The sequence below is a fragment of the Salvelinus alpinus genome, chromosome 24 (assembly GCF_045679555.1).
Source record: "Salvelinus alpinus chromosome 24, SLU_Salpinus.1, whole genome shotgun sequence".
NCBI classification, from domain to species: Eukaryota; Metazoa; Chordata; class Actinopteri; order Salmoniformes; family Salmonidae; genus Salvelinus; species Salvelinus alpinus.
In genome coordinates, this window is record NC_092109.1 from 5,176,847 (window position 1) to 5,321,025 (window position 144,179).

The window sequence follows — 144,179 nt, forward strand, 5'->3', positions numbered from 1 at the left end:
AAAACCACGCACACAGACAGAGTTTTAACCAACAGTCAGGACACGATCGTAAAAACATATTCAGAAACAGACTGACAACCCTCCCCCCAGCACACACACACACACACACGAGATCATACAGATCAATTATACACAGAGAGAAAACAGAAAGTGACCTCACCCAGGAAGAAAACACAAAACAAGTGAAAGAGCAGATGAAGAACAGACAAAGTGGAGCGACCTTTAACCTCCAGACAGAGCCAAACTATCCAGCTCATATCCTGCCGTTCTACAGAGTCAGCTGGGAGTGAGGGGGGGGTTCATTGGTCACCGACCGACTGGCCTTTAGTTTGATTTGGACTTCGTGCAGGTCTCTGATAATATCAGCTAACTTTGATTTCAAGGTTTGATGTGGACTTTTGCTTAAGTAGGTTTGTATAAAAGTTAGAAATAAGTACCCTGGGTTTAATTGCACCTTGAATGAACATAGATTTTCATATGGTACGGAGTTGCAGTGTATGAGAATGTTTAACGTGGTGTGGCGGTACATAGTTTCAACGTTCAACATGCTACTTATTCACAAGGAATACAGCCACTGTCTACCTGCCTCTCCAGCTGTGAGATGTAACTGCAGTATTACCATCAGACCTCTGAGCACTAGGCCTATAGGCCTCTCTCATTATGGAGCCTGGCATTATGGGATCAACTGATAGATCCACCAGCCGCTTGGGGTCCGACTCAATAGTCTAAAGTGGGGTCCTCTCCTCGTCTCATTGTCTTATATCTTCGCTGATCTGGAATGACAGGGCAGGTGAACACAACATGGCAGATAGACATGCCAAAATTGCTTTCACTTGTCCAGGGCCCGGTTTCCCGATGGAACTTAAGCTTACAAGTTTTTTTAATTATGCATCTTTCCAACGGCCGAAGACGTAACATGCGTTTCCCAAAACACCACGAAGAAAGGTCGCTAAGTGCGTCGTTGGAGGGGGTTTCTATACTGATAAGATCGAAAGAAAGGAAGCACTGCTCTCGGATCAGCTTTCTCCATTCAAATAATAGCTTAACATTAGACGGATCAGCTCCTGGAGAGATATTACCACCTAAGGCTGCATAGATTGAGGTTGCTTATTCTAATGCTTACCCAATAAAAATTCACAAAATCACCGATTTGGCACATCATTGCCCGCATTTTTGGCTACACTTCATGAAATATATTGAGACAAATTACAGAAAGTAGCCTACAAGTAGCAAAATAGAACACAATTGAACATTAAATGTATTTCAATATGATTGAATAAATAGGCTTATAGCCTAAATAGTCTAATGCAGTCATCTTGGTTTTCATTTGATGCCTATTTTAATATGTCGCTTGTTTGTATCAATTGAAAAGACATTGGCAACTTTGTATATGTAGTAAACTTTACTCTGAAGTTATCGGCTGTCAGAGACGGATAAACAAAGTGATTCTATGTTTAGCGGACATCTGTGTATGAAGTCATGCGGGAGGGCAAAAAAGCATTTAAAAACGCACTTAGCGCTCTACAAGTGGTCTGAGGCAGGCGTTAGATTACGAGCGTTTAAATGCAACGTTAATAACAATGGTTTTGGCAAACAGCTCGGAGATTTAACGACGCTCCAACGAAGGTTCTAACGATGAACTTAAGATGCTTTTGGGAAACCGTCCTTCACACAGATCTGAAAGAGAACTGGGCTAGAAGGAAAGGACACAAGAGGAAGCCAATACAGACAATTAGACTATTGAGGTGCAGACCTGTAGCTAATCCTACACTTCCATCTGAGGCACGCTGCTGATGATATGTTCCCCATGTATCACCCCCGGGTTAATGCCGCCTCTCGGTCTGTCTCTGTTCCTCAAAGGAGGAGCTGTGAAGCGCTGGCCAACCTGCTGAATCAGCACACTGCTGGGTCGCAGCCAAACAATCAATATCCATTACACACAGAAGGGAGGTGTGGTGAGGAGGCAGCTGCTCCTTCAGGCCCCGTTATAGCCCCCCCAGATGTCTGAGCCGGGGAGCAGACACCAAGGTCTGGGGGGGGTAGTTCTTTCTCAGACACGCAGCCCTCATATAAAAGACCCACCGACTGACTATGAAAGGACAGGCCCCATATAGGGACATCTTTAAAGCCGTCCTAGTTTATTCAGCAAGCAGGTTATTCCTCACAAAGCCAGAACAAAAAAGCCAAAGTATTTTTATTTATTTGATGTACTCCATAGAAGGGTCCTTCGGAGGAAGGATAGTTGACATATAGGTGACATTTGTTCAACTTTTATATGCCTGTAGAGTATATTATGTTCAACAATGTATTGAAAAAAAATTGACAAATGAAAAATGCTATAATATTCATAAATGAACGTAAGAAAATTGTGATTGAAATCAAAATACTACTTATATTACAGAGCAAGCGGAAAAGCTTCATGTGACATCAATTCTTGCTTTGTAGCACCTACCGGATGAAGTCTTAAAAGGAGGCCAGCGCAAGGCCAAAATGTCACAAATATTCCAACTTCAATGAACTATTTCTCAATTAAGAGTTAAGATACAAAATGTCAAATATGTCAACAATCCTTCCTCCAAAGGACCCTTCTATGGAATACATTGTGAAAATCCCCAAAGTCATGTTCTTTTTTTGTTATAGTTTCGAGAGGAATCACCCAAGCTGTGTGCTTGGACTATTATTGTGACAATAAAACGATACTACTGAACTCCATAAATGATAAATGGCTCATAAAACAGCTATGCAACTTTGTTCTAATTTGATGCGGAGACAAGAGGGTTTAATCATTATCTTTACTGTTCAGAGGGGAATTTCAAGTAGCACTGCCTCTAATGATTATGATCAACAGAGGTGTACTTGATACTTTTTGCTGGTAGTTGAATCACATTGTGTAACCAATTCAAGTGACAAATTATTTTATCTGATACAGTGGTTGGACTATTTAAATTACAAACCAAAAGGTTACTTCAGATCAACTCAAAATTGTATAACCCCCCCCCCCCCCACTTCATAGCCTACGTAATTCAAAGCAGTTTGAATGTTCTAGTCACAAACCAAGATGACATATTCTGCTTGGTTGTTCTTTTGCTACAGTATATATTGCCCTGAGACACAGGAAACCCAGTGAACCTCAGCCATATGAGGAGAAATTGTGTTGGCTGGCTGAGGAAGTAGAGCGGAAAAAAAACTGTTGGCTTCTGGCTTTGGTGGAACAGAGGATGCCATTTCAAAGCATTTTCACTCCGTTCTGACGGAATGCTTTACATGCATGTTATTTTACAATATTCATAAATGTAAGAAAATTGGGATTGAAATCCAAATGCTACTTATATTACAGACCTCAATAACAAACGGTTAAACTGACCCCAGTAACAAAGGAGAAACATTATCATACATTTTTTTAGATTTGGATATAAGAACATCTCAGGGTGGATGTGTCCTATGATGACAGGGTTGTCCCCAGTATTTTTTAACAAAGTGTTGCTGCTGAGAGGGGGGGGGGGGGGGGGCACTGCCCCCCTTGGGACTCAAGAGATTGTTTCAGTTTTGAACACTTGCCACAAGGTGTGCGAGCACCCCTCTTACATTCCTTGGGAGAGAACCCTTGATGACTCTATTCATGAATTACACCTTATTTGGCACACATTGCACCACTGACACAGACTGAGCAGCATACGGCCTCTATAGCCTATTATTGACTGTCTGTCTGCTCATACCTCTGTGCTGAGCTCGGGCTGCAAATCTCCTGACTGGTGCATATCTGTGCTCAGACCCTCCAGAGCTGCACGCACACACCCAGCCCCTCCCTCATGGTGCGGCTGCGGCATCGCTCCCCCTCTTGACTGACAAGCCTGTAGCCCTGCCCACCCATGAATGCAGCAGTCTGACGTCCAACCCGGCTGGCTCTGCAGCTTTATAATCACTGCTACTACCCCCCCCCCCCCCCAACATAATCCCCATCTACACTACACACCCCATTCCCTCGGCAGCATAAGCATCCCATTACTTTACAGTGCACAAATAGAGGGGTGAAGAGGTAATGTGTAGGCTAATCAGTGCAGTAGCTATCAACCAATCATGAAGGACTTAGTACCTAGGTCTATCTGATGTAATGGCATGTAATGTGCCCAAGTGCAGGGTTTAGCAGGAAATTGGAAACTGGGTTGAGGGGGTAGCTAAGAAACACCTTATGTTTTACATATAAATAACCCAAAGTACCAAAAGTTTTGTAACTCATTATGGATGTAGGTGTCCGGTGCATACTAAAGTATAGTAAGATAAGGTGCGCATATCAATCCTAGTGATTTGTGCATTATTTCGTCACATGATTAGAATACACATGTTAAGTCTAAAGCGGCTGCTTGCATAGAACACTAGAGTAGGGTTGAATAATTTGTAATTGACTGCCGAATATGACCTTGTAAGTGTTTGAAGAACAAGGCGGTGACAATAACCTTTACCTGTGTGCGCTAGGTAGGAAGGCTATAAACCTTAGCCAGATATATTAGGTTATTTGGTTTTCCCAAAAACATGATGACCATTAAACGAGGGCAGTTTACTATCGAAAAGTGCTCTGCACTATCATTGTAGACTTTTATTTAATTGGTAATGTGTAGACCAAATTTAACACAATCTAGCCTAAATTTCTATCATCAACAAACAGGGCTAGCCGACATAACAAAAGCGACCCGTTTTACCTTTTCCTGGTACAAATATTTGGCCATTTTCAAGTTGCACTTAAATCGGATCCAACTTCGTCCGTGTATAAAACTGATACAACCACACAGAAGTCACTTTTGGACATTATCCAAAAGGTAAAACAAGGCCACTCACTGAGATTTTACGCTTCTGTCACAGATTTATACCGACTTAGGGTTGGATGCAATGTCTTTTACTGCAAAGTGTATTGAGCTGTCTTTTACTGCAAAGTGTATTGAGCGGTTCAAATGCATTTTAAATACAGTATCACTCATCGTATAAAAGGTGTTTTGCTAATTGAGTTCAGTTTGATGCTGATTGATCTAGCTCACCTGAACAGCTAGGTGCCATTCCATATTGAAGCAAGAGAGAATTATGCATCTAAGTGTATATGTCAAGGTAAAGACTTCACTTGTTCCTTGCGCTGTAGGGTTGTCAAAGTAAAAGTTTCACTTGCATAGTTTTGAGATACAGGCAAGTCTATCCATTTGCTAGTTTATATAGCAAATATAACAATTGAAATGCCTTATGTTGACCAACTCAGTCTGTACAGCTATTGAATGGCTGGTGCCACTTGTGTCAAAACTATTTTCAAGAACACCAAAGTCAACAGAACCGGCATAACCTCCATAGCATTTAAATCAGTGTTTTATGTTGTGTGTCATGTAGAGGAACTTCAAGGTGTGTATTCAGCCTCAAAACAAAACTCAAAATCTCCCGTCCTGGTCAGTTTCTGAAAGACACCAATTCAAGATTCATTATTTTGCAAAAGATTAAACGCCAAATTCATCAGTTGCGTGCGACATATGGTGCATATACGGAATAACACTTTTGTAACCAGATTACAACAATCTTTAAAAAACAAACCGAGACTGGCAAAAAAGGATGAAAGGAAGAAACAGATTTAGCTCACTATTACTACTACAGTAAACAACCAATGTGTTACAGCTGACAAGAGTCAAATACAGATGGAATGTGTATTGATTGGAGGGGGGGTGACTATGGTTCCAACATTAATCCCTGCCTCCCATGTCTCAGTCAAAATGTATTTTCCCAGTAGGATCAAGTGATTTGACTGTCCCTAATCCTATGATTGGGAGTAGGGAGAGAGCAGCACCTTGAAGTGCCTCCACAAGAGAGAGATGAGAGCACAGAGAGAGAGAGAGAGAGAGAGAGAGGGGGGACTGCCTTGGTGATGGCACGGTGGTGGGGACACACACACATGGAAATCAGCAAAAAGCACACTGAAGGTTAGGAAAAATACTACAAGTCTTTATTGGAAAATATTAGTATGTGTGGCACTGTGTGATAATAGTAATAATAATAATATAACTACATGCAAATAAAGACTAAAGGCAAGGCCCGACCATGCTCTGTAGGGTTAACAGAACAGAAGCAGCATCCAATGAGTAGATGTGTATGCTACAGCACATTTCAGTACAGCAGGGACATCTCTACACCAAGATTACATTGGAATCTGCTGTTCAATGTGAAAACATAAAAGTAATAAAAAATGATCATGCATTAGGTTCTAATACAAGGTAGAGAAACCACAACCAAAGAATAAAGACATTTTGATTCTAAAAGGAGTTCTACAGCAGTGCAGGATATACACATCCCTGTAAAATGGATAGCATTCTGTGGAGGTGTTGAGACTGGGGAGTTTAGCATGAGTGTGGATCACAAAGGGAATATTAAAAAGCAAGTCAAGTTAAGTCTCGCCGATCCGCTGTGACGAACTAAATGGGTTCATTCAATTAGAAGAGACAAAGGCTCGTACACACGTATAGGATTATGGCTGGCCGTTTAGCCACTAGAACAGGTGCATGGACCATCAAAGGTGGCAATTTAGGATCATTTGGGGAAAAGGCATGCAAATTAGAATGCAGATTTATTGCAGCCAGTTGTCCAATTGGTTAATTGTGATTAGGATGATAGCATTTGGAAGGGGGAATGAATGTGATTTGTTTCAAACAGGCTATCAGGTCCAACTGACAAATGCAAGGTGGTACAATGCACCTTAGATTCAAGAGGGATGACTGGAGACAGCTATCCACAAGTTCGATCAAGCCTGGCTATAATCTAATCGAGGGGCCAAGGGGTCAAAATGTATCCACTTTACAGAGATTTACAGCAGAATGTAGTCTATCCACACTGAATGGGAGAATCACAATGACATTTTGTAGTAATAGGTCTAAGGCTACAATGGGTTATTTACTAAAGAGCAACATGACAGTTTAAATAAAGACAAACTGTTTTCTAGAGAAGGTGTTATTCTTTAGTCTGTTACACAGAAGGATACGGTATGAGTGGGAGAACTCGGGTTTTAATGCCAATGTCGTCTTCAGATGGAAAGAGGAAATGAGGAAGAAGGGGTTCACAATACAGCTAGATGCAGAGAACAGGCAGAGGCTACGGCAGACAGCAGCAGATGATCGTTAGCTACACAATGGAAGGGGACAAAGGTCTGAGAAATGCGGAATGTAGCGCCAGCCTCGATACTATGGAACAGGAAAAAAGAACACAAATAAAAGCACAATGAAATCATTGGTGCTACTGCATGTCTCTTAAAATGCACGTTCATATTATTATTATTACATAATTAGTATAGCCTTTTACTGCATATCGAGGATGTTACTTATTTTGGTCGATTTGGCTAGTATGGTCTTTGCAATCGAGCGAAACAAAAGGCAATCAGTTGTGCTCGTGTTTTTCCTGCAATATATAATGTTAGCTTGATAGCTCAAAACTAGACATGGGGTTTGGTTTCGGGTTTGAGAGATTTTTTTTTTTTTTTTTTTACAAAGCTACGGGATAGCGTTTCTGACCGTACTATAGTTTACTAAGAAGAAAACGCGTCACTAGACTGCAGTGCATTTTAAAACACCTAACGTCAGCCAACCAGCTCAGATTGAATGTGGCAGTCGTTTTCGGGAGTTAATTGCATAATGAAAATGTATATAAATTGGGGATTTGGTAAGCCGACTTAAAGTACAGCCTCTGCCAATAACATTAAGCTACCTACACCAAATATTTCGCTGAAGTCAACTAACCCCACAAAACATACACTAACACTATATTGTCACTCGCCAAAACCAATACATAAGGGTAAACAATTGATGTCACTGATGTGATGTTCGCTAACCAGCTGCTCGATCCGAGTAAATACAACAGCTAGTTGTTAATGTATTAGTCGACGGTGTAAAACAAATTTACCCTTAGAGTACTGTAGGCCAAATTGGTAGAAACGACTCCGCTAGCCATATCCTACTGTACTGTTAGTAAGAAAATTGACTATTCTACTGATGGTCCTCGCGCGTCTATCAGCCTAATAGTAAGGCAGGCTCAGCCAGGGTGGCCCATACCAGATAAACTAGCGTTGTTGGCTGGCGAACTACCATTTTGCTTAGTTAGTTAGCTTGACAGGATAACATTTGGCTTTGACAATAAGAATTTCAAGCTAGAGAGGATTGCAAACATTACGCATTCGTTATAGTTACATCAGGTACACAAGTAGATTATTTCGTTTGACCTTGTTCGATTAGTTACAACCTTTAACGTTACTGCAAACCCAGATTTTATTCGCTCGAGCGAAGCTGAGCTAGCAGGCTGGCTAGCTAAACAGCTAACGTTAGCTGGCTGGCTAGCATTATTAGCTTGGCCTCTGGCACTGCAGATGGCAGCTAGCTTTAATATTTACATCATACAGGAACGAGAAAATACATAAAAAATGATATAATAAATACATAACTTTACCTCTATTTCTTACAGAGCCAAATACGGGAAGAACCAAATATCCGACATGTACTAACACCATCCTGGGTCCTTTGTTGTATCGCTAGCCTGTGAGACAGATGGTCCATGGAAATGGTCCCTTCCAATCCTTGCACATTCAAACGGACAGGGTGCTCAGCTGCCTGGCATACAAAGACAGAACGAACCAATCAATGAACACCTCTCTTAGTAAGCCTCTGCCTGTGGCACACGGGACAGCCAATCAAATCAGCGACTTGCGTTTTGTGAATTACAAAGAGGTGGGGATGTCCGTCTTCTGGACATCTACTCAAGTCAATCAAGCTCAGATCCATCCAGTGTTGAATATCATTGCATTTCTTTCATACCAACACACTATACTGCTAAAAATGTACACATTGTGTCATGTTCCTATATGTACTCCAGGACATTTTTGAAGGCCTATTATTTGAAAGGATATTGTCATGCCATGGTGTCCTGGCTAGACTCTCCAGTCTGCACCACCAGAATTAAGACAGGAGCTGAGCAAGTCTGACATGGGAACAGATGGAGAGGGGAGGGGGGGTCACTAAACTCAATCATTCTCTACTCAGTGGCAACCCTAATACCGCCTAGCCTACCCACCACTATAATCCCCTATGGTCTTGCACAAAGGACCCTGAGCTCTATACTGCACCCCCGCGGTCTGACTGTCGAGGCCTTTATGGAAGTCATGCTCCAGCCACAGATATAACCTAATTTACCCTTTAGTTTCATATCATATTGACTGAGAGACTGACCAACACTCTTTCACACCCCCACTATCAAACTGACCCTTTACTTAGTGTGACAAGTAATCACAACGGTCATATTGATCAAATCAACAAAAAAAAGGAAAACCATTCCTAAGCATTGTTGCCCAGATAAATCAGACAGACGACACCAGTTGAGAGTTTTGGTTAATTTTGTATTTTTGGTACAAAATATTAATATTCAGACAAAAATAGCGCTGCACTGATCTCGGAAGCCTGACGGGAATAAAAGCCCCAATCACATAGCTATCTTTGGATAAAAGGATATTCCTGCACACAGATTAACTTCTGAATTTATTTGCAGAGTCAAGCAAGTACACGGTGGACTTTTTTGTTTAATATTGTGTGTAGGCTACGATCGTTGGTGTGTGAAATTAATTGCGAACTCAATGCAGTTACAGCTCGGTAGTCCTCCAGCAGGCAGCAGTTAGCTGAAATGAAGTCAACACCATTTTCATACCTATGACATGGCGGGGGTAGGGGAAGGTAAATGGTGACATGCAATATGCGATATAAGCCTGTGGATTGTTTACAACATATTGAATAACCTAGTATTTTACCATTCATTTCAAGGACTCGCTTACTGGTACTTAACGATGGTCCTTACCTCTGTGAACATTTTGTTTTGATTTCTACTAGGATAGGGCCCTCTGGTGGTCAAGTGTGTACTCTAGAATCACAATTTCAATGAAAACGGCACAAACAAACAGCTACTCAGATATACAATCACCTCCTTCAGAGTTCCTTAAACTACCAGCACATAACAATTTAATTGATTTTCTAGACTAGTAGAATATCTATTAGCAATTGTTCTACTCACCAATGACAAGGGGACTAGCCATGGGAATTAGCATACAGCTGTAGTGGTGGCCCCAGGATTAACAGAGATGGCAGAAGGGCTCCAGGGTTGAGGTTAGGATAGGCAGATTGCACAGCGCCGGTCCCCCTTGCCTGACCTCTGACCCTGTCCCTTTGTGGGTGAGGGTCATATTGTTCATGAAGAGAGGGAGTCCTCTGTGCTGTTGGGGTACTGAATGAGGGAAACACTGCTCTACACAGATATTGAATCAGAGACAAGTAATAAGTGAAGCAGAAACATCATCCCTTTGTCACTCTGATAAGGCAAAGACACTGACAAACCCAACAGTATTGACACCATGGGAATTACATTTAAAAAAAAATCACAATCAACACAGTCCTTAAATAATACTATATTTATTTCATTTTAAAATAGTTTCCTTTTTGTTCTACAGACATCATTTCAAAGAAGTCCGGGACTTGCAAAATATTAACACTCATTTCTTGTTAATTTAAAATAATGACAGTAAAATAAATTAAACAGAACAAAAGGGTTAAATTACTGAGAGCGGGTTGAAACAATGTTTGACTTGAGGACAAAAATGTAACAATGGTATGCGCAACCATACTTGAGTGATGCTGCCATAGTTTCTTACAGAAAGCAATCCACTAAGCCTAAAAGGCATGAGCAATGTCTTAACTGACAAACAATAATCATAATGACGAGCTATACAACAAGAATGGGCTTAGCGGTGTTGCATGCAAGAGAATAGGTCTGGAATAAAAAGGTACATTTCAGTGCTAGCTGCATGCAGTGGAGAAAACCGTCATGGTGATACTGAAATTCCAACATAATCATGTCATCATCTAATTTACACAATATTTTTCTCTGGGAGGAGGGTGATGTTAACACATTCAACTTGAAATCAACTAAACAACTTAAGAACAAATTCATAGACCTCAAAATAATTTAACACATGCAAAAGGGAAATAAAAGCTGTCAAAAGCTTAAATATCACAAGTCTGTAAGGATTTAAAGTCTTTCGTTGACAAAAATTGGATTAGACTTTGGTTCAGTTCCTGGTGTCGAGGAGGACTTTTCTCTTTCTGTGACCAGCAGGAGTGAATTGAATGCTTCAATATAACCCTCTAATGAGGGAAAGAGATAGAGACCAAGAGGTTCATGCAGTTTAAATGGATGTGATACCAGACCATTGGTAAAAACTAACCAGGCGTGGTTGCAGTCTCACCAGGCCTGAAGTACTGCATGAGTACACAATAAACCAGAGAACCAGGTAGAGTCCTGAGGAATCAGGGTTAAAACAATTCATACATTAAATAGGTATCTCTATAAAGCCCCCAAATGGGCACAACACTCACCAGTACTTTCCTTGTTAATATCTACGTAGTAAATTCACATCTATTATTAAAATAACTTTTTTGTAGAGGCGGCAAAATCCGCCGCACTTTAAGGTAAAAGAATATACATGACTCTGAAAGAAAATAGTTCACATTCCAAGGCATTCAGGCAATCTTTGCTCTTTAATGTTCAATGGAAGATACATTTCCTCAGATGTCAGAAGGGGGTCTCGAAAAGTTAGGAGGAGGGATATCTCATTCACACTGATACACATACACACAATCCACGTAAGTGCATCCAGTTAGCACTGGAGGGTCATACATTCACTGACTACCAGAATGACACCTGGGACACTTTCAGACTGTTCTCCATAGCAACGGGCTGGCTCAATAGCCAGCAGACCTGTCTTACAGTAACAGTACTGTACACAACCTGCTATGTCAGAGGACTGCAGCAACTGTTTGAGTACAAACAGGACTGCAGCACTCATCTCGTCCTGTGTGTCTGACCACTAGCTACTCGAAGAGAAAGACGAGAAGTGAACATAGACCAGTGATGCTGTTTGTTTCCTTGAATAGGAAAAAAATACTATCTAGCTAGCTTAGAACTTGATTTAGCTATGGTCTTAAACACATTGAGTCACTGACAGCACCGTTATCAATAGTATAAATGAAACATAATTGACTATATATTTTTGTAAGCGAAGTAAGGTAAAAAGCAACATTATTACTGTAGTTTGACCAATGAGAGTGTGGAGCCAGTGGTCAAATCTTAACATACACCTAAAAAAAAGTGACTCTTATCGAGATGTAGGAATCAGGTCAAGCCACCAAAGCCCTGTCACAGGCCGGCAGACCTTGCTGTAGAAAGTGTACCAGTTGCCATTCAGTATCAACTGAAAGCCCAGTCCAGTCAGTCGGAGAATAGGTCACCAGTCTGTAGTGCAGCAGGTTCAAGCCACTGATCCTGCCCCGCCCTCATGCAGCAGCTTTTAAGTCTGGTTACAGCTGGACAGAACACAAAGTGCCTACCTACATACGTACGACAGTCTCCGGGATGAATGAGGTACAGGACAGGGAGAATATTGCTATGTGTTTTACTGTAAAACATCTCTATGGTTCCACCTGCTCTAGTGTCTTGCCCTCTTGATTATTATATCTTTAAAAAAAAACATGAACAGGGAATCACCTTAGTTAAAATAGCTTTGATACACAAGGTTCTACAGTAAGTTAAAAACAAACAGCACTCAGCAAGAAGAGGAAGAGTCCATGGGGCTGCATCTCAAGACACCCTATTCCCTATATAGCACACTTCTTTTGACCAAAGCACTATAAAGTGCACTAAATAGGGTGTCATTCGAGACACAGCCCATGAGTCACAGGTGGTGGCTGTAATACTCAGGAAGGGCTTCCGCCGTGGTGGGGGAGGAGAGGGGTGCAAGGAAGTCTTCAGTGCACAAGTTGCTCAAAGTAGGAATTTGTGTCTAGTATCCTCATCCAGAGTGAGGTCCACTACCTCCGGAGGGGACACCCAGTTGGGCTGGGGGGACACGGTAGTCCAGAGCGGGGAGGATTGCCTTGTGCTGTTGTTGAAGTGCTCCCCTGAGTTGGGCTTCCAGGCAGAGGACAGGCTCTGGATCACTTCGGCCCTGGGATGGGCACACCTGTTAAGAGGAGCAGCACAATAACACAACAAGGACATTAGAGCAATGTAAGAGAAATATTTGGGCAACAACATTACACTGAGGATTTGGTAAGTGCAAACTGCGCATTGCAGTTCACCAGTTCCTTGGCGTTGTGGTTGTCACCCAGTAAAACTATAATGACAGTTTTGTTGCGGCAATGAAACAGTCACATGACCATGATTCTCAAATGAACACGTGTCAGAGCAACACCATATACGATTACAGTTTCGTAGTGGTTGCAGTGCAGGCCGATGTGACCTCAGTGTGTGTTGTAAGTTATGCTTTCTGAACTCACCTTGTGTTTTCTTGCACTCCTACTATTTCCACCTCACTGTCTGAGGAGGGGATGTGGATGTGGCCCTTGTGCTGAGGGGGTTCCCTGTGGGCCAGCTCGGCCTCCATGTGACCTGCAACACAACAATGCAACACACTTTAGAATGCACAGGGACATGTAGAGCATTGCACCCCGGTAAAACAAATACAACAAAATTAACTGTGAAGTTAGGGGACACTGAAATTATACAATTCACACACCTCTTCTGGAAGTCTAATGGACACGAATATCTGGTTTACTCTATATTGCAGTAGATCAATGTCAATTTATACTGAACAAAAATATAAACGCAACATGTAAAGTGTTGGTCCCATGTTTCCTGAGCTGAAATAAAAGAGCTCAGAAATAATTTCCATATGCACAAAAAGCTTACTTCGCTCAAATTTTGTGGACAAACTTGTTTACATCCCTGTTAGTGAGCATTTCTCCTTTGCCAAGATAATCCATCCACCTGACAGGTGGGGCATACCAAGAAGCTGATTAAACAGCATGATCATTATACAGTTGCACCTTGTGCTTGGGACAATAAAAGGCCACTCTAAAATGTGCTGTTTAGTCACACAATCAAATTTATTTATAAAGCCCTTCTTACATCAGCTGATGTCACAAAGTGCTGTACAGAAACCCAGCTTAAAACCCCAAACAGCCAGCAATGCAGGTGTAGAGGCACAACACAATGCCACAGATGTCTCAAGTTGAGGGAGCATGCAATTGGCATGCTGACTGCAGGAATGTCCATCAGAACTGTTGCCAGATAATTGAATGTTGATTTCTCTACTATAAACTGCCCCCAATGTCATTTTAGAGAATTTGGCAGTACGTCCAACCGGCCTCATAACCACAGACCACGTGTAACCACGCCAGCCCAGGACCTCCACATCCAGCTTCTTCATCTGCGGGATCATCTGAGACCAACCACTCAGACAGCTGATGTGGGGAAAAACTCATTCTGATGGGCTGGGACTGGCTTCCCAGTGGCTGGGCCTAGCTCCCCCCTCCCATCGGTGGCCCACCTTTGGCTGCGCCCTTGCCCAGTCACGTGAAATCCATAGATCAGGGCCTAATTTATTCATTTATATTGACTGATTTCATATGAACTGTAACTCTGTAAAATCGTTAAAATTGTTGCATGTCGCATTTATATTTTTGTTCAGTATACAGCTATGTCAATTGACTAACTGAATTGCTATGAAATACATGTGCAGCAAGACGAAAAAGAAAAGGCAACCCCAAAAAAGAAAAACAGCATTTGCAGCACCAGAAAGGAAAAGACAAGCAGATAGACAGTGTCATTTCTCCATCAAACTCCAAAAGATCTCCCCTTTCCAACCTTCGGAGCACAGTACAAAATGTTCTATTCAACCGTATCTATGTCATGGAGCTTGAGATGTGGAGGAAATTACATCATTATGACAATTTTACCAGGTCTTCATCTCTGAGAGTTTGGTTCCTATCACTACTTGTTGCACTAAACAATCTCCTTGTGCCTGTCAAACTGTCTGCGGATTATACAGAAAGTCATCCCAGAGAGGGTGGAAATTTCAGTGTGATATAGCGAGTTTGTAACTGACCTGCTGAGAGAGAGCACAGATGCTGTACTCTTACTGCCCCAGAGTTTGCTCCCATATCCTGGTCCCTGTGTGTTTTTAGCCTTTCATGTGTTATCACGGTTGTCCGGCGCAGGCACACTCTCTCCACAGTCAAACTTAAACGCTCCTGGTTAGAATCAGTGTCCGAAATATCATAGTGGCCCACTACGGGAGGCCCGTCTGTAGAAACAACAGAAAACACTTCATTATTCAGAACACGGTGTCTCTCAGGTCTCACGTTAGCGGACTTCAGTGCTCGCAGTAGATGTAGCTACCTCCACAAGCACAATAAATGTATTCTTTGCCATTTGCCCTGTGAAAAGGTTACAACCCCCACTGACAATATCATAAGTGTTAGACCATGGCAGATTATGTAACGGTACACAAAACTGTAGCAGAGCAGTTAGGCTATCTGACTGTTTGTGGGTCTAGTATAGCAGCGCACGATAGGATTTCAGACATGGAATGACTGAGTGGATCAGATACATCATAAAAACCCACATTCTACAACTTCCAATATTTTATTTCATGTTCTTGACTGCTTAATGCCACCTGCCATGCACGGTAATGAATGACCATGTGTTTCAGTTTTTGTTGCTAGACAATTAAACAAGCCAGTAATAATTTAACTATTCAACCGAAATAATTGCCTTTGTTTTTCTCAGCTGTAAATGCAAGGTTTGGTTTAAGAAGTGGGGGGACATAACCTGGCAGGTTTTTTATGAGCCTCTAAAGCTCATTTCCTGCATTTTTACACAATCCAATATGCCATCTCTATTGAGAACAAAAAGTAAGCAAAATTGCCCATGGTCATCAAGCTAGTAGGTAAGAGAACATTAAATATTTTTAAGTGATTAATAAGACTGAATTAGATCAAAGGTAATTCAATAATAAATATTGTGTTGCACCTTTAACCAATAGCCTAACAAATTAACATCTCTAGAAAAAAAACAAAGACTTGATTGTCTTTATTAGACATCCTCTATATCAAATTTCCGCCAGACTGAGCAGCCAGCCCCATCTGCCTACACACTCGACCTCCACCAGTCTAGTCAATAACTCCACTCTCCCAACACAAGTTCCTTACCAGTTCCCATCTTTAATTTGTTTTGTTCCCAAGTGAAAGGTAAAAAAATTAAAAATTAAAAAAAAAAACATACACCTCAAATATACATTAACACACAGAAACAGCAAATTCTCAAAATAATTAATCTCATAGGCCTAATAGTACTATAGAGCTCTTTTTACATCATTTTTTTGCACATAATATAGCGATGTCGCTCCATCCTGGCCCTAGTGGTCCACCACCCTGCAGCGCCCCAACCCAACACACCCCACTCAGGTTTAGGATCTTAGTGAAACATTCATTATTGGTTTGGGGTGTTTTAGGCCAAGGCCAAAGTGACAACCCGCAGGATGGCAGACACCCAGGGCCAGGACTGAGCAGTCCAGCAGCTAGAGACTGCCTAAATAGGTATCTTCCATGACGTGGGCATGTTTTCAATACAGACTCCTTTAGACGTACTGTATTCCATATAAGGAATCCAGACCTCATGAAAGTTGCCCAGTATACCCTTAATCTTGTAATACATTTCTTAGCCGCTATAAATGCTTGGTTACACTGTTTCTTCAGATAATCTCCAGTATCAACATTTCCAAGGAAACAAAAACAGGGAGATGGGAGAATCTGTAGACATGCTGAGATAAAAGATCTCAGCCTTCACAAGACCATAACATATGCAAATATATCCCCTTTAGTGTTTTACACCTCCAGCAGAGGAATAACATTTCTAAACGGCATGTAATTCAGTTTCACTGGCATATATTGCATTCTATGGATGGTCTTACTTAAACTGCAGTAATCTATGTCTGAGATGATATGAACATGACTGGGCATTCAAACACATCTGTATCCATTCATCATCTTCGATAGCTTCTACCAGGTCTTCTTCCCGTTTCTGTTTTACATGTTTTGTGTCATCGGGAAAAGCCTCTAATACCCCTTGACCAGTTTGTAAAACAACTTGTGGTTTGTCATGCCGCCTAAAAAATTAAAAAAGCATCTGCCTTGTTCGGTGTTTGCTTCACAGAGCAGCTCCGTCAGACTGGTCTTCCTTGGCTACCTGACCTTGCGGAGACCCCTGTCACCATCTGATCCTCTTAAGTTGAGGCATGAAAAAGAATTACCTTGGTGTACATTTATATAGTATATTATTCAAGACTGGAATCAATGGTTCAATAATTGAAGTGACCATCATTCCCAGATCCCAGACTGTAGCTTTAATCTGCTGTCCTGTAGTTACTGTAGGTCTACCCATCAAGTCAAGATGGAACTTTGTATCATTCACTGGTATTGTTAATATACCTCAAAATTCCCCTGAGCTCCATAGACTGGTCTTGCCTGGCTGTCTGACCCTGCTGGGACCCGTCACCACCTAATCATGCACTAGAGGGCTGCATTCCCGCGGGATCCGACAGAGATCATTGCAGCACGGGCAGTCCGAGACTGCTTTGAGATGAAACTGTACAGAACAAAAACACGCAACAATTTCAAAGATTTTACTGAGTTACAGTTCATACAGTGCCTTCGGAAAGTATTCAGACTCCTGGACTTTTCCCACATTGTTATGTTACAGCCTTATTCTAAAATGAATAACACTTTTTTGTTGTTGAAATACCTCATTTATGTAAGTATTCAGACCCTTTGCTATGAGACTCGAAATTGAGCTCAGGTGCATCCTGTTTCCGCTGACCATCCTTGAGATGTTTCTACAACTTGGAGTCCATCTGTGGTTAATTCAATTAATTGGACATGATTTAGAAAAGGCACACACCTGTCTATATAAGGTCACACAGTTGACAGTGCATGTCAGAGCAAAAACCAAGGCATGATGTCAAAGGAATTGTCCGTAGAGCTCCAAGACAGGATTGTGTCGGGCACAGATCTGGGGAAGGGTACCAGAAAATGTCTGCAGCATTTTCCCCAAGAACACAATGGCCTCCATTATTCTTAAATGGAAGAATCTTGGAACCACCATGACTCTTGCTAGAGCTGGCTGCCCGGCCAAACTAAGCAATCGGGGATGAAGGGCCTTGGTCAGGGAGGTGACCAAGAACCCGATGGTGACACTGACAGAGCTCCAGAGTTGCTCTGTGGAGATGGGAAAACCGTCCAGAAGGATGGGACACCTTCCAGAAGAACAACCATCTCTGCAGCACTCAACCAAACCAGGCCTTTATGGTAGAGCGGCCAGACGGTAGCCACTCCTCAGTAAAAGGCACGACAGCCCACCGATGTTGCCAAAAGGCACCTAAAGGACTCTCGGACCATGAGAAACAAGATGCTCTGGTCTGATGAAACCAAGACTGAACTCTTTGGCCTGAATGCCATGCATCACATCTGGAGGAAACCAGGCACCGCTCATCACCTGGCCAATACCAGCCCTACGGTAAAGCATGGTGGGGTTGTTCTTCCAGAGGCAGGAGACTAGTCAGGATCGAGGGAAAGATGAACGGAGCAAAGTACAGAGAGATCCTTGATGAAAACCTGCTCAGGACCTCCGACTGGGGCGAAGGTTCACCTTCCAACAGGACAAAAACCCTAAGCACATATCCAAGACAACGCAGGAGTGGCTTTGGGACAAGTCTCTGAATATCCTTGAGTGGCCGAGCCAGAGCCCAGACTTGAATCCGATTGAACATCTCTGGAAATAGCTCCCCATCCAACCTGACAGAGCTTGAGAGGATCTGCAGAGGAAATATTTTTTTTTAATACTTTTTGCTTCGTCATTATGGGGTGTGTAGACTGATGAGAATTATATTTTTTAAAATTAAGAATAAGGCTGTAACCAAGGCCTCCCGGGTGGCGCAGTGGTCTAGGGCACTGCAGCGCTAGCTGCGCCACCAGAGTCTCTGGGTTCGTGCCCAGGCTCTGTCGCAGCCGGCCGCGACCGGGAGGTCCGTGGGGCGACGCACAATTGGCCTAGCGTCGTCCGGGTTAGGGAGGGTTTGGCCGGTAGGGATATCCTTTTCTCATCGCGCTCCAGCGACTCCTGTGGCGGGCCGGGCGCAGTGCGCGCTAACCTAGGGGGCCAGGTGCACGGTGTTTCCTCCGACACATTGGTGCGGCTGGATTCCGGGTTGGAGGCGCGCTGTGTTAAGAAGCAGTGCGGCTTGGTTGGGTTGTGCTTCGGAGGACGCATGGCTTTCGACCTTCGTCTCTCCCGAGCCCGTACGGGAGTTGTAGCGATGAGACAAGATAGTAATTACTTGCGATTGGATACCACGAAAATTGGGGAGAAAAGGGGGTAAAATTTTTATTGAAAAAAAAGAAAAAAAAGAATAAGGCTGTAACCTAACAATGAAGGGGTCTGAATACTTTCCAAGTGCACTGTTTTATATAAACACTACCGGTCAAAAGTTTTAGAACACCTAATTCAAGGGTTTCTATATTTTTACTATTCTCTACATTGTAGAATAATAGCGAAGACATCAAAATTATGACATAACACATACGGAATCGTGTAGTGTTAAACAAATCAAAATATATATGTTATATTTGAGATTCTTCAAATAGACAGATCAGGTGTGCAAAGCTGTCGAGGCAAAGGGTGGCTATGTCATGGAAAGAGCATGTGTCCTTAATGTTTTGTACACATACATTCTTTATTAAAAACTTTGGGGGGGCCAAAATAAAATCACTCCCACCTGTTGTCGATCCCTGCTGTAATAGGAATCTCGGCTACATAATTTGTGAGTGCAGACAGTGCTGTATGGGAGTCAAGTCAAGAGAAAATGGCACCAGGTTTACAGCAGATGCCAGGCACTCCAAAGTTTATAAGGGCCCAGAGTTTTTCCTGGCTGATCAGAATCACAGGGTCAGGAACAACTCCTGGCCCTCCCTATAACTAGGCCTAATGAAGATAAAAATGACTAATATAAACAAAGATTCTCACTTTGTTAATCATACCTATCCTCAATGGAAAATTACCATAAAGGTATTTGATGTACTTGTAAAACTGGACTCGCTCTCGCTCTCCAGTGAGATGCTGACATGATACAATACTGTGGTAAACAAATAGAAGACAATTTACAGTACTGTGATCCCTCCAAGACAATAAGGCAAACCAAATATATCAAATGAACCGTGCGTCATGAAATTGAAGGCAGGAGATGGGAGCTGGACCAAAAGGTTAAAAAAAAAATGTATCAAAGAATGTCAATCACTACAATTCATGAGCATATGAACACATCTTTGAAACTTTGACATACAGCGAAGATCACAAGCAAACAGTAAGAATTTGATGCAGTTTAAACAGTGTGGAAATGATAACTGTCGCTATATTCTACAGTACATTTTGAACTGCAAATTGCGATACACCAAAAGATACAGCCCAACTGAATATGCTTCCAGAGTTGTTCCTTTAGCTGTCCTGGATGTGTAGTGTTTTAAGAAGTCCTCTTCTTTTTTTTTTTTGACCCCCCTTTTTCAATCTTGTCTCATCGCCGTAACTCCCCAACGGTCTCGGGAGAGGCGAAGGTGGAGTCATGCGTCCTCCGAAACGTGACCCGCCTAACCGCTCTTCAGCTTAACCGGAAGTCAGCTGCACCAATGTGTCGGAGGAAACGCCGTTCCACTGGTGACCGGGGTCAGCATTAGACCGCTGTGCCACACGGGAGGCCCCATCTTTATTGTTTTACAAGAAACTGGAGAAGGTTGTTCAGACTCAAGCAACAGGATCTGAACCAGAAAAAGCCACGTTGTCACCTGTATCTTATGTAGGCCTATATAGGAACCAGGAAACAAACATGCGCTTTACCACTCTGTTGTTTTAGTGTGAAACCCTTGTTCCAGTTTGATAATACAACTATTATCAATACAACTACTAGTCTAAAACAGGCTGCGTTTGCTTCAAGCACAGGCCAGGCTGGCAGACAAACACACAACCAACAGCAGACCAGAGTTGGCACACCTAACTACTAGGGCCGGGACTATACCAGTATTGCGTTTGTTTCCGTGCCACGATACTAAAACCGAAGCAGATTTAACATTTAGGAAAACAGCCCTAAGGTCGGAAACAAACATTATGTTGTCATCCAGCTATAGCACACAATATTTTATATACAACAGGTTATACCAAAGAGTTTGGTCTGCTTCGTGTTTTATTTTTTACCATGGAAAAAATATTGTGATACTGGTATCGTTCCGGCCCTACTAACCACTATGAGGATATGAAAATAAATATTTTAGCTCCTGTTCAACACAAAAGACTACACATCTAAGGCCCAATCTGCACATTAAAAAAAACAACCAACATTGTTTCTCTCAACTGCATTAGGCCTAATCTTTCACAGTATCAGTGCCACCACAACAGCTGTTCAGGTGAAAAGAGACATCTACTCTACCCACTTATAAAGTTTAACAACGTTCTGAGTTGGACATCCAAATTCAAGGAATCATATGGGGCGTTAAGAATATAATTCTCTCCAGAATGTTTACTGTTTGTAGAGCAGTATTTAATCAATTACAAATCCTAACCCAGTGGCTGTTGCTCGGAGTAAAATGGCAGTATGATATTCCTCACAACGTTCTCACTCCCAGCATGAATTCAGTATGTCAAGGCACATGCTATGAAGCAGCCCCCTGCCTAATTAGCTGGGGTGCTGTAATGCACGTTTTTTGTGCAAACTGACACAGTGTGTTAGCTGGTAAACATGTATACTTTTGGAATAGGCCATACTGCAAGCAATACAATGAGCCCTGCCTTGACAGTCTCTGTCAATAAAATATGCATTGTCCGTGTCAATGATGCATGCTATGCAGTACAAACAAGTAATTTGGCTCTGTTGAGTTGTTTAAAACGCATTACGCAGTGAATCACAGTGATTCAAGTTCTGCAGGCATGGAGGACTTTAGAGTGCCATTCAAATGTAATCACCTGTTCCTAACTGCGGTCGATTGTGTTGTTTTTGTACTTGTACAGTCTTTAGTTAAAACACAGGCAATGCCATGCTCACCGGGTTAACTATGGACTTTCAGTAGAATTGGTGGCTTGGTGAGTAAAATCCACGATAACATTTGGAAATCAGATAAGCACATCTGCAATCATCACTGTGTGTGTGATGGTAATGGAACATTATCCATTCGGAAAATACAGCACTAATGCAGTCCATGAGTCAAACAAGCCAATCTAAACTTTCAATAACCCGGGGTCGGAAATGTCCGGGTTTACATTTTGGGTGGCCACTGGCACTACGTCAGGCAGGACGTTGTTGTTGAGGGGGTCGGGGGACATGCTGCTCATGGTGATGTTGGCATTCTCCCGGGCAAACATGTACGCCGCCATTGTCTCCTGCGACTCCGACGAGGGGAGGAAGGAGCTGGGCGGTGACGGGCGTGGCGCCCTGTGACGGTGCCGCACAGGGGCGTCGCTCGAGTGGATGGACGAGTCGCCGCTGTCGTCCGAGTCGAGGCGCGTCAGCTTCTCCATCCAGACGCGGAAGCGCTCCTCGGTCTGCCGCTGCATCACGGCGAAGCGCGTCATGGCCTCCTCCAGCACGCTGCCAATGCCGTTCCTGTTCCACGAGCCACCGCCGTCCAACAGGCCCTGAATCTGAGCGCTCACTCCGGAACCCTCCGCTGCACGGCAGAAGCTAGCTTTAAAGACATTGAGGCCAAAGCCATAAGAAACACAGTAGTACTTTTCATGTACGCTGGTGGACTGTGTTTGTTTGTTTGATAAAAAATTAAAAATGACAAATTTTGTTGACGTGCAGATCGACGTGTTCATGCTGATGACGGACTACGTTCATGCAGTTGTAGCAGTCAGGTCTGTGTAGGGAATGCAGTAATGGTTGATAACATGGAGTTCTACAGATCCATTCCGGACAGAAATTGGTGCTTTAGGAGATATAGTTGCTGTACCTCTTCATAGAAAGTGTTAACTGAAGATTAACCGTCTATAGTTTTGGCGATAAGATAAAGAAACTAACTACACGCACGGTACAATTACAGCATACAATAATTAAAGATGAAGCACCAAGCCACAAAGTACCATGGTTTTGAAACTCCACCTTGGACGTCAAATGTACTTAAACAAGCAAGATATGACCTATTTGATCTAGCACTAGCAGGCAAAACATTTTACCACTACCTCCATGTTATTTCTGTGCTTTAACCCAATCTAAATAAAGACAACGTTACCTCAAATTAATATAAATTTGTCACCGCACTGCCAACTTTTTATTTTGTTATTATTCAGAGTAAACCCATTGAGACCAGGGTCTCATTCAAGGGTGCCCTGATCATAGTAATACAATCAAAAACAAAACTGTAATAAACCAGCTGGCAACATCATTGAGATAACAATGGAATGCCAGACCGGAGTAAGAAACAGAAAAAAACAGAAAAAAAACTCAATATGAAAAGTCAAGAGCTTAAAGCAATAATGATATTTATTTGATCTACAGTTTATTTTATTTAACTAGGCAAGTCAGTACTAGGGCAATTTATATTTGATCCATTGTACTGATTGAAGTTGAGCGACACATTGTTTCTGTAATTCAAGAACTCAATTGTGAACCCAACGTCAGTGTGCTGCTAAGTTTAGCTTCCTCCACTGTTCCTGTTCCCATACCAGGCTCGAACCAGTGATCCTCTGCTTCACAACATGTGACCGCCCTCCGTGACAACCGTTTGAGCTATACAAAAAAGGTACTACAATGGAAATACATGATTCTGTTTTTGTGTTATCCTCTACACATTTTTAAATCCATTGAACTACTGGAAGGCTCTGGAAGATGGAGACATCTCATCCCATTCAGCATCAGTCTCTCTATTATGACAAAACACAGGAAGAAGTAAATCACAATAGGGTAGTTCCATTTGACTTCAATCACTTTTTGACCGCACTCCTTTTAAATTTGAACAAAAAAAGGTAGACATATTTGACCACGATAGAAGTCGTCAGAAAGTAACTTTTTGGACCTGAATGCCACAACATTTAGGAGAGGTGCTCAAAGTTGACCCATTTTGCATACCCCCGCTACCATGAGACAACCCTGTATTCATCACTGGAAAAGGTAAATAGTTGAGTTTGATATAAAAACTTACAAACAGGGTTGTCAAACTATTTTACAAATGTATTTTATTTTTTTATTTTTTTTTACATTTGAACTTTTACATCAACTCTGAATTTTTTACATTTGTTGCAGCTTAGACTAGAGAATGACCAATATGGATTTTTTAAGGCTGATGCAGATACCGATTTTTGGGGGTCAAGATGGCCAATATTTTAGGCCGATTTCAAAATCATTAAATTAGAAAATGAATACAGTCACGTATGAATTATAATGCATCAATTAAAAAAGAAATAATAATAAGTGTAACCAATCTAACGACATAACGGTAATAATTTTATCTGAATGGTAAATCTCTTGATAACCTGAATAAATTAAGATGGCATAGGCCTACTCACAATACAGGTGAATGCCCATTCAATAGTAGCGTGTGCATGCATTGAGTTATTGAGCTTGTTCTGGCTGATCAGTGGAGTCTATGGTGCTAAGGATGACAAACAATGTGTTCGCCTTCCATTTGGGACTTATTAGCCTACTAATCAACATTCGTTATAGAAGCATCACTCCAGCATGTCACGCCTGTATGGAAGGACATTATATAGGCACTGCTATTAGTTTGAGAACATAAAATAACATATATTCAAAGCAAATGGGTCCTACGTAACGTCATGATTTGTGATCACGGATTCTTATGAAACTAGTACTTGTCATTTTCCGTGATTTAATTTTTTAAATAAAAATGAAACCTTCAGGAAGCATCTCTAAACAACTCAGCTGCCAGGACGAAATTAGCTAGTTCAGCTATCTGTCAAGAAATGGGCAGGTTGTAACTTCATCCTACGGCTACGATTGGATAGAGTGAGGCTGTAACTCCGCTCCCTTTCACATGTCCCACCATCGCTAATATCGCGTGCTGCTGTTTACAGGTACTATGAGAACTAGATCACTGGCGATGAAATTTGCTACCAAGCCATAACATTTGCATAATATCTAACAATGAGAGGAAGAAGAAATATGAAAACAACAATGCACGTTCTGTCTGAATGACTCAAATCTGCCCATAGTTTGAGAAGTGAGTACTCAGACACACGCTGATCTACAGCTTTCTTGCTCCATAAACATGCAGGAAGATTCTTTACGTAGCGAAACCCATTGCTAACCTTTATTTGGGCATATTAAAAAACTTAATCATTTCCCTATTATGGCAATCTAATCCGACTATCAATTCACGGATACGATTGCGGCTAGTCAAATCAGCACACCAGGAAATGGCTAACCTTACAGTGCAAGTCAGATGGCTTGTTGCTGAAAATGGTGCATGCTCAAAATGATAACCAGCTGACGTTAGCTAGCTACATTGGCAATTAGCTCCGAGCATCACGTTTATCTAACCAGCAAGGTAGCATAGTATCTCTTTTTTTCTTTGTAGCCTCGTTTGAATGTTGCGGTTGCGCACATTTGTACGTAATGGGGTGAGTTTACGTTATCAGCTTAGTTGTTTATCGGTCGTTCTCTACCGTAGACCCTATTTTACATGATTTGCAGTGTTTGTGTTGTGCCCGCCATCGGTTGAGAAACAGCATCCTCTTGAATACGGGGTGGGTGTCGTGTTTTGGCTGTTAAATGTACTAAAATGGGAATAGAATTGACATTTCAACTTTCAAATGATAGCACAAAGAGGTTTTACATTATACTGTCAATCTTCCATAGGAAACCTATTGAAATCATAGAAATATAGGCAATATTTTTTTTTTTCACCTTCATTTAACCAGGTAGGCTAGTTGAGAACAAGTTCTCATTTGCAACTGCGACCTGGCCAAGATAAAGCATAGCAATTCGACACATACAACACAGAGTTACACTTGGAATAAACAAAACAGTCAATAATACATTACAATAAAAGAAAACAAAAAGTCTATATACAGTGAGTGCAAATGAGGTAAGTTAAGGCAATAAATAGGCCATGGTGGCGAAGTAATTACAATATAGCAATTAAACACTGGAATGGTAGATGTGCAGCAGATGAATGTGCAAGTAGAGATACTGGGGTGCAAAGGAGCAAGATAAATACAGTATGGGGATGAGGTAGGTAGATAGATGGGCTGTTTACAGATGGGCTATGTACAGGTGCAGTGATCTGTGAGCTGCTCTGACAGCTGGTGCTTAAAGCTAGTGAGGGAGATAAGAGTCTCCAGTTTCAGAGATTTTTGCAGTTCGTTCCAGTCATTGGCAGCAGAGAACTGGAAGGAAAGACGACCAAAGGAGGAATTGGCTTTGAGGGTGACCAGTAAGATATACCTGCTGGAGCGCGTGCTACGAGTGGGTGCTGCTATGGTGACCAGTCAGCTGACATTAGGCGGGGCTTTACCTAGCAGAGACTTGTAGATAACCTGTAGCCAGTGGGTTTGGCGACGAGTATGAAGCGAGGGCCAACCAACGAGAGCGTACAGGTCGCAATGGTGGGTAGTGTATGGGGCTTTGGTGACAAAACAGATGGCACTGTGATAGACTGTATCCAGTTTGTTGAGTAGAGTGTGGGAGGCTATTTTATAGATGACATCACCGAAGTCGAGGATCGGTAGGATGGTCAGTTTTACGAGGGTATGTTTGGCAGCATGAGTGAAGAATGCTTTGTTGTGATATAGGAAGCTGATTCTAGATAAAATTTTGGATTGGAGATGCTTAATGTGAGTCTGGAAAGAGAGTTTACAGTCTAACCAGACACCCAGGTATTTGTAGTTGTCCACGTATTCTAAGTCCGAGCCGTCCAGAGTAGTGATGCTGGACGGGCGAGCAGATGCGGGCAGTGAGCGATTGAATAGCATGCATTTAGTTTTACTTGGGTTTAAGAGCAGTTGGAGGCCACGGAAGGAGAGTTGTATGGCATTGAAGCTCGTCTGGAGTAGAGGTCGACCGATTAATCGGAATGGCCGATTAATTAGGGCCGATTTCAAGCTTTCATAACAATCGGAAATCGGTATTTTTGGACACCGATTTTACGTTTTTTTTTATTATTTTTTTTACACCTTTATTTAATCTTTATTTAACTAGGCAAGTCAGTTAAGAACACATTCTTATTTTCAATGACGGCCTAGGAACGGTGGTTTAACTGCCTCGTTCGGTGGCAGAACGACAGATTTTTACCTTCTCAGCTCGGGGGATTCAATCTTGCAACCTTACAGTTAACTAGTCCAACGCTCTAACCACCTGATTACATTGCACTCCACGAGGAGCCTGCCTGTTACGCGAATGCAGTAGAAGCCATGGTAAGTTGCTAGCTAGCATTAAACTTATCTTATAAAAAACAATCAATCATAATCACTAGTTAACTACACATGATTGATGATATTACTAGTTTATCTAGCGTGTCCTGCGTTGCATATAATCGATGCGGTGCGTATCATTGCTCCAATGTGTACCTAACCATAAACATCAATGCCTTTCTTAAAATCAATACACAGAAGTATATAGTTTTAAACCTGCATATTTAGCGAAAAGAAATCCAGGTTAGCAGGCAATATTAACCAGGTGAAATTGTGTCACTTCTCTTGCGTTCATTGCATGCAGAGTCAGGGTATATGCAACAGTTTGGACCGCCTGACTCATAACATTGAAGGTTGTGCAATGTAACAGGGATATTTAGACTTATGGTTGCCACCCTTTAGTTAAAATACGGAACAAGAATAAACGTCTTGTTTTCGAGATGATAGGTCATTATGGTCGATTCCGGAAACTAAGTCAAGTATTTCTGTGTGTTATGTTATAACTAAGTCTATGATTTGATAGAGCAGTCTGAGCGGTGGTAGGCAGCAGCAGGCTCGTAAGCATTCATTTAAACAGCACTTTCCTGTGTTTTGCCAGAAGCTCTTCGCTGTGCTTCAAGCCTATGAACTCTCGAGATTAGGCTAGTGTAACCGATGTGAAATGGCTAGCTAGTTAGCGGGGTGCGCGCTAATAGCGTTTCAAACGTCACTCGCTCTGAGACTTGGAGTAGTTATTTCTCTTGCTCTGCATGGGTAACGCTGCTTCGAGGGTGGCTGTTGTCTTTGTGTTCCTGGTTCGAGCCCAGGTAGGAGCGAGGAGAGGGACGGAAGCTATACTGTTACACTGGCAATACTGAAGTGCCTATAAGAACATCCAATAGTCAAAGGTTAATGAAATACAAATGGTATAGAGAGAAATAGTCCTATAATTCCTATAATAACTACAACCTAAAACTTCTTACCTGGGAATATTGAAGACTCATGTTAAAAGGAACCACCAGCTTTCATATGTTCTCATGTTCTGAGCAAGGAACTTAAACGTTAGCTTTCTTACATGGCACATATTGCACTTTTACTTTCTTCTCCAACACTTTGTTTTTGCATTATTTAAACCAAATTGAACATGTTTCATTATTTATTTGAGGCTAAATTGATTTTATTGATGCATTATATGAAGTTAAAATAAGTGTTCATTCAGTATTGTTGTAATTGTCATTATTACAACAAAAAAATAATATATATTTTTTAATTAAAATCGACCGATTAATCGGTATCGGCTTATTTTGGTCCTCCAATTATCGGTATCGGCGTTGAAAAATCATAATCGGTTGACCTCTAGTCTGGAGGTTAGTTAACACAGTGTCCAAAGAAGGGCCAGAAGTATACAGAATGGTGTCGTCTGCGTAGAGGTGGATCAGAGAATCACCAGCAGCAAGAGCAACATCATTGATGTATACAGAGAAGAGAATTGGCCCGAGAATTGAACCCTGTGGCACACACATAGAGACTGCCAGAGGTTCGAACAACAGGCCCTCCGATTTGACACACTGAACTCTATCAGAGAAGTAGTTGGTAAACCAGTTGGTAAACCAGGCGAGGCAATCATTTGAGAAACCAAGGCTGTCGAGTCTGCCAATAAGAATGTGGTGATTGACAGAGTCAAAAGCCTTGGCCAGGTCGATGAATACGGCTGCACAGTAATGTCTCTTATCGATGGCGGTTATGATGTCGTTTAGGACCTTGAGCGTGGCTGAGGTGCACCCATGACCAGCTCTGAAACCAGATTGCATAGCGGAGAAGGTACGGTGGGATTCGAAATGGTCGGTAATCTGTTTGTTAACTTGGCTTTCGAAGACCTTAGAAAGACAGGGTAGGCTAGATATAGGTTTGTAGCAGTTTGGGTCTAGAGTGTCACCCCCTTTGAAGAGGGGGATGACCGCGGCAGCTTTCCAATCTTTGGGAATCTCAGACGATACGAAAGAGAGGTTGAACAGGCTAGTAATAGTGGTTGCAACAATTTCGGCAGATAATTTTAGAAAGAGAGGGTCCAGATTGTCTAGCCCGGCTGATTTGTATGGGTCCATATTTTGCAGCTCTTTCAGAACATCAGCTATTTGGATTTGGATGAAGGAGAAATGGTGGGGGCAAATTTCTGTTAGAAAAGCTAAGGCTAGCTTTTTCAAACTGCCTGTGTATATTTGTTCCTAACTTCTCTGAAAAGTTGCATATCATGGGGGATATTTGATGCTAATGCAGAACGCCACAGGATGTTTTTGTGCTGGTCAAGGGCAGACAGGTCTGGAGTGAACCAAGGACTATATCTATTCCTAGTTCTACATGTTTTGAGTGGGGCATGCTTGTTAACGATGGTGAGGAAGGCACTTTTAAAGAATAGCCAGGCAACATCTACTGACGGGATGAGGTCAGTGTCATTCCAGGATACCCCGGCCAGGATAGAATAGACATTCCTATTTATGTTGACATTCGATGGTGGGTGGACCAGCAGCCATCTTTGTGGTAGTAATTGGAAGTTAACATTCCTATTAAAATTACATTTCAATGACGTACCAGCTAAATTGCAGCAGTCAGAAGGGATATGTCGATTCTATGATTGAAATACACCTACCCCATGAAATGTCAGAATAATAGCAGAGAATGATTTATTTAAGCTTTTATTTCTTTCATCACATTCCCAGTGGGTCAGAAGTTTACATACACTCAATTAGTATTTGGTAGCATTGCCTTTAAATTGTTGAACTTGGGTCAAACGTTTCGCGTAGCCTTCCACAAGCTTCCCACAATAAGTTGGACAAATCTTGGCTCATTCCTCCTGACAGAGCTGGTGTAACTGAGTCAGGTTTGTAGGCCTCCTTGCTCGCACACACGTTTTCAGTTCTGCCCACAAATGTTCTATAGGATTGAGGTCAGGGCTTTGTGATTGATGGCCACTCCAATAGCTTGACTTTGTTGTCCTTAAGCCAGTTTGCAACAACTTTGGAAGTATGCTTGGGGTTATTGCCCTCACTACATATTCGTCGCCAGACCCACCCACTGGCTCCAGGTCATCTATAAGTATTTTCTAGGTAAAGCTCCGCCTTATCTCAGCTCACTGGTCACGATAACACCCACCCGTAGCACACGCTCCAGCAGGTATATCTCACTGGTCATCCCCAAAGCCAACACGTCCTTTGGCCACCTTTCCTTCCAGTTCTCTGCTGCAATGGCTGAAACGAATTGCAAAAATCGCTGAAGTTGGAGACTTATCTCCCTCACTAACTTTAAACATCAGCTATCTTAGCAGCTAACCGATCGCTGCAGCTGTGCACAGCCCATCTGTAAATAGCCCAACCAATCTACCTACCTCATCCCCATATTGTTTTTTACTTTTTTGCACATCATCATCTGCACATCTATCACTCCAGTGTTAATTTGCTAAATTGTAATTACTTCGCTACTTTGGCCTATTTGCCTTACCTCACGCCATTTGCACACACTGTATATAGACTTTTTTTCTGTTGTGTTATTGACTGTACTTTGTTTATTCCATGTAACTGTGTTGTTTGTGTCGCACTGCTTTGCTTTATCTTGGCCAGGTCGCAGTTGTAAATGAGAACTTGTTCTCAACTGGCCTACCTGGTTAAATAAAGGTGAAATACTAAAAATTGTCTATTTGGAAGAACCATTCGCGACCAAGCTTTAACTTCCTGACTGAGGTCTTGAGATGTTGCTTCAATATATCCACAATTTTCCTACCTCATGATGCCATCTATTTTGTGAAGTGCACCAGTCCCTCCTGCAGCAAAGCAACCCCACAACATGATGCTAACACCCCCGTGCTTCAGGGTTGGGATGGTGTTATTCGGCTTGCAAGCCTCCCCCTTTTTCCTCCAAACATAACAATGGTCATTATGGCCAAAGGGTTCTATTTTTTTGTTTCATCAGACCAGAGGACATTTCTCTAAAAAGTACGATCTCGTCCCCATGTGCAGTTGCAAACCGTATGGCTTTTTATGGCGGTTTTGGAGCAGTGGCTTCTTCCTTGCTGAGGGGCCTTTCAGGTTATGTCGATATAGGACTCGTTTTACTGTGGATATAGATACTTTTGTACCTGTTTCCTCCAGCATCTTCACAAGGTCCTTTGCTGTTGTTCTGGGGTTGATTAGCATTTTTCGCACCAAAGTACGTTCATCTCTAGGAGAAAGAACGCGTCTCCTTCCTGAGCGGTATGACGGCTGCGTGGTCCCATGGTGTTTATACTTGCGTACTATTGTTTGTACAGATGCATGTGATACCTTCAGGCGTTTGGAAATTGCTCCCAAGGATGAACCAGAATTGTGGAGGTCTACATTTTCCCCCTCTGAGGTCTAGGCGGCTTCTTTTTTTTCGTTTTGATGTCAAGCAAAGAGGAACTGAGTTTGAAGGTAGGCCTTGAAATACATCCACAGGTACACCTCCAATTGACTCACATGATGTCAATTAGCCTATCAGAAGCTTCTAAAGCCATGACATCATTTTCTGGAATTTTCCAAGCTGTTTAAAGGCACAGTCAACTTAGTGTATGTAAACTTCTGACCCACTGCAATTGTGGCACAGTGAATTATATGTGAAATAATCTCTGGAAACAATTGTTGGAAAAATTACTTGTGTCATGCACTAAGTAGATGTCCTAACCGACTTGCCAAAACTATAGCTTGTTAACAAGAAATTTGTAGAGTGGTTGATAAACGAGTTTAAATGACTCCAACTTAGGTGTATGTAAACTTCCGACTTCAACTGTGTGTGTGTGTATATATATATATATTATTATTTTCTTCATAGGAGGTTCTTTTAAGCAATTGACGTTAAAGGATTAAAAATGTTTTTTTTTTTTTTTACAAATTTGTTTGACAAACCTGTTTGTATGCATTTAAATATCAAACTCAACCCTTTACCTTTTCCAGTGATTAAGACATGGATGTCTCATGGTAGGGTAGGGTATGCAAAATGGGTCAACTTCACTTTCTGACCACTTCTACAAAGGACAAATATTGAAAGTTTTGTTCAAATCAAAACAATGTGCGGTCAAAAAGTGATTGAAATCAAATGGAACAACGCAATATTATGTATGCCGTCAACGTGAATGACGCATTTACTACTTTGAGATACTACTATGTCACAAGGTTACCGCTGCACACTGTTCTCACAGTGAATACCACACAGTGAGGTCATATACTGTGGTAAAGAATTGCTCCCTACGGCAGCACAGAACAAACTAGCAAATTAGAGGTAAAACAATAACCCAATTGTAACACTCAATAAATTATGTCTATATTCCCACAACATGCCAATAACGACAGTCACAGTTCAACAAGAACACCACCGACGTGTGGATTACGTGGTGAAGACGTGATGTGTTGTAATCTTCAAAAGGCATGGTGAATGGAGACAATTTAAACAGTGGAACAGTCATTAAAACATTCAACACTCAGTGCTGCCTGTGCTAGTATCCATTTCAGATGAGCAAACATGAATAACCAGAAGCGTCAGTCAGTGATTGCATTGGCTTGGGAGCTATCGTTACTTGACGTCTCTGGTGAATGTATGTGGAGTGACTCATCTGAAATGTCTCTAGAAAACGTTTAAGTTACAGCCTTATCCTAAAACAGATTAAATAAAAAATGTTCCTCAATCTACACACAATACCCCATAATGAAAAAGCAAACAGGTTTGACATTTTTGCATAAGTATTCAGACCCTTTGCTATGAGACTCGAAATTGAGCTCAGGTGCATCCTGTTTCCATTGCTCAACCTTGAAATGTTTCTACAACTTGATTGAAGAACACTTGTGGTAAATTCAATTGATTGGACATGATTTAGAAAGGCACACACCTATCTATACAAGGTCCCAGAGTTGCAGTGCATGTCAGAGCAAAAAACAAGCCATGAGGTCGAAATAATTGTCCGTAGAGCTCCAAGACAGGATTGTGTCGAGGCACAGATCTGGGTAAGGGTACCAAAACATTTCTGCAGCATTGAAGGTCCCCAAGAACACAGTGGCCTCCATCATTATTAAATGGAAGAAGTTTGGAACCACCAAGACTCTTCCTAGAGCTGGCCGCCCGGCCAAACTGAGCACCTGGGGAGATGGGCCTTGACCAAGAACACGACGGTCACTCTGACAGAGCTCCAGAGGTCTTCAGTGGAGATAGGAGAACCTTCCAGAAAGGCAACAAATCAAGCCTTTATGGTAGTGGCCAGACGGAAGCCACTCCAGAGTAAAAAGCACATGACAGACCGCTTGGAGCTTGCCAAATGAAACCTAAAGGACTCTCAGAACATGAGAAACAAGATTCTCTGGTCTGATGAAACCAAGATTGAACTCTTTGGCTTGAATGCCAAGTATCAGGTCAGGAGGAAACTTGGCACCATCCCTACGGTGAAGCATGGTGGTGGCAGAATCATGCTGTGGGGATGTTTTTCAGCGGCAGTGACTGGGAGACTAGTCAGAATCGAGGGAAAGATGAACAGAGCAAAGTACAGAGAGATCCTTGATGAAAACCTGCTCCAGAGCGCTCAGGACCTCAGACTGGGGCAAAGGTTGAGCTTCCAACAAGACAATGACCGTAAGCACACAGCCAAGACAATGCAGGTGTGGCTTCAGGACAAGTCTCTGAATGTCATTGAGTCAGCCAGAGCCTGGTCTTGAACCCGATCGAACATCTCTGGAGAGACCTGAAAATAGCTTTGCAGCTCCCCATCCAACCTGACAGAGCTTGAGAGGATCTACAGAGAAGAATGGGAGAAACAACCCAAATACAGGTGTGCCAAGCTTGTAGCGTCATACCCAAGAAGACTTGAGGCTGTAATCACTGCCAAAGGTGCTTCAACAAAATACTGAGTAAAGGGCCTGAATGCTTATGTAAATGTTATAATTTTATTGATTTAAAAAATTGGCATTTCCTAAAAGAAAAACGTTTTTGCTTTGTCATTATGGGGTATTGTGAGGAAGAAAAAAAACCCGATCCATTTTAGAATAAGGCTGTAATATAACAAAATGTGGAAGACATCAAGGGGTCTGAATACTTTCCGAATGCACTATACCTGTGATGTCTGGAGCAAATGTATAGTGATTGTTACTTCATGGTGTGCTAAATGTGGGTTACTTGGAATGTCTGTAGTAAATGTATTTAACATGGGATATACGTGTGGTGAATATTACCGCTGGGTGGGTTGGGTTTGGGTGAATGTGTCTGGTGTTGATTGTTACCTGGGATGTCTGTGGTGATTGTCTTGCCGCCTGATGTCTCATCTTCAGAGGAGCTGGTGCTAGAGTCACAGGTGAGGTCGCTGTCACTTGTACTGCTGTCCTGCAGCAAGTTGTACTTCTTCCTCGCCGCTGCCTCACGCTTCTGCCTCAGCAGCCGTATCCGCTCCTTGTGCTTCTGGCTCCGGTGACCTTTGACTTTAGCCAGCCGGCCGTTGGTCTGCTTCTCGCCGCCTGCACCTCCTGCCACAGCCGGCTGGCAGCGGTTCTTCTTGGCTGCCATTGTGTTGGTGGACATCTCACTTTCAGAACGTGAACGCCGGGACTTTTGCCTGCTTGACGATGACGTTTGGCACCCTGCTGCCAGCCCGGTGTCAGCCACCGTGGTGCCCTCCTCCCCTGATGCCCGCGAGGCAGCTCCCTCCTCACCAGAGGAGAGTGTGTCTGAGTCGGCCTGGTGGCCACTGGAGGAGGGCGAGAGCATGCAGGGGTTGGAGGAGTCGCTCTCGTAGACGTGGCCTGAGGCAGGCTTGTCACTGCCGGTGGAGGCGTGCTGGGACTCTGGGGAGTCTCTCCTTAGCTCCTTCATGAGGCAGGGCATGGAGAGCAGGCTGGGCTCACCCTCCATCTGCAAGGGACTGTCCCCCTCATCTCCTGGTGGAAAGCTGGTGGTGGTCTCTGTTTTAAGGGGCTCCCCCCTAAAAGCAGCTGCTGACCCCACCTGTGCAGTACACTCTGGGAGGGTCTCGCCATCCACAAACTCCTCTGTGTCTGCCATCTTAAGGCTAGTTGAGTAGGGCCCCGTGGTCTGACTGTCTTAGAAGAGTGGGCCTGGACAGGAACTCACCTGGAACAACAATACATATATATTTAGGGAAAAGGGGATACCTAGTCAGTTGTACAACTGAATGCATTCAACTGAAATGTGTCTCCTGCATTTTTACACACACATACATATAAATCGAAGGGTGCATTTGCGGCCCGCAATTCAGGGCATTCTGCAGGAACGCCTCTTCATATTTCTATTGGTCCATTTTTAAGCTAGGACTCTGGTACACAGGTGGGGACGCTTCAGTACAGTAGGTGGCAGTAATGCACCGTAACGTTGGATGCCAACCGCCGATAAACCCCACAAAAGAAGAGGCAGGGGCTAGAACGGTAGCTAGCTAGCGTCCTTCAACCACCAGTCGTGCACCGCTTAACCCGCAGTTCTGAGGGCAGGTGTTCGGCAGGCGGGAGCGAAGGTCACTGTGTGCTTGCTAGGACTCCGGTACACAGCAGGTGGGAGCGTCACCGGTAGACAGTGTCCTTTGATCCAGAAAAAATAAAATACTTGCATTTCCCTTTTGACACATTTTAATCGCATTGACAATCAGGGGAAATCCTGAATATCAAAAGTGTCTCACAAGCATGAAGATGGCTGGTGAATAGGAGGAGGAGGAGGAGGGGGGGCTTTAATACAGGAACCAATGGGATGCTTGGACGCAATGCAGGAATGCCCACATGCAGGAACGCCCTGAATTGTGGGCCGCTACTGAGAAAGGCTGCAAGTTTCCCATAAATCGATTGTTTTTGACGAGTTGATTCAGTTGCGGGGAAGGACGGGGGATTTGTAAACATAGTCATCAATGCATGCATTTGTTATACTAGCACGAACCCGCTGGGCAGATAACTACGTAGTTAGCCAACTACCTAAAATGGAAGAGACGTAACATTAGCTATGCTAGTGACGATTCAATTTAAAACGCATTCCTTTAGCTAGCCATGGTATGCTAGCCAGTTAGCACTGACGGCGTATCTAGCTATGCAGGCGAACATGCTAGCTAGCAACTTACCTAGGACCGGGTGTTACACGCTTGTTTCTTCAGTGTCCGACTTCTGTGACATCTTATTTTTATATATGTATATATATTTTTTTAAATGTATGACTTATACAAATAATACACTTGCAACGTCAACCTTAGTCCATTCACACATACGAATACCAGCTAGCTACTTATTTCAAAATGTCCCCACCGGCCGATGTTCACATAAAAATGTGCGTCACTTCCGTGGTTGTAAATGACATAGGAAAAACTAGCACTTCGGTGCGTCTAGGAGGTAGTGTAGCTACATAATCACTTCAGGTTGTTGTAGGTGCACACTGTATATTGGTTTTGAACTTAAATCACTAAAGCCGTGCTCACATTGACAGTTTGAAGTGACTCAAATCCAATTATTTTGCATATCCGATTGTTATTTTTCCTGCAGTCTGAACAGGCAAAAAGCACATGGAATCAGATATTTCAAGCCACATTTCGTTGTTTGAAGTCGAATACTATGCAAATCTGATTCCTGGACATGTCACTTGCCTTGAATGGTCAAATCTGAATTTTGCGCTCATGTGGTTTTTAGACTTCGGCATATCTTGTTGCTCGCTAGCTACTCTGACATTTTGACAAGAACATGTGGTAGCTAACTAGCTTGTTAATTAGTGAATGTGCTAGAAAGCTAAACAGCTACCTAGCTAGCTACTTGACTGTTGCGGCTAGCCAAAAATGACTCATTTTGAATGTTTGATCATGTTATCCTTTTTGGCTTTAAAAAGTGTTCTTACACTGATTTTGAACATTCAAAGCAACTGGGAAACGTCCATGTCAGGCATTGTTGTCACCTTAGCATGCTACATATCTTCTGAATGATAGGAAGCACCACCAATCAGCTGCATCATTTGTGGGGGATGACATGTTTACTGTTGCATTGTTTTCATAGGAAACAATTAGTGGCTCATCTTTACTTACCCACCTATGATTTTGTAAGACAGCTAAAAGATACCCTTAGACACATTCTGGAAAAAATATAGCCTAAACAGCCCATGACAAGTTAATGAAAAACCTTTGATTTCTATTGACATTTATCATTAAAAATACTTTCTACACTTACCATCCCCAAAATGTGTCATTTTCAAGGCAGCCCTTTAGACATGGAGGAATTCATGAAGTCCACCTTCATCTCCAGTTGAGCATCAATTGCAGCCTTGGACAAGGAGAAAACAGTTAACTTAAAATAGAATTGTCACAATGTACAGTATTATCACAAAGTTCATGTTGGCAAAACTCACAAATTCTCGCTTTGTCGCTTCAATTTTTACTTCCGCAAGAGATGGACTCTTATGGGGAAATACGATATTTAGAAGAGCATATCACAAATTTAGAAAAATGTAAAAACATTATTTTTTAAATACTAACATTTCTTACTGGGCTCAAATCTCTGTAGGTCTAGTTTCTTTGACAAAGGTATCATTTCTTGTTTCAACGTGGCAATCTGCTGCAGAGGCTGGAGAAACCCATGGCAATACATTTCACAGCAAAGCAGAACGGCAAATACTACCAGCTTAAAACATAACACGAGTAAACCACAGAGAGCTCCAACAGAGCTTGGTGGGAGATAGATTCTCCATGTGTCTGGATGCCTGATGTTCCTGAAGGTGAGAGGATGAACATGCATTGCTTATGACCCAGGCAAAATGCCCTAAATACCTGACCGTGTTTCCGAGGTTGACTTCCCAGCTCAAGCTATCCCCCAATCCAACATCTCAAAGCCAGAAACGAAACAGAGGAAATCTTTACTCTTGAAGAAAAAGAATAAACAACATACAGTACCAGTCAGAAGTTTGAACACACCTACTCATTCCAGGGGTTTTCTTAATTTTTTACTATTTTCTACATGGTAGAATAATAGAGAAGACATCAAAACTATGAAATAACACATATGGAATCATGTGGATTTCTCTCTAAGACATGTTGTCCAACTCATTATAGTTAAGCACAGAAAACGTGGTAATTAACTACAATGACCTACAGCTGCCTGTTTTCATTGGTTCTTGCCAGGTAAGCCTGTGGGGCCAGCAAACATAGGCTACATGGAGAGGAAGGGCGATAGAGAGACAGGAGAGGGATAGAGAGCGGTTATTTGGGTATCTACTCGACAATGAATCTAATTGTGTTGTTATTTAGCAGTATTAAAGAGTAACTGACCCTAAAAAACAACTAATCTCTTTCGAAACGGCCTATGGGTCATCGATATGAGTCAAACGTTTAGTCTAGTGTAAAAATAGACTACAAAGTGTAAATATAATAATTTTGGTCAGTCAGTTTTGTCTAAATCGGAGTTTGGAAGCTCAGTATGTCACAACAAGTAAATTAAGGTTAGGTTTGGATTACAAGTATGTCTACAAGTCATGCCGCTTTTTGCCAAGCTCCACATGAAAATTGCCCGTCCGCCCACTTTGCTTCCCTACATTGAATGGGGCTCCGTTGTTTCATCGCCTGCAGTTTTGAGACTGAAAAGCCCTATACGAATTGACCAACTATGGGTTGCATGCCCTTCTAAATCAAATTGTATTAGTCACATGCGCTGAATACAACCTTACAGTGAAATGCTTACTTACGAGCCCCTAACCAACAATGCAATTTTTCTTTTAACAAATAAAATACTAGTAAGAAATAGAAGTAACAAATAATTGAAGAGTTGCAGTAAAATAACAATAGCGAGACTAAACACAGGGGGGTACCGGTGGGGGGGTGGGTGCTTGTGGGTAGATGTTAGATGTTCAGGAGTCTTATGGCTTGGGGGTAGAAGCTGTTTAGAAGCCTCTTGGACATAGACTTGGCGCTCAGGTACCACTTGATATGCAGTAGCAGAGAGAACTGTCTATGACGAGGGTGGCTGGAGTCTTTGACAATTTTTAGGGCCTTCCTCTGACACCGTGTAGAGGTCCTGGATGGCAGGAAGCTTGGCCCCAGTGATGTACTGAGCCGTATGCACTACCCTATGTAGCGCCTTGCGGTCGGAGGCCGAGCAGTTGCCATACCAGGCAGTGACGCAACCAGTCAGGATGCTCTCGATGGTGCAGCTGTAGAACCTTTTGAGGATCTGAGGACCCATGCCAGATCTTTCAGTCTCCTGAGGCGGAAAAGATTTTGTTGTGCCCTCTTCACAACTGTCTTCGTGTGCTTGGACCATGTTAGTTTGATGGAGATGTGGACACCAAGGAACTTGAAGCTCTCAACCTGCTCCACTACAGCACCGTCGATGAGAATGGGGGCATGCTTGGTACTCTTTTTCCTGTAGTCCACAATCATCTCCTTTATCTTCATGACGTTGAGGGAGAGGTTGTTGTCCTCGCACCACGCGGCCAGGTCTCTGACCCCCTTCCTATAGGTTGCCTCATCGTTGTCGGTGATCACTGTTGTGTCATCGACAAACTTTATGATGGTGTTGGAGTTGTGCCTGGCCGTGCAGTCATGAGTGAACAGGGAATACAGGAGGGGAATAAGCACGCACCCCTGAGGGGCCCCCGGTGTTGAGGATCAGCGTGGCAGATGTGCTGTTACCTATCCTTACCACCTAATGGCGGCCCGTCAGGAAGTCCAGGATCCAGTTGCAGAGGAAGGTGTTTAGTCCCAGGGTCCTTAGCTTATTGATGAGCTTTGAGGGCACTATGGTGTTGAACGCTGAGCTGTAGTCAAGGAATAGCATTCTCACATAGGTGTTCCTTTTGTCCAGGTGGGAAAGGGCAGTGTGGAGTGCAATAGAGATTGCATCATCTGTGGATCTGTTGGGGTGGTATGCAAATTGGAGTGGGTCTAGGGTTTCTGGGAAAATGGTGTTGATGTGAGCCATGACCAGCCTTTCAAAGCACTTAATGGCTACAAACGTGAATGCTACGGGTCGGTAGTCATTTAGGCAGGTTACCTTAGTGTTCTTGGGCACAGGGACTATGGTGGTCTGCTTAAAACATGTTTGTATTACAGACTTGGACAGGGAGAGGTTGAAAATGTCAGTGAAGACACCTGCCAGTTGGCCACTGCATGCTCGCAGTACACGTCCTGGTAATCCGTTGGGCCCTGCGGCCTTGTGAATGTTGACCTGTTTAAAGGTCTAACTCACATCGGCTGCAGAGATGGTGATCACACAGTCTTCCAGAACAGCTGGTGCTCTCATGCATGTTTCAGTGTTATTTGCCTCGAAGAGAGCATAGAAGTAGTTTAGCTCGTCTGGTAGGCTCGTGTCACTGGGCAGCTCTCGGCTGTGCTTCCCTTTGCAGTCTGTAATGGTTTGCAAGCCCTGCCACATCCGACGAGCGTCAGAGCTGGTGTAGCACGATTCGATCTTAGTCCTGTATTGATGCTTTGCCTGTTTGATGATTCGTCGGAGGGCATAGCAGGATTTCTTATAAGCTTCTGCGTTAGAGTCCTGCTCCTTGAAAGCGGTAGCTTTCAACCAGAATTCATGGCTTCTGGTTGGGGTATGTACGTACGGTCACTGTGGGGACGACGTCATCGATGCACTTATTGATATAAGTACTACAGTACTCATCTCATATGTATATACCGTACTCTATACCATCTACTGCATCTTGCCATGCCGTTCTGTACCACCACTCATTCATATATCTTTATGTACATATTCTTTATCCCTTTACACTTGTGTGTGTGTATAAGGTAGTAGTTGTGGAATTGTTAGGTTAGATTACTTGTTGGTTATTACTGCATTGTCGGAACTAGAAGCACAAGCATTTCGCTACACTCGCATTAACATCTGCTAACCATGTGTATGTGACTAATAAAATTTGATTTGATTTGATTTGATTTTTATAAGTATCCTTCCTGTTTGGCCCTGTCCGGGGTTATCATCGGATGGGGCCACAGTGTCTCCTGACCCCTCCTGTCTCAGCCTCCAGTATTTATGCTGCAGTAGTTTATGTGTCGGGGGGCTAGGGTCAGTTTGTTATATCTGGAGTACTTCTCCTGTCTTATCTGGTGTCCTGTGTGAATTTAAGTATGCTCTCTCTAATTCTCTCTTTCTCTCTTTCTTTCTCTCTCTCAGAGGACCCGAGCCCTAGGACCATGCCTCAGGACTACCTGGCATGATGACTCCTTGCTGTCCCCAGTCCACCTGGCCGTGCTGCTGCTTCAGTTTCAACTGTTCTGCCTGCGGCTATGGAACCCTGACCTGTCCACCGGACGTGCTACCTGTCCCAGACCTGCTGTTTTCAACTCTCTAGAGACAGCAGGAGCGGTAGAGATACTCTTAATGATTGGCTATGAAAAGCCAACTGACATTTACTCCTGAGGTGCTGACTTGCTGCACCCTCGACAACTACTGTGATTATTATTATTTGACCATGCTGGTAATTTATGAACATTTGAACATCTTGGCCATGTTCTGTTATAATTTCCACCCGGCACAGCCAGAAGAGGACTGGCCACCCCTCATAGCCGGGTTCCTCTCTAGGTTTCTTCCTAGGTTTTGGCCTTTCTAGGGAGTTTTTCCTAGCCACCATGCTTCTACACCTGCATTGCTTGCCGTTTGGTGTTTTAGGCTGGGTTTCTGTACAGCACTTTGAGATATCAGCTGATGTAAGAAGGGCTATATAAATACATTTGATTTGATACAAGTTCACACTTTTATTAAATATAAAGATACCGTACCGTTACCGTGGTCCACAAACTGTGATACATACCGAACCGTGGGCCCACTGTACCGTTGCATCCCTACTGCATACATTAATGACTTTGGCGTCCAGATAGATCTATTCAAGTTTTTCCGTAATCTGAGATCTGAGAGTTCTTTGATAAGAGTGAAACTTACATGACTCCACTTGAAATGTCAATCTAAGTGAGATGTATACATAGGTCTACCACGCTAATCAATAGACTTACCTGTCCTACCGTGAGTCAATAAGGAGATGGAGCCATTAACCCAGCTGAGGTACCTGAGAACTCTGAGAGAACCACATTTAGAGCAAAAAGCAATGCGTCCATAGAAACCTTCTGTAGGATTGTTACAAATGACGTAGGTGACCTACTGAAAGACAAACAAAAACACAAATCCTATGATAACCTGAGTAGAGACGAGAGAATACAAAACAAATGTGACTATGTGAATGAATGTCGCCGACAACTATCTAAAGGTAACTTCTATCGCAAACTGAATTATGACCCTACCCAAGAATTCCAGCATAAGAGCTCATCCACAGTGGAAAGCTGTTTGGAATCAGGACAAATCACCAAAAAAGAAGTTGAATTTCTATGTGTGAAATTTCCCAAGATACCAACTTTCTATACAGTCACTAAATTACACAAACAAGTGTCTCCTCCTCCAGGTAGACCCATTGAAGCAGCAATCGACTCTGTGACATCCAACATTTCTAAGTTTGTGGATTACCACATTAATCCGATGGTTGAGAATCTCCCATTTTATGTCAAAGACACTAGTCACATGATCTCATTGAATGAGGGCTTAGGAAGGATACCAAAGGGCACCCTGCTGGCCACTTTTGATGTGGAGAGCTTGTACACTAACATCCCACACACTGGAGGCTTGCAGGCGCTGCACCACTTCCTTCAGCAGAGAGACTCTACCCTTGCTCCATCCAATTAATGCATCTTACAACTTACTGAACTGGTATTATCCATTAACTACTTCGTAGACTTTTTCCTTCAAAATTTGGGGTGTAGCCATGGGCTCCCCCTTTTCCTCCAACTATGCAAACCTGTATGTGGGACAATTTGAAGAAGCACTCCTGTACAAAACAGAGACACACCCCCTACTTTCTAAAATCTATGGAAGAGACAAATAGATGATGTCTTTGTGCTCTGGGAAGGAAGTCAGCAGGAACTAAATTGATTCCAAACTACTAAACGAGAGCTCTTGAATACCTCAAATTCAACATACAGACTGATGAGAGAGAAATAAACTACCTGGACTTATGGATCATCAAAGAAAATGATGCATTACACACAGACTTATACACAAAGCCCACAGACCGCAACACCTTGCTATGTGCGGATAATATGCATCCTCTTCCCCTCAAGAATGGTCTACCATTTAGCCAGTTATGCAGTGTTAAACAAATCTGTAGCCACTAGACAGCAATGCTAAAAAAATGACAGATAAATTCAAAATGAGAGGCTACAAGGACAAAACTCTTGATGCTGCAATGATGACAATATCTCAAAAACCAAGAGAGGAATTACTAAAAACTCAACCAAAGAAGAAAAACAAAGCAACCGTCTTTTGCACTAAGTACACCAAGGGTTCGGGGAAAATGAAAGCTATCCTGAAAAAGAAATCGCACACCTCTTCAAGGAACCCCCACAACTTTATGGAAGACCATTTTCACTCTTATTTGCCAAGCAAAATGTTTGTGTGGTGCACCCATAGATAAAAAAAAATACCGGACCTGCAGAGAGTGCTATCACAGATAGAACAAAGAGCTAGTTGTTTCACCTGATGTATAAATCTGAAGCATCTGGATTTTTAAATGGTGTTTGGAAACCAAAAGGTGCTTTACCGCCACCAACTAGACTGTGTAAATCCAGTACACGTTGTGATACAAAAAGGATGAAATGTACCCTGCCAACTAACCCTACACTCATTAAAAAAAATGGGGGGAAAAACATTCCACTACTTGACCCTATCTGACGGCCTGGGTGGACGGGACACTACTATTCAATGCACCATGTTACTCTTTTGCAGTAAAATCTCACCCCAACATCTATTGTCTGTTATTTACGTTCCATTTCTGCAGTACAGTTGATAACCATGGCAATGAGAGCTAAAAAGCCAACCTTAATTAAGCACATTTCATTCCTAGGCCACTCTGTACTGGTAAAGGTCTACTTCTCACTGCAGTGCTCTAGACTAACTTTTTCCACTGGTGGCACTGGTGCTACCAAATATTTAATTGGATGGCACCAGCACATGATTTGGTCACACCAATTTCTCTCCCCTGCTCAGCGATAATGGCCTGACCTGTGCCCCATAATTTACCTGCATTCCATACAGGGCTGGTGATGTGTCTGCCTACATTCCAACCAACATCATCTCTGTCACAGACGGACAGGTAAGTATCATGTGTTCTCAAAATTGTTTACCATAATTAATCAGAAGCTGAAAATAAAAGTTGAGTTATCTGGTTTTAATTTTAATTTTTCCCCCAATTTTGTGGTCTCCAAATGGTAGTTATACAGTCTTGTCCCATCGCTGCAACTCACGTATGGATTCGGGAGAGGCGAAGGTCGAGAAAAGTGCGTCCTCCGAAATGCAACCCAGCCAAGTAGCACTGCTTCTTGACACAATGCCCGCTTGACCCGGAAGCCAGTCCCACCAATGTGTCGGAGGAAACGCCGTACACCTGGCGACCATGTCAGTGTGCATTGTGTCCACAGGAGTCGCTAGTGCGCGATTGGACAAGAACATCCCTGTCGGCCAAACCCTCCCCTAACCCGGACGATGCTGGGCCAATTGTGCGCCACCCCACGGGTCTCCCGGTCGCGGCCGGCTGCCTCTAACCAGGATCTCTAGCGGCACAGCTTAGCACTGCAATGCAGTGCCTTAGACCACTGCACCACTTGGGAGGCCTCACATTCATTCCTGTTGTCATTTTCAGTAATGTCACTTTTTGTTATCTTAGGACTGATTGATCAGGTGTTTACCCAATTATAACACTGAACCCAGACCAAAGCCATGAAGTAGGTGGGCCTCTAATTTCTTTCCCCAGTATTTATAAATTGGCATTGGGCCCCTGCATTAGAAACCCTTACAAGGGAATTAGTGTCCCACTTGTCACTGACCCCATTTCCTCCCTGGTCAGGTGGGTGGTATCATGGAGCTGGAGCTGGACCGGTACAGTGAGGTGGCGTCCTTCACCCCGTTTGATTCCGACTCGGACGCTGCCACCCAGCAGCTGCTGAACCATGGTGTTTTCTTTCCAGAGCTCCTCAAGCAGGGGAAGTACTGTGAGTATCTCCTAGGATGTGTTGTTTTGGTCACATTTGTATGATTTTAATCAACTGAAATTATGATTGTGTGCACTGTCCCTGTCAAATGCATTGCATGAGTGGATGAGACTGAATTGAGATTTTCCAGAGGGTCGTCCTCAGTAAAGTTTTCTCTAGCCACTGCTGTTCCTTCTTCCTTGCCTGTGTGACTGACTGCATGCATTTTGTCCTGCAGGCCCCATGGCCATTGAGGAGCAGGTTACAGTCATCTATGCCGGTGTGAGGGGACACTTGGACAAAATGGACCTAACCAAGATCGAAGATCGAGAAGGATTTCCTTCAACACGTTCTCAGCCAGCACCAAGGACCTCTTGTCACAAATTAGGTCAACCAAATCAACTACCATGTTTTAGCCAGCTTAAGCTTGATGTTCTGACATTATTGGACTCCTTTTGTAAGTTATCGTACCATGTTCGTGAACATATGTTAACCCATTTGGCTTCCCCTTGCAGAGCCGATGGCAAAATCTCAGAAACCACAGATGCCCAGTTGAAGCAGATTGTCTTGACCTTCCTGGCAAGCTTTGAGTAGTGTTTTATATTTTGAACTGTTTTGTGTGCAGGTTAAACTTTCTACGGCATTCAGAAAATAAAGTGGCACTTGATATCTCCTAAAAGAGAATAAAAAGTGTTTCTACTCCAGGACCCATGGACTTTCTTTTCTACTGCCTCCCCCCTCACCCTTCTTAAAGTATTTAACATTTACATTTTGGCCATTTAGCAGACACACTTACTGTATCCAAAGTTGCTTACAATCAGTGCATTCAACTTAGGAAGGTTAGGGAGAGCCACATACCAAGACCATCCAGTAAAAGCTTATTCAAATGAGCTGACCAAAAAAGACTAGTGGTCACTTTTTACTGACTGCAAAAGGCAGATTATCTCACTGACATCAATGATGGATAGCCATATAATATTGTTTTAGTAAGAGTCTATGCCTCAGTTATGCTTCACAATCATAAACCATGATCAACAAACTATGAAGTCTCGTCAGGATTCTGAACCATCTTGCTTTCCCTGCCGCAGATGTCTGACATTCAGGGACCAATCTTATGATTGGGTGACCTAGTTTCTAGGGGTGATAACCATAGACTTGCCTACACGGTCACATCATTAGTGACAACAGTGCTTTTTCTCAGCATTTCTACAGCTCTTTTTAACAACAAAGGACTATGAATTGTAAAATAATAACAAAGACAGTTCTAATTAATGTTATCCCTTTCGTTAATTCGGCGGTAATAGTACATAGAATGAAACGTTTTGTCATGGAGAAAAACAACATTAAGACATATGGCCTATGGGGTATTGTTACTAGGTAGAAAATGACAAAGAAACGTTTTATTCTGATTGGCTCTATTGAATCGAGAATCCGCTGCGCTGTCTGTTTACTGCATCAGTCACCGATCAAATCAAACTGTCGGCGTTGCCCTCACTGGAGAGGAAAATACACATAAGAGGTTACAAACTATAAAGAAACCATCATTTATTCGTAGAACATACCAAGCGGAACACCATGGCTTCAGGAGGAGAGTAAGTTGCCATCGCTATCTAATTTGCTTTCCTGAAGGACCCAGTTACCAAGAAAGAACGTTTGCTCTGTTAGCTAAAACCTAGGTAAATTGACTAGATAATGCTGACTAACTTTCTGTTGTTAACGAACTAATATCGGTGTGTGTTCTATGGACGTAGCAATATTTGAACATATAGAAGTACTATACATGCAAATGATACGTTTCCACATAGATTATGCCATGCCCACGTGTCAGTGCCGGTTAGCCAAACGCATAGATAATTTCAGTTATACCGGCTATGTCAAAAATACCAGTTTGCCATCTCTGCATCTGTCTACCAGATTTAACCAGCTACGTAGCTAGCAAAGCTGGTTAACTGACAGCGACGTAAATAGGAAGACTGCTTGTCATGTTGTAGCTAACATTTGCTAAGTGATGCTTGTTAGACTAGCAAAAGTTATAGTAGTCTGTTAAATTGAGCGAATGACTGACCACCTTCGCTCTCGTAGTTTTTCATGCTGTGTCATGTGGCGGCATGTGTAACACTTAGCTACATATTTACAACCGAATCTGAAACCCAGAGGCCGGCAGATGCCGATATTGAGTCGTTTCATCTTACTGTCCAAACGCATTGTATGCAGCTGGCAATACACTCCTATCACTGTGGACCGGTTTATACATAAAACATTCTCCATACAGGCAGCGAAGGCGTCTCCTTAACTTTCCCCTTAACTATACAGTATTTAATGGTGGGGAAACAATGGGGAAAATATGCATACTTCATTTATGAAACACCATTTTTCATCACCATGCTAGAATGGCTAATACTACTTCCTGATGTTGCGCCCGTCATTCAGGAGGAAATCTATAATTTGCAGCCTCAAATGGAGAACGTTTTAAGTATGATCTGGTCTACGGGGTAGGTGTGTATTGCCTGCTGCATACAATGCGTTAGAATCGTTTCATCTTACCGTCCAATCACAATCTGCTGGTCTTTGGGCTGCTGATGCTAGCGTTTAACAAAACATTAGCATTTCGTACAGCAAACATTACAAAGGGGATACTCCCGTTCTTCCGAGTCCCGACCCTAGCTAGGTTCTTTCAAAAGGAATACACATCTTATGTATGCTACCTAATACCACAGAACAGTGAGCCAGATGTTACACAGGAAGTATAAATCTGGTGCATCTGGTTGGCATTTCCACTCACCACCAAATATGGTGCTGAGAGGAAGCCCATTGGCAAGCAGTGGTAGAAGATGGATTTTGGCAGACATTCTGCACATTTCCTCATTGATGAAGCATTTGATCTCAATACAGTTTTCTGTTCCCAAAACTAAAATCTGTTACAAAGTGGACTACGTTTGGTAGACCTTACCCTTTGCCGAAGTTTCAAAAAATGTAGTTGTTTAGGAGTGCAAGGACAAATTGAGTTATTGAACATGCGCACATTGGGCTCCCAAGTGGTGCAGCGGTCTAAGGCACAACGGACCCTGGTTAGATTCCAGGCTGTATCACAACTGGCCGTGATTGGGAGTCCCATAGGGCGGCGCACAATTGGCCCAGCGTCTTTAGGGTTTGGCCGGGGTAGGCCGTCATTGTAAATAAGAATTTGTTCTTAACTGACTTGCCTAGTTAAAATAAAATAAAGTTTTACTTCAGAGTAGGCGTTCTCTAATGGAAATATGCAAATACATGCTAGAATGCGCCAATAGGATTCTGCCCACCTCCTTGCTTGTTCAATCAATTTGCTCCAAGTGGAAATGACAGGCTATGGTCTATCTTGGGTTAGTTATAAAAAAATCTTTGCTAATACTCTCCTGATAGCAAGCAAGTTAACTCAGCTATCTAGCAAAAAGTGTGGCAGATGTCGTTTCAAAACCCACAAAAATACAATTGCTGCCCATTCTAGTAGCTAGTTTCACTACCGTATAATAAGAAACTGAAAGCAACTGCCCCATAATAGCTATTCTAAGTTTCTGTCTCTAGTCAGTAGGCACACATTTAACACAGAGACCACTTTTAACCCAACGAGACAGTTGATTAAAATGATGGCACGGTATCCAATCAAAAACCCATCTTTTGACCAATGGGTAAAATGTTAATCGTTGGGTATTAGGGTCAAAATTAAACATTGGTTCTGGTGTTATACTTATTCCATGTGTTTAATGTTGTATAGCAGCTTATCAGAAACACAGACCACTTTATTTCACGAGGATAGGAGTTACCATTGCTCAGATTCTTATTTTCATGTGATTGGAAAAGGTCAAAATGGTCACAGACGGGTAAATAATAATCATTTTTTCAATAAGGCACAAAATCACCCGTTTGGAAACCTTTTTTGTCCAATATCTAAAGATAGGGTGGTCATATTAGTATGACATATTCAGGGCTGATGTAGAACACTGGTGATTAGAATAAAAGTAGAATATGCAATATTATGCAAATTATGCACTTAAAACAAAGACCATAGTAACACTGCAAAAAGACTAGAAATCATGGTGAATAACAATCTAACACAGGATGAAGTCGAAATAGCAATAGTCTTCAATTCCTACTTTATTGACTCTGTCAGGGTACTGACACAGAACCCCTCCACTGGTTTCTTGGGCTCAGTGCTAGTGAATGACGCTCAACCTGTCTTCATCATAAGGGAGGTGTCTGAGTCAAAGGTGAACAAGGTGATTAGCTCACTAAAGAACTCTAAAGCCAAAGATGTGTTTGGGCTGGACTCTACCTTTCCTAAAAACTACAAAGAGTCACTCATTGGCCCCATTACTAAGGTCACCAACACATCTATTGGTCTCGGGGTGTTTCCAAGGGTATGGAAGTCGGCCATAATAACGGCCATCTTTAAATCAGGCGACCCTGCTGACGTGAGTAACTACAGGCCCATTAGTATACTACCTGTGGTGTCAAAAGTTGTTGAAAAGTGTGTAGCAGAACAACTGATTGCCCACCTCAACAACAGCCCCTTCACATTACACTCCATGCAGTTTGGCTTCAGAGCGAAACACTCCACAGAAACGGCCAACTGCTTTCTTCTGGAAAATGTGAAGTCCAAGATGGACAAAGGGGGCGTTGTTGGGGCTGTGTTTCTGGACCTAAGGAAGGCTTTTGATACTGTTAACCATGAGATTCTCATCACAAAATTGTTCAAGTTCAACTTTTCCCCCGATGCCTTGAGATGGATGAAATCATACCTTGAAGGCAGAACTCAGTGTGTCAGAGTGAGCAATGAGCTGTCACCCACTCTTAGCTATGATGTGGGCGTGCCCCAAGGGTCAATACTGGGCCCCCTCCTGTTCAGCCTGTACATTAATCATCTGCCTTCTGTCTGTACTGGGTCTGAAGTTCAAATGTATGCAGATGATAGTGATATATGTGCATGCAAAGAGCAAACAACAAGCTGCACAAGAACTCACTACTGCAATGGTCCAGGTTACAAAGTGGCTCAGTGACTCATGTTTGCATCTCAATGTGAAAAAAACGTAGCATGTTCTTCACAAAGAGGGTGACGGATGCTACTTAGCCAGATGTCTATGTGTCAGGGGAGAAGCTCCAGGTGGTATCTGATTTTAAGTACCTTGGCATCATACTTGATTCCAACCTCTCTTTTAAAAAGCATGTGAAAAAGGTAATTCAAATAACCAAATTCAACCTATCTAATTTCCGATTTATACGAAATTGTTTGACTACAGAGGTGGCAAAACTGTACTTCAAATCTATGATACTCCCCCACTTAACATACTGCTTGACTAGTTGGGCCCAAGCTTGCTGTACAACATTAAAACCTATTCAGTCTGTCTACAAACAGGCTCTCAAAGTGCTTGATAGGAAGCCCAATAGCCATCATCACTGTTACATCCTCAGAAAGCATGAGCTCCTGAGTTGGTAAAATCTTGTGCAATACACCGACGCATGTCTTGTATTCAAGATCCTAAATGGCCTGGCTCCCCCTCCACTCAGTATTTTTGTTGAACAGAGAACCCAAACATATGGCAGCAGATCCACAAGGTCTGCCATGAGAGGTGACTGTATAGTTCCCTTAACCCCTTATTTTTGGCACTAAACAATCTCCATATATACAGTAGTTCCATTTCTTTTTTTGACCTGTACTCGGGGACCTTAAGACAAGTCTTGTGAGCAAAACATGTTCGCGAGAGTCTCATTAGTGTGTAGCCCAAACTGTTTGGATGCTACAGACAGAAGTTGGCAGATCGGCTGTACCAACTTCAGACGAGTTCCAAGATGCTTGTGGGGGTTGTAGAGCAAAACGGAGAACACCACCGTGTTCACGGGAGTCTCGTCTTTCCATAGAGGGGTCATAATAGTTTGAAGGCCAAACTGACAAAGACCGCTCTAGTTCTTTCACCGCAGATGTGGAAGTGCGACATAGGCGGATGCGGTGGATTGAAACGCTTCCAATGCAAAAAAAAAAACATATTTCTAGCTAAAACTGACAGATTTTATGGGGATTTTTTATTATTATGCAGTGGTAGGTGATCAGGCCTACTAACTGTTGTGTCGTCGGCAAACTTAATGATGGTGTTGGAGTCGTGCTTGGCCATGCAGTCATGGGTGAACAGGGAGTACAGGAGGGGACTGAACACGCACCCCTGAGGGGCCCACGTTTTGAGGGTCAGCGTGGCAGATGTGTTGTTTCCTACCCTCACCACCTGGGGTCATCCTGTCAGGAAGTCCAGAATCCAGTTGCAGAGGGAGATGTTCAGTCCCAGCCTCCTTAGCTTGATGAACTTGGAGAGAACTATGGTTTGAATGCTGAGGTGTAGTCAATGAATAGCATTCTCACGTAGGTGTTCCTTTTGTCCTAGTGGGAAAGGGCAGTGTGGAGGGCAATAGAGATTGCATCCTCCCTGGATCTGTTGGGGCAGTATGCAAATTAGAGTGGGTCCAGGGTGTATGGGATGATGGTGTTGGTTGAAAATGTCAGTGAAGACACTTGCCAGCTGGTCAGTGCATGCTCAGAGTACTCGTCCTGTTAATCTGTCTGGCCCGCGACCTTGTTAATGTTAACCTCGGCTACGGAGAGTGTTATCACACAGTTGTCCAGAACAGTTGGAGCTCTCACATAGGGTTGCACATTTTGGGGAATATTCAGAGGTGGAATCCTTCTGTGGGAATTAACGGAAATATTATGCAGATTAATATGAATACCTTTTAAATGTAGATGTTTTTTGCATTGGATATATTTACCATATCATATGGAGAGACAACTATTTAGTTACGAATTGAACTTTAATTAAATTAGTTGACTTCACATGGGATGGTTTCACTGAACAACAAAATAAAGGGAATATTGAATGATCCCCAATGATCCATCGCATCTCCCAAAAACGTTTTCAACATACATCTGTAAAATGATAGTCTAGAAACTAAAGCTTTGGTTGTCTTCCTCTCAGGGTTCCATGTCTTCTCCCTGGACCTCCTCAATGTCCACCTCTTGAACATTAGACTCTGAGGCCTCATCTTCACTGTCACTTTCCAACCTTGTTGAGGATGGCTCGTTGTCAGGTTAAAAAAGCGTAAAATTTGCCCCGGATGGCGACCAATTTCTCGACCCTTGTATTGGTCAGCCTGTTGCATCCTCTGGTGTGTGTGTTCCCAAACAAGGACCAGTTGCGCTCTGAGGCAGCTGATGTTGGTGGGATTTGGAGGATGACGGGGGCAACAGGGGAAAGAGCCTCAGATCCACAAAGTCCCTTCCACCAGGTGGCTGATGAGATATGTTGGCACGACTGCCATATTGCATCTCCATCCCAAAGCCCTTGCTTGGAAGTGTACTTCGCCAGACTGCCAAGAACATTGCCCTCATCCAGGCCAAGGTGGCGAGACACTGTAGTGATGACACCATAGGCCTTGTTGATCTCTGCACCAGACAGGATGCTCTTGTCAGCATACTTGGGCTTCAGGCAGAAGTCTTCACGCTTTTTGATGTATTTCAGAACTGCAGTTTCCTCTGCTTGGAGCAACAGTGAAGTGGGCAGGGCAGTATGTATTTCTTCTCTTACATCTGCAAGCAGAGTCTGAACATCAGACAGGATGGCATTGTCTCCCTCAATCCGTGCAATGGCGACTGCTATGGGTTTCAGGCTGCTTACCACTCTCTCCCAAAATACATCATCCAGGAGGTTCCTCTTGATGGGGCTGTCCATATTGGCAGACTGTGAAATGGCCATTTCTTGGAGAGACTCCTTCCCCTCCAGGAGACTGTCAAACATGATGACAACTCTACCCCAATGGGTGTTGCATGGCAGCTTCAATGTGGTGCTCTTATTCTTCTCACTTTGCTTGGTGAGGTAGATTGCTGCTATAACTTGATGTCCCTAAACATACAGTTGAAGTCAGAAGTTTACGTACACCTTAGCCAAATACATTTAAACTCTGTTTATCACAATTCCTGTCATTTAATCCGAGTAAAAATTCACTGTCTTAGGTCAGTTAGGTTCACCACTTTATTTTAAGAATGTGAAATGTCAGAATAATACTAGAGAGAATTATTTATTTCTGCTTTTATTTCTTTCATCACATTCCCAGTGGGTCAGAAGTTTACATACACTCAATTAGCATTAGGTAGCATTGCCTTTAAATTGTTTAACCTGGGTCAAACGAATTTTCCAAGCTGTTTAACCTATCTGGTACAAGTGAGACGGTAGCGTCCCACCTCGACAACAGCCAGTGAAATTGCAGGGCGCCAAATTCAAAACAACAGAAATCCCATAATTAAAATTCCTCAAACATACAAGTTTTATACGCCATTTGAAAGATACACTTGTTGTAAATCCAACTACAGTGTCCGATTTCAATAAGGCTTTACTGTGAAAGCACACCATGCGATTATGTTAGGTCAGCGCCTAGACACAGAAAAACACAGCCATTTTTCCAGCCAAAGAGAGGAGTCACAAAAAGCAGAAATAGAGATAAAATTCATCACTAACCTTTGATGATCTTCATCAGATGGCACTCATAGGACTTCATGTTACACAATACATGTATGTTTTGTTCGATAAAGTTCATATTTATATCCAAAAATCTGTTTCCATTGGTGCGTTATGCTCAATAATGTTTTGCCTCCAAAACATCTGGTGATTTTGCAGAGAGCCACATCAATTTACAGGAATACTCATCATAAATGTTGATGAAAATGCAAGTGTTATGCATGAAATTAAAGATATACTTCTCCTTAATGCAACCGCTGTGTCAGATTTCACAAAAGCTTTATGGCAAAAGCACACCATGCAATAATCTGAGTACAGCGCTCAGGCACCAAAACAAGCCATACAGATACCCGCCATGTTGTGGAGTCAACAAAAGTCAGAAATAGCATTATAAATATTCACTTACCTTTGATCTTCATCGGAATGCACTCCCAGGAATCCAAGTCCCACAATAAATGTTAGTTTTGTTCAATGAAGTCCATAATTTATGTCCAAATACCTCCTATTCGTTCGCGCATTTAGTCCAGTAATCCAAATGCACAACGCGCGAGCACTAAGTCTTGACGAAAAGTCAAAAAAGTTCTATTACAGTTCGTAGAAACATGTCAAACGATGTATAGAATCAATCTTTAGGATGTTTTTATCATAAATCTTTAATAATGTTTCAACCGGACAATTCCTTTGTCTTTAGAAATGAAAAGGAACAGAGCTCGATTAAAATTCGATAAAATACGTAACAGTTTTCACTGAAAGAATAAACGTTTGTTTTTTCAAAATTATAATTTCCAGATTTGACCATATTAATGACCAAAGACTCGTATTTCTGTGTTTATTATAATTAAGTCTATGATTTGATATTTAATAGAGCAGTCTGACTGAGCGGTGGTAGGCAGCAGCAGGCTCGTAAGCATTCATTAAAACTTTACTGCGTTTGCCAGCAGCTCTTAGCAATGCTTGAATCACAGCGCTGTTTATGACTTCAAGCCTATCAACTCCTGAGATTAGGCTGGCAATGCTAAAGTGCCTATTAGAACATCCAATAGTCAAACGTATATGAAATACAAATGGTATAGTGAGAAATAGTCGATGCGTCATAATTCCTATAATAAGAAGTTTTAGGTTGTAGTTAACTGGGAATATTAAAGACCTGGGAATATTGAACCACCAGCTTTCATATGTTTTGAGCAAGGAACTTAAACGTTAGCTTTTTACATGGCAGATATTGCACTTTAACTTTCTTCTCCAACACTGTTTTTGCATTATTTAAACCAAATTGAGCGTGTTTCATTATTTATTTGAGACTAAATAGATTTTATTTGTTTTATATTAAGTTAAAATAAGTGTTCATTGTTCTTTCAGTATTGTTGTTATTGTCATTATTACAACAACAACAACAAAAATATATACATATATAAAAATTGGCTGATTTTTAATTGGTATTGTCTTTTTTTGGTCCTCCAATAATCTGTATCGGTGTTGAAAAATCATAATCAGTCGACCTCTATTCCAGGCTGCATCACATGCGGCTGTGATTGGGTCCCATAGGGAAGCACACAATTGGCCTCAACAAATTGGGAGTCTGTGTGTTGGTTGGACTCCCTGATTCCAACCAAAAGACTCCTGATACAGACTCCTGATGTTGTGTCCCAAAGTTAGGCTTAGTGCACGGTTCTGACTCTTTCTGCCTGGTGACCCACCTGCATATACTTTGCCCCTCCCCTCTCTCTCTGTCCCTCGCTTGCTTGCTATGAAAGATGCAAGTGTTTGTGTTCTCGTAAGTACGCCAACTAATCAGTCTCCTCCATTCCAAAAGTACAGAATCTTAGGAGTTCATTCCAGGCGGAATCGACTCTTGACACTCAGAAATGGGAGTTGACGCTGGGAGTCGAATTGCAAGGAGTCAAGGAATCAATTATTTCGGAGTCGACTCTCCACTACTACGTCCTCGTCGTTAACAGTTGGAAAAATGGCAGAGAAAGGCAACGACAGCAGCGAAATCCTGTATGGCAATACTTTGAGAATTTACATGAAAAGGAAATGCAAACTTTGCGAGGTGTAATTGAGGTACAGGAAAGGTAGTACAGGTGTAATGCTTAACCCAAACTGTTGTTGGCTACAGCATTCTTCTCGTTTTCATGGAACACCCCTGTTTAAACGTTAAGATATTTTGTGGTCTTCAAAGTTGTTTCCGTGGATTGCAAAATTAGCATGACACAAGCTGAATTAAATGTAAAACGCTAAGGCCTCCCGGGTGGCGCAGTGGTCTAAGGCCACCAGAGATTCTGGGTTCGAGCCCAGGCTCTGCCGCAGCCGGCCGCGACCGGGAGGCCCATGGGGCGGCGCACAATTGGCCCAGCTTCGCCCGGGTTAGGGAGGGTTTGGCCGGCAGGGATATCCTTGTCTCAACGCGCACTAGCGACTCCTGTGGCGCGCCGGGCGCAGTGCACGCTGACTAGGTCGCCAGGTGTACGGTGTTTCCTCCGACACATTGGTGCGGCTGGCTTCCGGATTGGATGTGCATTGTGTCAAGAAGCAGTGCGGCTAGGTTGGGTTGTGTTTCGGAGGACGCATGGCTCTCGACCTTCGCCTCTCCCGAGTCCATACGGGAGTTTCAGCGATGAGACAAGACAGTAGACACTACCAATTGGGGAGTAAAAGGGGTAAAAGATTTTAAAAATGTAAAAGGCTTTGAAAATAAAAAGCTTGCTCAGTGCTTGTTTTTGTGAGAAACCTTCAAAAAAGAACAGGAATTTTGAATTAATTTGAAAAGCGCATATTAAAATAGCCTACTACATGTCATGTTTCAAAATGGATATAATCTTACCTCTATTCTTTGATGTCCTGCGGATTTGAGAAAAAAGACGAGTTCAACGGGAAAGTCAGGTAGGTAGTAGCCTTAATTCCTGCACAGAATTCAGCCTAGCTGACGCAATGCAATTTTTTTTCTCTGGCCTCCAAGCAGTAAAGTTGGATTAAAAAAAGATAAAAATGCACCTTATGGAACAGCGGGGACTGTGAAGCAACACCAACAGGCACAAACACATGCATACACACATGATAACATATGCACTATACACGTACACATGGATTTTGTGTTGTAGAGTAGGGGCCTGAGGGCACACACTTAATGTGATGTAACATCTGTTCTGAATGTATTGTAATGTTACTTGATGTTTTTAGAATTGAAAAACTGCCTTAATTATGCTGAAGCCCAGGAAGAGTAGCTGCTGCCCTGGTCACCCTAATTCTGACCATCCTACAGTACCAGGGTAGAAACTCCAATACATTACGGATTATGATAGAGACATGAGGTTTGCACCATTGGTTTTCTTAGAGGATTATCTACACAGTTTATATTATTTTACCCTTTAGTCAAAAAATGTTGATTGGACACCCTATACATTTTCATGGTCAAGGCATATTGATTCAATTGTTTTAAAGTTGGGGAGAGGTCTGTCTGTGATAGAGATGCTTCACATTTGTAACACCACAGTCAACCAAACAAGTCTTACAGGCTCTAGTTTGATCTAATCATAACTATTCCCCATTGGTATGGTCAAGTGCTGCAAAGAAGGACCTAGAGAAACTGCAGCTGGCCCAGAAGAGAGCAGCACGCCTTGCCCTTCAATGTACACAGAGGGCTAATATCAACAGTATGCTTGGCTCAAAGTAGAGGAGAGATTGACTGCATGCATCAATTCTTGTTTTTGTGAGAAATGTATGTGTTAAATGTCTATATATTCCCAGATTCAATGTATTTTGGGGTATTATGAAGTATGTTACATCTTGCCATCATACATATTTACAATCTCTTTGATTTTCCCTCAGATCGAAAAATGATCTATCCACAGCGATTTTAAAGCAGAAGACCAGGCCCAACCGGTTGGTTGTGGATGAATCTCTCAATGAGGACAACAGTGTGGTTTCTCTGTCTCAGGTGAGGCATTGGTGGTGCGAATGAATGGGGCAGGGACATTTTAGTGAACCCCTTCGTCTGCACTGAGTACTACAATATTATTTCACCAGTAACTCACTCATTCATGTTGTGCAGGCTGTATTACAGTTATATTCCCTGTTCAAGGTTCTATACTATATCAGTAGGATTCAGTGTCTGACTAATTCCTCTTTCCTGCACCGCCCTAGTCAAAGATGGATGAGTTGCAGCTGTTCAGGGGAGACACAGTGCTGATGAAAGGAAAGAAGAGACGGGAGACGGTATGCATCGTGCTCTCTGACGACACCTGCTCCGACGAGAAGGTCCGCATGAACAGAGTGGTCCGCAACAACCTGAGAGTCCGCCTGGGAGATGTCATCAGGTGAGATAGAACTGGAGAACTTTGCCATCAGTGCAGAATGATGTGGGCAACCAGACCGCTGCTCCTTCATACTGTACAGTAAAGCCATGGCATATTTAGTTCCTTTTGTGATCACACAGTATTCAGCCATGCCCAGATGTGAAGTACGGGAAGCGGATCCATGTTCTGCCCATCGATGACACTGTAGAGGGGATCACAGGGAACCTGTTTGAGGTCTACCTCAAGCCCTACTTCCTGGAGGCCTACAGGCCCATCAGGAAAGGTAACTGATTCAGGGGAAAACATGGGGTGTTTTCAGTAGGCACCAAATGGGAGGAAATGTTTAAGGTACTTCCTCCACCTGGACTTGACCCTGTACTACAGACGTTCTTCTGTATTATGGTCATTAGGACACATCATTAAAAACATGTTGCAACGGAAATCTAAAGTGTTACTTATTGGGCAAGTCCAGGTAGTCCATACCTGTTTTGGTCTGTTTTCATCTGTTTCGTGTGTAACGAACCTGATCCTATGTCTCTTCCAGCAGACTATAACTATGAAAAACAATAAAAGGTTAAGGTCAGGGTCTTGGGGACCTGGTTTAATGTGAAGTCTCTGTTGTTTTGTAGGGGACATTTTCCTGGTTAGGGGAGGCATGCGTGCGGTGGAGTTCAAGGTAGTGGAGACGGATCCCAACCCCTACTGCATCGTGGCCCCAGACACTGTCATCCACTGTGAGGGCGAGCCCATCAAACGAGAGGTAGGGCTACATCCAGGCTTCGGTTGGAACTTGTGCAATGAGAGCAGGTTGACTTTAAAGCTGTCGTTTTCAGAGACGTGATTTTTTTTTCTTCGATCGTTCAGGAATTCCAGATTTTCTGATCATAGCATACGAAGAAATAGTTTTCTATCTGTAGCCTTTCCCTCTGCTTTTCCATGCTTTACCAACCACATCTCTCTGTGTTCAGGATGAGGAGGAGTCTCTGAATGAGGTTGGCTATGATGACATTGGGGGTGTGAGGAAGCAGCTGGCCCAGATTAAGGAGATGGTGGAGCTGCCCCTGAGACACCCAGCACTTTTCAAGGCCATCGGCGTCAAGGTGAACTAAATACACCACCTCTCATTAGGCTTGGGCAGTATACCTTATACCGGGCTATTTGGAAATAACCAAGGGATGGTTTTTCAATACCGTCGAAACTATTTTAAGTTTTTCAATACATTTCGCTATTTTCTTGCTATTTTGAGAGTAAATACCTGCAGTCAACTTGTGCAATACGTTAGGAGATAATGCAGATAGCGTTCTTCATTTCACCTGTCACATTATGAAGCTTACCATAGTTCCACAGAACAGTTGAGCCAGTCACGTGTTTGTAAATAGCGCAGCGGGAGAAAGCGTAGCCTAGTGGTTAGAGCGTTGGACTAGTAACGGAAAGGTTGCAAGTTCGAATCCCCGAACTGACAAGGTACAAATCTGTCGTTCTGCCCACTGTTCCTAGGCCATCATTGAAAATAAGAATTTGTTCTTAACTGACTTGCCTAGAGGTAAAATAAAAATATATATTTTTTTATTTAATACAGTAATCAGGGACGTGCAACTATAGTTTTCCTTTGCAGAAAATACATTAGTGCAACACATTCGGCAGAAAATACAATATATGTTCATAATTTTAGGAACTCTCTTTGCAATTTGTTTATTTTCCGTTTGCGCTCGTTATCATATTTAGCTAGCCTCCATGGAAATTCGCTATTACTTGTGCCAATTTTGTTAGCATTCTGGTAATAGAGTCCCAATGGGCTTTTTTGTGTTTTTTTTGCACCCCCTTGTGTACTAAACCGGTAATACCGTAAATCCCGGGATGAGATATGAAAATCTGGATACCGCCCAACCCTATCTCTCATCATTCACCTCAAACCTCATGGACAAGATTAGATAAAAGATAAATAAGTAAACAGTTTTAGTTTTTTATTATGTTGTATGTGATAATGCAAATAATTAAAAAGGTAATTTTAATTGTTAATCCAAGCCTCCAAGGGGTATCCTGCTGTATGGACCCCCTGGAACAGGAAAGACACTGATTGCACGTGCCGTGGCCAACGAGACTGGAGCCTTCTTTTTCCTTATCAATGGTGAGACTGAGCAACAATACCCCTTTTTGTTATTTTTCATTCAGTGTTTCAATTGTCATTGCATGACTGAATTGGAATTGATTGACCCAAACTCTGTTCAGTGACGGTCAGGAAAAAGTGAACTAATAGTTGAACTTTTGCCTGCTAAATGTTTCAGGGCCCGAGATCATGAGTAAACTGGCTGGAGAGTCTGAGAGTAACCTGAGGAAGGCCTTCGAGGAGGCTGAGAAGAATGCCCCCGCCATCATCTTCATTGACGAGCTGGACGCCATTGCACCAAAAAGAGAAAAGGTGGGCTCACGTCTTCTGATACAGTTTTCTTCCCATCTGCTATATAGGTGTTCTTCCTTCCAACTCCGGAGTCATGTTCATTAGGAAGATTTTTTTTTGAGTGAAACAGGAAGGTACATTATTGAACATTGTGCCGTCCAGGGTCCCCTCCAGGGCCCCTGGAGGCCCACAGGGTGTGTAGGCTTTTTTTTGTTGCCCAGCACAAACTTCTTTAGTTGAATCGTGTGTGGTTGCATCCCTGAAACAAAAGCCTGCACGCCCGGCGGGTCTCAAGGACCAGGATTGAATGGCACTGCAGTAATTCCTTGCACATATGCTGACCATCATGACGCTTGCTGCCTACAGTTTTCTTTCTGTCTGATTTTTCAACATTTTGTTACGTTACAGCCTTATTCTAAAATGGATTAAATTAATTATCTTCCTCAATCTACATACAAGACCCCATAATGACAAAGAAAAACAGTAAAAAAAAAAATGTTTGCAACTTTATAAAAAATGTATAAATACCTTATTTACATAAGTATTCAGACCCTTTGCTATGAGACTCGAAATTGAGCTCAGGTGTATCTATGGATGGGTACTGAAACCCGGTACTAAACGGTCCCCGGGGATAAATTATGAAAGACCGTAGAATCAATAAGCTCCGACCTTATCGGTTCTGCTTTCGGTACTGGAGAAATTAAGAAAATACATTTCCTATTTATTATTGCTACATAAATGTTATCTTGCACATTTTATCTCACCAACGGTTTCTAATTTGCAATAAGATTAGGACATTCGTCTATGATGCATTTTCGCCATTCCCAATCCAGAAGATATCTCTCTCGCGCGCGGAGCCTGTGTCTCTCTCACTCTCTGACACACACACACACACACACAAGAAATACCCTGCTCTTAATTAGTGACGATGGCGGAGAGAGCTAAACGTTCAAAAGTGTGGTTACACTTCACCAGAGTCAATGCTGACAGTGCTTGTTGCCACAGGGGCAACAAGACTTTTGCTCGTGTTTCCGCCCTTACAAGCAATCTGTCCAAACATCTATCGAAAGTGCATAATGTTCAGGCAGAGAAATGCACAGTTTAACTGCCTAGCTCGTTGTTCATCTCTCGTTGCCCGATCTACGTTAGATATGTATGCTAGCAGCCTAGAGCCCACACACGGAGTTAACTAAATTATGGGTTCATGATCAAAAGTACCCATTAGCCAGCTGATTGTTTAGCAATGGGTGCATCCATAAATTCAATCACCCATTTTTAAAGATTTTGCAACTTTTTTGTTAAAGTTGCAGCTACAATGAACCAACCCACTCCCTCTAATACCGCTGGGCCAAGCCAAAGACAAGCTTAAAGCCCCTTCACGCTGGCAGCTAGTGGGAGGATGACTGAGGAGAGGGTGAATGAGTGCCACCTAGCTGTGACCAAGTTCATAGTGAAAGGCATACACCCCTTTGCAACAGTGGAGTTCAAGGATTTTAGGTAACGGTCTGTCAGTATACAGTTGGAGTCAATGAAACTCGTTTTTCAACCACTCCACAAATTTCTTGTTAACAAACTATAGTTTTGGCAAGTCGGTTCGGACATCTACTTTGTGCATGACACAAGTCATTTTTCCAACAATTGTTTACAGACAGATGATTTCACTTATAATTCACTGTATCACAATTCCAGTGGGTCAAAAGTTTACATACACTAAGTTGACTGTGCCTTTAAACAGCTTGGAAAATTCCCAAAAATGATGTCATGGCTTTAGAAGCTTCTGATAGGCTAATTGACATCATTTGAGTCAATTGGAGGTGTACCTGTGGATGTATTTCAAGGCCTACATTTAAACTCAGTGCCTCTGCTTGACATCATGGGAAAATCTAAATAAATCAGCCACGACCTCAGAAGAAAATTGCGAAAAGTGCAAATCAGTCCCAGAACAACAGCAAACGACCTTGTGAAGATGCTGGAGGAAACAGGTAAAAAAGTATCTATATCCACAGTAAAACGAGTCCTATTTCGACATAACCTGAAAGGCCGCTCAGCAAGGAAGAAGCCACTGCTCCAAAACCGCCATAAAAAAGCCAGACTATGGTTTGCAACTGCACATGGGAACAAAGATTGTACTTTTTGGAGAAATGTCCTTTGGTCTGATGAAACAGAAATAGAACTGTTTGGCTATAATGACCATTGTTGTGTTTGGAGGAAAAAGGGGGAGGCTTGCAAGCCGAAGAACACCATCCCATCTGTTAAGCACGGGGGTGGCAGCATCATGTTGTGGGGGTGCTTTGCTGCAGGAGGGACTGGTGCACTTCACAAAATAGATGGCATCACGAGGAAAGAAAATTATGCAACATCTCAAGACATCAGTCAGGAAGTTAAAGCTTGGTCACAAATGGGTCTTCCAAATGGACAATGACCTCAAGCATACTTCCAAAGTTGTGGCAAAATGGCTTAAGGACAACAAAGTCAAGGTTTTGAAGTGGCCGTCACAAAGCCCTGACCTCAATCCTATAGAAAATGTGTGGGAAGAACTGAAAAAGCATGTGCGAGCAAGGAGGCCTACAAACCTGACTCAGCTGGTGTAACTATGTCAGGAGGAATGGGCCAAAATTCACCCAACGTATTGTGGAAAGCTTGTAGAAGGCTACCTGAAACGTTTCACCCAAGTTAAACAATTTAAAGGCAATGCTACCTAATGCTAATTGAGTGTATGTAAACTTCTGACCCACTGGGAATGTGATGAAAGAAATAAAAGCTGAAATAAATAATAATCTCTACTATTATTCTGACGTTTCACATTCAAATAACGTGGTGATCCTAACAGACCCAAGACCGGGAATTTTTACTAGGATTAAATGTCAGGAATTGTGAAAAACTGAGTTTAAATGTATTTGGCCAAGGTGTATGTAAACTTCCGACTTCAACTGTATATTGAGTGGTATTAATTTTTAGGATAGTGTAGTATAGTAGTAGTAGTAAGGGTTGTATGTTAGTCCCGTCACTCCACCATACACAACAACACAATAATTCAATAATGATTATTCGACACATTCAACACTTCATTTTTTACTGTAGGGAGATGAGCATGGCACTCAACCCCAAATATACCCCTCCCTCCAGGAGTTACCTCAGTGACACATTCATTCCTACCTGGTATGGTGTAGAAAAGGCCAATGTGATCACTGAGCTGAAGGACGTGCCGAAGCTGGCCATCACATCAGACGGGTAGACCAGCCTCTGTCAGGACCACTATCTCACTGTTACAGTTCATTACACAAGCCAGGGCAGTGTAAAACAGAAGGTCCTCCACACCAGGGCAGTGTACAAATCGCAAACTGGCAAAAACACATTTTAACAGACCTATATTGCAGCTATTACCAAGAAAGGGAATTGCATACTGTAAGCCTACCCAACAAATGACAGCAATAGGTTAATGCTATTTATTTTACAACAGGCCTACTTTTAACCTTAAACTAAATACGGAGCGCACATAAAAAAATAAAAAAAGACAGTTCTAACTTCATTTAGCCAACACAAATGTGAAAAAATTTCACTTTTTGCATAGACATTTTAAAGGACCGGTTCAGATGATTAAACAGGCCTACAATAATAATGATTTATAATAATAATGAATAAACAATTGATAATAAATACTAAATAAATAAATGGTAGAAAGTTGCATCAAACCTGAAAAGCGAGTTGCAAACAGTCCATTTGGCCTCACCAACGTTCTTCTCATCTTTGTCCTCTACAATATTAAAACTTGTTCCAGAGAACATTCCCCTTGTTGGCTTCTTTTCACTATACTCTTTCTCCTTTAACTTTTTGTTTTACTTCGATGAAAAAGGACTCCATCTTTGCAATCAACAGTAGGCTAGGCCCAGGCTCCTTTTTCCTTTTCTTTTCTTCCCCCCAGCAGGGGCACATGAGGTGAGCAGCCAGAACCAGTTTTAGCTGGACATAAGCTATACGTTTTATTGAGTTTCAATTGGCTGCCACCGATAACAAGCTTTCACGGTTCTCATCACACAAACACTAAATTAACAGAGGACAGGTCTAATCGGGTCCAGTCGGTAAATACATTACACATTACTGAGACCCGTGGCAATTATATCATACCCAAACCAGATCCGAGATAAGTCAGAATTGACTTACATCACTGAGTACTGCATTATGTTATGGGTTTGCTTGTCATCGGTAAGGGAGGTTTTTAGGATAAAAATAAACGGAATAGAGCTAAGCACAGGCAAAATCCTAGAGGAAAACCTGGTTCAGTCTGCTTTCCGAAAGACACTGGGAGACAAATGCACCTTTCCGCAGGACAATAACCTAAAACACAAGGCCAAATATGCACTGGAGTTGCTTACCAAGACCACATTGAATGTTCCTGAGTGGCCTAGTTAGTTTTAACTTAGATCGGCTTGAACATCTATGGCAAGTCTTGAAAATGTCTGTCTAGCACTGATCAACAACCAACTAGACAGGTCTTGAAGAATTGTTTAAAGAATAATGTACAATCTAGGTGTGCAAAGCGCTTAGAGACTCCGTTATAATCGCTGCCAAAGGTGATTCTAACATGTATTGACTCAGGGTTGTGAATACTTATGTAAATGAGATATATATTTAATTTTCAATAATTGTGCAAAAATGTCTAAAAACGTGTTCACTTTGTCATTATGGTGTATTGTGTAATATGTTTTTAAATCCATTTTTAATTCGGGCTGTAACAACAAAATGTGTAATAAGTGAAGGGGTATGATTACTGTCTAAAGGGACTGTATTTCAGGAACATTTCTGAATGGAAATGGAACCTGATTCCGACCCAGGTTAAGCGCATGTAAATGGGACGTAATTCCCTTTTATGCACTTTTCTCTCTATGCGCATTCTGATCTTTAGCTTAAGCATGAGAATAGCGTGCAATTTTTTGGGGGGTGGAGATCAAATAAATAAAGGTGTGGAGGAGGTGTCCACAGACGCCGTATTCTGACCTTGACTTATTTCCACCACCTTTACGCGTGAGGAAACCATGAGTATGGGGGAAGTGGAAAAAGCATCGACTTAATTTTTTCAGATAGAAATAACAAGAGCTATCGATAAGAGCTAGGTAAATGAGTAACCCGTTTTGGTTAATTAAGGGAATTGTAAATATAAATTACACTTGTTTTAGATATATTTGACCTTAATCTATTTACACGTGAAACAGTAATATGGCAGAAACTGAACCATAATCAACTTTCCCACAGTAAAGTTTATGAAATGCTGTGCCATTGTGCAGAATTGTTATTGTACAAATCAAATCAAATGTATTTATATAGCCCTTCGTACATCAGCTGATATCTCAAAGTGCTGTACAGAAACCCAGCCTAAAACCCCAAACAGCAAGCAATGCAGGTGTAGAAGCACGGTGGCTAGGAAAAACTCCCTAGAAAGGCCAGAACCTAGGAAGAAACCTAGAGAGGAACCAGGCTATGAGGGGTGGCCAGTCCTCTTCTGGCTGTGCCGGGTGGAGATTATAACAGAACATAACAGGCCAAGATGTTCAAATGTTCATAAATGACCAGCATGGTCAAATAATAATAATCACAGTAGTTGTTGAGGGTGCAGCAAGTCAGCACCTCAGGAGTAAATAGAACCTTTTTAATTTGCAGGGATTGGCACTCTCGAATGTCTTAACTATAGACTACCCCAAAGTTCTCTTTCCTATTTCTATCGTGTTAATTATTAGCCACTATCAGTATCGACCATCAGTAGGCCAAATAACAAAACATATTTAACTGCCAATTTACTGTTAGTTCCCTTCAGTTGGTAGAGCCTACATTATCATTTAATTACATTGTTTCGTTTAACTTAATTTGCTTCCTCTGTAAACGCAGTCATGGCCATGTGGTTGTTGCTGAGGATCATTAGTAACAGTTGATAATATATTTAAAAAAAATACATGTAGGCTAATTAAATCGTTATGGAGTGGTGTGCAGACCAAGCCGTAACAGTTTGACTCGTGGCACAATAATTGGCTGTGTCATCACAAAGTTCCATGGTTAGTACAGGCTTTCTTTCATCGGTCCTCAATATTCTGAACCCGTTCTCTCGATAAATTTTATTGAGTTTGACAAAATTCAAACTAAAAGGTACACCGTATTTAAAGAATAAACTGTTGGCCAGCAAGTGGGAGGGCTTTCAGCAGTTGAATTACATGTATTCAGTGCGCACAAGGGAACCACGCATGCTAAGCCCGTTAAGCCTCCAGCCACTTTAATAATGGGAATTGATGGAAATTATGTAAAAATGTATCACTAGCCACTTTGAACAATGCCACTTAATATAATGTTTACATACCCTACATTACTCATCTCATATGTATATGTATATACTGTACTGTATATCATCCACTGCATCTTGCCATCTTTATGTAATACATGTATCACTAGCCACTTTAAACTATGCCACTTTATGTTTACATACCCTACATTACTCATCTCATATGTATAGACTGTACACTATACCATCTACTGCATCTTGCCTATGCCGTTCTGTACCATCACTCATTCATATATCTTTATGTACATATTCTTTATCCCTTTACACTTGTGTGTATAAGGTAGTAGTTGTGGAATTGTTAGGTTAGATTACTTGTTGGTTATTACTGCATTGTCGGAACTAGAAGCACAAGCATTTCGCTACACTCGCATTAACATCTGCTAACCATGTGTATGTGACAAATAAAATTTGATTTGATTTAAGCACCTTCATAAGGTAAGTCTGAATACCAACTACTGAGAAGTGAGTAGGAAAGGCCTAGGTTCACTTTGGCAGGCCTATAATGTATAGCCTAATATATAGGCTGTATTAACTTCTAATTTACACATCCCTCTGTCTTCTTCACTGTTCTCCTCTTGTGCAATTCACGCATCTCCGCTGGCAACTCTGCTGGCCTATCTTTTCCCCCTCATAGCTCTTGAACGAGTAGGATATATATATACACTGCTCAAAAAAATAAAGGGAACACTTAAATCAATCAATCAATCAATTTTATTTTATATAGCCCTTCGTACATCAGCTAATATCTCGAAGTGCTGTACAGACACCCAGCCTAAAACCCCAAACAGCTAGTAATGCAGGTGTAGAAGCACGGTGGCTAGGAAAAACTCCCTAGAAAGGCCAAAACCTAGGAAGAAACCTAGAGAGGAACCAGGCTATGAGGGGTGGCCAGTCCTCTTCTGGCTGTGCCGGGTGGAGATTATAACAGAACTATGCCAAGATGTTCAAAAATGTTCATAAGTGACAAGCATGGTCAAATAATAATCATGAATAATTTTCAGTTGGCTTTTCATAGCCGATCATCAAGAGTTGAAAAACAACAGGTCTGGGACAGGTGGCGGTTCCATAACCGCAGGCAGAACAGCTGAAACTGGAATAGCAGCAAGGCCAGGCGGACTGGGGACAGCAAGGAGTCACCACGGGCGGCAGTCCGGACGCATGGTCCTAGGGCCCAGGTCCACCGAGAGAAAGAAAGAGAGAAGGAGAAAATTAGAGAGAGCCAAGATTTTCAAAATTTCCATAAATGACAAGCATGGTCAAATAATAATCAGGAATAAATCTCAGTTGGCTTTTCATAGCCGATCATTAAGAGTTGAAAACAGCAGGTCTGGGACAGGTAGGGGTTCCATGACCGCAGGCAGAACAGTTGAAACTGGAATAGCAGCAAGGCCAGGCGGACTGGGGACAGCAAGGAGTCACCACGGCCGGTAAACAACACAATGTAACTCCAAGTCAATCACACTTCTGTGAAATCAAACTGTCCACTTAGGAAGCAACACTGATTGACAATACATTTCACATGCTGTTGTGCAAATGGAATAGACAAAAGGTGGAAATTATAGGCAATTAGCAAGACACCCCCAATAAAGGAGTGATTCTGCAGGTGGTGACCACAGACCACTTCTCAGTTCCTATGCTTCCTGGCTGATGTTTTGGTCACTTTTGAATGCTGGCGGTGCTCTCACTCTAGTGGTAGCATGAGACGGAGTCTACAACCCACACAAGTGGCTCAGGTAGTGCAGCTCATCCAGGATGGCACATCAATGCGAGCTGTGGCAAGAAGGTTTGCTGTGTCTGTCAGCGTAGTGTCCAGAGCATGGAGGCCCTACCAGGAGACAGGCCAGTACATCAGGAGACGTGGAGGAGGCCGTAGGAGGGCAACAACCCAGCAGCAGGACCGCTACCTCCGCCTTTGAGCAGGAGGAGCACTGCCAGAGCCCTGCAAAATGACCTCCAGCAGGCCACAAATGTGCATGTGTCTGCTCAACCGGTCAGAAACAGACTCCATGAGGGTGGTATGAGGGCCCGACGTCCACAGGTGGGGGTTGTGCTTACAGCCCAACACCGTGCAGGACGTTTGGCATTTGCCAGAGAACACCAATATTGGCAAATTCGCCTTTGGCGCCCTGTGCTCTTCACAGATGAGAGCAGGTTCACACTGAGCACATGAGCACATGTAACAGACGTGACAGAGTCTGGAGACGCCGTGGAGAACGTTCTGCTGCCTGCACCATCCTCCAGCATGACCGGTTTGGCGGTGGGTCAGTCATGGTGTGGGGTGGCATTTCTTTGTGGGGCCACACAGCCCTCCATGTGCTCGCCAGAGGTAGCTTGACTGCCATTAGGTACCGAGATGAGATCCTCAGAGCCCTTGTGAGACCATATGCTGACACATGCACATTTGTGGCCTGCTGGAGGTCATTTTGCAGGGCTCTGGTAGTGCTCCTCCTTGCACAAAGGCGGAGGTAGCGGTCCTGCTGCTGGGTTGTTGCCCTCCTACGGCCTCCTCCACGTCTCCTGATGTACTGGCCTGTCTCCTGGTAGCGCCTCCATGCTCTGGACACTACGCTGACAGACACAGCAAACCTTCTTGCCACAGCTCGCATTGATGTGCCATCCTGGATGAGCTGCACTACCTGAGCCACTTGTGTGGGTTGTAGACTCCGTCTCATGCTACCACTAGAGTGAGAGCACCGCCAGCATTCAAAAGTGACCAAAACATCAGCCAGGAAGCATAGGAACTGAGAAGTGGTCTGTGGTCACCACCTGCAGAATCACTCCTTTATTGGGGGTGTCTTGCTAATTGCCTATAATTAACACCTTTTGTCTACTCCATTTGCACAACAGCATGTGAAATTTATTGTCAATCAGTGTTGCTTCCTAAGTGAACAGTTTGATTTCACAGAAGTGTGATTGACTTGGAGTTACATTGTGTTGTTTAAGTGTTCCCTTTATTTTTTTGAGCAGTGTATATATAGACGATGAACATCAATATAGTTAAACTTATTTCATTTTTTTTTTTTTTTTTTTTTACCTAATAGGCCTAGGCCTATTCGAGGAGAGAAGCATCGAATGATCTTCTTGGTTGCTGAATGGCTATTAAATAGCCTACAGCATTGGCAATGAACTGGCGGGAGTTTAAATGGCGAGAGCGATGTGTAGCTCTGGTGTGATGTGATCACTTTGGCTAAATTAATACATTTTTGCACCAATGCATTGCAAATGTAAAAAAACAGATGGAGAAATAAATACATCTGTTCATTCACACAACGATCTCACAGATCTGTCAGTAGCAGTGAGCGGCCTGTCACTGGCATTGTCTCAGATAACAATTCATACTGAACAAAAATATAAACGCAACATGTAAAGTGTTGGTCCCATGTTTCATGAACTGAAATAAAAGACCCCAGAATTATCCATATGCACAAAACGCTTATTTCTCCGTGTTTTGCACAAATTTGTTTACATCCCTGTTAGTGAAATGTTTACCTTTGCTAAGATAATCCATTCACCTGACAGGTGTGGTATATCAAGAAGCTGATTAAACCGCATGACCATTACACAGGTGCACCTTGTGCTGGGGACAATAGAAGGTCATTCTAAAATGTGTAGTTTTCACATAACACAATGCCACAGAGGTTTTGAGGGAGCGTGCAATTAGCATACTGACTGCAGTAATGTCCACCAGAGCTGTTGCCAAATAATTGAATGTTAATTTCTCTACAATAAATCGGAGGTCAATGTTGTTTTAGAGAATTTGGCAGTATGTCCAACCGGCCTTCTAACCGCAGACCACGTGTAACCACGCCAGCCCAGGACCTCCACATCCGGCTTCTTCACTTGTGGGATAGTCTAAGACCAGCCACCTGAACAGCTAATGAAACCAAGGAGTATTTCTATCTGTAATAAAGACCTTTTGGGGGGTAAAAACTCATTATTTGGCTGGGCCTGGCTCCTGCCCAGTCATGTGAAATCCATAGATTAGGGCCTAATGAATTTTTTTGTTCAGTGTATATTGATCAACAGCTTATTTTCGCATGCGAAAAGACACAAATCGAACCTGTTCCGAATAAGTAATTGACAGATTGCAGCAGGACGATATTTTGCAATTGGCGTGAACGGCGTCGTCAACAAGACATGGTGAGAAAGGGACTTTAGTGTCAACCGAGAATGCCATTAACCTTTTTATGTTGTCCTGTGCAGACACACGGTGAGGTGGAGAGGCGCATTGTGTCCCAGCTCCTCACACTCATGGATGGCCTAAAGCAGCGCGCTCACGTCATCGTCATGGCAGCCACCAACAGGCCCAACAGCATTGACCCCGCCCTGAGGCGATTTGGTACAATCCCTCCTCAATGCACTTGCACACCTAGAATGTAACAGTGTCCGTTCTGAGTTTTGTCGGAGGCCTCTTATATTTGACATACCATATTTGATGAATATCTTCATCCAATGTTGATTCTTTGTCATTACTAGCTGTGAATCAACAGGGTTGACGTTAACAAAGAAATCAAAATGGAATCTTTCTATGCTGGTTAGTGAGACTGACCTTCACTGTGTGACGTTGCTCCTCAGGGCGTTTTGACAGGGAGGTGGACATCGGCATCCCTGACACCACAGGCAGACTGGAGATCCTCCAGATACACACCAAGAACATGAAACTGTCCGACGACGTGGACCTCGAGCAGGTGTGTATAGCACTACTGTCGTTTTACAGAGTGAGGTTGTCAATGAAACTCACCATTTTGTGTGTGTGTGCGCAAGGTGGAATGAAAAGTTGCGAGTGGGTTAACTCACTGCCATATTGAGTCTGTGTCTGTATCGCCACTGTATGTGTGACCATGTCTATCTGTGTCCTCCAGGTTGCCAATCAGACTCACGGCCATGTGGGGGCTGACCTGGCCGCTCTGTGCTCTGAAGCCGCCCTGCAGGCCATCAGGAAGAAGATGGATCTCATCGACCTAGAGGACGAAACCATCGACGCGGAGGTCATGAGCTCCCTGGCTGTCACCATGGACGACTTCAGAGTAAGGAACTGGATTATTTTCTCCTTTAACACACACACACACACACACACACACACACACACTACTCAAAGTAGCTTAGCACAGAGCACTTTATTCACCTTTGTTTTTCGTCACGATGTAAATCTGCAGCATCCAGCAATTGCCTTTTTTCTAATGGTCTGAGGACATCACTTTATGCTTAAGTTATCTCCCCAAAACGTGACCAGGTACCATTTTAAGCATTAGAACCAGTTGTAGCAGAGAATCTCTTAACCAGCAGGACTAACCGATTTGTATGCGTGTTGTGTTTCAGTGGGCTCTAAGCCAGAGCAACCCGTCAGCCCTGAGAGAGACGGTGGTTGAGGTGCCCAACATCAGCTGGGAGGACATCGGAGGTCTGGAGGACGTCAAGAGGGAACTCCAGGAGCTTGTACAGGTAAGCCATGTTATAGTCATGGGTACATTACTGATAAGATTTAGCTATATATGCCATAAAAGCTAATATGTCATTTGTTTATTTATTTTTTATCAATAGAGAGTGAAGTGTACAGTTAATTTCTCTGGTGTGTTTTGCTTGTCTGTAGTGGGTCTTGATTAACCTTCATGGTCTGCGCTTCTCTTCAGTACCCAGTGGAGCACCCAGACAAGTTCTTGAAGTTCGGCATGACCCCATCCAAGGGCGTGCTGTTCTACGGGCCCCCAGGTTGTGGTAAGACCCTGCTGGCCAAAGCTATCGCCAACGAGTGCCAGGCCAACTTCATCTCCATCAAAGGACCTGAGCTGCTCACCATGTGGTTCGGAGAGTCCGAGGCCAACGTTCGTGAGATCTTCGACAAGGTAAGACTAAACCAATTTCTCATGGCTTCAGATCCCTCTAACCTCATATTTACATGTATTTGAACTGTTTTTGTATGTTTTTATTGATTGTATGGTATTTCATTGTTGTGTTACACATGCACAAAGATGGTTAATAAATGTGAAACCTGGGAGGTGTTTATTAGGCATAAACGGAAGAAAAATGACTGAAAAGGGAGGGACCAACCTTGACTCGTCCAATAAATGCTTATTCTCGTTTTCCGTTGCAAAACCTATATTGTACCCTCCTAAGCCCTCTTGTGTTCCAGGCTCGTCAGGCCGCCCCCTGCGTGCTTTTCTTTGACGAGCTGGACTCCATCGCCAAGGCACGTGGCGGCAACGTGGGTGATGGCGGCGGAGCGGCCGACCGCGTCATCAACCAGATCCTGACAGAAATGGACGGCATGTCCAGCAAGAAGAACGTCTTCATCATCGGTGCCACCAACAGGTCGGCCATCTCAACCGCTCACTCTGCTACACTGTTATTCTCACTAATTGAGTTTTTAACACTAGAACCACTGGGCCTCGAGGGACCCCCCCTCTTCAAGCTAATGAGCAGTCATTCAGACTGCAACATCGAACAATGTAATTAATAAATTCCATATATGCTATCACAAAAATAATAATTTTATTGTGTTTGTGAAGGTTTTAGGTAACGTTAGAATTAAAAATAATAATAATTCTACAATAACACAATAGCATTTTTATTAGTTTGTTACTGTCGGTTATATGTAAAAAAACAAAACACTAAAAACAGTTTAATTGTTAAATCAAAATGTTTTGTGTAGTGCCTTTGTTGGAATGCGGGGACAGCATCTTTTTATAAAATCAAAATGAATACCCCAACCATCAAGGCGTCATGTGGGCGAGCGGTTTGCTGATGTCAATGTTGTTAACAGAGTTCCCCATGGTGGCGGCGGAATTATGGTATGGGCAGGCATAAGTTACAGACAATGAACACAATTGCATTTTATCGATGGCAATTTGAATGTACAGAGATACCGTGATGAGATCCTGAGGCCCATTGTCATGCCATTCATCCGCCGCCATCACCTCATGTTTCAGCATGATAATGCACGGCCCCATGTCGCAAGGATCCGTAAACATTTGCTGGAAGCAGAAAATGTCCAAGTTCTTCAATGGCCTGCATACTCACCAGACATGTCACCCATTGAGCATGTTTGGGATGCTCTGGATTGACGTGTCCAACAGCGTGTTCCAGTTCCCGTTAATATCCATCAACTTTGCACAGCCATTGAAGAGGAGTGGGACAACATTCCACAGGCCACAATCAACAGCCTAATCAACTCTATGCGAAGGTGATGTCTCGATGTATGAGGCAACTGATCACACCAGATACTGCCTCTTTTTTAAATCCATTCCCCTGCGATTTTTTTTAAAGGTATCTGTGAACAACAGGTGCATATCTGTATTCCCAGTCATGTGAAATCCATAGATCAGGGCCTAATGAATGTATTTCAATTGACTGATTTCATTATGAACTGTAACTCTGTAAAATCTTTGCATGTTGTGTTTTTATATTTCTGTTCAGTGTAAGGGAGCAGGAGAACTTATTCATTGGCTACAATAATTACTTGAACTTTTCAAGCACCAAATTGCGTAAATGTCTGATTTTCAAGGTAGGCCTACTCTAGTACTTGAATTTCTGAGCTCCAAATTCAAGTTCATGTCGGCTACTTCAAGCCACTTGTATTGTTTAAAATTGCAGGTCTAACACGGAAAACAAAACAAATGTGTCATGTTATTTCATTACCAGATCATATTGTGAATAAGCCCACTAGGCTATGTAAATTCTTGTCATTATATCCAGAATAATTCATAGGAATAGCGGTGGGTGTTGCGCAATAGTCTAACCTACACAATTGCGCACTGTAGATTTGGTGTCCAATCCGAGGGACAAAAACATATGAAAACATTAACTAATTACCTCGATGCTTTGTCTGTTAAATCTAACAGGATCCTGCTGTAAATCAAGCAGACAACAGATGATTAACATCAGTTCGCTAGGGTTATTAGATCCAACGTGGATCCAGGCACAACTGTCATTCAGGGCCAGCGACAGAACTAATCAGTTGGACGGGCCTTTGATATCCATAGGCGTGCACGCACTTGCACATTCACCATTTAAAAAAAAAAAAAAAGGTGTTATACTGTAGTAAAGACCATAAGCAGCTTGTGAGTTTGAACTTTGGGGAAGCTTACAATTTATCCTACCATTTCTACGTAAAAGTTATGATTATTTTTTATATGCACATTTTCGTGGACCAGTTTAATTTCAATAATAACGTTTCTCAATCATTGTCACATTGTTAAGCATAAAAATCTGACGGAAAATGATACAAATCTAAAAGTTCAAATTCAACAAAGGCGAGAGCACCAGCCACTGCCATATGGCTGTCCATTGGCTAGCTAAAGAAATGTAGAACTCAGAGATAGCCTATAGGCCAATGCAGCAGTAGGCCTATAACTTTCATCGTCGACTAAGTAAAATACATAGGCCTAAAGCTGACAAAACAATATCCTGATAAATTCAGGTTCTTTCAATCTCCTTCATCTCTACTCCGCCTGACTCCCTTTCGATCTGTCTTGACGAGCTATTGCTAGTGAAGTGCAACATTGTATCGAATCAACAACTGGATCCGCCTGAAGCTGTCCCTTCCGAACTTGCAACATTATATCAACTAGCCTATTCCTGGCCCTCAGTTTCCTGCGCCAGTGAGCTCAGGACAGACAGTTGTTTTTTTATTATGCTTCCACTGGATATATGTGATCTTTGCTCTTTCACACCGAGGCTTGGTGATTATCGAGGCCAGGAGTGTTGGAAAGATCTTTCAAATACTGAGGAACTATCATTAGTTAAGACAATCAGAAATCAGGCATTGCCAAATGGGCACTTTCCTACATTTGCATGCAGCAGGCCAGATAGGTTTACTTCTATGCGCGCTCCCTCAACGTTATCAGGACAACAAAAAAACAGACACGTGCTCACTCACGAAGCAATCCAATGAAAAGATTGGCAAAACTCGTAATGGTTATGAAATAAACCAAAACTTGTTTCTCACAAGTGTAGCAGGTTGTGAACTCTGCAAACGTTTCTACTCCGAGAATGGTAAATGGACGTACTTAATACATGCATTAACAGAAATGTATGTAACCAAATGACGGGGGATGTGTCTGACTGCAGTCATAAATAACCAATTATTGTCAGCTCGTGCTTACATGGTCTGCGTGTACATAGTCGTGGCCAAAAGTTTTGAGAATGACACATTCTATGATGGCAATTTGTATTTACTCCAGAATGTTATGAAGAGTGATCAGATGAATTGCAATTAATTGCAAAGTCCCTCCTTGTCATGCAAATGAACTGAATCCCCCCAAAACATTTCCACTGCATTTTAGCCCTGCCACAAAAGGACCAGCTGACATCATGTCAGTGATTCTCTCGTTAACACAGGTGTGAGTGACGAGGAAAAGGCTGGAGATCACTGTCATGCTGATTGAGTTCAAATAACAGAATGGAAGCTTCAAAAGGAGGGTGGTGCTTGGAATCATTGTTCTTCCTCTGTCAACCATGGTTACCTGCAAGGAAACACGTGCCGTCATCATTGCTTTGCACAAGAAGGGCTTCACAGGCAAGGATATTGCTGCCAGTAAGATTGTACCTAAATCAACCATTTATCGGATCATCAAGAACTTCAAGGAGAGCAGTTCAATTGTTGTGAAGAAGGCTTCAGGGCGCCCAAGAAAGTCCAGCAAGCGCCAGGACCGTCTCCTAAAGTTGATTCAGCTGCAGGATCGGGGCACCACCAGTACAGAGCTTGCTCAGGAATGGCAGCAGGCAGGTGAAGACTTTTGGAGGATGGCCTGGTGTCAAGAAGGGCAGCAAAGAAGCCACTTCTCTCCAGGAAAAACAGGACAGAGTGATATTCTGCAAAAAGTACAGGGATTGGACTGGTGTAAAGTCATTTTCTCTGAACCCCTTTCCGATTGTTTAGGGCATCCGGAATAATAATTAAGCAACGGGTGTGGCTGAAATAGTGTCCACATACTTTTGTATGTGGCAGGTAGCTTATTGGTAACTGAAAGGTTGCAAGATCGAATCCCCGAGCTGACTAAATCTGTTGTTCTGCCCCTGAACAAGGCAGTTAACCCACTGTTCCTAGGCCGTCATTGAAAATAAGAATTTGTTCTTAACTGACTTGCCTAGTTAAATAAAGGTAAAATAAAAATATATATAGTGTATTTAATCTGTTGTGTGAATTGTTTCGGTATAGTTTTAGATTTCGTTTGAGGCAATTATAGGGGTGATTATCAACTGTTGGGAGAAGGAGTAGAGCAGGTCTTTTTTAAAATATATATATTTTTTACTGTCGGGAGGAGGATTGGAAACGTCTCATGTCATTTCCTCCTAAAACGGGTTATAACTCCAGTTCTTTTTGTGATATTAAGATTCTAACATCGATATAGACTTATTTAGGAAAAGTCAATAAAAATGAATGAGCAGTCCAAATGACTGCTTTAGTGGTCTAGTGTTAAAAACACATTTCTAGCACTGTGGTTGATGCTAGAAGCAATAAAAAAAAATGTATTAAGGTTTTACTTGCAATTATCATATGTGGTAGTCCCCCCTACCTTAGTTGAATGCACTTAGATCTGAGGTGGACAATAAGGTAGCGTATAATGAGGTGTAGAATGGTTTGTGTAGAAATGTAGGTTAAGTTTAATGACTAAACTGTGTGCTGTACCAGGCCTGATATCATCGACCCGGCCATCCTGAGGCCCGGAAGACTGGACCAGCTCATCTACATCCCCCTGCCAGACGAGAAGTCCCGCATCAACATACTCAGCGCCAACCTCAGGAAGTCACCCATCGCCAAGGCAAGCATCTATGTGTATTTGGCCATGCGCTGACATTGTGCTGACTGAACTGTTTCTCCAATCTCCTCAGTCAGCATGTTCTGATTTGAGGGGTGGGGTTAGGGCTTATCAAATGTCTTTATTCCAGGCTGGCTTCATGTAATGGGTATTGATTGTTTGTGGAAACGTTGTTGATATGGAAATTGCTGTGTGTGGGGAAACATCAGTGTTTTCTAATTCCCATTACTGTTTTGATCTTTGTCTGGAAGTGGTTTTAACACTCCCTCCACCCCTGTCTGATTTATAGGATGTGGACTTGGATTTCCTGGCCAAGATGACCAATGGTTTCTCTGGCGCTGACCTGACAGAGATCTGTCAGAGGGCCTGTAAGATGGCCATCAGGGAGTCCATCGAGAATGAGATCAGGAGGGAGAGAGAGCGGCAGACCAACCCCTTAGCCATGGTGAGTTTAGTCACTACTACATCTTTATTAATTCAATGACGCGGTCTAGACCAGGGGTCCGCAAAAATATAAATGTCATTTTACCCCCCCCCAATGTTTTTATGAGTTTCACTAGCAACCGCAAAATAAAAACATTTTGAATTGCATAGTAGAAAAGAGGAGAATGTCATCTTTCTAATAATGTCCAGTAGCGGTGCGTGGTTAAAATGAATGGGGAAGCCAAGCCCACCCCAAAAAAAGCCATATTACAACCTGTGTTGTGATAATTGCATTGTTTGCACTAAAACCTGTTAGTTCATATGCCTTGAAACGTTGATATATAGGCCTAAGGCCCGAGACAATAAGAAGACACAGTTGCAGAATAAATTCAACCACACCTTTCTTTCATCAGAAAACCGGAGAGCAACCTCTATCCGGTGAAGTCCACAAAGCATTTTGCATGTGTAACAAACAGTTGCATGACCAACAGCACGGTCAAGCAAGTTCATGTTTCTGACAAACAGTTCATGTTTCTGACATCTACACAACTATGGATTTAGAATCATGGACAATTGCCGTAAGCTGCGAAGAAAACAGGAGTTGCCTCCACTATTCCAGCAACATTTCAACTTCAACATTCCAACATCATCAATTCACCTATGCTTAGTCTAATACAGTGACAACGAAAAGATCCCAAAAACAATTTAGTCCAATCAACGTAAGTTAAATATGTCTGTTAATGGTTCTGATTGCTCTGTGTGTGCAAGTAGAAAAAAACATGTTGACCTACCCTACTTGTAGAGAAACAACAATGCTATCCACCTCGCTTTCATGTTGTCGAAACTGTCTATGACTCTGTCATGCAGTACACGCTTTTAGTTTTTGTTGTCCTAGGCTACCTGGCTGAAATGCTCGCTCGCTAGCCTTACTCCCTGGGCAACGATGAACCAGCTAGTTAACATTAGCCTACTGCATCTAGCTACATATTGAACTTCCATCTTCTTAGGCCAGGGACACAATATATGAATTTATGGTTGGATCATCGTTACAATCATTGGCCAGAGGGGAGAATTAAGTAAAACCACAAGTCCAAATCCCTTTTTCCATCCATGGCTAATTTTGGAAAGGGACAATTTTACAACACAACCAGATTCAACAATTTACGTTTTCTGTCAACGTTTTCTGTCAATTTTAATGTGGTTGGTGTGAAGCCAAATCCAAACTGACTTCCCTTGACACTTTTTTAAGTTAATTATTATATATTTTTTGATGCGCCAGGACCATTCACAGTTGAGCTCACTCAGTTTAGCTAAACGCTGATTGGCTATTATTTTATACTTTTTTATCAAGGGAGGCCAAATGCTTGCTGGCTTCCATTGCATCAATGCTACGGCAACAATGTCATACTCTTTTTGACCAGCCCGCATAAGACCGAGGGGCACTGTTTCACACGCTCGGATGCTTCTTCTGGTGAGATACATTCAGCCTCTTGTGAATTGATGGAAAATTCTGAAAGTATTCAGACCCCTTTTTTCACTTTGTTACATTTGTTATTGCATTATTCTATTATTGCATTATTCTAAAAGTTTTTTTTACATTTTTTTATTCATCAATCTACACACACTACCCCATAATTACAAAGCAAAAACAGGTTTTTAGAAATGTTTGCAAATGAGGTCTAAGGAATTGTCCGTAGCTCCGAGACAGGATTGTGTCGTGGCACAGATCTAGGGAAGGTTACCAACAAATGTTGCAGCATTGAAGGTCCCCAACAACATAGTGGCCTCCTCCATTCTTAAATGGATGAAGTTTTGAACCACCAAGACTCTTCCTAGAGCTGGCCAACTGGCCAAACTGAGCAATCGGGGGAGAAGGGCCTTGGTCAGGGAGGTGACCAAGAACCCGCTGGTCATTTTGACAGCGCTCTAGAGTTCCTCTGTGAAGATGGGAGAACTTTCCAGAAGAACAACCATCTCTGCAGCACTCCACCAATCAGGCCTTTATGGTAGAGTGGCCAGACCAAAGCCACTCTTCAGTAAAAGGCTGACAGCCCGCTTGGAGTTTGCCAAAAGGCACCTAAAGGACTCTCCGACCATGAGAAACAAGATTCTCTGGTCTGATGAAACCAAGATCAATTTCTTTAGCCTGAATGCCAAGCGTCACGTCTGGAGGAAACCAGGCACCATCACTACGGTGAAGCATGGTGGTGGCAGCATGCTGTGAGGATGTTTTTCAGTGGCAGGGACTGGGAGACTAGTCAGGATTAAGGGAAAGACGAACGGAGTAAAGTACATAGATCCTTGATGAAAACCTGCTCCAGAGCTCTCAGGACCTCCGACTCAGGCGAAGGTTCACCTTGCAACAGGACAACGACCCTAAGCACACAGCCAACAAAACGTAAGAGTGGCTTCGGGACAAGTCTGAATGTCCTTGAGTGGCCCTGCCAACACCCGGACTTGAACCGGATTGAACATCTCTGGAGAGACCTGAAAATAGTTGTACAGCAACACTCCCCATCCTAACTGACAGCGCTTAATAGGATCTGCAGAGAAGAATGGGAGAAACTCCCCAGATACAGGTGTGCCAAGCTCGTAGTGTCATACCCAAGAAGACTCGAAGCTGTAATCACTGCCAAAGTTGCTTCAAAAAAGTACTGAGTAAAGGGTCTGAATAGTTACATAAATGTGAAATTTGCAAACATTTCTAAATACCTGTTTTTGCATTATGGGGTGTTGAAAAAACAGTACATTTTAGAATAAAGCTGTAATGTAACAACATTTGGAAAAAGTCAAGGGGTCTGAATACTTTCCGAATGCACTGTAGGTTTTGAAAAAGCACCCTCGAATAGGCTACCAGTGCGGCAAGTGCTGCTGGTAAGCTTTCTTGACTTGGACATTCATCTTTTTTTATTATTATTATTATTATTATTTTTTAATCCCATTTTCTCCCCAATTTTCGTGGTGTCCAATCGCTAGTAATTACTATTTTGTCTCATCGCTACAACTCCCGTACGGGCTCGGGAGAGACGAAGGTCGAAAGCCATGCGTCCTCCGAAGCACAACCCAACCAAGCCGCACTGCTTCTTAACACAGCGCGCCTCCAACCCGGAAGCCAGCCGCACCAATGTGTCGGAGGAAACACCGTGTACCTGGCCCCCTTGGTTAGTGCGCACTGCGCCCGGCCCGCCACAGGAGTCGCTGGAGCGCGATGAGACAAGGATATCCCTACCGGCCTAACCCGGACGACGCTATGCCAATTGTGCGTCGCCCCACGGACCTCCCGGTCGCGGCCGGCTGCGACAGAGCCTGGGCGCGAACCCAGAGACTCTGGTGGCGCAGCTAGCACTGCGATGCAGTGCTCTAGACCACTGCGCCACCCGGGAGGCCGGACATTCATTTTTGCCCAACACACAGCTAACCTTTGTTTAAAGGTCGAATGCAGCCGTTTTTATCTGAATATCAAATCATTTCTGGATAACAATTAAGTACCTTACTGTGATTGTTTTTTAACATTTTAATTTAAAACAAACAAAAATTGCTTCTTTGTAAGGAGCAATTTCTCAAGCAACAAATTTTGCTAGGACTGTTTGGGGGTTCAGGCGGTCTTTTCAAACAGCTCTCACAGTATTATTCCAACCTTGGTGTGGTATGTATGTACAGTTGAAGTCGGAAGTTTACATTGAAACTCGTTTTTTAACCACTCCACAAATTTCTTGTTAACGAACTATAGTTTTGGAAAGTCGGTTAGGACATCTACTTTGTGCACAACACAAGTCATTTTCCCAACAATTGTTTACAGACAGATTATTTCACTTATAATTAACTGTATCACGATTCCAGTGGATCAGAAGTTTACATACACTAAGTTGACTGTGCCTTTAAACAGCTTGAAAAATTCCAGACAATTATGTCATGGCTTTAGAAGCTTCTGATAGGCTAATTGACAATTTAAGTCAATTGGAGGTGTACCTCTGGATGTATTTCAAGGCCTACCTTCAAACTCAGTTCCTCTTTGCTTGACATCAAAAGAAAAATATCAGCCAAGACCCCAGAAAAAAATTTTTAGACCTTCACAATTCTGGTTCATCCTTGGGAGCAATTTCCAAATGCCTGAAGGTACCATGTTCATCTGTACCAACAATAGTACGCTAGTATAAAGACCATGGGACCACGCAGCTGTCATACCGCTCAGGAAGGAGACTCGTTCTGTCTCCTAGAGTTGAATGGACTTTGGTGCGAAAAGTGCAAATCAATCCCAGAACAACAGCAAAGGACCTTGTGAAGATCCTGGACGGAACAGGTAGAAAAGTATCTATATCCACAGTAATACGAGTCCTATATCGACATAACCTGAAAGGCCGCTCAGCAAGGAAGAAGCCACTGCTCCAAAACCACCATTAATAAAAGTGAGAATACGGTTTGCAACTACTCATGGGGACAAAGATTGTACTTTTTTGGAGAAATGTCCTCTGGTCTGATAAAATAGAACTGTTTGGCCATAATGACCATCGTTATGTTTGGAGGAAAAAGGGGGTGGCTTGCAAGCCAAAGAACACCATCCCAACCGTGAGGCACGGGGGTGGTAGCATTATGTTGTGGGGGTGCTTTGCTGCAAGAGGGACTGGTGCACTTCACAAAATAGATGGCATCATGAGGCAGGAAAATGATGTGGATATATTGAAGCAACATCTCAAGACATCAATCAGGAAGTTAAAGCTTGGTTGCAAATGCGTCTTCCAAATGGACATGACCTCAAGCATACTTCAAAAGTTGTGGCAAAATGGCTAAAGGACAACAAAGTCAGGGTATTGGAGTGACCATCACAAAGCCCTGACCTAAATCCTATAGACAATTTGTGGGCAGAATTGAAAAAGCGTGCGTGAGCAAGGAGGCCTACAAACCTGACTCAGTTACTTACACCAGCTCTGTCAGGAGAAATGGGCCAAAATTCACCCAACTTAATGTGGAAGGCTACCCGAAACGTTTGGCCCAAGTTAAAGTTTAAATAAATAATTCTCTATGCTATTATTATGACGTTTCATATTATTAAAATAAAGTGGTGATCCTAACTGACCTAAGACGGAATTTTTACTAGGATTAAATGTCAGGAATTGTGAGAAACAATTTAAATGTATTTGGTTAAGGTGTATGTAAACTTCCGACTTCAACTGTATGTATGTTTGTATGCATGTAAACTCATCAAAAAAACCGAAACGTCCTCTCACTGTCAACTGCGTTTATTTTCAGCAAACTTAACGTGTAAATATTTGTATGAACATAAGATTCAACAACTGAGGCATAAACTGAACAAGTTCCACAGACATGTGACTAACATAAATTGAATGTGTCCCTGAACAAAGGGAGGGGGGGTCAAAATCAAAAGTAACAGTTAATGCAGCTGGTGGCCACACCAGATACTAAGTACTGCAGTGCATCTCCTCCTCATGGACTGCACCAGATTTGCCAGCTCTTGCTGTGAGATGTTACCCCACTCTTCCACCAAGGCACCTGCAAGTTCCCGGACATTTCTGGGGGGAATGGCCATAGCCCTCACCCTCCGATCCAACAGGTCCCAGGCGTGCTCAATGAGATTGCGATCCGGGCTCTTCGCTGGCCATGGTAGAACACTGACATTCCTGTCATGCAGGAAATCATGCACAGAACGAGCAGTATGGCTGGTGGCATTGTCATGCTGGAGGGTCATGTCAGGTTGAGCCTGCAGGAAGGGTACTACATGAGGGAGGATGTCTTCCCTGTAACGCACAGCGTTGAGATTGCCTGCAATGACAACGAGCTCAGTCCGATGATGCTGTGACACACCGCCCCAGACCATGACGGACCCTCCACCTCCAAATCGATCCCGCTCTAGAGTACAGGCCTTGGTGTAACGCTCATTCCTTCGACGATAAACGCGAATCCGACCATCACCCCTGGTGAGACAAAACCGTGACTCATCAGCGAAGAGCACTCTTTGCCAGTCCTGTCTGGTCTAGCAACGGTGGGTTTGTGCCCATAGGCGACGTTGTTGCCGGTGATGTCTGGTGAGAACCTGCCTTACAACAAGCTTACAAGCCCCCAGTCCAGCCTCTCTCAGCCTATTGCGGACAGTCTGAGCAATGATAGAGGGATTGTGCGTTCCTGGTGTAACTCGGGCAGTTGTTGTTGCCATCCTGTACCTGTCCCGCAGTTGTGATGTTCGGATGTACCGATCCTGTGCAGGTGTTGTTACACGTGGTCTGCCACTGCGAGAACGATCACTGCGAGGACGATCTCGTCTCCCTGTATCTCTGTCTTAGGCGTCTCACAGTATGGACATTGCAATTTATTGCCCTGGCCACATCTGCAGTCCTCATGCCACCTTGCAGTATGCCTAAGGCACGTTCACGCAGATGACCCTGGGCATCTTTCTTTTTGTGTTTTTCAGTGTCAGTAGAAAGGCCTCTTTAGTGTCCTAAGTTTTCATAACTGTGACCTTAATTGCCTTTAGTGTCTTAACGACAGTTGTGCATGTTCATTAATTGTTTATGGTTCATTGAACAAGCATGGGAAACGGTGTTAAACCATATACAATGAAGATGTGTGAAGTTATTTGGATTTTTACGAATTCTCTTTGAAAGACAGGGTCCTGAAAAAAGGGACGTTAATTTTTTTGCTGATTTTTATATACAGTACCAGTCAAAAGTTTGGACACACCTACTCATTCAAGGTTTATCTTTATTTTTACTATTTTCTACATTGTAAACTATGAAATAACACATGGAATCATGTAGTAACCAAAAAAGTGTTAAACATATCAAAATATATTTGAGATTTTGGACTTACCCAGGCCTTTAAGACACTTCAATTATGAGTCTGTAGATGCTACAAAGCCAGTCTTAGTGTCTTAATCTCTTAATTATTAAATGACTGAGTAAATCAACCTGGGCATTTCTTTAACGGACACATAAACCATAAAGATTTCTATACATTATTTATACACAGGAAGAAGAGTAGGGATAATGCATTGAACCTTAAACCAATTCACACACATACTGGAGGAAGAGAAAGCGTGATGTTATTTTAAAGATATAAATTATTTATTGCCCTTGCCCCCACAGGAGGTTGAGGAGGATGACCCTGTCCCAGAGATCCGTAAAGACCATTTTGAGGAGGCCATGCGTTTCGCCCGCCGCTCAGTCAGCGACAACGACATCCGCAAATACGAGATGTTCGCACAGACGTTACAGCAGAGCAGAGGCTTCGGCAGCTTCCGGTAAGAACACGCATTTCACATAGCGGATGATGTTGAATAATACTGTTAGGTAACTTTTTCTGCTCATATATCCTAGATCATTTATAGCCTATATACACCCAGTGGGAACATTCATTGAACTTTTCTTCTTACAAAGTACAGCTAACATGCCATAAGGTTTACATAAGGAATGTTGTGGCACTACCAAGCTGGCTCCCCTTGATATGTACTGTACTGAGCTAAACAGTTACTTTCCCGTCCTCTCCTCATCTCAGGTTCCCCAATAGCTCTGCGCCAGGTGCTGGGCCCAGCCAGGGCTCTGCTGGTGGCAGCGGTGGTACAGTCTTCAACGAGGACAACGACGACGACCTCTATGGTTAAACCGCACCGTGGACCAAAACACAACCACTCGGTGGACCAAAGTTTCCTCACATACATTCTGGCAAAGCTGTACAATACCACAACTAAAACAAAAAAATGCCTATTTAATATTATTTACAAACCTGTCTCACCCCCCTCTAATAGTTAGAGACCGCATGGTGCAGCTTGTCTGTATTCTGGCTTTGGGGACATGTATTTATTTCAAGCATTGTAAGGATTTACACAGAAGGCTGTGGGGGATTGGGTAGAGTACATTTGCCTTCTTACTAGCCACTATTGAAGGATTCAATGCTATAGCCTGTAATAAAAGGAGGGATTGCTTATGACTTGTCATTTTTTTATAAATATATATATAATGTAATAGGGCTAAAGAAATGTGAACATTGAATTGTATGAAATGAAAACAATAAATGAACTGGTGAAACGGGTGTCAGTTTTGCTTGCATGAAACTTAATTGTACATGTTTGGATAGATCTTTTAAATGGGAATGAACTTGAACCACGAAACCAATACACAATCTTTATTGAAAGTTTAATAGTGCATTTTTAAGTGAAAAGTACAAGAAATTTGTGCACAATCAAAACGTGCACAAATTCAAGTGTACCACAAACAATTTTTTTAAACATTGAAAGTTGTGTGAAATGAATGCATTACAAAAAATGTGAATCATACAAGTAAGTGTCTTGGAATAAATGTGATTTACATTAGTGAATTAGCAATTCTTTACTAAACTAGTGGGGATTCTTTTTTTTACATTTGGTAAGTGATCTGTTTAGTGCTCTTATTTTAAATATGTGGAGAAAAATATGTATAGCCTAATATTGTAAATAAAGTATATAAAAAAATCTAAATGAGATTAAAACATGTAGATCTCGGGCATCATACCCAATAATGCTTGGTATGTAATGCAGGTTTGTGAACCTTTTGTTTGGGTATGCCTCTCTCCCTCACGTAGCACGGGTCATAATAATCCCAATCCATTCCTGAGGCCCACATTCTGCTGGTGAGACCGTCGCTGTCTGCAGACAGAATTCGGAGCAAGACACCTGTAGAAGCACATGCGTAATTATGTATGTGAAAGGGAATCCCTTAAATTGGAACATGTAATATCCATACTGTATTTGACAAGCTATGTCTAATATTTATACTACATTGCATTTTAGTTACACTGTTTATACACACCGCATATTTATATACTGGATTCTTGACATAGCGCACCAATATCGATTGCTGTACAGTGCCTTCAGAAAGTATTCAGGCCCCTTGACTTTTTCCACATTTTGTTAGTCTGAATGTAAAATGGATTCAAATGAGATTGTGTCACTGACCTACACTAATGGTATTATGTTAAGATATTTTTACAAATTCTTTAAAAATTAAAAGCTGAAATGTCTTAAGTATTCAACCCCAAAGTTCAAATAAAAAATGGCTCATAAATTGCATGGACTCGGTGTGCAATAATAGTGTTTAACATTATGACTACCTCTCTGTACCCCACACATACTGAACAAAAATATAAAAAACGCAACATGTAAAGTCCCATGTTTCATGAGCAGAAATAAAATATCCCAGAAATGTTCCATATGCACAAAAAACACTCAATTTGTGCACAAATTAGTTTACATCCCTGTTTAGTGAGCATTTCTTATTTGCCAAGATAATCCATCCACCAGACAGGTGTGGCATATCAAGAAGCTGATTAAACAGCATGATCATTACACATATTTGATTTCATTTGACCGGTCCACCTTGTGATGGGGACAAAAGGTAATTCTAAAATGTGTAGTTTTGTGACAACACAATGCCACAGATGTCTCAAGTTCTGAGGGAGTGAGAAATTGTCATGCTGACTGCAGGAATGTCCACCAGAGCTTCTTCACATGCGGGATCGTCTGATAACAGCCACCTGGACAGCTGATGAAACAGTGGGTTTGGACAACCATCATAGGAAAGCTCATCTGCATGCACGTCGTCCTCACCAGGGACTTAATCTGACTGCAGTTCGGCATCGTAACTGACTTCAGTGGGCAAATGCTCACCTTCGAATACCACTGGCACGCTGGAGAATGTTACTTAGATCCTTCCTTTTAATTCTTCTGCAGTGACACCATAGTCTTGATATTGGTCATTTCTATGTTAAAGTCTTTATCACCGTTTGTGCCGGTCAGACGGCTGCTAAACACGGCTACTAGAATCTTGAATAGAACCAAAAAAGTGTTCATATTACCCCAGTGCTAGCTTCTCTACACTGGCTTCCTGTTAAGGCTAGGGCTGATTTCAAGGTTTTACTGCCAATCTACAAAGCATATTACATAGGCTTGCTCCTACCGATCTCTCCGATTTGGTCCTGCCGTACATACCTGCAAGTACGCTACGGTCACAAGACACAGGCCTCCTTACTGTCCCTAGAATTTCTAAGCAAACAGCTGGAGCCAGGGCTTTCTCCTATAGAGCTCCAATTTTATGGAATGGTCTGCCTATCCATGTGAGAGACGCAGACTAGGTCTCAACCTTTAAGTCTTCGTTGAAGACTCATCTCTTCAGTACGTCCTATGATTGAGTGTAGTCTGGCCCAGGGGTGCGAAGGTGAACGGAAAGGCACTGGAGCGACGAACCGCCGTTGGGGTCTCTGCCTGGCCGGTTCCACTATCTCCACTGGGATTCTCTGCCTCTGACCCTATTAAGTGGGCTGAGTCACTGGCTTACTAGTGCTCTTCCATGCCATCCCTAGGAGAGGTGCGTTACTTGAGTCACTGACGTGATCTTCCAGTCCGGATTGGCACCCCCTCGGGTTTGTGCCGTGGGGGAGATCTTCGTGGGCTAAACTCAGCCCTGTCTCAGTGTAGTAAGTTGGTGGTTTGCGGATATGTGGTGTGGGGGCTGTGCTTTGGCAAGGTGGGTGGGGTCATATCCTGCCTGGTTGGCCCTGTCCGGGGTTGTCGGACGGGACCACAGTGTCTCCCGACCCCTCCTGTCTCAGCCTCCAGTATCTATGCTGCAATAGTTTGTGTCGGGGGGGCTAGGGTCAGTCTGCATACGAGAAGTGCCCTCCGTGCTCCATTTCGCATACTTTGATTTGAACTCCTACTCTAATCCCGTTCTCCAATTTGTGTGCTCTGAGCAAGGTAGTATGCATTTTGAGAAACACCCTGGGAGACAAATTTACCATTCAGCAGGACAATAGCCTAAAACACAAGGCCAAATATACACTGGAATTGCATACCAAGGCAACATTGAATATTCCTGAGTGGCCAAGTTAGTTTTGGCTTAAATCGGCTAGTAAATCTATCTCTTGTAATGATTAACAACCAACTTGACAGAGCTTGAAGATTTGTTTTTTGTAATAATCTGTAAATATAGTAAAAAACAGGTGTGCAAAAAAAGAACTTCAAGATGCAAATACTTTCTGAAGGCATCGTGTATATGTATATTTTATTTAACTAGGCAACTCAGTTAAGAACAAATTCTTATGTACAATGACGGCCTACACATACATGTACCAGTTAAAAGTTGACGCACCGACTCATTCCAGGGTTTCTTTATATTTACTATTTTCAACGTTGTAGAATAATAGCAAAGACATCAACTATGAAATAACACATATGGAGTCATGTAGTAACTAAAAAAAGTTCAACAAATCTAAATATTTAATATAATTTAGATTCTTCAAAGAAACCACCCTTTGCCTTGATGACAGCTTTGCACACATTCAACCAGCTTCATGAGGTAGTCACCTGGAATGCATTTCAATTAACAGGTGTGCCTTGTTAAAAGTTAATTTGTGGAATTTCTTTCCTTAATGTTCTTTCCTTCTTCAGTTGTGTTGTGACAAGGTAGGGGTGGTATACAGAAGATAGCCCTATTTGGTAAAAGACCAAGTCCATATTATGGCAAGAACAGCTCAAATGAAGCAAAGAGAAACAACAGTCCATCATTACTTTAAGACATGAAGGTCAGTCATTGCGGAAAATGTCAAGAACTTGGAAAGTTTCTTCAAGTGCAGTCGAAAAAACCAAGCGCTATGATGAAACTGGCTCTCATGACAACCACCACAGGTAAGGAAGACCCAGCGTTACCTCTGCTGCAGAGGATAGGTTCATTACAGTTAACTGCATCTCAGAAATTGCAGCCAAATAAATTCTTCAGAGTTCAAGTAACAGATACATCTCAACATGAACTGTTCAGAGGAGATTCAGTCGAATTTCTGCAAAGAAACCACTACTAAAGGACACCAATAAGAATAAGACTTGCTTGGGCCAAGAAACACGTGCAATGGACATTAGACTGGTGGAAATATGTCGTTTGGTCTGATGAGTCCAAATTTGAGATTTTTGGTTCCAACCGCTATGTCTTTGTGAGACGCAGAGTAAGTGAACGCATGTGTGGTTCCCACCGTGAAGCATGCTGGTGACACCGTCAGTGATTTATTTAGAAATCAGGGCACACTTAACCAGCATGGCTACCACAGCAATCTGCAGCGATACCCAATCCCATCTAGTTTGCGCTTAGTGGGACTGTCATTTGTTTTTCAACAGTACAATGACTCAACACACCTCCAGGCTGTGTACGGGCTATTTGACCAAGAGAGTGATGGAGTGCTGTATCAGTTGACCTGGCCTCCACAAATCACCCGACCTCAACCAAATTGAGATGGTTTGGATTGAGTTGGACCGCACAGTGAATGAAAAGCAGCCAACCAGTGCTCAGCATATGTGGGAACTCCTTCAACACTGTTGGAAATGCATTCCAGGTGAAGCTGGTTGAGAGAAGGCCAAGAGTGTCCAAAGCTGTTATCAAGGCAAAGGGTGGCTACTTTGAAGAATCTAAAATTTGTTTAACACTTGGTTACTACATGATTTCATAGTTTGTCTTCACTATTATTCTACAATGTAGAAAATAGTCAAAATAAAGAAAAACCTTTGAATTAGTAGGTGTCCAAACTTTTGATTGGTACTGTATGTACAGCGCATTCGGAAAGTATTTAGATCCCTTGACTTTTTCCACATTTTGCTACGTTAAAGCCATATTCCAAAATTGATTCGTTTTTTTCCTCACATCAATCTACACACAATACCCCATAATGACAAAGCAAAAATAGATTTTTGCAGATGTATAAATAAAAAAACATTTACATAAGTATTCAGACCGTTTACTCTGTACTTTGTTGAAGCACCTTTGGCAGCAATTACAGCATCGAGTCTTCTTGGGTATGACGCTACAAGCTTGACACACCTGTATTTGGGGAGTTTCTCCAATTCTTCTCTGCAGATCCTCTCAAGCTCTGTCAGATTTGATGAGGAGCGTTGCTTCACAGCTATTTCAGGTCTCTCCAGAGATGTTCGATCGGGTTCAAGTCTGGGCTCTGGCTGGGCCACTCAAGGCCATTCAGAGAATTTTCCTGAAGCCACTCCTGCATTGTCTTTGCTGTGTGATTAGAGCCGTTGTCCTGTTGGAAGGTGAACCTTTGCCCCAGTCTGAGGTCCTGAGCATTCTGGAGCAGGTTTTCATCAAGGATCTCTCTGTACTTTGCTCCGTTCATCTTTGCCTAAATGACTACCGACCCATAGCACTCACATCTGTAGCCATGAAGTGCTTTGAAAGGCTGGGCATGGCTCACATCACTGCCCTTTCACACCTGGACAAAAGGAACACCTATTTGAGAATGCTATTCATTGACTACAGCTCAGTGTTCAACACCATAGTGCCCTCAAAGCTCATCACTAAGCTAAGGACACTGGGACTAAACACCTCCCTCTGCAACTGGATCCTGGACTTCCTGACGGGCTGCCCCCAGGTGGTAAGGGTAGGTAACAACATCTGCCACGCTGATCCTCAACACGGGGGCCCCTCAAGGGTGCATGCTCAGTCCCCTTCTATACTCCCTGTTCACTCATGACAGCATGGCCAGGCAAGACTTCAACACCATCTTTGCCGATGACACAACAATGGTAGGCCTGATCACCAACAACGATGAGACAGCCTATAGGGAGGAGGTCGGGGACCTGGCCGTGTGTTGCCAGGACAACAACCTCCCTCAACGTAATCAAGACCAAGGAGATGATTGTGGACTACAGGAAAAGGAAGACAGAGCACACCCCCATTCTCATCGACAGGGCTGTAGTGGAGCAGGTTGAGAGCTTCAAGTTTCTTGGTGTCCACATCACCAACAAACTATCATGGTCCAAGCACACCAAGACAGTCGTGAAGATGGCATGACAAAACCTATTCCCCCTCAGGAGACTGAAAAGATTTGGCATGGGTCCTCAGATCCTCAAAAGGTTCAACAGCTGCACCATCCTGACGGGTTGCATCACTGCCTGGTATGGCATCTGCTCGGCCTCCAACTGCAAGGCACTACAGATGGTAGTGCGTATGGCCCAGTACATCACTGGGGCCAAGCTTCCTGCCATCCAGGACCTCGGTACCAGGCGGTGTCAGAGGAAGGCCCTAAAAATTGTCAAAGACTCCAGCCACCCTAGTCATAGACTATTCTCTCTGCTACTGCACGGAAAGTGGTACCGGAGAGCCAAATCTAGGTCCAAGAGGCTCCTAAACAACTTCTACCCCCAAGCCATAAGACTCCTGAAAATCTCATCAAATGGCTACCCAGCATTGCCCCCCCCCCCCCCCCCCCCCGCTCCCTCTTTTGCGCTGCTGCTAGTATTTGTTACTTTTTTTTATTTATTTGTATTTTTCTTAAACTACATTGTTGGTTAAGGGCTTGTAAGTAAGCATTTCACTGTTGTTCACCTGTTGTATTCGGTGCATGTGACAAATACAATTTGATTTGACTAGTCTCCCAGTCTCTGCCGCTGAAAAACATCCCCACAGCATGATGCTGCCACCACTATGCCTCACTGTAGGGATGGTGCCAGGTTTCCTCCAGACGTGACGCTTGGCATTCAGGTCAAAGAGTTCAATCTTTGTTTCATCAGACCAGAGAATCTTGTTTCTCATGGTCTGAGAGTCTTTAGGTGCCTTTTGGCAAACTCCAAGCGGTCTGTCATGTGCCTTTTACTAGTGGCTTCCGTCTGACCACTCTACCATAAAGGCCTGATTGGTGGAGTGCTGCAGAGATGGTTGTCCTTCTGGAAGGTTCTCCCATCTTCACAGAGAAACTCTTGAGCTCTGAGAGTGAGCATCGGGTTCTTGGTCACTCTTTTCCCCAGATTGCTCAGTTTGGCCGGACGGCCAGCTCTCGGAAGAGTCTTGGTGGTTCAAAACTTCTTCCATTTAAGAATGATGGAGACCACTGTGTTCTTGGTGATCTACAATGCTATAGACATTTGTTGGTACCCTTCCCCAGATCTGTGCCTCGACACAATCCTGTCTTGGAGCTCTACGGACAATACCTTAAACCTCATGGCTTGGTTTTTGCTCTGACATGCACTGTCAACTGTGGGACCTTATATAGATCGGTGTGCCTTTCCAAATCAATTGAATTTACCACAGGTGAACTCTCATCAAGTTTTAGAAACATAAACCATCGAGGATAATCAATGGAAACTCAAATTGAGCTCAATTTCCTTGTCTTATAGCAAAGGGTCTGAATACTTATGTAAATAAGGTATTTGTTTTTTAAATTTGCAAAACATTTTAAAAACCTGTTTTCGCTTTGTCATTATGGGGTATTGTGTGTAGATTGTTGAGGATTTAAAAAAAATGGTATTATCCATTTTTAGAATAAGTTCTTTGTTTCTGGCCATTTTTAGCCTGTAATCAAACCCACAAATGCTGATGCTCCAGATACTCAACTAGTCTAAAGAAGGCCAGTTTATATCTTCTTTATTCAGAACAACAGTTTTCAGCTGTGCTAACATAATTGCAAAAGGGTTTTCTAACGATCAATTAGCATTTAAAATGATAAACTTGGATTAGCTAACACAATGTGCCATTGGAACACAGGAGTGATGGTTGCTGATAATGGGCCTATATAGATATTCAATTTTTTTGAAATGTTAAATCAGCCATTTCCAGCTACAATAGTCATTTACAACGTGAACAATGTCTACACTGTATTTCGGATCAATTTTATGTTATCTTAATGTGCTTTTCTTTCAAAAACAAGGACATTTCTAAGTGACCCCAAACTTTTGAACAGTAGTGTATATGGTCTAGTACGTTCACACAACAGCTATATATGGTCTAGTACAGTGTTTAGCAAACCTCTCCTTGGGGTCCCCCAGACATTTCATAGTTTTGTTGTAGCCCTGAACTAACTCACCTGATTCCCCTAGTCAAGGGCTTGATTATTAGTTGACAAGTTGTATCAAGTGTGCTAGCTGTGGAATAGTTTAAATGCAAGGAGGTTTGAGAACCACTGGTCTAGTGTGCGGTACCGGAGCGCCAAGTCGAGGTCCCAAAGGCTTCCGAACAGCTTCTATCCCCAAGCCATAAGAATCCTGAACAACTAATCAAAGGGCTACCCAGACCCCTCTTTTACGCTGCTGCTACTCTCTGTTTATAATCTATGCATAGTCACTTTAACTCTACCTACATGTACATATTACCTCAGTTACTTCGACTAACCGGTGCCCCCGCACATTGACTCTGTACTGGTACCCCCTGTATATAGCCTCGCTTGTTATTTTACTGCTGCTGTTTAATTATTTGTTACTTTTATTTTCTACTTATCTATTTTCTACTTAACACTTTTTTTTTCTTCTTAGCATTGCTGGTTAAGGGCTTGTATGTAAACATTTCACTGTAAGGTCTACACCTGTTGTATTCGGCGCATGTGACAAATACATTTTGATTTGATTTGATGTCAACTCACCTGCGCTTGCTCCAAAGTCGCTGTCCAATCCAGGACCCATTGTGGAAGAGTTGTCAGATGCAACAAAGCATGAAATCTCTGGAGGTATGCTACTGGCATATTCACATTCGAATTCAACCATATCAAACTTGTGTTCCCCTGTGTTGTTCAATACATATTGCAGCTCCATGGTGCTGCACCGACGCATGGGCCTCTGGTCAGGTGTTACCTGCGTGCATAAAGCAGTCACACATCACATCCAAGACAGAGTTCAATGGTTACTTTGGCTAATATTAGGCTGGAACCATGAATTTACCCTTGAGTGTGTATCATTTAGCGCAGGTGAATTGGGTGGCACAAGGCAAGGCAGTTCTGCCTCTGAATCACTTGACTGCGGTAGGACAGGGGCGCTCCTGCGCCAGCCCATTTTATTCCTACTGTACACGCTTGACCTACGGGGCTGGTCGACCCTGGAGTTGGTATCGGCTGTTGTCGCCAATATGGCGCTCGGAGCTCTCAGGGACTCCGAGCCACCATCGCCTGTGGCCCCACCCAGACGGACGAATCGGATACTCTGCTCCACTGCTGCCCTGTCATTTGAAGAGGTACGTGAAGAGCTCAAGGGCTGGGCCAAAATAGGCTCTGAAACAGAGATATAACCTATTTTTCCATCTTGATTTGGGAAAAATGGCGCCTCTGATATTATGGTCATTCTCTGGCGCGTCGAAAGAGTAGACTGTAAAATACTTTCGCTGTCTTGTCTTTTTCTGTTTTTCTTTGAAAAAATGTGTAACTTGTAACCCAGGAACAAACAGTTCAACAGCAGCAGAAGAACCACGCACGGTATGAGTAAAATAATAAGTAGTCTTAAACTTGTAATTGGCAAACCTTCACTCAGATTTGAGGGTGGTGTTGATGGGCCTATTTGCGACATTTCGTCATATAGTTTATAGGATCCAATTCCAGAACGCATAAAATTGTGATTTTTCTCTGCGAGAGCGCAGGTGTTTTGTGGGACCAATCAATTTCACTATCCAGGGTCTGTGATTGAACTCTGCAGAATGACTGCTTGGATGTTGTACTTGGCGAACCCCGTGGCCATGGTAGATTTTATTTTCTGCTTCAAGAGCTATTGAATAAATCTGTATTTAAATGAGAATATTTTACCCCAAATTAAGTATTTACGTAGACAATTCATTTTTATGCTCAGACAGCGGAAAGAAGGCCTACTCGAAAATGTGCGTATAGGAATGAAATAATAACCCCAAAACGCAGGTGACGAGTTTAATGTCCGCTTGCTTGATGCTTGTCTGTCCTGTAGAATAGGTCACAAATAGTCAATCACATCACCCAGATCTCGCTCTCATATCCAAGCTGCCGGTGACGTACAGGTGTATAAATATTATGGCACATTGAATAAAGCAAGGATTTACAGCATAACGAATTGGTCCAACCACACTGTTTTATGCTCGTTGGCATAGATTTACAGGACACCTTCCTATTCAGCCTGGTCTAATAGACAAGACGTTACATAGTAAACATACATCCAGGAGAATCAAATTAGTATGGAATGTTACATTTGGTATGGTTACATAAGATAGATGGATACGTGAAGGTCAAGCAACCCAAGGGATGCAAGTTCAAAACTCATCACCGACAGCTTTAGCATTTTAGCTGTCGGTGGCTGCGGTGGCAATTTTCTATGTTGTGTGAAACCCCAACTTGCTTGGTCTCCATGTTTTACAAACGTCACATTTCAAATAGTTTAAGGTTAAGTTTAGGCATTAACTCTGAATGTTAATGGTTAAAGTTTGGGATGGGCTTAAAACAAAAATCTCAAAACAACTTTCTATCACTGGATTTGAACTTAAACATTTGGATTCAGAGGCCTATTTGATGGTAACAGTGCTCAATGTTGCCCCTGGTAGCCGGTTTCCCGTCATATCCCGATATCCTCAGATGTGGATAGACGTCAAATACTGACTTCTATCACAGCTGACCTGGCTGAAAACCCAGCATCAACCATGGAGGAGTGGAAATCTCTCAACAGTCCACAGGGGAGCGCTCTTTTGAGTCTTGCCTTAAAATTATTTCCTGCTTCCTTTTTCTAGCATGTTTGTACCATCTGTTTTTCCAGAATTTTCAACTCCAACTTTAAAACATGAACTAAGTGTTCATTTTTTTCCTCCCCTAAGAAGTGATGAGAGTGAAGGAAAGAGTACATTATTGCAAAAGGGGCTGCGTCTCAATAGTGTGAGGTAGCTTCTTCTCTCTCCTTTCCCTCGTCTGCACTGATGTGAAAGAGTTGGATAGGAAAATAAATATGCCCCATAGTAGTACACATTGCTTTCACCTACCCTGTGCTTAGCTCAATGCAGATGAAAAGAGAGGAGTCAGGAAAGGAAGCTTTTTTTTTAGCATATTGGGATGCACCTATGGGCCCTAGAATATGGTTTCTGAGTCGTTTTAGTAGCATTGAACACTAGGTGGCAGTAGTTAACTAAACCGACATGTGCGCGACTATGGGGCAAAACAGGGTTGGCTTAGATTGGATATGAAATATAGTTGACATTTTATCAACAATGTTTATTGAAAACATAAAGTCGCACATTGAGCACTTGTCTCTCAAATGCATTGTTACAGTTGTTGGTTAGCTAGCTAGCAAATGTTTTGCCGTATTAGCATATAGACGTGACATCAGTCAAAACACCTCAACATAAGACACGGTATCAAGATCAAGATCAAATTAGCTAAAACGAGCCACTTACGATTCCCCACATGGCAGTTTCTTGTCATTATTGCTAGCTATCTGGCCATCAAGAACCTTAACACAGCCTTCAGCTCTTTTGAAGCGCGCAGAATGTTTTCGTGAGGTTGTCAGCCAACCTGTCTGTGGTGCAATAGCGACACTCTTTCAACCAACAGTACTGCTCAAAACCTACTGACACCACTGATGATCATGAACAGTTTATGTACTCATTACTCTGGGTCAACTGGCTGATCTGCACTTGGAGGTAGTAAGGTAGCCTTCAGGCCTCATTAGTCTTCCTTGATTCTGTTGCAAGATGGCAATTGCAGGAGGCATTGCCTCGCCCCAGCGTTCTCTCCAACTCTTCACATAATCTAAATTGTTTGTAGTCAGGATGAATGTGAGGTTTATCTAATTTACTGTATTATGAAGTTAAGTCTTCATAGTACACTGAACAAAAATATAAATGCAACAATTTCAAAGATTTTTCTGAGTTACAGTTCATATGAGGAAATCAGTAAATTGGAATAAATGAATTAGGCTCTACTTTATGGATTTCCGTGACTGGGAATACAGATATGTATCTGCTGGTCACAGATACCTTAAAGAAAGGTAGGGAAAACCAAAATTTCTGGGATTTTTTATTTCAGCTCATGAAACATGGGACCAATAGATTACATTTTGCATTTATATATATATATTTTTTTTTTACAAATTTGAGAGAAATAAACTTTGTGCGCATGAAACATTTCTGGGATCTTTTATTTCAGCTCAGAAAACATGGGACCAACACTTTACATGCTGCACTTATATTTTTGTTCAGTGTATAAGAATGAGAGAGAGATACAGTACCAGTCAAAAGTTTGCACACACCTACTCATTCAAGGGTTTTTCTTTATTTTTTACTATTTTGAACATTTTAGAATACCAGTGAAGACATTAACACTTGGAATCATGATAATAATAATGCACGGCCCCATGTCGCAAGGATCTGCACACAATTCCTGGAAGCTGAAAATGTCCCAGTTCTTCCATAGCCTGCATAATCACCAGACATGTCACCCATTGAGCATGTTTGGGATGCTCTGGATCGACTTGTACGACAGCGTGTTCCAATATCCAGCAACTTCACACAGCCATTGAAGAGCGGGACAACATTCCTCAGGCCACAATCAACAGCCTGATCAACTCCATGCGAAGGAGATGTGCTGCGCTGCATGAGGCAAATGTTGGTCACACCAGATACTGACTGGTTTTCTGATCCATGCCTGTACCTTTTTTTAAGGTATCTGTGACCAACAGATGCATATCTGTATTCACAGTCATGTGAAATCAATAGATTAGGGCTTAATGAATTTATTTTAATTGACTGTTTTCAATTGACTGTAACTCAGTAAACTCTTTGAAATTGCATGCTGAATGTAATTTTTGTTTTGCTCAGTGTATTTCACATTTTTCTCATTTCCTTTTGTGATATGGACATGCTTATTCTTATTCTGAATCATAGTTCATGACCAGTGCTGCACATTTTAATATAATAAAACACAAAAACTTTTAATTAAAATTCAGGTATTTTCATTTATTCAACATGCTTTTCTTTGTCCATTTGTCAATTTAGAATAATACATTAACATCTGGTATAAGTTAAAGCACAAATATATACACAAACGTTTCAAATGATTCAGTTGAACATTTGACAAATTCATCTCTTTTAGAGACAGTTATAACTATATTTGTACATTAGTACAGTCTTGTACACAAGTACATATTTGTTATTGTAATAAATCAATGTAAAAGTGCAGTCATATGAACACCATACAACTGGTAGAATCATTTTGCCACGTGACAATCAACTACCTCAGGTTTCTCTAATGAGTCAAATGACTCTATTGGCATACCAAATTCTTGCTATAGGCAACACAGTAAGAGTACCTCTACCCTTTTTCATTCAAGAGAAAGGCTAGTCAGTCAGTCAGAAAACGTGCCCAGACACTCAGGAGTCCATTTGCCAGTTAAACTGTAAAACTTTTCCCCTGTGGCATTGTAGATAATGAATAGTGCCTATAATCAAAAAGGTATATATGTTTTTAAAGATTCCATTCCTGCCATTGTCTCTAAACCAAGCATAGGGAGAAGCTGTGCTGGATTGTCATAGCACCTAGCAAGGCTGTGATTGTATCGGCTAGCTGTGGTGGTCGTTAGCACGATAGCATGTTAGCACCCAATGAGGCTGTGTTTGATGATCTCTTTGGACTGGGGAGGGATCCTGTCAGGGAAGGCCACCTGGAACTCCACCACCAGGTCGCCACGTGTGGTGGGGGTCTTGGCGTGGGGCAGCCCCTCGCCCCTCAGCCGCCGGATGGCGCCGGGCTTGATGACGTCACTGCACGGTAGTGGCATCGTCCTGTTGTCGAGGGTGGGGACGTTGACTGTGCATCCACATAGAGCCTGGAGAGAGCGAGGAAGACAGTATTTGTTAATTTTCCTCCTTTTATGTTGAGAGCGTTTGGTTACATAACAGTGGAAGCAGTCCCCATAACATAATTAGCTGCAGTTGGTACTTCTGAATGAATCTATGAAACTAACCAGGCCAATTTTCTTAAGTGAGTGTTATATCAGACTCAAATGTGGAGCAATCTCCCCCCAAAGGCGATGCTTTGCTCTGTTATGCAACGATAAGTGTTACAAATGCTATACCAGTAATGTCCTCTCTATTCTGGCTGGTGGTGTCGGTACTCAACAGAGTGACTGAGTGGGGCCAGGGGAAGATGAAGAGGCGATGTTGAAGAGCCTGCAATGTCTGAACACTAGCATGCTAATCTGAGGAGCGTAGGATGTGGGAGTGAGTGATTGTACGCCAGAGAGAGAGGAAGCTAAAGGCTGGCACAGAGCAGAGGAGTCAGTGGGGGAGCAAAGTGAAAGCAGTGTGAGGGAGCGGCTGACAGAGGCTATATTTAGCTACTGCTGATGCTGCTCTCTGTAGGTGCCGATGAGGTAAGTGAGGGGAGGTGTTGGTGTGCACTGTGTGTTATTGGGGGGTTGTTAGCTGGGCTAAGGACAAGGTTGGAGCAGTGGGGGTTAGCTGAGAGGGGCTCTGAATAGAACAAAGTGTTCTCCCTACAGCCACCAATTTGAGCCATTATCTAAAGTACGGAAGTGGCATACTTCAGCTATGCCTTGAAGCATTATGTTATACTGAAAGTATGGCAGTGCTGTACATCTGCATTATATAACCATATCAATGTTAAGTTGACACACAAGTTCACACAAACGTACTTCTTTGAGGGTGATCTTTGCCGTATAGACTAAGTTGGACCCGTCCCTCTTGTAGTGGGGGTGTTTCTTGTCCTTGAGGACGAAGGCCACGTCGGCGGGTATGCTATTGGCCGTCTCATCACCCTCTCTGGGAAAGGTGATCTTGGTACCCTCCTTCCATCCCTTTTTCACCACCACGTTCAGGACCTTGTCCTCAGTGCGAAGGCTGCGGCCGTCTGGGTTGAGGCGGTGCCGCGTGATCTTCATGTGCTTAGAGCAGCCGTGGAACACCTCTTCCAGGGTCACCAGGAGGTCGTGCACCACCGCCACGCCCTGCCGTCGCCCGCCCCGAAGTTTCTCGCCGTTGGGGCCGTAGTTACCATGGTAACCGTCACCTTTACTGAAGGTGAAATGGTTAAAGGGTTTGAAAAGCTCCTCCTCGCCGTCGGGCCCGAAGAAGATGTCGAAGTGGTCGGAGCCCTGGAAGAATGTTGAGAAGGTCTCGTGGGCATCGCCGTGGTAACTATAGTGATGGGGGTTGTTCTCTTTGCCTGCCATGGACACCCCGCCTCCGTTCTTGAGACCTGAGACACAAAAGAAAAAAGACAACTGCAGTTAGTACAGTTCACTCAGGCAGAAGTGTGACCTTCCATCTTGTCTAATCTTGTTATATATTTAGCTCAACACTTCTGGAGGGCTTGCTAAATGTATATATTGGCACTTTGAAGTTTGACAAACACTTTCTCTTCGCTGGCTGACTAATTTATCAACCTGTAGTCGTCTACACTGCATGTGTTGGGCTGGCTCTCGGGGACTGGGTGCTGTAGATTTTTTTGCTAGATGCAACAGCACTTGCCGGTCAAATGACAAAGGGAAAGAAGGAAAGGCTCTCACCTTCTTCTCCAAACTGATCATAGATGACTCTTTTCTTGGAGTCGGTCAGAATCTCATAAGCTTCTGCAATCTCCTTAAACTTGTCCGCGGCGTCCGCAGCGCTGTTCTTGTCGGGGTGAAACTTCAGGGCCATCTTCCTGTACGCCTTCTTGATGTCGTCTTCGTTGGAGTCAGACTCGACGCCCAGGACCTTGTAGAAATCCTTCCCCATAGGCCTGGACAGAACGGGAACCTCTTGGTCCTTCTGGTTCTCCTGGAGAAACAAGGTGGGAGAAGGAACACGTTAGAGCTCTACTGCACACAGAATAGCCACGTTTTAAAAGGACAAATGTCTTTGCCTCAATGAAGCCATCGAAAGCCAGAGCTGGATAAGATGTCATAGAAAGAGAACTAACTCCCTGGGCTGTGGGCTATAAACTTCAACCACTCCTTATAGCGCTCTCACTCCCATGCCCATAATAATGCATTTCCAAGCACCAGGCAGCTTTATGACACCCAGCAGGTGTGACATTCAACAATTGATTGAGAATGACCCAGACAAGTAGACTATGATTGTCAGCAAGCCTTCTGTGCTAGGACCAGTTTCAGAGGACACATACTTGGAATTGTCACCTGTCAGTCCTTTGAATACAAATTACCACAACTTATTCTTTATTATTAAATTTAGCCTGTGAAAATAGTATTGTATGAAAACTAGCCCATGGCAAATGCAATTCAGGCCAGTTAAGTCTTCTAGACTGTAATGCAGATCTGTCTGTGCATCTAAATGCAGGCAACGTGACTATAGGGGGAACTCGTGTGTATGAGCATCTTGAGGCAGACTGCACCTCCCACCACAGATGCCAGCTGAGCCCTGATTGGCTCAACTAGGCTACACTGTCTGCATTGGAATTAGGGGTACAAAGCATATACAGTAGGTTACTGGAGAACCCGTTGACATTGTGCAAACTGCTCACACACAGTGTGTATAAGCTTTTAAAATATATATAATTCCTTATTTTACCAGGTGAGTTGACTGAGAATACATTCTCATTTACAATAAAAGGAACATTACATTTTTGACACATCTATGCTTTAATCCGATAATATTCTCAGCAATGATACCACTAGTCTTTAAACTCACGGTCAACTTTTTAATGACACAACCATTAGGCACAATTTATGACATACATGAGTTTAATGGACATGGGCTACTTGCATTTGATACAATACATAACAATCTGTAAATTACAGAAATGTAGACACATTTCAAAAATATAACTTACCCCTGATGAAGAGCCCGAGCTGTCATTCCTGTTCATAACGCGGACCTTGCACTTTCCATTTTTGGTTTTCACTCCAAACTGGGTCCAGATCAGAACCATAGTGTTCGCTTATTGAGGAGCTGTCCGCTGTTTTTTTGGTGCTGAAAAGCTCTTAGCTGTTTTCGCTGAAGTTGGGCTGTTGGTTGACTGAGCGGCTGACTGCAGACTGTGCTAAATACTGCCGCGGCAGCCCTTTACTATACACTCAACACCCACGCAGCGTGACCGAGCTTTCCCCAAACCCGCCCATTTTCCTACGCACAAGAGGGAATACCGTGCCTACCGATTCCTCCGCGAGACCATTGGCGTTCGCTTCGTGATCATGCGGATGTAACCGCCTCCTTCTCCTTGTTGAGACTCGTTTCCGGGATTCTTAGCAGAAAGATCACGAGCAGTCACGACCAGTGAGTTGAATCCTCAGAGCCGTCTAGGTTTGCCGATTGAAGAGAGTTTCTCAACTCCACGATGTAAAATGGAGTTGAGTGACATGTGGACGGACTGCACCTCCGACTACATCGAGTTGCTGTCAGTCATGACTTAAATGTTTATGCTTTCCTTGCACCTACAGTATGTTTGTCCTGTGTAAATGCGAGCTTGTCCGTAGTTTTGAAACTGTACCTGTACTTCTCCTGATTGTTATAGAGTTGTCAGTTGGATTTGAAAGCTAAAGTAAAAAAAAAAAAAAAAAAACTGCCAAAATACAAACATCCGCTGTTCTATCTCCGTTAACAAACAATGGCTCCTTTTGCAAAGGTTGCAAATGCTACGGCTTTCAGCACCCTAAGAAAAGCTCACGTTAACACAGGACAAATATAGGTACAAGGAAAGCATTAAATGGACATTTTTTATCAACTGACATCATTTCGGTAAAGTCGATAAAATCACTCCATTGTACTTGAGAATAGTGGAGTTGAGAAAGTCAGAGGCTATGCATGTGATCCATTCATCAGAGAAATCCATCTTCATTGTTTTTTAATCAATTACTCATATATATTTAAGTGATAATGCCAGAGAAGCCGGGGGTTTGGAGGATATATTGGCACAGGTGTTGTTAGGCCCGAGACGAAGTCCTCCAAACACTGGCTTCGAGGTCATTATCACTTTTATACAATGGGTCACCAACATATTCAAATAATGATTTACACATTTTCATTAAAGTTATTTTGTTGAATTTATTCATAATATTTCATCCTTCATCCACAATATATATTCCTGACACAAATCTAGGGTTGCTACCCAAGCCGGCTGGTCGTTCCTTCTATCGGTTCGGTTGCACACAAATCTCCACCGTTGAAAACTAAATGTTAGTCTAAAAGAAGTGTTTAATGTCTATATAATGTATTTTTATAGTGGAGATTGTAGTAGTAACATAAAACACATGGATAAAATATAAATATAAAAGATAGCTGAACATTAAAGTAACGAACCACATGTTCACATTTATCATGAGACTGTGGTAATGGAGATATACTAAGAGACGTTCTGGCCCTCTTATTTTCTCCATTGTGCTGACAGACTGACCAGACACATGGGCACCTAAAATAATTGGACACACTAGACTTATAGTCTACACATTCCACTAAAAGCACACATACCAGAGAAATATGCTTAAGGCAACTGGACACTAATGACAAGAAGAGACATAGAGTCTGCCAATTCCAATAAGGAAATACCAGAGAACATGCTGGGGCATTGAATTAAATACAGGGTTGAGTCATAGGCCTAGAGTATAGAGGGACATATATTATTTTTAAGACAAGCATGGGTCTGGCCACTATTATAATTTAACTGAAAGCAGATAATGGGCGTTAGTAGGCGTGAACAAGCAGGAAGCCTGAACTAAAAAGATAAGGATGGCAGGAAAAATTAGGGGAGGTATGCTTATTTGCATATGGGGTGGACCCATATGCTATTTATGTATAAATGTTGGAACCGGGGTTGGGGAGCGGTGTGTGTTCCGCGGGGTGTGTTCCGCGGGGTGTGTTCCGCGGGGACATGCCAGTGGGCTGTACAGTTGTAATAAAGAGCATGTTTGATTTTAAAAGTTCTGGTAAGCGTTGTATTTGAAAATGATTTTCCACGACAAGATCAAGTTTATAAAGTGCCTGGCTGGGTTGATGAGACAGTGGATTGCGTCGTGCATAAGAACAATCCTTAACCGTGGTATATTGGCCATATACCACACCTCCTCGGGCCTTATTGCTTAAATATATTAGTCCTCTGAAGCTCAGTTGGTAGAGCATGGCGCTTGCAATGCCAGGTTAGTCGGTTTGATTCCCAGGACCATCTGTACGTAAAATGTATGCAATACTTTAACTATTGTCCCTGTGGGGAAATATCAGTATCATGTACACACATGACTGTAAGTCACTTTAGATAAACGCATCTACTTAATGGCTTATTTTTTAAATTATATTTGTTAGGGTTTACTTGAGGATGCTCCTCTGGTTGTTATCTGGTTAGATTTGATATGAGCACATTATGGAATAGAAATGGACTGTTGATAGATTCAAGAGAACCTTTTGTGAGAGAGTCTCCTGCGAGACTTGTTTTGTCTAGCAGTGTGCATTGTATAGCGTGGACATCCACTACAGTTGAAGGGAGGACCTGCATTGTGTACACCAGTGTATGGTTATGGAACAAAAAGCGGACACACGTGGCAATGCTTCCACTTCTATGATGCTCACCACAGCCAATGGGAGAGGTGGATTCTCCATCTTCCAGTGGATTCTCCCAGTCACTCCCAACAGGAAATGGGAGACAAATTTGGTCTGAACATGGAGAGTCAGCAGCGTCACGGGCTCTGGCTAGAGTAGAGCTCCACTACAACAGCGAGAGATGGTTCTAGAACGGAGTGAATCAGAAGATTATGTTCTATTCACAGTATTCTCAGCCTTCTCACTCTCCCATCCGCCCACGGGAACATTGGGACTGGTGGGACTTTGAGCTCGCTATTTCTCTCGCCTTTTTTTGCTCTCCACACAGAGGAAATCACAGTTATTAATGCCTGTCCTGTCACACTGAGACTATGGCTGGAGGGGGACGGCAGGGGGGATAGCTAACGTGCCAAAGTGTACCAACAATACACACAGACAAAAGTACAGAATTCATACACTCACATGCAGTCTCACTTCAGTACTTTATTTAGATCCAATTTAAGCATTGTCATTATCGCGTGCTAGGGGCTGAATTGTCACTGGTCTACTTATGGGCTATGGAGCCGACATGAGTTCATGATACACAGGCTATCACGCACAAACACATTGTTGTACAACACAGAATTCTTGTACACCTTTATTCTAGTCTGTGATTTGCCTGAGGGCCGATGTGTCCTGTTGATGTTCAATTGTTATCGAGGCACCTGTATGCATTTTCAAAGAATCCTTATTTTCAGATGTATTCCTTAATATTTACAATTCTAAAGGGTTAACAATCAATATGGCTGAACACTCCAGCATAGCGTTGGTGAGGAGCCTACTTGACGGTTTTTGTTTCCTGTTAGGCCTCCTCTCCCATAGATGTTTTATTTTCCCAGTGATGTTTCAGCTTCGCCTGAGACGACCGCTGTCCATGGTTCTGAAATCTCAAATCACCACTATTTGCTTGTTGTTTACATCAGACTTGCTGTGGACTGGTTGTTTACATCAGACTTGCTGTGGACTGAGTCACCACAGCACTCTTAACAGGGCCTACCAAAATGAGATCACACTTACATTTTTCTAAAATGCCTGACTTTAGATCGTTGTCTCGGTACTGGTACCCATGTACAGTATATAGCCAAGTTATTGTTACTCATTGTGTATTTAGTCCTCGCGTTATTATTTTTCTATTTTTAAATTTGTCTCTGCGTTGTTGTAAGTAAACATTTCACTTAGTCTACACCCGTTTGTGAAGCATGTGACAAAGATACATTTATCATGACTCATGGCTAATGAGAAACTGAAAATGTGAATATGAATATCAAAATCCCAGGAGTTCATCTTTCTTCCTCTGATCAGTGTTTAGACCTATGACAGATTAACAGATTATGGTGTGTGCGTTTCCCCCTAAAAACACGCCACTTCGATACAAGTGACTTTTCATAGTAGAGTAGGTGAGCATTTTGTCGCTAACCCCAACCCTTAACCTATTTCTCCGAACCTGCTGTGTAAATTCTCCTATCCTGCTACGAAAAGTCATTGCTGTATCGAAATAGCAGGTTTTTAGGGAGTCCCGTGTGTGTTTGTGTATGTGTGGCAAGTGCTGTCCTTCACAGGTTCAGCTCAGTCCACCACCTTCCCCCATGCTCATGTGGGAGAAGTAGGCAATGCTGGATCCTTGAGGTGGTGAGTTGCTGACAGTACATTCACAAAGGAAGTGACACTTCATCCCACTATCACAGACTGTCTGTCAGTCTATTCAGTCACTGAAAGGTTAGAGTCCAGTGTAATGGGGTGTAGATCAGTAGTGTGTAGAATGGAGTAGAGCAGGGTTTGACAACTGATCCTGAAGTATCTGCTGGGTTCTCGCTTTTCCCTGTTGATCAGTTGATATCACTGAGTTTTTCCTAGTCACTGTGCTTCTACCTCTGTATTTGCTTGCTCTTTGGGGTTTTAGGCTGGGCATCTGTAAATCACTTTGTGACAACTGCTGATGTAAAAAAGGGCTTTATAAAATACATTTGATAGATTGAGTGCAGAGAGTTTGTCTGGTTTTCCCAGTCTAAATCAGTTGCTGATGTTTGTCACGTGTGAGAATGGAAGCAGCAGACACTGTGTTCCCTGAGGAATCAGATCAGAACTACCCATCCCAAGAGACCGTGTGTTTGAAATAGTCCGTAGGCATGTGTTTTTAATGAGCGTGAAGTTCAGGAAATGGGGAGAGTGTTGAGGATGTGAGGAAGAGGACTAGCAAGAAATGGCTGTGAATGTTTTGTTGAGTAATCCTTTTTTCTTTCCTCGTCCAACCCCTTGTCTCCTTTCCCCTCCATCCCCCTCCCATCTCTCACCTTTTTTTCCCGGTCTCCTTCAGCTCTCACACGTCTGGGAGTGTGACTCTGTCACAGCAGCTGGACCGCTTGAAAGTGTATCAAGGTTTAACGCACACACACAGACACACACACACACACATATTTGCATAGTTCATGCAGTCACATCACACTTGATATTGGGAGGAGAAATGGTGCAACAAAGAGAAGATTGTGGACGCGTTTCAGAGAATCTCTTACAAATGTGTATTTACATGCAGGTTTCCATGGACCCAGGTTTATTCAACAAAAGCAATAAGACACATAACGAAAATGGCAGATAAATGTAAAATTCTCTAAAGATCGACAACATTTTTATCCGTTTGAAGGGTGGATTCTAACTTTCTTTATTGCGATAAATGATGATGGAAACTGTTTTTTTGAATAAATGATTGCCAAATAATTCAATCAAATTTCAATCAAATGTATTTATAAAGCCCTTCTTACATCAGCTGATGTCACACAGTGCTGTACAGAAACCCAGCCTAAAACCCCAAACAGCAAGCAATGCAGGTGTACTAGGAAAAACTCTCTAGAAACCTAGAGGGGAACCAGGCTATGAGTGGTGGCCAATCCTCTTCTTTTCTAACAGAACATGGCCAAGAGGTTCAAATGTTCATAGATGACCAGCAGGGTCAAATAATAATAATCACAGCGGTTGTAGAGGGTGCAACAGGTCAGCACCTCAGGAGTAAATGTCAGTTGTCTTTTCATATCTCTACAGCTTCTGCTGTCTCTAGAGAGTTGAAAACAGCAGGTCTGGGACGAGGTAGCACGTCCGGTGAACAGGTCAGTGTTCCAGATCCGCAGGCAGAACAGTTGAAACTGGAGCAGCAGCACGACCGGGTGGACTGGGAACAGCAAGGAGTCAACAGGCCAGGTAGTCCTAGGGCTCAAGTCGGGGTCGAGAGAGAGAATTCTTAAATTCGCACAGGACACCGGATAAGACAGCAGAAATACTCCAGATATAACAGACTGACCCTAGCCCCCCGACACATGAACTATTGCAGCATAAATACTGGAGGCTGAGACAGGAGGGGTTGGGAGACACTGTCTGACGATACCCCCGGACAGGGCCAAACAGGCAGGATATAACCCCACCCACTTTGCCAAAGCACAGCCCACCACTAGAGGGATACCTTTAACCACCAACTTACTATCCTGAGACAAGGCTGAGTATAGCCCACGAAGATCTCCCCCACGGCACGAACCCAAGGGGTTCATAATAAATAAATAATTAAGGTACTGGGACCTATAAAGATTCACTCCACATTCCATTCTAAATGCCTCCAGCTTGTGAAATCAAAAAGATTTTACTATGAAAATTGGGTAACACTTGACACCCAGTGTCATAGCACGGGTGTGCTATGACACTGAACCAATGTTCCCTCATTTTTTCAGCACTGAGCAAATTTCAGGTCCGCTGAGCGCAAACGTGATCTTTGTAAAAATTCTGTGCAACGCGTTTACTGTGAACATTGAGGCTGTACCCACTTTAAGTCAGTTTTATCAGAAGCCAAGTAGGCTACTGTGGCTAATTAATCATAATGTAGGCCTACCAGAGTGGCCTACCATCAAAAACAACGGAGAAAATGCATGCCGTAACATTTAACATGGAAACTGCTGTTCTATCATTCAGCCTACAGTAGCAGCCACTGTGTGGTGTTCAATGTAGGCCTACATTGGGCTTGACATTAACCTGTTACTCCACTTGTCCTTCAGACAAGGAGGTGACTGAAAAGTTGTTTGATAAGAGCTCTTTAGCTGACTTGCTTTTCAATGACGTCTAGAAATGCACGTTTTGTGCTCTTGTAGGAAGAAATCACTCCTCTATTGCTGACTACAAATGATTAAAACTGGGCTAATAACTCACTAACTGGCTAAATATATTACACAAATTGCATGTGGCTACATGCAGCTCTTGCTTTGATCTCAAAACAAGGCATCTACTCATGACCACAGCTGTAAACACAGTCCAGTTCAAAATAAATGGCACAGATCCATTCATGGCAATGGTCTATTTGCATATAGGCCTACTGCAGCTCTGATTTATTATCCCTCACCGGTCTGTGTAGAGTATGGTATGGTCTGAGTTATGAGCAATAGAATCCTACTCCGATGAGTTCTGCCTACAACAATATCTCTTGCATAGTTTGTTTTGTTTCGGCGCGTTGCATTGAAAGTGGCTAACATTGCGTCCATTCATTCACTATTGCCACTGTAAAGGGAAACGTTGATAGTGCTAACAGGGAAAACTCTAGAAAGTCGAGTGAAGTTCAGTCTCGTGCTTCTCTCCGTGGGCTGATATTTACTTTCCGCTCTGCACGGCAGTCCTGGGAGCTGCATGCAGCTTGGAGGGTCATAACCATGTCAATGTCATAACAGCTGATGTAACTTGTCATAACATGGCCATAACACTCATGACCCATTTACACCTGTTGTGACATATTGCGTTATTTTATGGCTGCTTAAGACACTTACATACAGTGCATTCGAAAAGTATTCAAACCCCTTGACTTTTTCCACAATTTGTTACGTTACAGCCTTTTTCTGAAATTGATGGGAAATTGTATTTAATCAATCTACACACAATACCCCATAATGACAAAGTGAAAACAGGTTTGTATTAAAAATCTACAACTTGATTTCTACAACTTGATTTGATTCCACCGGTGGTAAATTCAATTGATTGGACATGATTTGGAAAGGCACACACCTGTCTATATAAGTTCCCACAGTTGACAGTGCATGTCAGAGCAAATAACAAGCTTCATGTCTGGAGGAAACCTGGCACCATCACTACGGTGAAACATCATGCTGTGGGGATGTTTTTCAGGGACTGGGAGACTAGTCAGGATTGAGGGTAAGATGAACGGAGCAAAGTACAGAGAGATCCTTGATGAAAACCTGCTCCAGAGCACTCAGAACCTTAGACTGGGGCGAAGGTTCACCTTCCAGCAGGACAATGACCCCAAGCACACAGCCAAGTCAACACGGGAGTGGCTTCGGGACAAGTCTCTGAATGTCCTTGAGTGGCCCAGTCAGAGCCCGGACTTGAACCCAATCAAAAATCTCTGGAGAGACCTGAAAATAGCTGACAGAGTTTGAGAGGATCTGCAGAGAAGAATGGGAGAAACTCCACAAATACAGGTGTGCCAAGCTTGTAGCGTCAGACCCAAGAAGACTCGATGCTGTAATCGCTGCCAAAGGTGCTTCAACAATGTACTGAGTAAAAGGTCTGAATACTTACACTACCTGTCAAAAGTTTGAACACCTACTCATTCCAGAGTTTTTTTTCTTTATTTGTACTATTTCATACATTGTAGAATAATAGTGAAGACATCAAAACTATGAAATAACACATGGAATGGTGTAGTAACTAAAAAAGTGTTAAACAAATCCAAATATATTTGAGTTTCTTCACAGTAGCCACCCTTTGCATTGATGGCAGCTTTACACACACTTGGCATTCTGATAGGCCTATCACATGCATGCCCTTATGTCAGTCATCAGTCAAAAATATGTTTTGAAGGTGTTTTGTCCTGCTCCTAAAATCTGCTCCTGCTTTCAGCCTCGTCATCAGCCACAGAGCATTGGGGCAGGTGCATGTCTGACATCAACGTCGTCTTTCTTTTGGTGACGTCATTACGTCCAGCTGTTTTTAATCAACACAAGATAGTTAAATGGAAACTCGCCGTAGCAGGCAATTGTCGCATCAATTTTCTATGTAAACTTTCTGAATGTTGACAACAACAAAACATCACTGGGCATGCTAGACGTGGTACTTTGGCGACTAGTAAGTCTTTTTTTTTTTTTTTTTACATTCTACTTTGGACTGGATGTGTCAATGTGTAGTTCATACATGCATAATCTATGTTCAGAATGACTATTTTACCTCAATTAGCCACAAAATCCCTAGTTTAAAAGTGCCTGTTTTCTGGAGGTTGTGCAATGACATTTTCCTTACATTTACCCCCACCTGGGCCAGCCCCGTACCAATTCGAATGTCAGCCCCTCAGTGAAAGAGAGCGAGAGAGAGAGCTGGCATGGTGCACATTTGTGACATAGTACCCCAATTTTTGGGGACCATTTTTGTCTCGAGGGCGCTACTTTCAGATCTAATGGCTAAAAAGTATACAAAGTACAGCTTCTCCAATGATAGGAATCTACCTCCGAGTGCAGAGGAGGAGAAGCCAGTGATGCACAATACCTGAAATAGCCTGTTTTTGCTGGAAGAGGACTATATGAGAGCGTCCTTTAACAACTCACTGTCTGAACTGCTGTGATGATCTCCTGCACTGTATATTCCTCTCCAAATCCCATTCATATGTATCTCCCCACCTCCCGTCTAATCTAAGAAACATAATACGAAGCCAGGTAGTCTAGTTACAGATTGCTTTATACTGAACAAAAATATAAAACGCAACATGTAAAGTGTTTGTCCCATGTTTCATGAGCTGAAATAAGAGATTACCGAAATGTTCCATAGAAACAAAAAGCTTATTTTTCTCAAATGATGGGCACTGTATAGTGTATCTGTGACCAACAGATGCATATCTGTATTCCCAGTCATGTAAAATCCAGAGATTAGGGCCTAATGAATTTATTTCACTGATTGCTTTCCTAATATGAACTGTAACTCAGTAAAATCTTTTGAAATTGTTGCATGTTGCGTATATTTTTTCAATTAATTTATCGTTAATGCAGTCTTTAGAGTGCTTATGAAAGCAAAATCCTATCTATATATTTTTCTTATTAATACATTGCGTGTTGCCTTCCTCAAATGAAGGGGATGATGACTCAGTCTTTGCAAGAGGGAGGAAATCTGATTTCATTGGTCCTCAACTCGGAGCAGGTTAGTTCAGAAGGATTCTTTGCCATAGAAATTTACTTGGCTAAAAGATGAGCCACTTTTGTATGACCGGTTATCCTGAGTTGAACTCGGTTGAGTTACCTCTAACTCCTCAAACCTGCTTCGTAGGATACCCCTCTGGCGGGAAATAGCATACAGAAACGTCTGTATGCTATTGAGAACAGTAGAGGAAGCTGAAATGAATGAAGTCTGAGGTCTCGTGACTAACACTAGCCAAATAGCTATTGATATCCAAGCCAATATGTTTTCGAAATCCCAAACTCCAGCCTTGACTCTACTATCAATCGCTAACAACCGAGGCAGTCTGTGGAGGGCTGTGGTTTCCGTGGTGGAAGGTGAGAGCGGACAGGCAGAAAGGACAGGTGCATGCTGGTTACCCAAACTGAAAACAGATATGGTGGAAAAGGGGACTTAAGAGCAGATTCCAGATCAGGGGCCATATGCATCATGCATCTCAGAATAGGAGTTTATGATATAGCATCAGTTTTGTCTTTTAGATCATAATGAATAAGATTACGTAGACCGGAGGGACCTGGCATTCCTACTTTGAGACGCTTGATGAGTACGGCCCTGTTGATTTTTCTACTCTGTGATGTAACAGACTCACTTCAGAAAAGGATCTGGTTAGATAAGGGTTTTCATACATTCATTCAGAATTACCACTGCAGCTAATTATGGTATGGAGTCGGCTGCTTGTACTGTAACCAAAAGCTCGGATCATAAAAATAAATGCCAGAAGAATAACTAAACAATCAATAATATTCAACTGTCTTTTTAAAAATTCCCTAATGTTTAGGCTGAAATGCTCTTTTTTGTAACTTATTAGACACGTACAGTTGAAGTCGGAAGTTTACATTAAAATTCGTTTTTCAACCACTCCAAAAAATGCCTTGTTAACAAACTATAGTTTTGGCAAGTTGGTTAGGACATCTACTTTGAAGTCATTTTTCCAACAATTGTTTACAGACAGATTATTTCACTTATAATTCACTGTATCACAATTCCAGTGGATCAGAAGTTTACATACACTAAGTTGACTCTGCCTTTAAACAGCTTGGAAAATTCCAGAAAATTATGTCATGGCTTTAGAAGCTTCTGATAGGCTAATTGACATCATTTGAGTCAATTGGAGGTGTACCTGTGGATGTATTTCAAGGCCTACCTTCAAACTCAGTGCATCTTTGCTTGACATCATGGGAAAATCAACAGAAATCAGCCAAGACATCAGAAAAAAATTGTAGACCTCCACAAGTCTGGTTCATCCTTGGGAGCAATTTCCAAATGCCTGAATGTAACACATTCATCTGTACAAACAATAGTACGCAAGTATAAACACCATGGGACCACGCAGCCGTCAGACCGCTCATGGAGGGAGACGCGTTCTGTCTCCTAGAGATGAACGTACTTTGGTGCGAAAAATGCAAATCAATCCCAGATCAACAGCAAAGGACCTTGTGAAGAAGCTGGAGGAAACAGGTACAAAAGTATCTATATCCACAGTAAAACAAGTCCTATATCGACATAACCTGAAAGGCAGCTCAGAAAGGAAAAAGCCACTGCTCCAAAACCGCCATAAAAAAGCCAGTCTAAGGTTTGCAACTGCACATGGGGACAAAGATCATACTTTTTGGAGAAATGTCCTCTGGTCTGATGAAAGAAAAATAGAACTGTTTGGACATAATGACCATCATTGTGTTTGGAGGAATAAGGGGGAGGCTTGCAAGCCGAAGAACACTATCTCAACCTTGAAGCATGGGGGTGGCAGCATCATGTTGTGAGAGTGCTTTGCAGCAGGAGGGACTGGTGCACTTCACAAAATGGATGGCATCATGAGGCAGGAAAATCGTGTGGATATATTGAAGCAAAATCTCCAGACATCAGTCAGGAAGTTAAAGCTTGGTCGCAAATGGGTCTTCCAAATGGACAATGACCCCAAGCATGCTTACAAAGTTGTGGCAAAATGGCTTAAGGACAACAAAGTCATGGTATTGGAGTGGCCATCACAAAGCTCTAACCTCAATCCTAGAAAATTTGTGGGCAGAACTGAAAAAGCGTGTGCGAGCAAGGAGGCCTACAAACCTGACTCAGTTACACCAGCTCTGTCAGGAGGAATGGGCCAAAATTCACCCAACTTATTGTGGGAAGCTTGTGGAAGGCTACCTGAAACGTTTGACCCAAGTTAAAAAATTTAAAGGCAATGCAACCAAATACTAATTGAGTGCATGTAAACTTCTGACCCACTGGGAATGTGATGACAAATATTAAGCTGAACTAAATCATTCTCTACTATTATTCTGACATTTCACATTCTTAAAATAAAGTGGTGATCCTAACTAACCTAAAACAGGGGATTTTTACTGGGATTAAATGTCAGGAATTGTGAAAAACTTGAAAAAAGCATTCATAATGGGACAGCAGTACATTCAATGTTAACCGATGTCCACAGGCAGCCCGATTCTGATATTTTTTCCACTAATTGGTCTTTTGACTAATCACATCAGATCTTTCACATCAGCTCTTTTTTTAGAGCTGTTATGATTGGTCAAAAGACCAATTAGTGAAAAAAAAGAATGGGCTGCTTGTGTAAACGCAGCCCACGAGACAACATTTCGACCCCACAGTAGAAACATTCTTTTAGAAGTACAGCTCCTAGTTTTTTCCGTGATGTAACTTTTATTATACCATTAATTATATCACAAAAGAGAATGTCCATTGGGATTGTTCATTAGTTTAGCCATTAAAACCAAGCTTTGTCTGTTGTATCTCAATCACCACCTCCACAGTCTGGGCTGGGGTTAAAGGTCGGGTGTACACTTTTCTGTGAGAGGAATTCTCTTTCCGGACACCACGCCAACAGTAGAGCACAGTACAGCGTGCAGGCAGATGGTTGGGGATAAAAGCAGCAGGGCTACAATGAAGACACCTCCGTTCCAGGTGCAGTCACAGCCATACACTTGACCCATGCCAACTGGCACTGCCACCAATAGCTGCACCAGGACGTAGTCACCAACAAGCAGGCTTTCACTGATTGTGGGTAAGATCTATTTTCCTTCATCCCAATGGGTAATGGTTAAGATTGGGAGATAAGCTGATCCGAGATCTGTGGTTACTGTTAACTTATATCTCATGGTCATCCCTAGCCCGGATGGCAGATCTACTTTCAACCCATGTCAATCTGTGGTGAGTTTGTTGTCATATGGCCCCATATAAAACAGAACCAGGTCTGGCTACCAGGCTAGGTCGTCATCACTAGCTATCATAAACCTACATCCATTCAATAATCTCTTATTATAAGTCTAATTACCTGCTCTTAGAATGTTCAGTGAAACCGTTTCACAGAAAATCCTTTCTTTGGATTATATCCGTAAGGATTATGTTTGACCTCTTTATGTTCCTTAGTTGTTTAAGTGTGAGAATCATCGAGAATATGTTGGAGAGGTTAAGAAACTTAGATGGTGCCGTCTTACCTGATTGGTTCTGCCAAGGTGGTGTTTAGATGAAGGGAGGATTTTGTGTTTAGGCTGTACTGTGTTGTTGGTTGAATTTTGTGAGCAACCATTTTGTGACCATGCTGTCTTGAAAACATTTTTGGGGTGTGGCTGATTTGTTCTCAACGGTATATGTTGAGTTTGACCATCAGTGAGTTTATTAATGTGTGAGAATATTTAAGATGTTCGTTATATAAAGCCGCTGCAATAATGTCCTTTTGTTTTCAGTTTGTTTGTTTGGAGAGGCTTTGCTGCTTTAAGGTCCAGGCAGTTAATTGGCAGCGCCCACCTATAAGGTGACCGTCATTTGTATTTCTAAAAAATCTATTGTTTAAAAGGGCCAAACAGGCAGGATATAACCCCACCCACTTTGCCAAAGCACAGCCCCCACACCACTAGAGGGACATCTTCAACCACCAACCTACTACCCTGAGACAAAGCCGAGTATAGCCCACGAAGATCTCCCCCACGGCACGAACCCGAGGGGGGCGCCAACCCGGACAGGAAGATCACGTTAGTTTCAACCCACTCAAGTGACGCACCCCTCCTAGGGAAGGCATGGAAGAGCACCAGTAAGCCAGTGACTCAGCCCCCGTAATAGGGTTAGAGGCAGAGAATCCCAGTGTAGAGAGAGGAACCGGCCAGGCAGAGACTGCAAGGGAGGTTCGTCGCTCCAGTGCCTTTCCATTCAACTTCACACTCCTGGGCCAGACTACACTCAATCATAGGACCTACTGAAGTGATGAGTCTTCAATAAAGACTTAAAGGTCGAGACCAAGTCTGGGTCTCTCACATGGATAGGCAGACCATTCCATAAAAATTGAGATTTATAGGAGAAAGCCCTGCCTCCAGCTGTTTGCTTTGAAATTCTAGGGACAGTAAGGAGGCCTGCGTCTTGTGACCGTAGCGTACGTGTAGGTATGTACGGGAGGACCAAATTGGAAGAATAGGTAGAAGCAAGCCGATGTAATGCGTTTTAGGTTAGCAGTAAGTCAGCATCAGCTGATGTCACAAAGTGCTGTACAGAACTCCCTAGAAAGGCCAGAACCTAGGAAGAAACCTAGAGAGGAACCAGGCTATGAGGGGTGGCCAGTCCTCTTCTGGCTGTGCCGGGTGGAGATTATAACAGAACATGGCCAAGACGTTCAAATGTTCATAGATGACCAGCAGGGTCTTATAATAATAATCACAGTGGTTGTAGAGGGTGCAACAGGTCAGCACCTCAGGAGTAAATGTCAGTTGGCTTTTCATAGCCGATCATTCAGAGTATCTCTTTTTTTATTTTTTTTATTTTTATTTTTATTTTTTTTAATTTATCCCATTTTCTCCCCAATTTTTCGTGGTATCCAATCGCTAGTAATTACTACCTTGTCTCATCGCTACAACTCCCATACGGGCTCGGGAGAGACGAAGGTCGAAAGCCATGCGTCCTCCGAAGCACAACCCAACCAGCCGTACTGCTTCTTAACACAGCGCGCCTCCAACCCGGAAGCCAGCCGCACCAATGTGTCGGAGGAAACACCGTGTACCTGGCCCCCTTGGTTGGCCCGCACTGCACCCGGCCCGCCACAGGAGTCACTGGAGCGCGATGAGACAAGGATATCCCTACCGGCCAAACCCTCCCTACCCCGGACGACACTATGCCAATTGTGCGTCGCCCCACGGACCTCCCGGTCGCGGCCGGCTGCGACAGAGCCTGGGCGCGAACCCAGAGACTCTGGTGGCGCAGTTAGCACTGCGATGCAGTGCCCTAGACCACTGCGCCACCCGGGAGGCCCCATTCAGAGTATCTCTACCGCTCCTGATGTCTCTAGAGAGTTTAAAACAGCAGGTCTGGGACAGGTAGCACATCCGGTGAACAGGTCAGGGTTCCATAGCCGCAGGCAGAACAGTTGCAACTGGAGCAGCAGCACGACCAAGTGGACTGGGGACAGCAAGGAGTCATCAGGCTAGATAGTCCTGAGGCATGGTCCTAGGGTTCAGGTCCTCCGAGAGAGAGAGAGAGAAAGAAAGAGAAAACGAGAGAGAATTAGAGAGAGCATACTTAAATTCACACAGGACACCGGATAGACAGGAGAAATACTCCAGATATAACAGACTGACCCTAGCATCCCGACACAAACTATTGTAGCATAACTACTGGAGGCTGAGACAGGAGGGGTCGGGAGACACGGTGGCGGAATACCTATGTAAGAATGTTGTTTATTGACTATAGCTCATCATTCAACACCATAGTACCCTCCAAGCTCATCATTAAGCTTGAGGCCCTGGGTCTGAACCCCACCCTGTGCAACTGGGTCCTGTACTTCTTGACGGGCTGCCCCCAGGTGGTGAAGGTAGGAAAAACCACCTCCACTTCGCTGATACTCAACACTGGGGCCGCACAAGGATGCGTGCTCAGCCCCCTCCTGTACTCCCTGTTCACCCATGACTACGTGGCCTCGCACGCCTCCAACTCAATGATCAAGTTTGCAGACGACACAACAGTATTAGGCCTGATTACCAACAATGATGAGACAGCCTACAGGGAGGAAGTGAGGGCCCTGGGTGTGTGGTGCCAGAAAAATAACCTCTCACCCAACGTCAACAAAAAAAGGAGTTGATCGTGGACTTCACGAAACAGCAGAGGGAGCACCCCCCTATCCACATCGACGGGACAGCAGTGTAGAAGGTGTCTGCAAAAACACTACAGTGAATTCTGTCGTATACTACATTAATTTCTGCAAAAACACTACAGTTTAACCTCTCTAGGGTATGTGGGACGGTAGCGTCTCACCTCGTCAACAGCCAGTGAAACTGCAGGGCGCCAAATTCAAAACAACAGAAATCCCATAATTAAAATTCCTCAAACATACATGTATTTTACAACATTTTAAAGATACACTTGTTGTAAATCCAGCCACAGTGTCCGATTTCAAAAAGGCTTTACGACGAAAGCAAACCAAACGATTATGTTTGGTCAGAGCCAAGTCACAGAAAAACACAGCCATATTTCCAGCCAAAGAGAGGAGTCACAAAAAGCAGAAATATAGATCAAATGAATCACTAACCTTTGATGATCTTCATCAGATGACACTCATAGGACTTCATGTTACACAATACATGTATGTTTTGTTCGGTAAAGTTCATATTTATATCCAAAAATCTGAGTTTACATTGGCGCGTTATGTTCAGTAGTTCCAAAACATCTGGTGATTTTGCAGAGAGCCACATCAATTTACAGAAATACTCACGAAAAACATTGCAAAAAGATAAAACTGTTATGCATGGAATTTTAGATCCACTTCTCCTTAATGCAACCGCTGTGTCAGATTTTTTTAAAAACTTTACGGAAAAGCAAACCATGCAATAATCTGAGTACGGCGCTCAGACGACAAATCAACCCAAAGAGATATCCGCCATGTTGTGCAGTCAACAGAAGTCAGAAATAACATTATAAACATTCACTTACCTTTGATGATCTTCATCAGAATGCACTCCCAGGAATCCCAGTTCCACAATAAATGTTTGTTTTGTTCTATAATGTCCATGATTTATGTCCAAATTCCTCCTTGTTGTTCGCACGTTCAGTACACAATCTAAACTCATGGTGCGTGTGCAAGTGCAGCGAAAAGTACGGATGAAAAGTCCAAAAAGTTCCGTTACAGTCCGTAGAAACATGTCAAACGATGTATGGAATCAATCTTTTGGAGGTTTTTAACATACATCTTCAATAATGTTCCAACCGGAGAATTCCTTTGTCTTCAGAAATGCGATGGAACGCAGCTAACTCTCACATGAATGCGCATGGTCAGCACATGGTCAGCTCGTGGCACTTTGGGAGAGACCTTACTCAATCTCCTCTCATTCGCCCCCACTTCACAGTAGAAGCATCAAACAAGGTTCTAAATACTGTTGACATCTAGTGGAAGCCTTAGGAAGTGCAACATGACCATTTCCACTGTATCTTGGATAAGCAAAGAGTTGAAAACCTACAAACCTCAGATTTCCCACTTCCTGGTTGGATTTTTTCTCAGGTTTTTGCCTGCCATATGAGTTCTGTTATACTCACAGACATCATTCAAACAGTTTTAGAAACTTCCGAGTGTTTTCTATTTTCTATCCAACTCTACTAATAATATGCATATCCTAGGATCTGGGCCTGAGTAGCAGGCAGTTTACTCTGGGCACGCTTTTCATCCGGACGAGAAAATACTGCCCCCTACCCCAAAGAAGTTAAATCAAATCAAATTGTATTTGTCACATGCGCCGAATACAACAGGTGTAGACCTTACAGTGAAATGTTTACTTACAAGCCCTTAACCAACAATGCAGTTTTAAGAAAATACCTACAAAGTACATATAAGTAAGACATAAGAAAAAGATAAGAAAAACAAATAATTAAAGAGCAGCAGTAAATAACAATAGCGGGGTTATTTACAGGGGGTACCGGTTCAGAGTCAATGTGTCAGCGGGGGCACCGGTGTCGACGTACATAGTTGAGGTAATTATGTGGCAGGAGGCTTGAACAAGACAAAGGAGATGATTGTGGACTACAGGAAAAGGAGGACCGAGCACACCCCCATTCTCATCGACGGGGCTATAGTGGAGCAGGTTGAGAGTTCCTTGGTGTCCACATCACCAACAAACTATCATGGTCCAAGCACACCAAGACAGTTGTGAAGAGGGCAAGACAAAACCTATTCCCCCTCAGGAGACTGAAAGATTTGGCATGGGTCCTCAGATCCTCAAAAAGTTCTACAGCTGCACAATTGAGAACATCCTGACTGGTTGCATCACTGCCTGGTATGGCAACTGCTCGACCTCAACCTTTTGCCATTTTATACATTTTAACACATTTAAAGGAACTCATTTTGTGGTCTTAAGTATGATACCATGTCATTTATATATTACATCTACCTTTCTCCTGTCAAAGTACCTTCACATGATACAATAATCACATGAAAGTAACTAATTAACTCCCTTCCTTGTAATGTAGATATGAATGTATTTGTGTATATACTGGTATGTTTTTAATCATTGACTCTCGACCTCCCTCTGTAGTGCAAGGCACTACAGAGGGTAGTGCGTACGGCCCAGTACATCACTGGTGCCAATCTTCCTGCCATCCAGGACCTCAATACCAGGCGGTGTCAGAGGAAGGCCCTAAAAATTGTCAAAGACTCCAGCCACCCTAGTCATAGACTGTTCTCTCTGCTACTGCACGGCAAGCGGTACCAGAGCTACAAGTCTAGGTCCAAGAGGCTTCTCAACAGCTTCTACCCCCAAGCCATAATACTCCTGAACATCTAATCAAATAACTACCCAGACTATTTGCATTGCCCCCCCCACCCCCTCTTTTACACTGCTGCTATTCTCTGTTTAGTATCTATGCATAGTCACTTTAACCCTACCTACATGATCATATTACCTCAATTACCTGGACTTACCGGTGCCCCCGCACATTGACTCTGTACCGGTATCCCCTGTATATAGCCTTGCTATTGTTATTTTATTGCTGCTCTTTAATTATTTGTAACTTTTACTTGTTATTTTTGACTTATCTATATTTTACCTAACTCGTATTTTTCTTAACTACATTGTTGGTTACAGCTTGTAAGTCAGCATTTCAGGTCTACACCTGTAGTATTCGGCACATGTGACTAACATTTTATTTAATTTTATTTCACATTTTGTTACGTTACAGATTTATTCTAAAATGGATTCAATAAAAAATGTTCCTCATCAATCTACGAACAATACCCAATAACGACAGTGAGATCATTTTTTGCAAATGTCTTAAAAACAGAAATAACTTATTTACATAAGTATTCCGACCCTTTGGTATGAGATTCGAAATTAAGCTCAGGTGCATTCTGTTTCCATTGATCATCCTTGATGTTTTTACAACTTGATTGGAATACACCTGTGGTAAATTCAATTGAATGGACATTATTTGGAAAGGCACACATCTTTCTATTTAAGGTCCCACAGTTGACAGTGAATGTCAGAGCAAAAACCAAGTCATGAGGTTGAAGGAATTGTCCGTAGAGCTCCGAGACATCTGTGTCAAGGCACAGATCTGGGGAAGGGTGCCAAAAAATGTCTGCAGCATTGAAGGTCCCCAAAAATACAGTGGCCTCGATCATTGTTAAATGGAAGAACTTTGGAACCACCAAGACTTTTCCTAGAGCTGGCCGTCCGGCCAAACTGAGCAATCGGGGGGAGAAGGGCCTTGGTCAGGGAGGTCACCAAGAACCCGATGGTCACTCTGACAGAGCTCCAGAGTTCTTCTGTGGAAATGGGAGAACCTTCCAGAAGGACAACCATCTCTGCAGCACTCCACCAATCAGGCCTTTATGGTAGAGTGGCCAGACGGAAGCCACTCTTCAGTAAAAGGCACTTGACAGCCTGCTTGGAGTTTGCCAAACGGCACCTAAAGGACTCTCAGACCATGAGAAACAAGATTCTCTGGTCTGACGATACCAAGATTGAACTCTTTGGCCTGAATGCCAAGCATCACGTCTGGAGGAAACCTGGCACCATCCCTACGGTGAAGCATGGTGGTGGCAGCATCCGGATCGAAGGAAAGATGAACGTAGCAAAGTACAGAGAGATGAAAACCTGCTTGATAAAAACCTGCTCCAGAGAGCCTTAGGACCTCAGACTGAGGCGAATGTTCACCTTCTAACAGGACAACGACCCTAAGCACACAGCCAAGACAACGCAGAAGTGGCTTTAGCTAGAGTACGGACTTGAACCAGATCTAACGTCTCTGGAGAGACCTGAAAATAGCTGTCCAGCGATGCTCCCCATCCAACCAGACAGAGCTTGAAAGGATCTGCAGACAAAGAATGGGAGGAACTCCCCAAATACAGATGTGCCAAGCTTGTAGCGTCATACCCAAGAGGACTCAAGGCTGTAATCGCTGCCAAAGGTGCTTCAACAAAGTATTGAGTAAAGGGTCTGAATACTTATGTAAATGTGTGATATTTCTGTTTTTTATTTTTCATAAAAATGTTGACATTATGGGCTATTGTGTGTAGATTGATGGAAAATAACAATTTCATCCATTTTAGAATAAGGCTGGATCATACAAAAAGGTGGAAAATGTGAATGGGTTCTGAATACTTTCCGAATGCACTGTGTACTGTAGAACAACAGTACATCATGACCGACAGGTCTGGGTAAAGTTGATATATTTGTACCTGGCGCCACCAGCTGGAGCTTTCGGGTTGAACATCTTCAGAGGAACACACTGTGTGAGGAACAGAACTCCGTTAAGTTTTCTCCTGCTGGTGAATGGTCCCCGTGAGCAAAATGTTCAGCCCCTCTTGGAGTACGACGGCAGTGGAATTCAAAACTGGTTCTCTATTGTTAAAACCAACACATTTCTGAATTCCATTCCTTCGTCCTCCTAGGAAGGCTGAATATTTTCTCCTCTTCCGTTTGCTCGTCTCGTTCATGCACCTTGGTTCGAAGGCGAGGAAGTAGTTATAGCAAACAATCATATTTTGTGAATGTTCCTCATAGCATTTCTCTCAGTTGTAGGTTTTCACAGAAGTTTTCCAGTGGGTACAGTAGTATTGTCTACAACAAACAATGAATCTGTAGCCCTCACCTAATCGTTGTTGTCTAAATCGTTTTCTCTCCTTCAGACGCTAATAGAGATTGAGGGGAACTCTGTAGCAATGTAACTTGAAGTGAGAATGCAACACAAACTTTTAAGCAAACCTCCCATTGACATGAACTAGTCACGGTTAACACAGTGGAGCCGATTAGACTACCTTGTTACCCTCTCATACCCCTGTCAACGAAATAAATCGCTTACATTTGGAATCCATAAATTTTTGGACTCATTAATGATATACTGTAAACCTATTGATTCTAGAAGAATATGACTTCTAAACGCCATCAGAACCCAAAATACAAGCTTGTTTTACTCCAATGTTCCTAAACAAACACTGAATAGCCTCCAAAAAATTGTTAAAACTATTTAGTCCTTGCATCCATAGCTCTGTTTCGAGGCCCGTCCCTCAACTTTTTGCCAAAACACAGACGGGATGACTGCTTTGCTATTGTTTCAATGAAGGATTCTAGCTTAAAAGAGCGACTGCCTCTAAAAAAACAACTTCTAATTTTCAAAATGGCCTATGTGGCATCGATATGAGTCAAACTTTTATTCTAGTGTAAAAATGTACTACAACTGTTGATAATTGGATATGGAGAAGGGCGAGCCGGTCAAGGATCGATTCGGACAAGGTGGTAAATTGTATGACAAGCGACAGCTTTATTTAAGAGTAAAGATATCTGGTACAAGCGTATACGGTCTCGTTCCTTCGGCTCATAGAGAACCTCCAGAAAAAGCCCAGATAACAGAGTGCATATACATTTTATACAGTACAGAAAGTAGGTTGAGTCTGGAAGTTCTGGTCCTCTGGTTGGTTCTGATGAGTTGGGCGTCATCCTTCTGAGTCTTATAGCAAAAGTTCTTTGTTATCAAATGTTCAGCTAAGCAGGAGATTTTGTGTGTGCGTAGTCAGCCCTCTGTCCTTGGTTATGTGTGTGTGTCTCATTATTTCGTGAAATGCGGACCCAAGCACTCTTTTGATCAAAGCCTTTCCTTATCAGTGTTTATGAAAGGTTTACGTCAGCCCTCTGTCCTTGGGTGTGTGTGTGTCTGTCTCTGTATCTGTTTATAAGTGTGTGAGAAACCCTGCTTAGAAAGAAGTTAGTTATAACAATGTAATAGCAATATGCTTGTGTTATTTTAAATGGTATTTATTACACAACGTGTAAATTGGATAATTTTGATCATAAAGTCAGTCTCGTCCAAAATGAGGATTTGTGAGATGATAGGAAATAATGGTATGTCACGGAATGAATGAAACAAGGGTACTGTAACAGTTTTCCCAGGGTTTATTTTCATTCCTGCCCACAGCTGGCTGCACCCAGGTACATGTAATTATCAATTCAGAGTGCAGCTGCACTTAACCCAATCATAATGCCCATTGTCAATTTGGTTTGACATTAGATATCCCCATGGGGCTACTTAGGGACCATCATTAAATTACCCAATGTAAATAGGCTAATATTCTAAAAGGGCAATAGCAAAAAATTTCAATGACTTAAAAATCTTAAAACCAACTATAAATTGTAGAAATTCATATACACATTTTTAAAGCATAATGAATTAATGAGACAACTAAGATGCGCAACATGAAAATATTGTCCCATTTACGTTGTGTAACTTATTGACGGCCCCTAACGATCCCCAGAGATAGGCTATCCAAAGTCAAAACATCTTTGCCACGGGTTGCACATCACCCGGCTGTAGCTAATTAGCAAAATTATTTAGCTAACTCTTACCACCTGGGAACACATACTTAAGGTACCCACATCAAACCACACCCCGCGAAACCAACTCAGGTTTAATTCAGCCATGGCCTCCAGCATTTCTTAAAGACATGCGCCGAAACTTTGGCGACTACTAAGTCTTTTCTAAACCTCCCGCTTTGGACTGGGTGTGTTACTATGTAGTTCATACATGCATAATCTATCAGCAGAATTACTGTCTTACCTCATTTAAATTTGCCACGAAATCCCTAGTTTGAAAGCAACTGTTTTTCTGCTCCATTTTCCCTCTATTTTCCCCCACTTGAGCCAGCCCCCTAGCGATTCAAATTCAACCAATGAGCTTCAGTCCTTCTTCAATTGAGTGACAGCTAGCAAGAGGCACATCATGCACACACAGCATAGCGAGAGAGAGCGGTGACGTGGTGCACATATCTGCACATATGTGACACAGTACGCAATTTCCGGGGACTAATTTCCTCTCCAAAACGTTCTCCTCTTATGCCTGTGAGCTCATGCCTTGCCACCTCTCCTCCAGAACTGACAGCCTGACCCCCCCCCACTAGGACATATTCAATCCCTTCCACTGTTCTCCAAAACGCTGAGAAATGTTTCACCCTAACAGTGAAATGTATCTGAACATTTGGAAATAATTGAGGGGGATATATAGTTTCCCATCGTTAAAACGGAGGGATTAAATTAGATGAAGCAGATACTCCTCATTCATCTCCATCCTAGGCTGTGTCCCAAATGGCACCCTATTACATATATATACAGTATTAGGAATATAGTACAAAACTATGTAGCCCATACGGTTCTGGTTAAAAGAAGTGCACTACATAGGGACACATGCCGTTCAGGACTCACCTCTACATCTCCGGCTAATACTACATGCTACCCAATCCTCCCCGGGATCCAGACCCCCATTCCATCCACTTCTGTCTGTAGAGTTGTCCTTCAGAAGAAGAAAAAATCTCTCTATAAAACTATCACGTGAACTTCCCCTGATCCTTGATGACTTTGTAAACTCTTAATGTATTGAAGTCTTTAGGGTGAGGTGTTTGAGGGGGTCTAGGGAGCGTGGTGAGAGAAGATCTGTGATTGACGTGTGTGTGTGTGTGTGTGTGTGTGTGTGTGTGTGTGTGTGTGTGAGAGCACCTTTGTGTGTGTCTTCTCAGATCCCGAATGTGTGTGAACCATGTAATATTATCGTTGTCTGAAATCATGTACATTTGGTTATTTTCTGGTTGTCTTCAGGCCTCCTTGAGCGTGTGATTTCCCCAGCTCAGTGATGGAATACATTAGTGCCTATGAGGTCCATAATCAAAATGGGATGTTGCTATGGTAACACGCAGCAGTGGAAAATGTTGTTTTGAGCAAGTGGTGATCTCAGCGAGATAAAAATATAATGATATCTCTGTCTCACTGGAATGAACACGTCTAGACGCCGTTACTCATACACACAGATCAATATTTGATATAAAACCAACTCTTCACAGCATTGATTTGATATTGATCGTCTCGCTCACATCAAATTCCCTTTTCCTGTTTAATCGCCCCCGTTGTCAAGGTGAGGACAGGACCATGTAAGGGGACTATTACCACACCAAAAAATATCTAATTTCAAGATGGAGCAATAATAAGACCAGTAGCCTGAGGTGGCGTATTGGCCAAATGATGTAATGTTCTATGCAGCACAGACACAGACAGTCTGGAATAGCAGCTCATTCCTGGATCAGGACACATGCTGTTGAATGTGAGGACAATGATTATGATGAAGATTTTGCTGAAAAATGTAAGTCCGATCAAAATCTAAAATCTTTCCATGTCTGACCTTTGCTGAGTTCATATCAACAGGTTCTGTTCGGACAACCCTTGAACTACTACCTTTTTTTTGCAAGCATCATGGCCACAAGGTAATTTCAGTTTTATGTAAATGGTCACCAGCCCTTGTTTAAATTTTTTTTCTGTAGCTACGTTGGCATCAGGTTTCTCAGTGGAGTCCCGCGGAGAAATTAGAGCTACAGAATAAATTGTTTTAAATTGTTTAATAAATTGTACACACGCGTGGACACACGACCAAAAACCTAAATTACCACTTGCATGACATCATCGTGGCAGCACTGAGCTTAAGTTATTTGTGTGCAGTCTGAGCCGTGTGTGTGTGTGTAACATGCACATTATAATCTCATAGATCCCTCACCCCACCCCTCACAGTCTTATCCCCACGCTGAAAAGCAATGCAAAAATCATTAATAAAAAAAAAAACTGGACCCGATAACTTTAACAGGATCTGGAAAAAAAATGCGTATGGCGACAGTCGATATTAAAACATGCAGAGGCAGACGAGCTTGGGGCCTTACTGAGAGGAATGAGACTGCAGCAGAGGCGAGAGGACAGGGAGAGAAATGCTTACTGCAGCCCGCCACACTGAGCCAGAGTGAGATGACTACTGTTATTATATATAACATTGTTATTTTCCCCCGTTCAGCTACCCATTGATTTGTGTATGAAAACCTAGTGCTTTTCTTTTTCTTCTGCATGCTTGCCCCCCTTCTGGGTTCCTGCTCTTTTGAGTGATCAGCTGATGAAGAGGCTAGCAGCTCGCCGCTATGCTGGCTTGCTAATTCTCTCCCCTCCAGCTGCAGCCGATCCAGCTACAACCCATCCTGATCCACAGAGCCAGACTGCAGACTGCAGCCAGGTAAATATTTATTCCTTCTTTCACTCTCTTTCTTCACTCTCCCTCCCTCTTTATTCTCAGGATAGGATTCAGCTGCATCGCACAGATCGGCACAGAGGGAGACGCGAGAGTGTGCGTGTCTGTCCGTCTGTGTAGGTGTGCACGGTGTCTGTGTGAGTGTGCGAGAGGTAGAGGGTGTGGGTGTGTAGGTGTGAGCTGTAACGGATGAGGGGGTATCGTTTTCCAGTCGAGGAGGGGAAGGAAGAGGCAGGCTTGTTTGGTGATGATGGTACAGGCATGGAGCAACGAATACTGTACACACACTCACACTTGCATACAAAGGCAGTGTTTAGCTGTGTTGCCCATCTTTCAGGATTACTCTGTATCCCTGTGCATTCCACTGTAGCCCGGTAGAGAAATGTTTGCCCGGGCTTTATAAAGATGACCATTTAAAGCTGACCGATTTATCAGCATGATGTCTTTTGTTGTCCTTTGTACTGTTCTTGACACTCTCTATCATTTCTGTTTCATGCATGCTTTTCTCGCTTTCACTGTGTGTGTGCATGTGTATCAGGGTACGTATGGAATGCATATTCCACTGTCGGAATGTCATTCAGATTTTTCGCCATTGATAATGGTTATTTGGCCACTGTTGTCGTCTGTGTGTGTGTGTGTGTGTGTGTGTGCCGGTTGACTAATTTATGAATGTGTATTCATAAGCGCAGACGACATATCTGCATGAATACACAGTTACATGCGCATTCATCGTTGTGTCGTTGTAGATATGTGCTAAGACAGTATAATATAACGTGGGTGTGCTATGTCTATGTGTCTACATGCCTGCGTGGCTGTATGACTCATTTCAAACATCAATATTTTCGTTAGATTGGCCAGCCTACATCAATGACTGAGTGTACAAAACATTAAGAACACCTTCCTAATATTGAGTTGCACCCCCTCAGAACAACCTCAATTTGTCGGTGCATGGACTCTACAAGGTGTCCAAAGCGGTTCACAGGGATGCTGGCACATGTTGACTCCAATGCTTCCTACAGTTGGATCAAGTTGGCTTGATGTCCTTTGGGTGGTGGACCATTCTTGATACACACAGGAAACTTGACCTGAAATACCCAGCAGTGTTGCAGTTCTTGATACAAACCGGTGTGCCTGGCACTTACTACCATACACTTAAATATTTTGTCTTGCCCATACACCCTCTAAATGACACACATACACAATCCAAGTCTCAATTGTCTCAAGGCTTAACAATCCTTCTTTAACCTGTCGCCACGCCTTCATCTACACTGATTGAAGTGGATTTAACAAGTGACATCAGTAAGGGATCATAGGATTCACCTGGTCAGTCTGTCATGGAAAGAACATAATGTTTGTACACTCACGTGATACCATTCATTCCTATGTGAAGATTACAATAGCGCATTTGCAGCCAAGGAATTTGGTTAAGGTGGCGTCTCATGGATACTCTCACTGATACATAACGTGCAGTTTGAGCCAGTCCAGGAAGTTACGTTGCAGGCTAGCCTAGTGCTGCCCTCTCTCATTGAGTTTCTCAAGTTGAAGGCCGTCCTTGGGTACTGCTGGCTGGCATTAACAACTAAATCACCCTTATAACTTATTCTGTGTGAGATTTTAAAATAAATCGATTCAAGGACATACATCTGGTGTAATAGAAGCAATTATTGGTAACATAGTCTTCGATTATGTATTTATTTTACATGAAGATTGACCATAAAGATTGCCATTTTCTCATTCACTATAATAGGGATCCTGTTTTCTGCAAACAATGCCTGCAGTACCGCATTCGGCCTTGAACTTTGTGGCTTCAAGAAGAGGGGGCACTCTTTCCCCTCTTGCCTGCATGCATTCCTCATTCTCTGCTGAATGGGCCTGATTCAGACTTAGAAAATGTACAGTTGAAGTCAGAAGTTTACATACACTTATGTTGGAGTTATTAAAACTAGTTTGTCAACCATTACACAAATATCTTGTTAACAAACTTCTGGCAAGTCGGTTAGGACATCTACTTTGTGCATGACACACGTAATTTTTCCAACAATTGTTTACAGACAGGTTATTCACTTATAATTCACTGTATCACAATTCCAGTGGGTCAGAAGTTTACTCTGCCTTTAAACAGCTTGGAAAATTCCAGAAAATGATGTCATGGCTTTAGAAGCTTCTGATAGGCTAATTGACATCATGTCTGTCAATTGGAGGTGTACCTGTGGGTGTATTTCAAGGCCTACCTTCAAACTCAGTGCCTTTTTGCTTGACATCATGGGAAAATCAACAGAAATCAACCAACACCTCAGAAAAAAATGGTAGACCTCCACAAGTCTGGTTCATCCTTGGGAGCAATTTCCAAATGCCTGAAGGTACCACTTTCACCTGTACAAATAATAGTACGCAAGTATCAACACCATGGGACCACGCAGTCGTCAGACCGCTCAGGGAGGAGACGCGTTCTGTCTCCTAGAGATGAATGTACTTTGGTGCGAAAAGTGCAAATCAATCCCAGAACAACAGCAAAGTACCTTGTGAAGATGCTGGAGGAAACAGGTACAAAAGTATCTATATCCACAGTAAAACAAGTCCTATATCGACATAACCTGAAAGGCCGCTCAGCAAGGAAGAAGCCACTGGTCTAAAACCGCCATAAAAAAAGCCAGACTACGGTTTGCAACTGCACATGGGGACAAAGATCATACTTTTTGTAGAAATGTCCTCTGGTCTGATGAAACAAAAATAGAACTGTTTGGCTATAATGACCATCGTTGTGTTTGGAGAAAAAAGGCGCTCGCTTGCAAGCCGAAGAACACCATCCCAACCGTGAAGCACCAGGGGTGGCAGCATCGTGTTGTGGGGGTGTTTTGCTGCAGGAGGGACTAGTGCACTTCACAAAATAGATGGCATCATGAGGAATTGAAAATTATATGGATATATCAACATCTCAAGACATCAGTCAGGAAGTTAAAACTTGGTCACAAATGGGTCTTCCAAATGGACAATGACCCCAAGCATACTTCCAAAGTTGTGGCAAAATGGCTTAAGGACAACAAAGGCAAGGTATTGGAGTGGCCATCACAAAGCCCTGACCTCAAGCCCATTGAAAATGTGTGGGCAGAACTGAAAAAGCGTGTGCGAGCAAGTAGGCCTACAAACCTGACTCAGTTACACCAGCTCTGTCAGGAGGAATGGGCCAAAATTCACCCAACTTATTGTGGGAAGCTTGTGGAAGGCTACCCGAAACATTTGATACAAGTTAAACAATTTAAAGGCAATGCAACCAAATACTACGTGAGTGTATGTACACTTCTGACCCACTGGGAATGTGATGAAAGAAATAAAAGCTGAAATAAACCATTCTCTCTATTATTATTCTGACATTTCACATTCTTAAAATAAAGTGGTGATCCTAACTGACCTAAGACAGGGAATTTTTACAAGGATTAAATGTCAGGATTTGTGAAACTGAGTTTAAATGTATTTGGCTAAGGTGTATGTAAACTTCCGACTTCAACTGTATGCCTTTCCTATGCGTTTTGATTGAAGCACTTCTCAGTATTTGGTATTCAGACTTACCTTGTGCATCTGCATAATGAGCTCTTTGGGAGTGGCTCCCTTATGTGCACTGCATACATTTAATTAAACAGCTGAAAACCCTCCCACTTGCTGGCCAACAGATTTTCTCATGGCGTTTTCATTCAATGGGATTTTTTGTACATTTATCTCATTTACATTTATCTCCTATATCTTTATTTCAGTACATTTAGCCATCCCTTTAAATACGGTGTACCTTGAATTAGAATTTTCTTTACGGACTCAATTTAAAATATTAAGAGAATTAGTTCGGAATATTAGGGATCAATGAAAGAAAGCCATCTAAAGATATGCATATTCATTTCCGTTTCCGCACCAATTGGTAGATTTAAAAATACTATGATCTTGTAGATCAAAAAAAAAACAGGTTTGGGGAGCTTTTACACACTGAATATATTGAATACAAAATTCAAGTTGACACATTCAGTTGTTCAATCGATTAAATATTGGAGAGTGAAATAAGTGTACAATAGGGTTTGAACAATAGTCTTATAAATCTACCCTACTAATCGGAACTGTAATGACAACGGTCCAGTTGCCGTGAACTGTGCGCCAGGCTCCAGGTTTAAACTTCTAAGTGTGGTCTGAGTTCTATAATGAATCAAATAGGCTACATGTCCCAAATTATTGCACGATGTTAACCTAATATGATCCACTATTGCTAGCAACTCTCAGGAACAACTACATGGAGGAAGGAAAGAAAAGTAAAAGTAAACGGAATGTAGTGGTAAAATACAAAATATAGGCTACAAATTGAAGGAAACGAACACTAAATTGACAGTTGGCGTATGTGTGAATTACTGACGGTGGCTACCGATAGTGGCTAATATTTTACATGATACAAATTGTACAAAAAAATTGAGAAAAACCTGGGTATATAATTAAAACTTTAAAGAGCGCATACATCAACTTGGTAGGTTCGGCGCTACAGAAGCCTATAGCTTAGGTCTCCAAATGTAATTCCCTGCAAATGTATTATGTTATTCAATACAAATTCTGAATAACGGCACAACTGTTTTATAGAATACTGCTTCATTGTGGAAAAAGGAAATACGTGTCATGTTAATATAATTTTCAGTTTACTTCCATGACTAGTTTCACATTCGTCTCCAGTGATCATAAGGAAAAATAATCTAAAACAATTGCTATTTGTTATTACAGTCCTCTTTTCTAAATGGATTACTAGCGCTTATCAATTTATACATTACAGTGCATGGAGAATGGTGTTACTTCTATTGGAAATGGTAGATGTTTTTTCCTTTGGAACCAATAGGAGCTCGACCTTATTCATGGTTTCCTTGCGTGTAAAGGTGGTGGAATTATTAGGGAATTAAGTCAAGGTCAGAATAAGGCGTATCTGTAGCCACACCTCTGCCACACCTCCATTTCTATGATCTCCACACCAAACTAATAGTTGAGCTGTGTTCAAGGTCAGTATACACATAGAGAGAGAAGTGCATAAAAAGGGTATAATGTTCCATTATAAAGCACGTGTAACTCGGGTCTGAATTCCCCCCCAATGTGAATACATATTCACTGCCCCTTTCTCTCCCCTCGCTCTCTCTTCTTCTCACACTCTCCCCGCCAGCCCAGATCTGCGCTGCTGCATGCATACATCTAGGCTTTAATTGCCTTTGTGTAAAATACAGCAGTTGCTTGCTGCAGACATTTGCATAGCTGCAAATGATGAGAGATAAATGAGAGATAAAAACAAGACACAGGCACTAAGGCACACAGGCAACCCTGCCGCACAGAAACCTCACGCATATGAGCGTGCACCCGCAAACACTCACACACTCATACACATAAGACTCACACAATCACACTCTTTTCTTTTTCCATTCTAACCTTTTTGAACTTTTTCTAAACTTTTCTCTTCTAAAGATATTGATATTTGGGTCGTTCCATGAAAATGAGTCCCTTTTGCGTATCTTTTAATATTTTAAGTGGAAATTGTGCACCAATATTATATTTTAAAAGCATGTTATATTAAATGAACTGCCCTTTTAATATTGACCGCATGGAAAATTCAATAAATCCAGATTTTTTAAATAATATAGCTGCAAGCAGCAATGAACGGGGTTCACAGGATGACAGAAAGGACACAAGTTCAGTTGGATAACAAAGCAAGCACTTTATCATGTAGGAACTGTGCAATCAGTGAAATCATTACCATGTTTATCTCTCAATACCACAAGGATGACTTTAGTCTAGTGTTGTAGGTTGGTTACCTTTGAATGCAGCTGGTAATCACTCTTAATGTCATTACTTAATGTATTCAGTTGATATACCAATTATGGGGTTGGTATTTTGACTAATGGTTTATGTCAAGATTTGTGAAATATTTTCAGCGATATTTCACATTGTTCATCTGCATGATTAAAATCTATCATTCATTTGCATGAGACAAAGTCCACTTGATCAATATTTATTTTCAATAGGTATTAGTTGCAATAGTTATACCCATTCTCTAATGAATGGACAAGACAAAATATTTAAGTGCCTTTCAATTGGGGTATGGTAGTGGGTGCTTGGCACACTGGTTTGTGTCAAGAACTGCAACGCTGCTGGGTTTTAACTGTGGGAAGCATTGGAGGCAACAGGTCAGATTTCCAAAATATTAAGGCCTCATATCCATCGGTTCAGTTCTTATAGCCATGGTGTGATATGGTGCTATCTAGTGGTGTAGCGTGGCCGATTTTGAATGCAGCAACTAATCATTCGAGGCGAATTCATTGAGTCCGACTCCAGATGTGGTATATAATCTGACTTATGGTTCATGAAGAAGATTTTAGCATTAGCATATGTGCTAACCTGCATCTATAGGTACAGTGCATTTAATTTTTTTTACATTTATTTAACTAGGCAAGTCAGTTAAGAACAAATTCTTATTTACAATGATGGCCTACTGGGGAACAGTGGGTTAACTGCCTTGTTCAGGGGCAGAACGACAGATTTGTACCTTGTCAGCTCGGGGATTTGATCCAGCAACCTTTCGGTTACTGACCCAACACTCTAACCACTAGGCTACCTGCCTCATTAATTAATGAGTCTAAATACAAAATTTGGAGTAAATCTATATTTTATGTAAAAGTATATTTTTAAGCTACTTTAATAACCGGAGCTGATAAAGCGTGATGGAGAGGAGGTAAAGGTAATGCTCTAGCAGGGGCCTTGCTGTGTGTGTCGGCTACTGTTAGTGTGTGCGAGTGACTTGGGGAACAGGGAGGAGTGAGCGGAGACGAGAGACAGCAACCAACCTAGGCTAATTGAGGCTTTATGTGCTTTCTCGTCCTACACAGTTACAAACCACGACAACTTATTTCAGAATATAAAGTAGCATACCTGTTGGCTCTTGGTCACTGTATCCTATCCTTCTCCTTGAACTTTAATGTCATTATTTTAATTCCTTCTTCCATTGATTTGATATCTCCTAACTGTTGCCTCACACGGAGGCTCTTTGACTGTAGCCTATTGCCGCTTTGATGACTTATGATTGGACAACAACAAGCTACACGCGCCACTCGTGAAAAGCAAAGTGCTACAACATAAATTGTACAATTTCTCTCCTCTACGGCAGCAGTCGCATTCAGATTTGTATGGGTCCTTCCGGACAAGTCAGTTAAAATTACACATACCAGAGACCCGTGACAATCATATCAGAACCGACCCAGACCCGTGACATTATTTAGAATTCTGGATCTGGGTCCTGGATTGGACCTCGGGTATTCGGGTGCAGGTGATTCCGTGAAGCCTTCTCGTTTCAAGTTGATAGGCCACTGTGTAGTGGATTTACAGTGGTTTAATTGGACAAGTAAAATATTTTCTTTTTTTGTCAATAACTCAGCCATCTTTTGACCTATCCCTAAGCTCAAACTAAGTTAAAGGCCCAGTGCAGTCACAAATGCTATTTGTCTGTGTTTTATATACAGTACCTTCAGAAAGTTTTTCACATTTTGATGTGTTACAGCCTGAATTTATAACGGGTTAAATTGAGATTGTTTGTATCACTGACCTGCACGCAATACCCCATAATGTCAGAGTGGAATTATGTTTTTCGAAATGTTTAAATACGAGTAAAAAATGAAAAGCTCAAATATCTTGAGTCAATAAGTATTCAAACCCTTTGTTATGGCAAGCCTAGATAAGTTAAGGAGTAAAAATGTGCTTAACAAGTCACATAATAAGTTGCATGGACTCACTCTGTGTGCAATAATAGTGTTTAACATGATTTTTGAGTGACTACTTCATCTCTGTACCCCAGATATATAATTATCTGTAAGGTCCCTAAATCGAGCAGGGAATTTTAAATACAGATTCCACCCAAAGAACAGGGAGGTTTTCCAATGTCTTGCAAAGAAGGGCACCTATTGGTAGATGGATAAAAAAAAGAAGCAGATATTGAATATCCATTTGAGCATGGTGATGTTATTAATTACACTTTAGATGGTGTATCAATACACCCAGTCACTACAAAGGTACACGCGTCCTTCCTATCTCAGTTTCCGATAGGAAGGAAACTGCTCAGGGATTTTACCATGAGGCCAATGGTGAGAGTGCGCAGCTGAACACTGTATTCTGGAAACAGTCATTTTTGTTGTTTTTGACAAAAAAACAACAAGCTTTTAACAACTAGGACCATTATTTCTTGTCCCGGAATCCCGCTTAACAGACAGGTTGAAGCCTGCTTGACAGAGCCGCTAACCTTAGTTAACTAGCTACTAGCCAACAAGCTAACGAAGTTAGTCCCAGAGGAGTTTGCAATGGATTCTTTTTTGTTTGGAGAAGTAAATGAATGGTTTCAGCGCTGTATAAGCTGTATCTACTACGTTTTTTTTCTCGGGACAAACTGGATCACTCAGAGTTCCAATATGGCACTTGTTTGCTTGCCGAGGATTATAAGATTGAACTGGCTTCCTTGATCAAGCAAGTCGCAACGTAAGAAACTTAGGGAAACGCAGAGTGGTGGCTAGAGGCCGTTCGTGCTTGTTGGATGCATCTCTGCAGGTGTTGCCTGGAGTTTGTTTGCCAGAGGAGCCATCTCCTGCCTCTCCTCCCCCATCTAATAGTGGAGTTGAAGGAGCACAGCAAGAGGAGCATGCGACCATCAACAACCCAACGAGAGCAGATACAAACAACAAATAGTTTCACCGCCTTGGAGCCTGATCTTCCTGCACCTTTGTCGCTGGGGGTACCTGTCCCTGCGGCAAATCGAGCAGGGCTTCTCCATCTGTCGGAGGCCTGCACCAGAAGCCGCGGGCTCAAGTTATCCTGTCTCTCGCCCATCCTTAAAGGGTTCTCAGAATCCTGTGAAGCGTGGGAGTGGGTGGATTTCCTCGTCCTTCTCACCAGCCGTGATTTTGGGCAGCTCAAGGGTAAGAAATGTCACTGTTCCTGGTGCAAAAACAATGTCCTATCCTGGAGCTTGATTAAATGACATTACTAAGCTGCTCCCAAATGTTCTAGGCCAGGACAAGGAATTCGATTCTATCGTAGTCCATTTGGGTTTTAATGTCCTTATGAAGGGCAGCTCTGAACAGTTGAAACTGGATTTTAAAGAGCTGATTGATTCTCTGATAGACACTAATAAAAGACCACATCTGGCCCTGTGCGCTCTCTGAATCTTGGCATTGAACGCTTTAGCCGGATTCTTTCTCTTCACAACTGGCTATGTGATTATTGCAGCTTAATGTGTGCAACTTCTGGTGATTTTGATACCTTTTAGAAACAAAACACGTTTTATAGGGAGGATTGGATCCACCAGAATAATTTGGGTTCCTGGGTCCTTTCAAAGCGCTATAAGGCTCCGTTGAGACAAGCCAAGCTCAGTTAATCCTTACCATTGTGTCGCTGAGTTATCATAATGCTTCAGCAAATGTACAGTTGAAGTCGGAAGTTTCACTTGACCTCTAAACTCATGCAGTCTGCTGAGGAAAACAAATCATGCAACAGACTTGAACACATCTTGTGGGCTTTTGGGGTCACACACTTCACAGAGCTACCACACAGAAACTGTGTCTTGTACTCTTGTCGTGTACATGGTTGTGTTTTCATGGACCTCCTCCATATGTTAAAGGTCATTTTGATATCAATATCAAATCCTTTCTGGGTACAATTAAATACTTTACTTTATACCATTGCAGTGTTGAATACTCATACTGGCTTGAAGGGCATTCTAGAGCGTGCATTATTTCCCTATAACACACAGTATATCCGCACAGTACAATTCAATGGCTATAGTTCATTCTTACTTGTTCTTTGTTTGATCTGGTATTGAATGCAAAAGTCAAATTGAAAACGTTACTGGCATTGTTAAATTCGATTTTCATAATGGCAAACTAGGACTGTTGGTTTGGTTAGATAAACTAGCAAGTATGTTTGTTGTGTTAATAAGGAAACTACTATAGCTATCTAGTAAACTTGCTAGCTACTTCAGGGGATGTTGAACACATTTCTAACGGCAAATAAACACATTTCTACCAGCAAATGTGTTAAATTATAGCCATGGTATAAAAAGGATAATCAACTTTGGGCTCTGTGCGTTCTCTGGGAAAACTGAAAACGAGCTGTTATTGGCAGAGAGGTTTGGAACTCTCTTTGTTATTGGTCTGTTAACCAATTTACTGCATGGTGATGTCACCATGGAAAGCAGAAACTCCCGCCCATGCAAACCTGCTGATTAGAAGGTCCTATGTAGATAGTATTTTCAACCAGGAAATATCAGGAAATAACACTGATCAAATTTTGTCACACATTTACAATGTTAGTTTCATCAGCTGTTGTACAATATGATATACAGTTGAAGTCGAAAGTTTACATACACTTAGATTGGAGTCATTAAAACTTGTTTTTCAACCACTCCACACATTTCTTGTTAAGAAACTATAGTTTTGGCAAGTCGATTAGGACATCTATTTGTGCATGACACAAGTAATTTTTACAACAATTGTTGACAGACAGATTATTTCACATATAATTCACTGTATCACGATTCCAGTGGGTCAGAAGTTTACATACACTAAGTTGACTGTGCCTTTAAACAGCTTGGAAAATTCCAGAAAATGATGTCATGGCTTTAGAAGCTTCTGATAGGCTAATTGACATCATGTGAGTCAATTGGAGGTGTACCTGTGGATGTATTTCAAGGCCTACCTTCAAACTACCTTCAAACCTTCAGCCTTTTTGCTTGACATCATGGGGAAATCAACAGAAATCAGCCAAGACCTCAGAATTTTTTGTTGTTGACCTTTTTAATAAATGGATCAGTAGTCACTTAAAACCTCTTATGGCTGCAATCCCGCTAACAGGATCGATATGACAACAGCCAGTGAAAGTGCAGGGCGCCAAATTCAAACAACAGAAATCTCATAATTAAAATTCCTCAAACATACATGTATCTTATACCATTTTAAAGGTATTTTTGTTGTTAATCCCACCACAGTGTCCGATTTCAAATATGCTTTACTGTGAAAGCACCACAAACGATTATGTTAGGTCACCACCAAGCCACAGAATAAGCACAGCCATTTTCCAGCCAAAGCTAGCAGTCACAAAAAGCACAAATAGAGATAAAATTAATCACTAACCTTTGATGATCTTCATCAGATGACACTCATAGGACTTCATGTTACACAATACATGTATGTTTTGTTTGATAAAGTTCATATTTAAAAAAAAAAATCTGAGTTTACATTGGCGTGTTACGTTCACTAGTTCCAAAAACATCCAGTGATTTTGCATAGCCACATTTATTCAACAGAAACACTCATCATAAATGTAGATGATAATACAAGTTATAGACATGGAATTATAGATATACCTCTCCTTAATGCAACCGCTGTGTCAGATTTCAATTTTTTTTTACGGAAAAAGCAAACCATGCAATAATCTGAAATATAATAAAATTAGCCGCCATTTTGGAGTCAACATAAACCAGAAATTACATGATAAACATTCCCTTACCTTTGATGCTCTTCATCAGAATGCACTCCCAGGAATCTCAGGTCCACAATAAATGCTTGATTTGTTCGATAATGTCCGTTATTTATGTCCAATTAGCTACTTTGGTTAGTGCGTTTGGTAAACAATTCCAAAGTCAAAAAGCGCGTTCACTAAAACGTGACGAAATGTCCAAAAGTTCCATAACAGTCAGTAGAAACATGTCAAACGATGTATTGAATCAATCTTTAGAATGTTGTTAACATAAATCTTGAATAACGTTCCAACCGGAGAATTACATTGACTTCAGATGAGCGGTGGAACGGAGCTCCCTCCCATGTGAACGCGCATGGTCAAAGAATGGTCACCTCATGGCAGTGGTGACTAATTCTCCTCTCATCCGGCCCCCCTTCACAGTAGAGTCATCAGACAAAGTTCTACAGACTGTTGACATCTAGTGGAAGCCGTAGGAAGTGAATACTCATTCATATCTCGCTGTGATTTCAATGGGATCTTGGTTGAAAATCCACCAGCCTCAGAATTTTCACTTCCTGTTTGGATTTTATCTCAGGTTTTTCCCTGCCATATGAGTTCTGTTATACTCACAGACATAATTCAAACAGTTTTAGAAACTTCAGAGTGTTTTCTATCCAATACTAATAATAATATGCATATATTAGCAACTATGACTGAGGAACAGGCCGTTTACTCTGGGCACCTCTGTGCACATTTCATCCAAGCTACTCAATACTGCCCTGCAGCCACAAGAAGTTAAAACAATGCAACTTTAAATAATGCGAATGTAATAATGTTACATATCTTACATTACTCATATCACATGTACATACTTTATTTTATACCATCTACTGCACCTTGCCTATGCCGCTCGGCCATCGCTCATCCATATACTTATATGTACATATTCTCATTCACCCCATTAGATTTGTGTGTATTTGGTAGTTGTTGTGTAATTGTTAGATTACTTGTTACATATTACTGCGCTGTTGGAACTAGAAGCACAAGAGTTTTGCTACACTCGCATGAACATCTGCTAACCATGTGTATGTGACTAATAATATTTGATTTGATTTGAATTTAGGCTGTAGCACAAGAAAATATGTATATTGTATATTTCCATACTATGATGTTGGAATAATACTGTGAAATTGTGAAAATTATGATTAGTGGCCTTTTAGTGTAAGAGCTGTATGAAAAAACAGCCTTAACCTGTCTAGGCCACGGGTGCCGCTAGCGGCACTCCTCCCACATTCCACTGAAAAGGCAGAGCGGCAAATTCAAAAAAAACATTTTTTTTAAATATTGAACTTTCACACATTAACAAGTCCAATACAGCATATGAAAGGTACACATCTTGTGAATCAAGCCAACATGTCCGATTTTTAAAATGTTTTACAGGGAAGACAAAATATGTAAATCTATTACACCACTTTTCTACCTCCATCAGTGTTTTACTCCATCACCAGCTATCACTAATTCAACCAAATAAAGAGATATATATAGCCACTAACCAAGAAACAACTTCATAAGATGACAGTCTGATAACATATTTATTGTATAGCATATGTTTTTTTTTGAAAAATGTGCATATTTATGGTATAAATCATAAATTACATTTCAGCTACAATCAGAAATTGCACCGAAAGCAGCCATAACATTTACAGACACCAACGTCAAATAACTAATTACTCATCATAAAACATATCTGAGAAATACATACTGTGCAGCAATTGAAAGACAGGATTCTTGTGATTCCAGACAATATTTCAGATTTATTAAATGTTTTATAGCGAAAACAAAATGTAGCGCTAAATTAGCATAGCCACGCCAGCCAGAACCAGCTGGGCGCCCACGACCAGTTCACATGCACGACCGATATATGAAATAGCATTATAAATTGGATCTTACTTTTGCTGAAATTTCATCAGAATGTTGATCAAGATGTCCTTAGTCCAGATGAGTCGTTCATTCCATTCAGAATGGTACCTTTCCCACTTCATTTAGCATGGGTACTAGTCGCGTGGCACGGATCTCTCCAAGTAAACAAAGTCACACGACGGAACACGGCAAAACTCCCGAAAGAATTCAAATAATCTGATTAAACTATATTGAAAAAACATACATTACGATGATATGGTCTCATTTATCAAATCAAATCCGAGCCGGAGATAGTTGACATCCGAAACGGCAGCAAAACAAAACACAATCTCTCTTCAAAGTCGCGCACTTCAGACTTCCGGAAATGGACGGTCACGTCAAAGAAATAGGTCTTATTTCACGTCAGAACAAGATAAACACAAAATTTCTCCTCTGACGTCCTCTTGACACCCAGAGGAAGGCGTATGAGGTGTGTTTCGGGTCATAGGTGGCATGACCATGTATAGGCAGAGCGTTGAAGCGAGCATAGACATCTTGCATTCTACTTCCTGCTCAGGGAAAGTGCTGCCAAATGACTTGTGTTCCACTCAGAGAAAAAATTCAAACGTTTTTAGAAACTAGAGGTTGCTTTCTATCCAATGGTACTAAAAATATGCATATTGTACTAGCAAGAATTGAGTACGAGGCCGTTTAAAAATCATACGATTTTCACCAAAAGTGAAAATATCACCCCTTGTCCCCAACAGGTTAAATTTCAGACTGTTTTAGTGGGATGGAGTTTTGGCCTGCCTGATGACATCACCAGGTGGTGAATTGGTTAATCGATCAATAAGAAAGTCCGTTCCAAATCTCTCTGCCAACACTAGCTAGTTGTCAGTTTTCCCCTCCCCACTCAGACCACTCTGACAGTTCTAGCAAAATTCTTGGTTGAGTAATTGCTCTTTGCTAACAAACTATTTTTGTTTCTTTTTGACACATTTTTTTATTAAAAAAATCACAGTTGAAATTAAACTGCTGCATTGGACCTTTAGGACATGTACAATGCTCCTACATTCCAAAGTGTATATATAGTTTTTTGTTGATGACTATTTTAGCATATTTGTGTATTTGTTAATATGTATCCACTGGTATATGTGGCCATCTTCGAATGCATCAACATTATTTTGTCCAACTCTTTTGGGACTATTGTGATGAGCACAAAGACCAAATTTGGAGTGAATCTGACTTTCATTCCATGAAAATACGATTTTTTATGATTATTTAAAGCTTTAGCGTTACATAGTCAAAAGCGTGAATAATTAAGTTTCCTTATTTTTTAAGACACCAATGCCAAACTTAACGTGGTTCATCATGTTAATGTGTTTGATTAACCTAACAAGTCTCAAGTTGATAGTCCATTGTGAAGTGGATTTACAAAGGATTTAAATGGACACATAAAATCTGATTTTCTGATTTTATCAATAACTCAGCCATTTCTTGTGTCCTTTCTGTCATCCTGTGAACCCCGTTCATTGCTGCTCACAGCTATATTTTGGACTCATGGCCTCTAATGAATTTGAGAATGATTCGTTGCTGCATTCGAAGTCAGCCACACTACACCATTAGATGGCACAATATCACACCAGGGCTATGAGAACTGAACCGATGTGCATGGGGCCATGAAACTTGGTATGCAAACCTTATGTAAAAGTCCTTAGAAGCTGTGTGAATATAAAGTCACTGCAACTTTTTATGGCTGCACCAGACCAGTTGGTGGCATTATAGATGTTATTGGCATAGGATAATAGAGCAATAACTATTGATCAAGTGGACTTTGTCTCATGCAAATAAATGGTACATTTAAATGATGCAGATGAACAATGTGAAATTTAGTGATTAGTATATCTGTATAATCACATATTGTTATCCTGTTATGTGGTCTGAACATAGTGAAAAGTGGACATTTTATTCAGGAAAATTTGAAATCAGAAGTCCTGCCGCTAGCCCAGTCAGCGTATTACAGCTGTGAGAGTGTATTGTAATATTTTGAAATAATAATGTGTAAATCAAATCAAATCAAATAGTATTGGTCACATACACATGGTTAGCAGATGTTAATGCGTGTGTAGCGAAATGCTTGTGCTTCTAGTTCCGACCGTACAGTAATATCTAACAAGTCATCTACCAATTTCACAACAACTACCTTTGTAACGGCTTTCTTCCATAGGTGAAGGAGAGGACCAAAGTGCAGCGTAGCCAGTGCTCAACATGTTTAATTAAAAGATCAAGTGAACACTACAAACAACTTACAAAATAACAAACGTGAAAACCGATACAGACCTATCTGGTGCAGAACACAAACACAGAGACAGGAAACAAACACCCACAAAATCCCAACACAAAACAAGCCTCCTATATATGATTCTCAATCAGGGACAACGATTACCATCTGCCTCTGATTGAGAACCATATTAGGCTGGACATAGAAACAGACAAACTAGACACACAACATAGAATTCCCACCCAGCTCACGTCCTGACCAACTAAACACATACAAAACAACAGAAAACAGGTCAGGAACGTGACAGAACCCCCCCCTCAAGGTGCGAACTCCGGGCGCACCCCTAAAACTCAAGGGGAGGGTCTGGGTGGGCATCTGTCCGCGGTGGCGGCTCCGGCGGTGGACGAGGACACCACTCCACCACT

The 144,179-nt window shown here is 42.3% G+C and overlaps 4 protein-coding genes and 2 pseudogenes across 13 annotated transcripts in view; 3 read left to right on the top strand and 3 right to left on the bottom strand.

Annotated features, from left to right (window-relative positions):
- Positions 1-8,925, bottom strand: part of LOC139551733 (E3 ubiquitin-protein ligase ARK2C-like) — a 16,418-nt gene extending 7,493 nt beyond the window's left edge. Inside the window, exons 1-3 of one of the 4 annotated variants that reach the window (XM_071363039.1) lie at positions 8,455-8,923; positions 7,001-7,199; positions 5,031-5,079 (exon numbers count right to left, since the gene is read on the bottom strand). In XM_071363039.1, coding sequence (XP_071219140.1) covers positions 5,031-5,079 — 49 coding nt within the window. In that variant the 5' untranslated portion in view covers positions 7,001-7,199; positions 8,455-8,923. Of the gene's footprint in view, positions 1-5,030; positions 5,080-7,000; positions 7,200-8,454 lie in introns of all 4 variants that reach the window. The other 3 variants (XM_071363040.1, XM_071363038.1, XM_071363037.1) reach the window with 3 other exon arrangements.
- Positions 8,926-10,441: 1,516 nt separating this feature from the next.
- Positions 10,442-48,037, bottom strand: LOC139551748 (protein ARK2N-like; annotated as a pseudogene).
- LOC139551752 (ATP synthase subunit alpha, mitochondrial-like) lies at positions 24,935-46,065 on the top strand (annotated as a pseudogene).
- LOC139551747 (transitional endoplasmic reticulum ATPase-like) lies at positions 46,740-86,127 on the top strand. 2 transcript variants are annotated; one of them, XM_071363055.1, is made up of 18 exons: positions 46,740-46,950; positions 57,718-57,826; positions 58,033-58,205; positions 58,325-58,467; positions 58,814-58,944; positions 59,153-59,284; positions 60,210-60,312; positions 60,470-60,603; positions 71,111-71,246; positions 71,483-71,595; positions 71,770-71,934; positions 72,227-72,349; positions 72,538-72,750; positions 73,038-73,216; positions 77,538-77,667; positions 77,954-78,109; positions 85,185-85,339; positions 85,594-86,127. In XM_071363055.1, exons 1-18 carry the CDS (start codon positions 46,934-46,936, stop codon positions 85,697-85,699), a joined length of 2,418 nt encoding a protein of 805 aa, XP_071219156.1. In that variant the 5' UTR covers positions 46,740-46,933; the 3' UTR covers positions 85,700-86,127. The 2 variants fall into 2 exon arrangements, with proteins under 2 accessions (XP_071219156.1, XP_071219157.1); XM_071363056.1 differs by having other exon boundaries at positions 46,745-47,034.
- An 8,794-nt stretch (positions 86,128-94,921) lies between these two features.
- LOC139551750 (probable global transcription activator SNF2L2) overlaps positions 94,922-144,179 on the top strand; it is a 59,579-nt gene continuing 10,321 nt past the window's right edge. The window contains exons 1-2 of one of the 6 annotated variants that reach the window (XM_071363058.1): positions 94,922-95,060; positions 127,941-128,060. In XM_071363058.1, coding sequence (XP_071219159.1) covers positions 94,956-95,060; positions 127,941-128,060 — 225 coding nt within the window. In that variant the 5' untranslated portion in view covers positions 94,922-94,955. The other 5 variants (XM_071363061.1, XM_071363060.1, XM_071363059.1 and 2 more) reach the window with 5 other exon arrangements.
- Positions 98,763-102,835, bottom strand: LOC139551749 (dnaJ homolog subfamily B member 5-like). The gene is made up of 4 exons (XM_071363057.1): positions 102,619-102,835; positions 101,354-101,606; positions 100,481-101,043; positions 98,763-99,652 (listed from the first exon to the last, which is right to left on the bottom strand). Exons 1-4 carry the CDS (start codon positions 102,715-102,717, stop codon positions 99,419-99,421), a joined length of 1,149 nt encoding a protein of 382 aa, XP_071219158.1. The 5' UTR covers positions 102,718-102,835; the 3' UTR covers positions 98,763-99,418.

What these genes read in the sequence shown, in the direction of transcription:
- LOC139551747 (XM_071363055.1), top strand. An exon ending in GTGTGGTTTCTCTGTCTCAG is followed by an intron (nt 57,827 to 58,032) that starts GTGAGGCATTGG and finishes GCACCGCCCTAG; the next exon opens with TCAAAGATGGATGAGTTGCA. An exon ending in TTCGTGAGATCTTCGACAAG is followed by an intron (nt 72,751 to 73,037) that starts GTAAGACTAAAC and finishes CTTGTGTTCCAG; the next exon opens with GCTCGTCAGGCCGCCCCCTG.
- LOC139551749 (XM_071363057.1), bottom strand. Translation starts at nt 102,717, where the DNA reads ATGGTTCTGATCTGGACCCAGTTTGGAGTGAAAACCAAAAATGGAAAG. An exon ending in GCTCGGGCTCTTCATCAGGG is followed by an intron (nt 101,607 to 102,618) that starts GTAAGTTATATT and finishes TTGTTTCTCCAG; the next exon opens with GAGAACCAGAAGGACCAAGA. An exon ending in CAAAGATCACCCTCAAAGAA is followed by an intron (nt 99,653 to 100,480) that starts GTACGTTTGTGT and finishes CGCTCTCTCCAG; the next exon opens with GCTCTATGTGGATGCACAGT.